This window comes from Callithrix jacchus, chromosome 20 (genome assembly GCF_049354715.1).
Source record: "Callithrix jacchus isolate 240 chromosome 20, calJac240_pri, whole genome shotgun sequence".
Lineage (NCBI taxonomy): Eukaryota > Metazoa > Chordata > Mammalia > Primates > Cebidae > Callithrix > Callithrix jacchus.
The window spans coordinates 32,857,646-32,972,111 of record NC_133521.1 but is presented as its reverse complement, the minus strand read 5'-3'; the positions used below and the strand labels follow the sequence as shown (position 1 = coordinate 32,972,111).

The 114,466-nt window shown below is 47.3% G+C and overlaps 4 protein-coding genes and 1 pseudogene across 10 annotated transcripts; 4 read left to right on the top strand and 1 right to left on the bottom strand.

Moving 5' to 3' along the window:
- Nucleotides 1-7,847: 7,847 nt before the first annotated feature.
- On the top strand, nucleotides 7,848-33,425 carry TMEM231 (transmembrane protein 231). The gene is made up of 7 exons (XM_002761156.6): nucleotides 7,848-8,010; nucleotides 8,108-8,277; nucleotides 24,317-24,445; nucleotides 24,775-24,918; nucleotides 27,326-27,407; nucleotides 29,676-29,781; nucleotides 31,599-33,425. The coding sequence occupies exons 1-7, from the start codon at nucleotides 7,872-7,874 to the stop codon at nucleotides 31,777-31,779; spliced, it is 951 nt and encodes a 316-aa protein (XP_002761202.1). The 5' UTR covers nucleotides 7,848-7,871; the 3' UTR covers nucleotides 31,780-33,425.
- CHST5 (carbohydrate sulfotransferase 5) lies at nucleotides 7,848-55,172 on the top strand. Of its 4 annotated transcripts, XM_035282537.3 has the most exons (6): nucleotides 7,848-8,010; nucleotides 8,108-8,277; nucleotides 24,317-24,445; nucleotides 24,775-24,918; nucleotides 27,326-27,407; nucleotides 40,792-44,693. In XM_035282537.3, exon 6 carries the CDS (start codon nucleotides 40,808-40,810, stop codon nucleotides 41,999-42,001), a length of 1,194 nt encoding a protein of 397 aa, XP_035138428.1. In that variant the 5' UTR covers nucleotides 7,848-8,010; nucleotides 8,108-8,277; nucleotides 24,317-24,445; nucleotides 24,775-24,918; nucleotides 27,326-27,407; nucleotides 40,792-40,807; the 3' UTR covers nucleotides 42,002-44,693. The 4 variants fall into 4 exon arrangements, 3 of the variants coding, with proteins under 3 accessions (XP_035138428.1, XP_054104603.1, XP_008984475.2); XR_013530179.1 differs by lacking the exons at nucleotides 7,848-8,010; nucleotides 8,108-8,277; nucleotides 24,317-24,445; nucleotides 24,775-24,918; nucleotides 27,326-27,407 and adding exons at nucleotides 35,250-35,698; nucleotides 53,498-55,172 and having other exon boundaries at nucleotides 40,792-42,249; XM_054248628.2 differs by lacking the exons at nucleotides 7,848-8,010; nucleotides 8,108-8,277; nucleotides 24,317-24,445; nucleotides 24,775-24,918; nucleotides 27,326-27,407 and adding exons at nucleotides 35,250-35,698; nucleotides 37,623-38,166.
- A 13,017-nt stretch (nucleotides 55,173-68,189) lies between these two features.
- On the top strand, nucleotides 68,190-92,520 carry LOC100403392 (transmembrane protein 231-like). 4 transcript variants are annotated; one of them, XM_078357779.1, is made up of 7 exons: nucleotides 68,190-69,186; nucleotides 73,858-73,969; nucleotides 82,474-82,721; nucleotides 83,618-83,746; nucleotides 84,076-84,219; nucleotides 86,601-86,898; nucleotides 88,315-88,715. In XM_078357779.1, the coding sequence occupies exons 4-7, from the start codon at nucleotides 83,651-83,653 to the stop codon at nucleotides 88,383-88,385; spliced, it is 609 nt and encodes a 202-aa protein (XP_078213905.1). In that variant the 5' UTR covers nucleotides 68,190-69,186; nucleotides 73,858-73,969; nucleotides 82,474-82,721; nucleotides 83,618-83,650; the 3' UTR covers nucleotides 88,386-88,715. The 4 variants fall into 4 exon arrangements, with proteins under 4 accessions (XP_078213905.1, XP_078213906.1, XP_078213904.1 ...); XM_078357780.1 differs by lacking the exons at nucleotides 82,474-82,721; nucleotides 88,315-88,715 and adding an exon at nucleotides 92,350-92,520 and having other exon boundaries at nucleotides 86,601-86,693; XM_078357778.1 differs by lacking the exons at nucleotides 82,474-82,721; nucleotides 88,315-88,715 and adding an exon at nucleotides 92,350-92,520.
- Nucleotides 92,521-93,185: 665 nt separating this feature from the next.
- On the top strand, nucleotides 93,186-111,073 carry CHST6 (carbohydrate sulfotransferase 6). The gene is made up of 3 exons (XM_008986224.5): nucleotides 93,186-93,644; nucleotides 107,006-107,080; nucleotides 108,749-111,073. The coding sequence occupies exon 3, from the start codon at nucleotides 108,765-108,767 to the stop codon at nucleotides 109,950-109,952; it is 1,188 nt and encodes a 395-aa protein (XP_008984472.1). The 5' UTR covers nucleotides 93,186-93,644; nucleotides 107,006-107,080; nucleotides 108,749-108,764; the 3' UTR covers nucleotides 109,953-111,073.
- On the bottom strand, nucleotides 98,347-99,035 carry LOC100393140 (high mobility group protein B1 pseudogene; annotated as a pseudogene).
- Nucleotides 111,074-114,466: the final 3,393 nt, after the last annotated feature.

Below are 114,466 nucleotides of genomic sequence, written 5' to 3'. Positions count from 1 at the left end.
TGAATAGGGAATTGGTGACAAGAACGGTCTTTGGGAGTAAGAATGACTTAAGGGGAGTCTCTAGTGCTTGGCGATGACAAGGGAGCTGTTTTGGGCGTTGACAGTTTGGGGGTTATTGCTCGGAGTGGTGACAGGGTGGGGGCACAGTATGGGAGGGGTGGTGTTTGAGGACACTGTGTAGGAAGCAGCACTGAGGACAACCTGGACGTCCAGTATTAGGGACAGCGGTAATAGGTTGCCTTGGACCTAGAAATTGAATTTAAACAAATCCCATTTTCTTCCCTTATTCGTGAATCTATTTGAATAAACATTTACGAAATGCACATTCGAGGTAGGACGTGGTGGCTCCCGCCAGTAATCCCAACACTTTGGGAAGCCGAGGCAGGAGGATCCCCTGAGGTCAGGAGTTCGAGACCAGACTGGCCAACAGGGTAAAACCCCATTTCTACTAAAAATACAAAAATTAGCCAGGCATGGTGGCACACACCTGTAGTCCCACCTCCTTGGGAGGCTGTGGCTGGAGAATCGTTTGAACCCGGGAAGCGGAGGTTGCAGTGAGCCAAGATGGCCTGGGTGGGAACAAGACTCTGTCTCAAAAACAAACAGACAAACAAATGCACATTTGAAGAGTATAACATAACTGATCACAGACCCTTTAACCTTAACTGGCAGAGGAGTTAGAGGTGACAGTCAGGCTTGGAGAATTCCCCTGAGAGCTGGTCATGAGATGGGTTTCCTTGTTTGGCTGTGGGAGTGGTTTAGCAGTCACAGCCCAAGCTGTGTGTGTCACCTGCCCAGACATATGCCTTGAGGTTCTCCAGCCAGTGATGTAATGCCTTTCTTCCAAGCAGAGTCATCAAGGCAGTCTGGTCTAGGTCACCATCTGTTTATAAGCTGCTGAGCACGTAGCAAGAATATTCACTTAATTTGGGCACATGAACCCTGCCACATGCTTGTGATTCTGATGCACCTGTAAAGCCTGTATGTTTGAACATGCTAGTTCATCATTTCCTACACTGGAAATTCCCAATTGATGCTGTGGAATCTAGCTTCATTCTAAAAGTATTTTTGTTATTTTAAGACTGTGTGTCTGACCAATCAGAATAGGTTTTATGTTTGTTTGTTCCTTTGTCTTCGTTTTTGTTTTTTGAGGCAGGCCCTCGATTTGTTGCCCAGACTGGAGTGCAGTGGTGTCATCTCGACTCACTGCAACTCTGCCTCCCGGGTTCAAGCGATTCTCTCCTGCCTTAGCCTCCTGAGTAGCTGGGACTACAGGCATGCACGACCCCTCCCAGCTAGTTTTTGTATTTTTGGTAGAGATGGGGTTTTGCCAGGTTGGTCTCCAACTTTGTACCTTAAGTGATTTGCCTGCCTCGACCTCCCAAAGTCCCAGAGTACTGGGCGTGAGCCACTGCACCTGTTTGTTTGGTTTTTGTTCGGTTGGTTGGTTAGGTGGGTTTTGGGGTTTTTTGTTTGTTGGTTGGTTTTGTTTTTGTCTTTTTTGAGACGGAGTCTCCCTCTGTCACCCAGGCTAGAGTGCAGTGGCTTGATCTCAGCTCACTGCAACCTCTGCCTCCTGGGTTCAAACTATTCTCCTGCCTCAGCCTCCTGAGTAGCTGGGATTACAGGTATGTACCACCACACCCAACTAATGATTGTATTTTTGTTTTGTTTTTGAGACAGAGTTTCGCTCTTGTTGCCCAGGCTGGAGTGCAGTGGCGCTGTCTCGGCTCACCACAACCTCCACCTCCTAGGTTTAAGCAATTCTCCTGCCTCAGCCTCCCGAGTAGCTGGGATTACAGGCATGCGCCACCATGCCTGGCTATCTTTTATTTTTAGTAGAGATGGGGTTTCTCTATGTTGGTCAGGCTGGTCTGGACCTCCCAACCTCAGGTGATCCGCCTGCCCCGGCCTCCCAAAGTGCTGGGATTACAGGCGTGAGGCACGGCACCCAGCCTGTTTGTTTGTTTTTAATGAAGTGAAAAAGCCTTTGAATTTCCTACTTAGAAATTACTGTTGTTACATGTAAGAGCTTTGTGCTAGGTGCTGGGGAAAAAACTGAAGACAGATGACACCCCTGTTCTCATGGGTGGGAGCATGACATATTCTTGTCTCCCTGACATATTCTAGTGGGACAAGACAAAAAATAAATATGTCAGGTACTGACAGATGCTGTTTAGAAAAATTAGGCAGGGCAGGTGACTAGAGAGTGTGTTGGAATGGAATGCTAATTAGATAAAGTGGCTGACATATTCTAGGGAAGCCCTGTGGCTGGAGCTAAGTAAGAGAGGAGAGCTGTGTTACGAGACAAATTCAAAGAGATCTAGAACAAAACTGTGTAGAGCTTTAAATTCCATGCAGAGAACTTTGGATGTTATTTAGAATAAGATAAGAAGTCAGTGTACGTTTTTTTTTTGTTTGGTTTGGTTTCATTTGGTTTGGTTTTATTTGAGATGGAATCTTGCTCTGTTGCCAGGCTGGAGTGCAATCTTGGCTCACTGCAACCTCTGCCTCCCGGGTTCAAGTGATTCTCCTGCCTCAGCCTCCTGAGTAGCTGGGACTACAGGTACACACCTCCATGGCCCGCTAATTTTTGTATTTTTAGTAGAGACAGGGTTTCACCATCTTGGCCAGGATGCTGTCAATCTCTTGACCTCGTGATTGGCCTGCCCCAACCTCCCCAAGTGCTGGGATTATAGGCATGAGCCACTGTGCTCTGCCCAGTATAGGGTTTTAATCAGAGATGTAGCACAGACTGACTTTCCTTTTCAAAAGGCTAGCTTAGTATATTGTAGGGGCTGAGGGTAGAAGCAGGGAAATAGTTGAGAGGCTATTCATCATCCTGGTGAAAGATGATGTTGGCTTAGGCCAAGCTGGGGTTGACAGAAGCAGTTGTATTCTGGATATATTTTGAAGGTAGAACTGGTAACATTTGCTGATAGATTGGATGTAAGATAATGAGGGACAGATCAAAATCAAGATTTCTGGAAGGATGGAAATACCATTTACTGAAATAGGGGGGAACCAGCTTGGGGAGTGTAAAACAAGAGTTTGGTTTTAGAGATATTAAATATGAAATGTCCAAGAGACATATCCAGGTGAAAATGTAGAGTTGGTAGATAGTGCTATGTGTCTCAAATTTAGAGAGAAATATTTAAAGCTATTGATATGGGTAAAAGTAGGTGGACAGGGAGTTTATAAATGAAAATACCTATCTACAAATAGAATTAAACACTGAAGAATGAAGATGGTGGTTCATCATCTCAGTGAGCCAGTGGAGGAGTTAGAAATTGGACTCAACACCGCTGCTTCCCTTTACAGAGCTGGTCACTGTGTCCTAGTCCTAGATATATGAATATTGCCTTGCATGTTACAGAGCTGAGAACAGTTCTCAGGGGAAAGTTTCACTGCTCACCAATTCACAGTCATGTCTCCTAATGGTCTCAATGTTGTGCAAAGCATTTTGGTCTTCCATCCTTACCCACTTTCTTGGTGTCTTTTCCCAGTTCACCCTTCTAATTGGCATATCTCATCCGCCTTGATGTTACATACTACCTTCTTTACATGGTGGGTCATTGTATTTAGCTATGGAGTGTTCTAAGGACAATGGATGCCTTCCTTGAGCGGGTGGTTAGTTGAGGTAAGTCAGCAGGAGAAATAGGATAATGAATCTATGCAATGTCATTACACATTAACAGATCTCTAAAACACACAGAGTGAATTTCGAATGTTGGAGAGGTATGTGAACATGGATACTGAGGCATTGCTAGGGCAATGGGGGTCAGCACAAAGCCAAGTGAGAATTAGCAAGAAAGACTTCATGGAGAATGTGTCTTCTGATATAGAGAGAAGGGTATACATTTTTCAATGGGTAAACTTTTCCTTTCCAGATAAAAACAAAGTATGGGTTTGGAAGAGGAAACAGGAAAGCAGTATAGATAAGTAAATACAATGTTGGAAAGCTTTGAGGCAAACATTCAGAAGTTCTAACCTAATTCTAGAGACCATGAATAGGAGCTTCTATAAAGGAGAAAGGAACATGATTAAAATGTGCAGTGTGGGAACAGGTGCAGTGGTTCATTCCTGTAACCCCAGCACTGTGGGGGTCAAGGCAGAAGGATACTTAAGCCCAGGAGTTGGAGACCAACCTGGGCAACTTGGCAAGACCTTGTCTCTTAAAAAAAAAAATTTTTTTTTTAGATGGAGTCACCTAGGCTGGAGTGCAGTGGCATTATCTTGGCTTACTGCAACCTCCACCACCCAGGTTCAAGCAATTCTCCTGCCTCAGCCAAAAAAAAAAAAAATTTTTCGAGACGGAGTCTCACTCTGTTACCGAGGGTGGAGGTGCAGTGGCATGATCTTGGCTTACTGCAACCTCTGCCACCTGGGTTGAAGTGATTCTTCTGCCTCAGCCTCCCAAGTAGCTGGGACTACAGGTGCCTGCCACCATGCCTGGCCAATTTTTGGAGATTTTTTTTTTAGTACAGACGGGATTTCACCATCTTGGTTGGCCAGGCTGGTCTTGAGCTCCTGACCCTCGTGATCCACCCACTTTGGCCTCCCGAAGTGCTGGGATTACAGGCATGAGCCACAGCTATAGCACCCGGCCCCCCAAAATTTGTTTGATTAGCCGGGCACAGCTGGGCACAGTGGCTCACGCCTGTAATCCCAGCACTTTGGGGAGCCAAGGCAGGCTGATCATGAGGTCAGGAGATCATGACCATCCTGGCTAACACGTGAAACCTCGTCTCTACTAAAAATACAAAAATTAGCCAGGCGTGGTAGCACGCACCTATAGTCCCAGCTACTTGGAAGGCTGAAGCAGGAGAATTGCTTGAACCCGGGAGGTGGAGGTTGCAGTGAGCTGAAATCGCACCATTGCACTCCAGCCTGGGCGACGAGTGAAACACCATCTAAAAAAAAAGATTAGCCAGGTATAGTGGCACACACCTGTAGCTCCAGCTATTCAGGAGTACTTGAGGTGGGAGGAGTACTTGAGCCCAGGAGGTAGACAAAGAGAGAGCTTGTCTCAAAAAAAACAAAATAATAATTTAAAAAAAAAAAAAAAAAACCTACCTTGCCATCCCAGAACAGCTTTTAATCAAGAACAAGTAGTATGGAACCCACTATTTCAAAAGCATTTTATGGCTGATGACATTCTCACCTTGGACCCTGGGATAGTTTTCCCAAATGGGGAGTCCTGACCTCGCTGTAAGTCTGTGTTGTTAGGATGTCAGCTGTTCTCTTCATCTAAAAGCCACTTTGAGGTTGCTTTCAAAGTAGTGGCAGCAACTACTGGACTCCGCTCAGCACAAACCTTACATTACCTCCTGACACTGCAGTGTGATCCTTCCAGGACTTTTTTTTTCTTTCTTCAGACAGAGTCTCGCTCTGTCACCCAAGCTAGGGTGCGGCGGTGCAGTCTCTCTGGTTCAAACACCTCTGACAAAAGTGCTAAACTGAGCCACCACACCTGGCCTCAACAGCCTCTTGACTGGTCTCCCTGACTTCTGTTGTTCCTCACCCCTCACTCAATAACCCTATCCTGGTGTACTGTAAACCAAAAATAAAATTCTAAGCTCCCAAGCCAGGCACGGTGGCTTATAATTCCAGCATTTTAGGAGGCAGAGGTGGGTGGATCCTGAGGTCAAGAGATCGAGACCATGCTGACTAACATGGTGAAACCCCATCTCAACTAAAATACAAAAATTAGCTGGGCATGGTAGTGCATGCTTGTAGTCCCAGCTACTCAGGAGGCTGAGGCTGGAGAATTACTTGAACCCAGGAGGCAGAGGTTGCAGTGAGCCGAGTTCGTGCCACTGCACTCCAGCTTGGTGACGGAGCAAGACTCGGTATCTGTCTCAAAAAAAAAAAAAAAATTCTAAGCCCCTAACCATCTGAATGGAACCCTTCTCTCAGCCAAGGGTATTCCAAAGTTAACCTGAAAAACTAGCCCTGGCCATGACGGGAAGGGGAGAATCAGACATGCCTCATTATACCCTCTTTTTGGAATTCAGACCCTGATGACCAGTATTAACATCAACACAGAGACAGTAAGGCTGATAGTAACAGAACAGACTCTCTAAGTCTGATAAGAAACACAATCTGTTCTCTTTGAAGCCTGGCTTTGTTTGCATGATAAAACACTGAACTCCACAACCCCTTATTGTTTTTTGTTTTCTTCTTTTTTTTTTCTTTTTTATTCTTCCTAACATTCTATCACACCCTTATTGTTTTTTGTTTTTGTTTTGAGACCAAGTCTTGCTCTGTCACCAGGCTGGAGTGCAATGGCACCATCTCAGCTCACTGTAGCCACTGCCTCCTGGGTTCAAGTGATTCTCCCACCTCAGCCTCCAGAGTAGCTGGGATTACAGGCATCTGCCACCATGCCCAGCTAATTTTTGTATTTTTAGTAGAGATGAGGTTTCACCATGTTGGCCAGGCTGGTCTTGAACTCCAGACCTCAGGTGACCCACCCACCTTGGCCTCCCAAAGTGCTGGGATTACAGGTGTTAGCCACCACGCCCAGCCATTCAGGGCCATTTGATGAAGAACTTGACTGTGGACCATAGATTAAAAAAAAAAAAAAAGTCCTTCTACCATGTTTGAAATATTGGTTGGGGACAGTGAGGGGATAATAAACCAGTGATCTTTTGGGAGGATCATAGCTTCCTGTAAATCTCGTGGCTGAGCTTGTACCCAACACAAGGTTAACGAAGTGCATCAGAGCTTTGTAGTAATTCTACTCTATCCCTCGAAGAGCCAAGGGATTTGTGTTTCCGTGTCTGTCTTGCATTGGAGCATAGTGGAAGCAACAGAAAATTTGGGGGCAAAGGTATCTGGCTTTGGTCTTAGCCCAGGACCAGGTCCAGGACTGTAACTTACTGGACTTCAGTAGGAACCACACTGGGGGTTAACAGATGACATAAAAGCAGATGTTTGTTCTGTGCAGGACACACACGAGGGGAGAAGAAAAGGCACACACACACAATACCTTTAAGTGTAAACAAGCTTTATCCCACATAAATGGCAATGCAGATAAAATAAGCAAATTAATATACTAAGCAGATTGATATAATAAGCAAATTGCAATGGGAAGAGGGGAAGGAAAAAGACATGTAAATATATATATATATTTACACTCACCAGACTAGGGAGGACTTACCACCAGACTGGGAAGCAACAGCCTGGGCTCCAGAGTCAGACATTACACTCACCAGACTATGGAGGATTCACCTCCAGACTGGGAAGCAACGTTGGTGCAGACAAGGAGAGGTCTCAGGAAGCTCTGGCGTGGTCTGGGACCCTAGCTCTTTTGGTAACAAGTTGTTTGGCATGAGACCCAGTCACGAGGGTCCTTCACCACTTGTCTCAACGAACATTAAAAGATCTTGTTTTTGCGGTTGTTTTTCAATACTAACCTAGAGAAATAGATTGAAATAGAGATTTCTCCGAAACTTCGCTGGATGAACACCTCAAGGGGCTCACACAACCTGTACGGGACTTGGTGACCGTTTTGTTCATGTTCAATTGAGTTAAAATTTAATATTTATCTTTTCCTCCACAGTGTTCAAGTCAACTTTTATGGGCATCTTATTTTACACAAAAGTTAACACAGACAACAGCCACGACTCTGGTCCACGAAACATTCTATCGCCGCCCAGCCTTTACGCAAAAGCACTCAGGGCCGAAAGGGGGCCGACCGTTCCCTCGGCGGCCGCCACGCCCGCTAACCCCGCCCCCGTCACGGGTTCCTTTCCGTGCGTCCTTGCTATTGGCTCCTTTCCGGGCGGCTTCGGTTGCCGTGAGACCGAGGCGATGGCAATCAGGAGAAGCCAAACTTGGTCACCCTGTTCGCGGCGTGCCAGCTCATGGCGCTCTACGAGCTCTTCTCTCACCCGGTAGAGCGCAGCTACCGCGCGGGACTCTGCTCCAAAGCCGCGCTGTTCCTGCTGCTGGCCGCGGCGCTCACTTACATCCCGCCGCTGCTGGTGGCCTTCCGGAGCCACGGTGAGTCTGCCCCGGCCGTTGTGCCACGCGGCTCCCCGGGCGCGCTCGGCCGGGGCCGCCCTCCCTGACTGCCTCCCCACCACTCTCTTTAACTCAGGGTTTTGGCTGAAGCGGAGCAGCTACGAGGAGCAGCCGGCCGTGCGCTTCCAGCACCAGGTGCTGCTCGTGGCCCTGCTGGGACCTGAGAGCGGCGGGTTCCTCGCCTGGAGCACGTTCCCCGCCTTCAACCGGCTGCAGGGGGATCGCCTGCGCGTCCCGTTCGTTTCGGTGCGTGGTTCTCGCCTGGGCCTGTGGCAGAGAGGGGTATGGGGTGGGAACAGGGAAGGGAATGGGGATGTGGAGCTAGCGGCCCCGGCCCTGGGGAGCCCAGCTTGGATCCTAAGGACTCGCGAACCCGCAGAGGTGGGACGTTTCATCTCCTAGGGCCTAGGGAATCGATCTTCTGTTTCAGTCAGCTTCTCCCAGACGTCCTCGGCCCCCAGAGAGCCACGCTGTCAGCGTGTGCGCCCTGACACAGTGTCCAGAGGCCTGGGGGCAGCCTGCCTCTGCCCCCGTCACACCTGCAGGCCTGGCCTGATGGAAGATGTTTGTGAAAGTCCTTTTAGGAGCCTTGAAGGCCGCGCACTGTTAATGTAGGTAACCCAAAGGTGTCGCGGCGTTTGCATCACAGCACTGTAGGAACGGAAAGGGCGACATTTTTATGCTGAGCCCTGGAAACCAAGGAGCTTATTGGTTAAGCGGCCTTCCAGAACGAGCTCTGGCCGAGTCACGCCCCGTGGGCTTGTCCTCTTAGAGACTGCGCCGTCTGGCAGCTGTCTGGGATGAAATTGAAGCATCTTACTGTCTGTAATTTATTTATTTTAAACTTTTTTCATCAGCAGAGTGCTCAGAGGAAACTGTAATTTAGTATTTGCTTTGAGAGATTATAAAGAAATGCTTCCTTTATGATGACTCCTTTTCACTGATTTTCCGAAAACATTTTCCTTTAGAAGTATGAAACTTCTGGTTTTCCTTCTTCCAAAGCTGAATCTCTTCAGATATCTCTAAGATGATTGTCCTACAAGCCAAACATGTATAGCTGAGGAAAAAAGAAAATCAGACTTGTTCCCAGCAACTAAATAAAATTTTTAAAAATTTATTTAGTTAAAAATAATGGCAAAAAACCCCGCAGTTACTTTTGCACCAACCTAATATGATTCGGGTTAGTTTTCTCCCATTACTTTATAAATGTTCTTATGTTCTGATTACAAAAGCACATGCTCATTCTAAAATATTACAGAGTTACAGGTAGACATAATAGAAATTGAAGGCATATATATATATATATATCAATACTTATCAATCAGCCTTATTCTTTTTGAGGTCTCCACAGCATTTCACGTCATGAAACAGCAGTACTGTATTTAACCAGTTCCCTGTTGCTGGATATTTGGCTTACTTTGACTTTTCCACTATTAGGGACAATATTTTTTTCTTTTCTTTTTTTTTTTTTTGAGACAGAATATTGCTCTGTCGCCAAGGCTGGAGTGTAGTGGCATAATCTCCACTCACTGCAACCTCGGCCTCCTGGATTCAAGCAATTCTCGTGCCTCAGCCTCCCGAGTAGCTGGGATTACAGGTGTGCACCACCATGTCCAGCTAATTTTTGGATTTTTTGTAGAGAAGGGGTTTCACCATGCTGGCCAGGCTGGTTTCAAACTACTGACCTCAGGCGATCCACCCACCTCAGTCTCCCAAAGTGCTGGGATTACGTGTGTGCGCCACCATATCCAGCCTAGGGGCAATATTTCAGTGAACAAGGTTTTGACTAGATCTTATGCTTTTAAATGTGAAATTGTGAGGAACTGGAATAGCAGCTCTTTGATGAAATTGTATAAGTACATAGAAAACTAAGCAAATCATAACTGCAGAGAATTGAAAAGTAAGGAACAGTGATAGCAGAAAAGTCACCAGAGTTGTGAATAGGATTTACATAGTCTTAATTATATGAGCACTGAATGTTGACTGACCAAAAACAGATTTTAACTCTACTGGCGGTAATGAGAAAGGTATTGAGTATGACAGGGGAGGAGTGGAGGGAGAGAAGAAGCTAAATCATCTTTCCTTGTGGGAACTCAATAGAGAATGCCTAAAACTGAGAAACTGAGAGTTGCCAATGCAAATGTCATCTCAAGACCTGGAGATACATTTCTGAATGATTGAGTAAATGACAAAAAAAATAGTTGCACCTAGATATGATAGCTCACACCTGTCATCCTAGCATTTAGGAAGGGCAAGGCAGGAAGATTGCTTGAGCCCAGGAATTCAAGCCCAGTGTAGGCAACATAGCAGAACCCCACATTTTGAAAAAATTAAAAATTAAAAAGAAACAAAGAAGTAGTACAGTTTGTCCTAGGTTGTTTTTTTTTTTTTTTTTTTTTTCAACATTGCCCAGGCTGGAATGCAGTGGCATAATCTCAGTTCACTGCAACCTCTGCCTCCCCAGTTCAACCGAGCCTCCCGCCTCAGCCTCCCAAGTAGCTGAGACTACAGGCATGCACTACCACTCCTGGCTAATTTTTTTGTGTTTTTAGTAGAAACAGGATTTCACCATGTTGGCCAGGCTGGTCTAGAATTCCTGACCTCTGGTAATACACTCGCCTCAGCCTCCCAAACAGCTATGATTACAGGTGTGAGCCCCTGCTCCCAGCCTGCCTTAGCTTTGAAGTGAACACAGCCTGGACTGGAACCCAGTATTTCTTAGGCTGTATCTTAAAATCTTAGCCCTTATTGCAACAAACTACTTTTCTTTTCTAACTTTGAACATAGAGCCAGACTGGTGTCAGCCTATCCAGGAAACTGTCCAGGAAGCAAAGGAAGCAGTGTTTGTTGATTAAGGTTGGACCAAGTGCTGGTAGGTGGCTTTGCAGTGGCTAAGGGGGAAATGCTGAAGCCACAAACAGCCTGCTTCTGCTTCGGTCAGCTCATCTTGGACCGCGTCTCTAAGCTCCCTACATTATTAATGATTCGGAAGTCTAGTTTATGCTGTTTTCAACGAGAGGAGAAAAAAGCAGAGTGACTTTTTCCCCTCAAGGAGCCTGACGTGGCTCTTGAGGGCATGTGTGGATCCACAGAATGCAGGGACTGAAGGTTATGGAAGGGTTCGGAGTGGAGAGTACCATGTTTCTAAGACATCTGTTTTTTCTCATCTCTGAAATCAGCGTCTTCCTGTATGTGGTTGTCAGCTGTTGGCAAGGAGGTAGGTGTGGCATAGTTCTCACTGCTTATATTTGTGTCAGCATCAAAAGTGCCAGTATCAAAACATACAGAGGGTGCATCATTTCTGTGTAAGAGGTAGGTGTTAGAAAAAATGAAATAAAAAGAAAGGGCATCAGCAACCTCAGAGAAAACCCCAGAGACAGTAGTAGAACATTATTTTAACCCCTAGAATTGAATGGAGAGCAAGGGAAAGTTGGAGAGGCTTTTAAAAATAGGAAAGCTCTGCATGATTTCAAAGTCTGCTTAAGGGCCCAGACCAGTGGCTTTTAGTTTCTTTTACAAATTGTTCATTTGTTTCTTTTTTTGAATTGTTCGTTTGTTTATTTTTTTATTTTGAGACAGGGTCTCACTCTGTCACCCAGGCTGGAGTGTGATGGCACAATCTTGGCTTACTACAGCCTCTGCCTCCCAGATTCAAGAGATTCTCCTGCCTCAGCCTCCCAGGTAGCTGAGATTACAGGCTCCTGCCACCACTCCCAGCTCATTTTTGTAATCTTAGTACAGACAAGGTTTTACCATGTTAACCAGGCTCGTCTTGAACGCCTGAGCTCAAATGATCTTCCCACCTCAGCCTCCCAAAGTGCTGAGACTACAAGCGTGGGCTGCCCAGATAAATTGGTTTTGTTTTGTTTTTTTTTTTCTGAGACCGAGTCTCAATCTGTCACCAGGCTGGAGTGCAGTGTCATAATCTCAGCTCCCTGCAACCTCTGCCTCCCGGTTCAAGCTGTTTTCCTGCCTCAGCCTCCCGAGTAGCTGGGACTACAGGCACATGCCACCATGCCCAGCTAATTTTTGTATTTTTAGTAGAGACAGGGTTTCACCCTGTTGGCCAGGATGGTCTCAATCTCTTGACCTCGTGATCCACCCGCCTTGGCCTCCCTAAGTGCTGGGATTACAGGCTTGAGCCACCGCACCTAGCAAAAAGTATCATAGTTTAATTGGAAGTATTTTCTTTTCTCAGTGGTATGTAAAATAACAGTTCATTTTACAATTAATGGTATCTTAGATTGATTGAAATACAAGGCTGAGCACAGTGATTCATGCCTATAATCTCAGCACTCTGGGAGACTAGCTACTTGAGCTCTGGAGTTCCAGACCACCCAGGCAACGTAGTGAGGCGGCCTGACTCTACAAAAAATTTGAAAATTAACCAGGCATGGTGGTGCATGCTTTAGTCCCAGCACCTCAGGAGGCTCAGGTGAGGGGATCACTCAAGCCGAAGAGGTCAAGGCTGCAATGAGCTGTGATCATGACTCTGCACTTCAGCGTTTTTTGACCCTGTTTCCAAAAAAAAAAAAAAAAAAAGGAAAGAAAGAGAAAAAAGAAATACAGGTAGATTAATGAAGTAGCAGACCCAAAACTGGTGCCAAAGAGTATTTTCAGCATAAAAAGAAAGAAAGGAGCACCCAGAGATGTCAAGCATATGGCGAAATAGAGACTCATTTAAAATAGGAAATTAACCTTTAATAAAATAATATGGCTGGGCACAGTGTCTCACGCCTATAATCCCAGCACTTTGGAAGGCTAAATTGGGTGGATCACCTGAGGTTGGGAATTCAAGGCTAGCCTGGCCAACATGGTCAAACCCCTTCTCTGCTAAAAACATAAATATTACCCAGCTGTGATGGCAGGTGCCTGTACCAGCTATTCGGGAGGCTGAGACACAAGAATTACTTGAATTCAGGAGGCAGAGGTTGTAGTGAGCTGAGATCGCACCACCGTCCTCCAGCCTGGGCAATAGCGCCAGACTGCATCTCAAAAAAAAAAGGATAAAAATGACTTGAATGAATGAAATGTATGCAAACAAAACAGAAACCAAACAAAATTCCAACAAACCATCAGATGCTGTAGAATTTCTGACAGGAAAAAAGTCACACATAGGATACTCTGGCACTTAAATTTCTGGCAATTCCTGCAGTCAGATGGTGTGCTGATATGAGATATTGATTGATCAGCTCCAAACCCACGCTCAGCTTCTGGGTTCGTGCTGAGATTCTGGAAACCACCTTCTTCTCCTGCAGCTCCCTGTTGGGTTCTGCCAGTAGGAGGCATGATGAGCCTTGTTCTGGGAGTGCAAAGAAAAACCCGTTGCCATGCCAGGGTGAAGAACCACTGCTGGGATGATACAAACAGGGACAACCTGCAAACCGGAAGGAGCAAGACGCCTCTCCAGCCTTCCAGCTTCCCTTTGGCATCCTTCCTTCAAGCTCAGAGGTCCTGACCCCATCTGGGCGACACTCCTTTCTCGAGATTTGAGGCTCAGCTCTTTGAGACCTCTTCCCTAAATCTCTAAGTTCTGTCAATCCTACCCACTTCCCCTACTTCTCTAGTCCTAGGCGTGGGAACCGTTCTTGTAGCTAGTATCTCTGTGTTGCCGGGATATACCCTTTTTACATTTTCAGTCCCCTAATACCTGTGGAACTAGTTATTCCCTATGTTGAATTCCCTCTGGCCAGGCACAGTAGCTCACCCCTGTAATCCCAGCACTTTGGGAGGCTGAGGCAGGCAGATCACCTGAGGTCCAGAGCAAGAGCAGCCCGACCAACATGATGAAACCCCATCTGTACTGAAACAAAAATTAGCCTGGCATGGTGGTGTACACCTGCAGTCTCCGCTACTCAGGAAGCTGAGGCAGAAGAATCACTTGAACTGGGGTGGCAGAGGTTGCAGTGAGCCGAGATTGTGCCACTGCACTCCAGCCTAGGCGACAGAGCAAGACTTCGTCTCAAAAAAAAAATTCCCTCTGACTCTGCTTATTACATGAATATGGATTTCACGTATATCTCTAAAGGGTTATCCTCCTTTAACCACAAGAAATCTTTGAAATTAGAGTTCTTATGAGCTATTATAGAAGATCCCTGAATCAGAAGTCAGCGAACCAAGGTCCTAGTCCCAGTTCTGTCACTGGGTTTCATAACCTCAGCCTCGATTTATTTATCCATATACAGGGCATGAGAGCACCCACCTCTCTCCTCGGATATGCAGAGGGATCACATGGGACAATCAGTGGTTATAAAAATCGTTCCAAAGCCTGCATATACCTCAAATACAAGGCAGTCGTATGACTTGTGAATTCTCTTCACTAAAGGCCAGTTGGAGGTTAGATAGTGACCTAGAATTTGTGTTAAAGAAGTAGTAGCGGGGTCCAAAGTGGCTCCCGCTGGAGCTCATGGCGCTTGCGAAGGTGAGGTCATCAGTTCAAGGCTAACCTGAGCAACCTCATAAGCTCAAACTGATTGGCAAAAAAAAAAAAGAAGTATAGCCTTTGAATCCCTGCCTTTGTTAGCTGTTGCACATATGTTAAGCTTACTTTCAACTAAATGGAATTAAATAATTGATTTCTTCAGTGGTCCAAGCAGTAACAGAGAAGCATAGCCAGACTTTCCTAGCCCCAGGAGGGTGAGAGTCTAGCTTGGCAACAGGTCCTTCGTGGGAGACATCCTTTCCATCGTCACTTCTCTTCCCCCTCTCTCCACTCTGCTCTCCTTTTCACCCACTCTGCCAGATGCACTGGCCCCACGGGCATCCAGAGCACATGCACCTTGTTACCCAGGATCTCTCTTCCCTGAGGCATTCCTGCACCCCATCACCTTACTTCCTTCAAGACTCCAACAAGTCAGGTAATCCTGGATATTTAAAAATTTATGTTAAATTCTTTTTGGGTCAAGCATGGTGGCTCATGCCTGTAATCCTAACACTTTGGGAGGCCGAGGCAGGTGGATCACCTGAGGTTGGGAGTTCGAGACCAACCTGACCAACATGCAGAAACCCTGTCTCTACTGAAAACCAAAATTAGCCGGGCGTGGTGGCACAGGCCTGTAATCAGAAAGCTGAGGTGGGAGAATCACTTGAACCCAGGAAGTGAAGGTTGCGGTGAGCCGAGATCGCACCATTGCACTCCAGCCTGGGTAACAAGAACGAAACTCTGTCTCAAAAAAAAAAAAAATTATCTTCATTACTCTCTAATTTTAGCCTGCCTCATTTTCGTCAGTAGCACTTGTCACTATTTGCTATTGTTGCATATTTATTCATTTGCTTATCTTCTATATTCTCCATGGGGAATGTATGCCCTGTTAGGATGGGGACTTTGTCTATTTTGTTTACCGTTATATTCTCGTTATCTGAAATCGTGCCTGGCATGCAGTAGGTGCCCAAAGAGTACATAAGAGATCAATGAGTGAATTTAACAAGTAGACACTATTGATGGTGCTGTGCCAAATCTGTCTTCCCCGAACTTGCGGTGAAAGGACGTGCACAGGCAGGTGTACAGACGTAGATGCCTGCTGCCGCCGTTTTGCAACAAGATTTGTCCAACCTACCTTCTTCATTTTGAATTTTTTAATAATTCTGGACATTTTGGTCCTAGAAAGAGGACCAGATTCAAAGTCACCTGATCTCAAATTCTGTCTTCACCATGACTTGCTATACTTCTGGTAAAAGCCCTAACTTTCCTCACCCTTGATTTCTCATCTGTGTAATGGGAAAATACTTGTTCTGCCTTCCTGGGGCTTTACATTTATCATAAAGATCAAAGGAAGTGAGCCTCTCCCCTCCCACAGTGGGTTGGAGTCTGGATTCTTCTGGCAGTTGTCTCCCGGCCACTATCCTCTGTCGAAGTTGAGAAATGTGATCTTTGCTTCGTGTTCAACCCTAAAGATCTGAAAGGCGTACATCCATCACAGAGAGTTGCACAAGATTGTCTACCCAGATCCCAGTTGAAGGAAATCCACAGGAAGACAAGACAGGCTCTTTTCTTTTCTTTTTTCTTTGACTCTCACTCTGTCACCAGGCTGGAGTGCAATGGCACCATCTTGGCTCACCACAACCTCCACCTCCCGGTTCAAATGATTCTCCTGCCTCAGCCTCCCGAGAAGCTGGGATAACAGGCATGCACCACTACACCCAGCTAATTTTTGTATTTTTAGTAGAGACCACATTGGCCAGGATGGTCTCAATCTCCTGACTTCGTGATCTGCAAGGCAGGCTATTTTCTTTTTCTTTTCTTTTTTTCCTACTCTGTGGCTATGTCTCGGTCTTTCTTCTTTTTTTAAGACAGGGTTTCACCATGTTGGTCAGGCTGGTCTTGAACTCCCGACCTCAGGTGATTCACCTGCCTTGGCCACCAAAGTGCTTGGATTACAGGCGTGAGCCAGCACACCTAGCCAACAGGCTATTCACTCTACCCACAACAACTAGTCCATCACTGACTCAGTAACTTGATCATCAGCCCTGGTAGCAGATATCCCCAAAGCTGATGAAACAGAGCAGAGAAGAAATATCCAAGAGAAATGGAAGGAGGTTTCTCTAAAAGCAAGACCTAAGAGAAGGACATTATTGTCTAGAAGGAAAGAAATAATTGAAAGTTTCTGAAAATTGAGATTTCTTCATCTCAAATGACCTTATTAGCCTGAAAAAGCATGCACAAAAAAAAACATCTCTGCCTTACATAATAGTAATGGTGGGAAATCAAAATGAATCGGTAGATGGGGGATCCAGATGGGAATGCTACTACACCACAGTAGAATCCTTCTGGGAACCTACAGTGGGAAAGGAACAGTTGTAGCAAAAAGACCCCAAGTTGTGCAGAGGGATCATGTCAGCACTGATACTTTCAGTAAGCATGCTTTCCTGATCATCATTTTAGCATTACTCTTTGGCAAGACTGTGGATGGTAGGAGTGGATATCAATTGTTTTTCACTGTCTACATATGCTTCATAAACTGTAGTTTTTTTCTCTCCATAGACCTCTGTCTCTTTTCCTTACTTTCACGTCCATAATTTATCAAATAGATATGATTTTAATACTTTGCTGATTGAACACAGATTCCTTTTTCATTTCATCGATTGCTACTAAAAGATGCACAAGGCTTTTAAGTCCTGACATGAATGATGAGATGAGATCCAACATGAAGAATCTGAAGCAAACACACTTGTGATTTAAGAATGTATAAATAGAGCTTGGTAAGGCCATATGTGGTGGCTCAACACCTGTAATCCTAGCACTTTGGGAGGCCGAGGTAGGCAGATCACCTAAGGTCAGGAGTTTGAGACCAGCCTGACCAACATGGTGAAACCCTGTCTCTACTAAAAATACAAAAATTAGCTGGCCGTGGTGGTGGGCACCTGTAATCCCAGCCACTCAGGAGGCTGAGGCAGGAGAATTGCTTGACCCCAGGAGGTGGAGGTTGCAATGAGCCTAGATGATACCACTGCTCTCCAGCCTGGGCAATAGAGCAAGACTCTGGCTCAAAAAAAAATAGACCTTAGTGATTTTCTGTTGAGTTTGTTGGGGAAATGCATGATTTTTAACTTTGGTTTTGGGGTACATGTGCACATCCTGCATCATGCAGGATTGTTGCATAGGTACGTACATGCCATGGTGGTTTGCTGTCTCCATCTCCCCCCAGCCCCCGTCACCTACATCAGGCATTTCTCCCGTTGTTATCCCTCTCCAACCTCCCCACCCCCACCCGCTGTCCCTCACCTCCCCTCCCTTCTACCCTACTACCTACCCCAGTGAGTGTTCTTCCCTTCCCTGTGCCCAAGTGCATGAATTGTCATCCACCTATGAGTGAAAACATGTGGTATTTGGTTTTCTGTTATTATGTCAGTTTGCTGAGAATGATGGTTTCTAGGTTCATCCCTATCTCCACAAAGGACATGAACTCATCATATTTTATGGCTGCATAGTATTCCATGGTGTATATGTGCCACATTTTCTTTGTCCAGTCTGTCATTGATGGGCAATTGGGTTAGTTCAGGGTCTTTGCTATTGTAAACAGTGCTGCAACGAACATACATGTTCGTTGCATGTGTCTTTGTAATAGAACAATTTGTAATCCTTTGGGTATATACCCAGTAATGGGATCACTGGGTCAAATGGAATTTCTATTTCTAGATCCTTGAGGAATTGCCACACTGTCTTCCATAATGGTTGAACTAATTTACACTCCCACTAACAGTGTAAAAGTGTTCCTTTCACTCCAAACCTCTCCAGCATCTGCTGTCTCTAGATTTTTTTAATGATTGTCATTCTAACTGGTATGAGATGATATCTCAATGTGGTTTTGATTTGCATTTCTCTAATGACCAATGATGATGAGCGTTTTTTCATATGTTTGTTGGCTGCATAAATGTCTTCTTTTGAAAAGTGTTCATCTCCTTAACACACTTTTGAATGGGTTTGTTTTTTTCTTGTAAATCTGCTTTAGTTCTTTGCAGATTCTGGATATTAGCCCTTTGTCAGATGGGTAGATTGCAAAAATTTTTTCCCCTTCTGTTGGTTGCCGGTTCACTCTAATGATTGTTTCTTTTGCTGTGCAGAAGCTCTGGAGTTTAATTAGGTACCATTTGTCTATTTTGGCTTTTGTTGCCATTGTTTTTGGTGTTTGAGTCATGCAGTCCTTGCCTATGCCTATGTCCTGAATAGTGTTGCCTAGGTTTTCTTCTAGGTTTTTTATAATGGTAGTTCTTATGTTTTAATCTTCAATCCATCTGGAGTTAATTTTTGTATAAGGTGTAAGAAAGGGGTTCAGTTTCAGCTTCCTGCATATGGCTAACCAATTTTCCCATCACCATTTATTAAACAGGGAATGCTTTCCCCATTGCTTATTTTTGTCCAGTTTGTCAAAGATCAGATAGCTGTAGATGTGTGGCGTTGCTTCTGAGTCCTCTGTTCTGTTCCATTGGTCTATATCTCTGTTTTGATACCACTACCATGCTGTTTTGATTACTGTAGCCTTGTAATATAGTTTGAAGTCAGGTACCATGATGCTTCCAGCTTTGTTCTTTTTGCTTAGGATTTTCTTGGCTATGCAGGCTCTCTTTTGGTTCCATATGAAGTTTAAAGTGGTTTTTTCCAGTTCTGTAAGGAAGGTTATTGGTAGCTTGATGGAGATAGCATTGAATCTATAAATTACTTTGGGCAGTATGGCCATTTTCACAATGTTGATTCTTCCTAACCATGAACATGGAATGTTTTTCCATCTATTTGTGTCCTCTCTTATTTCCTTTATCAGTGGTTTGTAGTTCTCCTTGAAGAGGTCCTTTACATCCTTTGTTAGTTGTATTCCTAGGTATTTTATTCTCTTTGTAGCATTTGTAAATGGGAGTTCTCTCATGATTTGGCTCTCTGTTTGTCTGTTATTGGTGTATAGGAATGCTTGTGATTTCTGCACATTGACTTTGTATCCTGAGACTTTGCCAAATTTGCTTATCACCTTAAGGAGGTCTTGGGCTGAGACAGTGGGGTCTTCTAAATATACTATCATGTCATCTGCAAATAGGGACAGTTTGACTTCTTCTTTTCCTAATTGAATGCCCTTTATTTCTTTTTCTTGCCTACTTACTCTGGCTAGGACTTCCAATACTGTATTGAATAGGAGTGGTGAGAGAGCGCATCCTTGTCTAATGCCAGTTTTTAAAGAGAAAGCTTCTAGTTTTTGCTGGTTCAGTATGATATTGGCTGTGGGTTTGTTGTAAATAGCTTTTATTATTTTGAGATACGTTCCATCAATACCTAGTTTATTGAGGGTTTTTAGCATAAAGTGCTGGTGAATTTTGTTGAAGGTCTTCTCTGCATCTATTGAGATAATCATGTGGTTTTTGTCTTTGGTTCTGTTTATGTGGTGGATTATGTTTATGGATTTGCGTATGTTGAACCAGCCTTGCATCCCCGGGATGAAGCCTGCTTGATGGTGGTGGATATGCTTTTTGATGCGCTGTTGGATTCTGTTTGCCAGTATTTTATTGAAGATTTTTGCATCAATATTCATGATGGATATTGGCCTGTAGTTTTCTTTTTTAGCTGTGTCTCTGCCAGGTTTTGGTATCAGGATGATGTTGGTCTCATAGAAAGAGTTAGGGAGTATTCCCTCATTTTGTATTGTTTGGAATAGTTTCAAGAGGAATGGTACCAGCTCCTCTTTGTATATCTGGTAGAATTCGGCTGTGAACCTGTTTGGACCTGGACTTTTTTTTGGTCGGTAGGCTATTAATTGCTGCCTGATCTTCAGACCTTGTTATTGGTCTATTCAGGGTTTCAATTTCTTCATGGTTTAGTCTTGGGAGGGTACAAGTGTCCAGGAATTTATCCATTTCTTCCAGATTTACTGGTTTATGTGCATAGACCTGTTTGTAATAATCTCTGATGGTAGTTTGTATTTCTGAGGAATCGGTAGTGATCTCCCCTTTATCGTTTTTTATTGCATCTATTTGATTCCTCTCTCTTTTCTTTCTTACTAGTGTAGCTAGCAGTCTGTCTGTTTTGTTGATCTTTTCAAAAAACCAGCTCCTGGATTTATTGATTATTTTTAAGGGTTTTTTGTGTCTCTGTCTCCTTCAGTTCTGCTCTGATCTTAGTTATTTCTTGTATTCTGCTTGCTTTTGAGTTTTTTTGATCTTGCTCCTCTAGCTCTTTCAATTTTGATGATAGGGTGTCAATTTTAGATCTTGCCTTGTTTCTTAATGTGGGCATTTATTGCTATAAATTTCCCTCTAGACACTGCTTTAAATGCGTCCCATAAGATCTGGTACATTGTGTCTTCATTCTCATTGGTTTCAAAGAAGATTTTTATTTCTGCCTTCATTTCATTGTATATCCATTTGTCATTCAGGAGCAAGTTGTTCAGTTTCCATGTGACTGTGTGGTTTCAAGTGCCTTTCCTATTCCTGAGTTCTAATTTGATAGCGCTGTGTCTGAGAGACTGTTATGATTTCCATTCTTTTGCGTTTGCTGAGGAGTGATTTACATTTGCTGAGGAGTGACTGACCAATTGTGGTCAATTTTAGAATAAGTGTGATGTGGTGCTGCGAAGAATGTGTATTCTGTGGATATGGGGTGGAGGGTTCTGTAAATATCTATTAGGTCCGCTTGGTCCAAATCTGCATTCAAGTCCTAGATATCCTTATTGAATTTCTGTCTCATTGATCTGTCCAGTATTGTCAGTGGAGTGTTAAAGTCTCCCACTATCACTGTGTGGGAGTCTTAAGTCTCTTTGTAGGTCATTAAGAATTTGCTTTATGTATCTGGGTGCTCCTGCATTGGGTGTGTATGTACTTAGGATAGTTAGCTCTTCTTGTTTCATTGATCCTTTTACCATTATGTAATGCCCTTCTTTGTCTCTTTTGATCTTTGTTGGTTTAAAGCCTATTTTATCAGAGAGTAGGATTGCTACCCCCGCTTTTTTCCCCCCTCTCCATTTGCTTGGTAAATCTTCCATCCCATTTTGAGTCTATGTGAGTTTTTGCACATGAGATAGGTCTCCTGAATACAGCACGCTGATGGGTCTTAACTTTTTATCCAGTTTGCCAGTCTGTGTCTTTTGATTAGGGCATTTAGGCCATTTACATTCAATGTTAATATTGTTATGTTTGAAGTTGATCCTGCCATTTTGTTACTGGCTGGTTGTTTTGCTCGTTAGTGGATGCAGTTTCTTCATTGTGTCAATGCTCTTTACCACAGTGGCTGGTACTGGTTGTTCCTTTCCATGTTTAGTGCTTCCTTCAGGAACTCTTATAAGGAGCTCTGTTGGTGATGGAGTCTCTCAGAGATTGCTTGTCCATAAAGGATTTTATTTCTCCTTCACCTATGAAGCTTTGTTTGGCCGGATATGAAATTCTGGGTTGAAAGTTCTTTTCTTTAGGGATGTTGAATATTGGCCCCCACTCCTTTCTAGCTTGTAGGGTTTTGCTAAGAGATCTGCTGTGAGTCTGATGGGCTTTCCTTTGTGAGCAACTTGACCTTTCTCTCTGGCTGCCCTTAGGACTTTTTCTTTCTTTTCAACCCTGGTGAATCTGATAATTATGTGCTTTGGGGTTGCTCTTCTTGAGGTGCATCTTTGTGATGGTGTCTGTATTTCCTGGATTTGAATGTTGGACTGCCTTGGTAGGCTGGGGAAGTTCTCCTGGATAATATCCTGAAGAGTGTTTTCCAGTTTTGGATTCATTCTCCCTGTCACATTCAGGTACACTGATCAAGTGTAGATTAGGTCTTTTCACATAATCCCATAGTTCTTGGAGGCTTTGTTCATTTCTTTTCACTCTTTTCTCTCTAATCTTGGCTTCTTGTTTTATTTCATTTATTTGATCTTCAATCTCTGATATGCTTTCTTCTGCTTGATCAGTTTGGCTGTTTAAACTTGTGTTTGCCTCACGAAGTTCTCATGCTGCATTTTTCAGCTCCATCAAGTCATTTATGTTCTTCTCTAAGCTGGTTGTTCTAGTTAACATTTTGTCTAACCTTTTTTTGAGGTTTTGGGTTTCTTTGCATTGGGTTAGGACATGGTCTTTTAACTCAAAGAAGTTTGTTATTACCCACCTTCTAAAGCCTGCTTCTGTCAATTCATCAAACTCATTCCCTATCTTGTTTTGTTCCCTTGATGGTGAGGAGTTGTGGTCCCTAGGAGGAGAAGAGGTGTTCTGATCTTTGATGTATTCATTCGTTTTGCGCTGGTTTCTTCCCATCTTCATGGATTTATCTCCTTTTGATCTTTGAAGTTGGTGATTTCGGGAGGAATCTCTGAGTGGTCGTCCTTTCTGCTAAGTTGGAGCTGTATCTCCTATATGAGGTTTTGTTGTTGTTGTTATTGTTTTGCCTGTAGAGGCGCTGCTGGGCTGCCTTGCATTCAGTCAGACTGCTGGGAGTTCTTCCCCAGGAGTTTGTTTATGCAGGTGAGGTTAGCCCCGCCTTCCCAATGGGAGGGCATCTTTCCTTCCCTGTGCTCAATCTTCCCTGTCAGAGTCAAACTGGTGTATTCCTTTCAACACTCTAGCGTGCCAAGCTTCAGTTTGTTGGGTTTTGTGGGGGTGGGACCTGCCAGGCCTTATGTCCTGTTCCCCTACTTTCAACTCTGCCTTTTTCTGTGGGATGGGTAGTTTGGTCCTGCTGGCATTAGTCCAAACTTCCACCCAGGTACCTACCAGGCAGGCCGCAGCCTGTCGCTCAAATTCGCATAGAACGAAAACCTGCAGCGCCCCTCAGTCAAGCAGGACTCTCGTGGACCATGGGTAGCAGGAGGGATGAGGGTAGCACAGGATCCGAATTGGAGCGCAGAGGGGCTGAAGTTCCTGGCTCTCCGAGCCAGCTTCACTTTCCGGATGAAGACACACCCGCCCTATCTCATTTCGCCCTCCCTGGGCTGCTCTCGCCTTGCTTCGGCTCACCTTCCCTGGTCTATTTTATCTGTCCTACCAGTCCCACTGAAACTAACCCGGCACCTTGCTTCCAATCGTGGAGTCCTCTAGCCCCTCTGCCTCTCACTCGCTGCAAGCTGCACTCCGGAGTTGCGTCCTCTCGGCCATCTTGGCAGCTCCCCCATCACGATTAGGCGTTTTCGTATTTTAACGAGCTGACTTCTAGAGGCGTAGAAGACGATTCTGACGTGCTACTTAAAATTTCCCTAGAAATCCAGGCATGTTTATAAAAAAGAAAAAGATACCAGTGTAGGCTGGGTGCAGTGGCTCATGCCCGTAATTCCAGCAGTTTGAGAGGCCAAGGTGGGTGGATCACGAGGTCAAGAGGTCGAGACCACCCTGGCCAAAACAGTGAAGCCTTGTCTCTACTAAAAATATAGAAATTTGCAGGGTGCGGTGGTGCGCACTTGAGATGCTCAGGCAGGAAAATCACTTGAGCCCAGGAGGCAGAGGTTGCAGTGAGCCGAGATTACGCCCACTGCACTCCAAAATGGGTGACAAGAGTGATAGATACTCTACCTCACACACGCACAAAAATACCAGTGTAAAACAAGATCAAGTGATGCAACTGAAACGCACAAATGCTATCCAGATGTTTCTGTTATTGCCCATTTATTTTGGCCAGTGAACATTTGAGAGACTCACATAGGAAGTTCAGGGGCCATGCACTTTGTATCTCTTTCCCCAATATTAATGCGCTTACCCCTGTCTATTTTTCTCTTTTTTTGGGGGGTGGGGGAGATAATGCCTGTTGTGTACAGCAGGACCGTGGGTCATTGTGTATGTATAGAAGTGATGTGGATTCCTCCCAGACTCATTAGTGACCAGGGCTGCTGGCCCTGTTTGGGTGTCCTAGACTAGAGAAGAAGACAGGAACCAGGATGGGAAGATGGACATGTTACATTTTAAGCTGGAGCTTCCCCTGCAGTCCACGGAGCACGTTCTCGGTGTGCAGCTCATCCTGACTTTCTCCTATCAGTTACACGTGAGTCAGTCCGCTGGGAGGCCGTCCTCTCTCTTGTGTCTTTTTCATAGACCAGAGCCCTTCTTCTGATTTCTAGAAGACCCATACCGTAGCAGGTCCTCTTCCCCATGTAGTTTGGGATCGCTTAGGCCAGCTGAATGTTTTTCACTGGAGTCATATTAATTAATATGGGCTACTAATAGCTCAGAAGGTTCTAGGCAGTGTTTCCTGCATGACTGTGCTGGGTGCGTGAGAGTCCCTTAGGTTTCAGCCAAGACAGCTGACTGTTAGACCCAGAGCCCTTCAGATCTGACAGCGGTTGGTATTGTTTGTTTTTCTAATGATTTCAGAGGATGTCAACCTTCGTGATGCAGAGCATGGCATTTCTTCAGTCCTCCTTTGCTATCCCTGGATCCCAGTTATATGTGAATGGAGACCTGAGGCTGCAGCAGAAACAGCCGCTGAGCTGTGGCGGCCTCGATGCGCGATACAACGTAAGAGCACTTCTCATTGTCCAGCTCCTTTGTTTCTGTGTGTTACTGTTCACTGAGTTCTTTGAAGAGGGAAATGAAAAGTAGAAATATCAGGCCAGGCGTCATGGCTCACGCCTGTAATCCTAGCACTTTGGGAGGCAAAGATGGGCAGGTCACTTGAGGCCAGGAGTTTGAGAACTGCCTGGACAACATGGTGAAACCCTGTCTCTACTAAAAGTAAAAAAAAAAATAGCAGGGCATGTGGCACGCACCTGAAATTCCTAGCTACTCAGGAGGCTGAGGCAGGAGAATTGCTTGAACGCGGGAGGTGGAGGTTACAGTGAGCCGAGATCATACCAGTGTATTCCAGCCTGGGCCACGGAGTGAGACTCTGTCTCAAAAAAAAAAAAAAAAAAAAAACCAGAAAAGAACCCGAGGGATACTGTAAAATGTTCAGGCAAAGTATTTCAGAAATCTTACTAGCCGTAGTCTACTGAACCCATGACATAGGCCCGCCCTGAGTGCAGGGGTTTACCTGTATCATCGCCTTTAATTATCGCAGCAACCTCTGAGCCACCCGCACGGTCCTTTCCCAGTGCTCCAGCCACTTGTCCCGTCGCTGTCCCCCTTGCTCCCTTCCAGCCACCCTGGCCTTTTTGCTGTTCCTCAGACCCAGGAAGCAGCTGCCACCTCAGGGCTTTTGCTCTTGCCGTCTCCTCCGCCAGGCATCCACGTGACTTATCGGACCACGCCGTTCAGGTCCCTGTTCAGATATCCCTGAGCACAGTCCTTCTCTGAGCTGCCTCTGCAGCAGCAGCCCCTCCCTCCATCATCCCTCAGCCAGACTTTCCCTCCTGCCACCTGGCCTACTCAGGACACGTGTTTGTGTGTTTATTTGTTGTCTCCCTCAGCGATGACAGCAGTGGCATCTCATGTACTGTCACGTCAGTGCCTAGCACACTGCCTGGCACATGGGAAGCTCGCAGAGATGCTTGTTTAAAGAATGAACTCATTTTGTGGAAGACGAAACTGGGCTAACAGTGATTAATTTTCCCAAAGGCTCAAAGCTTGAAAGTGTATCAGAACCAGGAACTTTCTGTGTCCCGAACTCATGCATCAAATCACTCATTCCTCACCTTTCTTTTATCACAACAGGGACCATAAAAGTTGGGCTGAGGTAAGTTAGAAAGTGAAAAAGGGACATTATCGGTTACTACAGTCATAAACCAGTACTTAAATAGTGGGTTTTACTGTTGCTCTGGCTATAATCAACGTAAGTTATAAAGAAGAGGAAGCAATACATGAAATAATGAATGTGGCCATTTTTGTTTGAATGTCTATATATCAGATTACATTAACAGCAAGCAGTTATTTTCTCCTTTAAGGTATTATACACTTACAATTTTCATTTTATCTATTTCTATCTCTATATTTAAAAGTGAGAAAGAACTAGGCACCCAGAGAAGACCAAGAAAATGACAAAGCAGTTGGAAGTATGGTTTCTTGTTTTTGTTTTTTATTTTAATTTTTGAGACAGAGTCTTGCTCTGTCACCCAGGCTAGAGTGCAGTGGCATGATCTCAGGTCACTGCAACCTCTGCCTCCCAGGCTTAAGAGATCGTCTGGCTTCAGCCTCCTGAGTAGTGAGTAGCTGGGATTATAGGCATGTGCCACCACGCCAGGCTAATTTTTTTTTTTCAGTAGATATGGGGTTTTGCTATGTTGGGCAGGCTGGTCTCAAATGATCTGTCTGCCTCGACTTCCCAAATTGTTGGGATTAGACACATGAGCCACAATGCCTGGCTTTTTTTTTTTTTAAGAGATAGAGAGATGAGGTCTTGCTCTGTTTCCTAAGCTGGAGTGCAGTGCCATGATCATCATTGACTGCAGCCTTGAATTCATGGCCTCACGTGGTCCTCCTGCCTCAGCCTTCCAAGTCAGTGGGATTGCAGACATGAGTCACCACACCTGGTGAAAATATGGTCTGTTAAAGTAGTGTAAGGAATTCTTTCTTTTACTGAGATAGAGGGAGTACTTTTTTTTTTTAAGATGGGGTTTCACCATGTTGGCCAGGCTGGTCTTGAACTCCCGACCTCAGGTGATCCGCCCGCCTTGGCCTCCAAAGTGTTTGGATTACAGGCGTGAGCCACCACACCAGACCGATAGAGGAAGTACTTTAAAAATAGCTTTAAAACCTATGAAACATGGACCCTGACCCCTTATTTCCATCTGCAGAAAGACTGAGAGTAAATGGGCTTAAATTGTTGTGAGAGAGTTTATTCATCTTTGAAGAGAAGACTATTGACACGGGACTAGGCCACCAAGAATATGAGGGTGGTCTGTGGGACCAGCCTGGGTGTCAGGAGGGAAGAAGGAAGAGAGGAGGAGCCTCCCAGGTGCTCACACCACGTCCTCCTCCCGTGTCCCAGGTATCCGTGATCAACAGGACCAGCCCCTTTGCCTATGATTATGACCTGACGCGTATTGTTGCTGCCTACCAGGAAAGGAACGGTGAGTCACAGGTAGAGCTCATTCAGCCGCTGCTCAGGTCTTTCAAGGTTACTGGGGGCAACAGAGACAAGCAGAATTGGAGCCCTTGTGATGAAAATGTCAAAACCCATGAATGCCTAATGATGGGAACAGCTGTGCTGTCCAGAATTTGTCCTTTTCATCCTGATCTTCAGACCTGGGACCACCCCCACTCCTCCAGCATTCCATGGTGTGTATCTCACTGGCTTGATGGGTTTCCTTTTTTTTTTTTTTTTTTTTGAGACAGAGTCTTGCTCTGTTGCCCAGCCTGGAGTGCAATGGTGCAATCTTGGCTCACTACAACTTCCGCCTCCCGGGTTCAAGTGATTCTCCTGCCTCAGCCTCTTGGGTACCTGGGAATTTAGGCATGCACCACCACACCTGGCTAATTTTTGTATTTTTAGTAGAGACAAGGTTTTACCATCTTAGCCAGGCTGTTCTCAAACTCCTGACCTCATGATCCACCCACCCTGGCCTCCCAAAGTGGTGGGATTACAGGCATGAGCTACCTTTTTTAAAAACAGAAGCCTAATTGAGTTGTTCCCCATACCACACCTATAACAGATGCCAAAGACAAACTGCTGTTCACGCTTTTCAGAGAGAAAAAGAGAACATGGGTGACACTCCCTACGTTAGCAGTCCAGCAGGAGAACAGGAGCGCCCATGCTTCGTGCCGGAAGGCGCAGTGTCCTCATTCCTTACAGAGCTGTAGGCCACGGCATGTGTTGACTCAGCACATTTGGCTGGCTGGTGGCTGAGGTGTTCTCTAAAGGCATCTACAGTATTACTTGGCAACCAGATATCATGGAGACTACACACAGACATTTCACAGAGGGAACGACTGCAAATCCACCATTGCTTTCTGATTTTATGTCACATACTAGCGGCATTATTGCAGTACTAGAGGGAATTTCAAAACAAATTCCCTCTGGGCATGGCGGCTCACGCCTGTAATCCCAACACTTTGGGAGGCTGAGGTGGGTGGATCGCCAACGTGGTGAAACCCTATCTCTACTAAAAATGCGGAAATTAGTATGGCACGGGCATGGTGACAGGCATCTGTCATCCCAGCTACTCGGGAGGCTGAGGTAGGAGAATCGGTTGAACCTGGGAGGCAGAGATTGAGTGAGCCCAGATCATGCCACTGCACTCTAGCCTGGACGACTGTGAGTTTGTCTCAAAAAAAAAAACAAAAAAACTAGAAGACATTGCCTTACAAATCAACTATTTTTTCCTTCCTTTCATTCTTTACCCTTCTGCAGATCTTTTTATACTCCCATTGTAGTGTAGAAACACACTGGAATCCAAGTTATTTTTATTTATTTAAGCTTGGAATATAAATACTTCCCCACACAGCTACAAAGCTATGATATTACTTTTAGTGGCAGTATAGGATTCCTTCAGTTAACCATTCAGCACATGTAGAAGAAACTCTTTCCAAGATTTTTTTATGTATTTTAACAAAAGTATTTTGACTATTATTTTAACAAATAATGTGTGATTGGCCAGGTACAGTGGCTCACTCCTGTAATTCCAGCACTTTGGCAGGCCAAGGTGGGCGGATCATGAGGTCAGGAGATCAAGACCATCCTGGCCAACATGGTGAAACCTCATCTCTACTAAAATACAAACAATTAGCTGGGCATGGTGGCGTGCACTGATAGTCCCAGCTACTCTGGAGGCTGAGGCAGGGGAATCACTTGAACCCAGGAGGCGGAGATTGCAGTGAGATGAGATCACACCATTGCACTCCAGCCTGGCAACAGAGGGAGACTCCATCTCAAAAAACAAAACGAACCAGGCGTGGTGGCTCACGCCTGTAATCCCAGCACTTTGGGAGGCCGAGGTGGGTGGATCACGAGGTCAAGAGATCGAGACCATCCTGGTCAACATGGTGAAACCCTGTCCCTATTAAAAATACAAAAAATTAGCTGGGCATGGTGGTGTGTGCCTGTAATTCCAGCTATTCAGGAGGCTGAGGCAGGAGAATTGCCTGAACCCGGGAGGCGGAGGTTGCGGTGAGCCGAGATCGCGCCATTGCACTCCAGCCTGAGTAACAAGCGAAACTCTGTCTCAAAGAAAAAAAAAGAAAAGTAAATAATGTGTGATCAAATTTGCACATGCAATTTCTCTTTCCTTCTAAATGATGTCTTTCAGTTCTGAAGCACAGGATAATCAGATAATCTTTATAGCCCTCAATTGCCAGGGTCAAAAGGCCATCTTGGTTAATGGTTAATGATTGCATTGCAGTTACCACCATCCTGAGTGATTCCAACCCCATCTGGCTGGTGGGCAGGGCCGCAGATGCTCCATTTGTGATTAATGCTGTCATCCGATACCCTGTGGAAGTCATTTCATATCCTTTCTGTTAAAGAGTCCATGGCAGGTCTGGGTGTGGTGGCTCCGCCTATCATTTCAGCACTTTGGGAGACTGAGGTGGGAGGATCGCTTGAGCCCAGAGTTTACAATCAGCCTGGGCAAAATAGGAAGACCCTGTCTCTACCAAAAAAAAAAATTAGCCAGGCATAGTGGTGCACATGTGTAGTCCCAGCTACTTGGGATGCCGAGGCAGGAGGATTGCTTGAGCCCACGAGTTCAAGGTTGCACTGAGCTATGATTGTGCCACTGTATTCCAGCCTCAGTGACAGAGACCCTGTCTCTTAAAACAAACAACAGCAACAACAACAAAAAAAGCACAAATCAATGGTAGCTTAGTTTTCAAAGAGGAATGATTCCTCAGTTGTCCCAAGTAGGAACAGATGTGGAAGTTTTATCTTGGAAATCACTACAGAGTTATAGCCTTATAGAAATGTCTGTGTCTTTGAAGTTTAGGCTACATGATTCAAAAAATGACTGTGTATGTCTGCTATTAATACGGGAAAAAATAATTCATTTCTTGGTCCTATTTCTTCCTGAGCAATTCTTCTAGATAAGAATCATCCGGGCCGGGCGCGGTGGCTCAAGCCTGTAATCCCAGCACTTTGGGAGGCCGAGGCGGGTGGATCACGAGGTTGAGAGATCAAGACCATCCTGGTCAACATGGTGAAACCCGTCTCTACTAAAATTACAAAAAATTAGCTGGGCATGGTGGCGCGTGCCTGTAATCCCAGCTACTCGGGAGGCTGAGGCAGGAGAATTGCCTGAACCCAGGAGGCGGAGGTTGCGGTGAGCCGAGATCGTGCCATTGCACTCCAGCCTGGGTAACAAGAGCAAAACTCCGTCTCAAAAAAAAAAAAAAGAATCATCCATATTTATATCTTAATAGTCATATATTTTCGGTCGGGTGTGGTGGCTAATACCTGTAAACCCCACACTTTGGGAGGCTAAGGCAGGCAGAGCACGAGGTCAGACAATCTAGACCAGCCTGGCCAATGTGGTGACACCCTCTCTCTACTAAAAAGTACAAAAATTAGCCAGGCGTGGCAGTGCATGCCTGTTATCCCAGCTACTCGAGAGGCTGAGGCAGAAGAATCACTTGAACCCGGGAGGCAGAGGTTGCAGTGAGCCAAGATCATGCCACTGTCCTCCAGCCTGGGCAACATAGTGAGACTCTGTCTCAAAAAAAAAAAATCATGGATTATCCCTTTTATGCTAAGGTTATGTGGAACATTCTTCCCAGTCCCTGTCTGACCTAAAATTTGGTTTAATTTTGACTTGTGTTAACTGATAGGAAATGAAACCAACACCAACAGTGCAGAAAGGCAGACAAAAGAGAAGGCATTTTAACTGGGGTCTTAGGAATTACAATTCCAGAGACACAAATCTAGGAATCAGCTAATTTGTGTTCTATCCAGGCACAATTAGGCAGGGGCTTATAACAGTACTGTAAGTTTACACAACTGGAAGATTTTAGAGGTGTCCCTGATCGAGGATGGCTGGCTAACAACTCAAGATGTCTCTAGTTCATGATCCATCTAGTTTGGATAGGAGGCTGTCTGATTAGGAGGTTGGTGATCAGGCTTAGTATATAAATAGTTCAAATCACATGTGGCAGGTTTTACCATTTGGCCAAGTTCAGCAGGTCAGCTTCCATCCGGGTGTGTACATGACAGAGGTACGACTCCTTATGCCATCCTGCCTCCTTTCTCGATCCCTCTGCCATGGCCAGTTCCATCTTGGATCTTCTCTTCATACTTAACACAATGTGGCCCTCCACTCCTTAACTGTCCGTACTTATCAGCCAGGGTTCTGGGAGATGGTGAAGTTTGCCTGGGTGCAATATGTCAGCATCCTGCTTATCTTCCTCTGGGTGATTGAAAGAATCAAGATCTTCGTGTTTCAGAATCAGGTGGTAACCACCGTCCCTGTGACAGCGATGCCCCGGGGAGAAGTGTGGAAGGAGCACTTATCCTAGGAAGGCTGTTTCTGAGGACACAGCAGGACCGTGGCTGCCTCATTGTCATCTCCTGGGAACATCTTAGGATGTTTCTGAAAGATCCCAGGGGACACATATGGGCTTGTGTGCTTTTCCCCTCTGAGACAAACAACAGTTCTTCCCTTTGCTCTATACAAGTTCCGTACCTTCAGAGCTCTTGCAGAATCATCAGGGAGTAATTTGTGGAAAGGTCTGAGGGTTCCTGGAGGCTGTAATAAGCTTTTTGGGTTTTTCTTCTTTGCCTTAGCGTTGAATTTCAGGAGAAAATTGCAGTCAGTTCAGACATCTTGGAAAGAGTCCCATCTCTGGTCAAGCAGAGACTTTTCCTCTGTTGAGTGAGAAACACACTGTGCGTTTCTTCCTTCTACTGTGAGCCACTCTTACTCTTTTCAGGGCTCTCTTGTGACAAACATGCCAATCACTAGCACTTTGCACCCCTGGGCCTCTCTATTTCCCATTCAGAGCTTTGATTTCCAGAGCTGAGGCCTTTCACTGGAGACCTAGAGGGGCAGGGCCCAAGGGGGAGGGCTGCCTTGGCACAGGCATGAGGGAGGGCCGCTGAAGGACACTCGGACCGTCCACCTGCCTCAGCCGGAAAGTCAGTCATCTGTCGTCAGCTCAGCGGAGCAGCCCTGGATGCCTGCCCGATTGTGGCTGGCTCTTTGCCCTGTTTTGCCCTCTGTGCGCGCCCCTGGATGGCAGGCTAAAGTCAGAGGGGCTGTTCATTCCCAGCCCCTTCAGCAACACTGGGAGAAGAAAGGATTGTCACAACAGGTTCTTTCTGGGCCTCACTCAACAGCCTGAGCACTTGGCCCTCCTCCTCCTTGACAGCCTTCCTGCTTCCTGCAAAGGACAGGGGTGACAGGAGTTGGTGTTGGGATTGGCTCCCACGGCCTGACAACCACAGTTTATTTAGAAGGCTAGCGGGAAGCCCAGCGGCTTGTGTTTCCCTTGACTAAGGAACAGGGTGCTCATTAGAGTGGGGCGGGCAGCTTTGGGAAGGACACAAGAAGCAGTGAGGGGGTAAGGAGGATGCTGGCCCGGGCAGGCCAGTCCAGCCTGGCCACTAACAGAATGCCAAGCAGTCCAGCTGGACTACCGTGGTGGCTGAGCAAGTGTCTGCGGGAGCAGAGATGGCTGGAAGGGGTCTCTGCACGTGGACGACGGTTTGTTCAGCCCCTTCACCTCCTGAGGACGCGAGCGGTCTCCTCCGAGGACAGATGGAGCTGCTTCCTGATCCCAAGCAGGTCATTCCCACTGGAAGACATGGCCCCTATGGTTTATGCTTCATGCCCACAAACACACCTCTTAGTGTGTGCCTCCGTTTACCTTGAAGATCAGCTTTCATCTCCAGCACCGTTTCCTTTAGGCTGACTAAAAACAGTTTTGGAAACAAAGCTATTTTGAAGTATACAAGCAGAGGAATTCCCTAAAACACTGTCCCCTTTGTCTTTTTTTTTTTTTTTTTTTAATATTTGGTCTGTTTTATATGCCTAAATTTTTTTCTTGAGATCTAAATGAAAAATAGTTTCTTGTTTAAATCCCCATAAAGTAATGAGATATAGAAAGATGACAATATATGTATAAACATTGGTTTGCATTTTATTAAATCATTCTCATGAAAATCTTGTGTAAAGAACACGTGATGTTTTGTAATTTTCTAATTAAAATGTTCAAAATGAGGCCAAGCATGGTGGTTCATCCCTGTAATCTCAACATTTTGGGAGGCCGAGGCAGGAGGATCACTTGAGGCCGGGAGTTTGAGGCTACAGTGAGCTATGATCACAGCACTGCACTCCAGCCTGGATGACAGAGTGAGACCCTATCTAAAGAAAAAAAAAAAAGTCAAAATGGAAGATCACATGTACCTTTAAGGGTTTGGAATGGGGAAGAATAGGGAGGGAGAGGCTGCACACACCTGTCTTCATTACTCATAAGCAGCAGTGCTTTACAAAGGCTCTGCCCAAAGACCTTGGAACTTCTGCTACGTCTTTGGTGAAAGTTCCCTGGTTCTTCCCCAAGTAAGTGAATTTTTAGTGGAATTCACATGCCATGTGAAAGCCACATGCTGGATAATTACAGCTGCATCTGGTGAATATTAAATTATTTACAGATCAGATGTTGATAGTTTCTGACTCTGAATCACAGCATAGCTGCAAGAAGTGAAAAGCCAAGAAATATACAGGATTTTATTAACTCACAGGTTAACTGACCCACAGGTAAGTTAACGTTTGATATTATTACTGAATATTTGGAGGCGGAAAGATTCCTGATTTTGCAAAATGATTAGTACAGTTTCAGCTTAAGTCAGATGAGACCCCCCCTAATATCCCATCATGAAAGGCTAAAAAGTAATTCTTTCTTTACTTGTTGCCCAGGCTTGAGTGCAATGGTGCCATCTCTGCTCATGGCAACCTCCGCCTCCTGGGTTTAAGCGATTCTCCTGCCTCACCCTCCCGAGTAGGTAGGATTATTTTTTGTATTTTAAAACCTGGCTAATTTTTGTATTTTTAGTAGCAACCGGGTTTCACCATGTTGGTCAGGCTGGTCTTGAACTCCTAACCTCTAGTGATCCACCTGCCTTGGCCTCCTAAAGTGCTGGGTTCACAGCAGTTTGATCACAGAAGTTATTATGGTTGGCATTGTGGCACACATCTTTCTAATCCTTTTTGTTGGCATCTTTTTAGTATTATAAACAACACTTCTATAAACCTTGTGTAGAAATCCTTGTTGCTGGTTTATTTCCTTAAGATATATTCCAAAAACTTAACAACCATTGTTAAGGATCTTAATTCATTGCAAAACCACAGCCTGGAAAGACTATGCAAATTTCTACTCCCAGCACTTTGTCACCCAGGCTGGAGTACAATGCCCACATTTCACCACACTGGCCTGGCTGGTCTTGAACCATCTCAAGTGATCCGACAGTTTCACCTCCCAAAGTGCCGGATTACAGTTGAGTGCCACCATGCTGTCCTGACCTGTTATTTGTAAAGGGTGGGTGAGGATCTTTTATTTCCTGAAGCATATCCTGCTATGAAGCTGTGCCTCTGGGTGGAGGCTAGGGCAGGAAGGGCCCAGCTCCTAAGGCCACCTGGTCTCTCCACCCCTCCCAGATAGAGCACTACTACACCAGGTCCCTGTGTCATCCAGGTGCCTGGGACTTGGCTTAGGGCTGAGGCTGGGGCCTCGAGAAGGGTTTGGATTCCAAGTCACTTTGCGGGGAGGATGCCTCCCAGAGCAAGGAGGGCCAAGATTAAGATTCAGCTTCCTTCACTAAGGCCTTTGTTCTTTTGTGGTTAGATGAGAGGTGACTCAGCCAGAGCCCCGGCCCACCTGGGCCCTCCTGCCCCACCCTCAGCCAGCGCCCCTCCCCCAAGGTGTGGCTCCTCTGTCAGGGGTGGGGAGAGGGAGTTAGGGGCAAACCTGCTCCATCCTTCCCCTACCGCCCCGGCTCCCGCTGGCCACGCCTGAAAGCGCCACATAGTGTGCGCTCCAGGCTAGCAGCACCAGGCAGCGCCAAGGGTTGTGGGCCGCAGTGCCAAGCTCCGAACGGGGCTCTGGGCTGGGTCTCTCCCTGTGGTAGCCCCAGGATACCACCACCCTCCACATCCCATTCAGATTCGCTCTGCCTCAAATCTCCAGGAGCTTCCAGTGGCTTGGTCCCCTGACTCCCATCCATGCCTCTTAGAGCCGTTTTCCCAGCTCAATGGTGTCCCGTCATGGTCTTGGGACTTTAAGGAGCAATTCAGCCCTGCGGACCCTCCCAGTGAAGAGAAGGAGCTGGCTATGCGGTGGAACTTGGAAGAGACGATGTCTGGGAGCCTTTGCTGAGCCCAGGGAGAGAGGCGTCCCACTCCCTGCCGTGGCAGGTCGGGCAGAGACACCAAGCTTTGGGGTACGTTGTTTCTTCACTCCCCACACTTGGGTGGGCTGGGAGCCAGACCAGTGGCACAGCTGGGGACACTCCTCTGTCTTTACCGGGGACCTGGGTTGGCGGGAAGAGCTGGGGTGGTTTTCCATCAGCAACTGGAAGGCTGGGCCTTCAGCTGCCCGTGGGATCCTCACTGCCGGGGTCTTTTGTTTCCATACTTGGCTTTTAAAGGGCATGTCTTTCAAAAGCTCTCCGTAGAGTGCTTGAGAGAAAGTAGCTTGGTGAGTTAATTTGGAACCAGACTCAGGGGAATTGGAATTGTGCCTCACTGCCTCTAGCGGCTTGATGTTGGGTTTCAGGACCGGCCCTCTGGCCACAGGACAGGTGCCTAGGAAATGTTTTTGTTTGCTTGTTTGTTTTGCGACAAAGTCTGGCTCTGTCACCCAGGCTGAAGTGCAGTGGTGATCTTGGCTCACTGTAACCTCCTGCCTCAGCCTCCCCAGTAGCTGGGATTACAGGTGCCGGCCACCACACCCCAGCTAATTTTCGTATTTTTATATTTTTAGTGTTTCACCATGTTGGCCAGGCTGGTCCGAACTCCTCAGGTGATATCCCCACCTACCCACCCCCGACGAATCCTGCCTCGGCCTCCCAGGCTGGGGTTACAGGCATGAGCCACTGCACTGGGACCAAGCGTTTTGTTTTTTAGATGGAGTCTCACTGTCACAGAGCCTGGAGTGCAGTGGTACAATCTCAACTTACTGTAACCTCCACCTCCTGGATTCAAGCTATTCTCCTGCCTCAGCCTCCTGAGTAGTGGGATTACAGGCTGGAGTTACCACGCCCTGCTAATTTTTGTATTTTATTAGAGATGGGGTTTCACCAGGTTGGCCAGGCTGGTCTTGAACTCCTGACCTCAGGTGATCCACCTGCCTTGGCCTCCCAAAATACTGGGATTACAGGCGTGAGCCACCGTGCTGGGCCTAAATTTTTTTTTTTTTTGAGATGGAGTTTCTCTTTTGTTGCCCAGACTGGAGTGCAATGGTGCAATCCTGGCTCACTGCATCCTCTGCCTCCTGGGTTCAAGCGATTCTCCTGCCTCAGCGCCCCAAGTAGCAGGGATTATACCTGCCACCACACTCCACCTAATTTTTATATTTTTAGTAGAGATAGGTTTCCCAAAGCATTGTGATACTTTATAAGCCACTGTACCTAGCCTCTAGGAAATGGACTTTTATTTCCCTTCCCTTTTAACACAGAGGCAAGGCAATCAAGAACTGCATTTTTGGCCAGGCACCATGGCTCAACGCTTGTAATCCCAACGCTTTGGGAGGCCGAGGTTGCGATGCCCCCGTCTCTACTTTTAGAATGTTGTGTGACTTATATGTACTGATTTTTTTTTTTTTTTTTTTTTGCCATGGAGTTTCGCTGTTGTTACCCAGGCTAGAGTGCAATGGCGCGATCTCGGCTCACCGCAACCTCCACCTCCTGGGTTCAGGCAATTCTCCTGCCTCAGCCTGCTGAGTAGCTGGAATTACAGGCACGCGCCACCATCCCCAGCTAATTTTTTGTATTTTTAGTAGAGATGGGGTTTCACCATGTTGACCAGGATGGTCTTGATCTCTTGACATCGTGATCCACCCGCCTCGGCCTCCCAAAGTGCTGGGATTACAGGCATGGGCCACCGCGCCCGACCCTCTATGTACTACTTTTCTGAAAATTAAACATGTAATAAATATGTGCCCCCAGAAAAGAATCAAGAAAGGGAAGAATTTAGAGTAGGAGGGAATAGTCCTTCCAGGATGGAAGAGTTCACTGGACCACGGCTTAGGAGTGTGACCTGCTGCAGAGCCCTGTGCTGGGAGTCTGGCTCTTGGACTTAAGCCCCTGCCCTGCCTCTTACTCACTGGGTATTCGTCTCTGATCCCCACTGCTTCAATTAAAACAGACAGGGATGGTCGATTCTGCCTGCTCGGAACTTGGAAGGATAACATTCAGTCATGAAGGTGAAAGTGCATATCACAGTGCCTGCTCGACTGGTTCTTCCTAACTGAATCCTTGGCCAATTGTCCACTGTGCTGCTCTTATCAGAAAGCTCCCAGTGAGGAGCTGGTCTTCTGGAGACTCTGTGTGGCATAGGGTGATTCAACCACCTTTTTTTTTTTTTTTTTGTGACAGAGTCTTGCTCTGTCACCAGGCTGGAGTGCAGTGGCGTGATCTCAGTTCACTGCAACCTCCGCCTCCCAGTTCAAGCTATTCCCCTGTCTCAGCGTCCCAAGTAGCTGGGACTACAGGCACGTGCCACCATGCCCGGCTAATTTTTTGTATTTTTAGTAGAGACAGGGTTTCACCATGTTGGCTAGGATGGTCTAAATCTCCTGACCTCATGGTCCACCCGCCTCGGCCTCCCAAAGTGCTGGGATTACAGGCGTGAGGCACCGCGCCTGGCCAACCACCTTCTTAAGAAGACCTCTGGCTTTCCTGGAACAAAGGTAAACACCTTGGCTTGGGATCAAGATCCTCCCTACCCAGGCAAGGGCTGGGCTGGCCAGGGCAACTGTGTTTGGGCCAGAGCAGCAGAGTCCTGCACTCTGCAGGGAGCAATCACAGGTGGGAGAGGCCCACAGCCTGGGATCAGAGGTGCCAGGAGCTTAGGAACAGGAGCCCTGGGGTCTCAGCTTTCCTGCTGTGTCTCCAAGCCTTGAGTCCTTACCCTGAAAAATGACATCATCATGCCCACCTCAGGGCCTGTTGAGTTAAATCATCCAGTGGACTTGAAACAGCTAGCACTTGTGATCATTGAGGTCAGCAAATATGAGTTCCCTTCCTCTCTGGCCCTCTGTTGGCAGGAGAGCCCACCATCCGTCAGCCAGCACTGGAAAATGTACAGTCACACGTGCAGAGGAGATAGGGGGCTATGCTCCTCATCTTCCAGGTTTTGCAAGAGTAGGTGTGGGGATCCAGAAGACAGCTCAGGAGTCAGCAGGTGACAGAGCTGTTGGGCATCCTCCACTCTCTCCTGTCCCCACAATGAGGGGAAGGAGCTGAGGTGGGATCTGCTCTGAAGTTAGGCCCTGGCTTCTCTCAGTGGTGACCTGGACCAGGGGAGGGGAAGGCAGGGAGCAAAGGATGTAGGAGCAAGGAGGAAACTTCCAGGCCCTTCCCTTCCAGAGTCTCCCAGCCTTGAGATCATTGCAGAAGCAATAGCTGCAAAGAGAAGAGCACTTTGGGACCTTGGAATGCAGGAGGCCAACTGAGTGTTCCTTCCACCTGTGAGACATGCATGACATTCTTTTTTTTTTTTTTTAGGCAGTCTCCCTCTGTTGCCCAGGCTGAAGTGCAGTGGTGTGATCTGAGCTTACTGCAGCCTCCACCTCATGGTTTTGAACGATTCTCCCGAGTAGCTAGGACTACAGGCGTGCACCACCACACCCAGCGAATTTTTGTATTTTGAGTAGAGATGGGGTTTCACCATATTGGCCGTGTTGGTCTCGAACTCCTGACCTCATGATCCACACACCTCGGCCTCCCAAAGTGCTGGGACTACAGGCATGAGCCACCACACCCCGCCAATACACATGACATTCTTAAGGTCCACTAAAGGTTCAGGTGTGGTTGGAGGCCAGAGGATGGCCTATGAGATACTGGGATTGGAAGGGTAGATGGCCTGTGGGTGTCTCCTCTGGGGGAAGACTTCCCAGGTGGAAGGCGTTCTTGCTCTCCAGAGGTAGCTTAGCACAGTGACATTATCAGTGACAGGGGCAGGTGTGTAAGAAATGCCTCCCCAGGCTCTCTCTTCATAGGTTAAACCTCTCTAAGAGGTTAAATGTTGCAAATCCCATTCTACAGAGGTGGAATTTGAGCCTCAGAGAAGTTACGTCACTTGCCCCAGGTCCCATAGCTCCCCAGTGACAGTGCTAGGACTCAGAGCCAGCTCTCTCACCTCCATCCAGCAGGAGACCCTGCCAGTTTCCAGCCATTTGGAGAAATGCCCTACTCAGACTCATTCAACCTCAGTGAGCCTGGTGGTGCTCTGACATCTGCCCAACCCCCATCAAGCCCTTTGGCTCCACAACCCAAAAGGGTCTCTCTATGAGGTATCCTGAAGCAAAAGACAGGCAGGGCAACTCTGCTCCCACCCTGGGGAGCTTTCTGTGTACGGGGCTGTCTCTCTGTTTGGGGCGCTGATCTTCTCTCCTTCCTGCTTTGCCGTGTGTTGAGGCATCTCCCATGGAGTTGCGATCAGCACTGCAACACTCCCAGCAGCCCTGGCGGTGGTGAGTCCCCTCAGCTGGCTGGGACAGTACTCCGCTCTCACCTCTCTGCCTCTCTGGCTCCCTCCCAGCTCCCCATCAACTGGTCTCCTTGCAAACCTGCAGGACTCCAGGACACCCTCCCTCTGGAGTCCATGCTGCCTTCAGCACTTCACTCCCCACCAGTGATGGCGACACTTGGTGTTCTTTGTCCACTTTATTTACTTGCTTATTTTTAATAACAAAAGTTTTATACCGGCTGGGCACAGTGGCTCACGCCTGTAATCCCAGCATGTTGGGAGGCCAAGGCAGGCGGATCACCTGAGGTCAAGAGTTCAAGACCAGCCTGACCAACATGGAGAAACCCCGTCTCTACTAAAAATACAAAATTAGCCAGGGTTGATGGCGCATGCCTGTAATCCCAGCTACTCTTGAGACTGAGGCAGGAGAAATGCTTGAACCCAGGAGGCGGTGGTTGCAGTGAGCGGAGAGATGCCACTGCACTCCAGCCTAATCAACAGAGCGAGACTCTGTCTCAAAACAAAAGAAAGAAACATAATATTTACCTGTCTCTACAGATAGCTAGCCTATAGGTGTATGTAAGTAGGTGAGTGGGTAGGTAGACAGTTCCATGGATATCCCATAGTCTGCAGCTAGACTTCTGCTCTGAGCACAGACTATCCTGGTATGCCTTGACTCCATATTCCTGGGAAAGCCCTCGACTGAGGCCATAGGGGTCTTGGGAGGTGCAGGGGGTAGGGTAGTTGAATTCCAGGGCTGTTCCCTGAGGGCACTGGGCAGTAATTGGGGCATGGGATGGGCATGAGGGCCTCGGTCCCTAAACATTGCTCACTCCACCCCAAGGCCCTCAGCTGCCAGCATGCGGATGCCTCGCTTCTCCAGCAAGACAGCGACCACGCTTCTCCTGGCACAGACCATCTGCCTCCTGCTCTTTGTCGTCTACCAGCCAGGGCCCTCGTCCCCCGCAGAGACAGGCAGCAAGCGTGTACATGTGCTGGTGCTGTCCTCATGGCGCTCGGGTTCGTCCTTTGTGGGCCAGCTCTTCAGCCAGCACCCTGATGTCTTCTACCTGATGGAGCCCGCGTGGCACGTGTGGACCACCCTGTGGCGGGGCAGCGCCACAGCGCTGCACATGGCCGTGCGCGACCTGGTGCGCTCTGTCTTTTTGTGCGACATGGATGTGTTTGATGCCTACATGCCACAGAATCGAAACCTGTCCGCCTTTTTCAAGTGGGAGGTGAGCCGCGCGCTGTGCTCGCCACCAGCCTGCAGCGCCTTTCCCCGAGGTGCCATCAGCAAAGAGAACGCATGCAGGACTCTGTGCACACGGCAGCCCTTCAGCCTGGCCCAGGAGGCCTGCCGCTCCTACAGCCATGTGGTGCTCAAGGAGGTGCGCTTCTTCAACCTGAAGGTGCTCTACCCGCTGCTCAGGGACCCCGTGCTCAACCTGCATATTGTGCACCTGGTGCGCGACCCGCGAGCGGTGCTGCGCTCCCGGGAGGCGGCGGCCCAGCTACTAGCACTTGACAGCGGCATTGTGCTGGGCACACACGGCAAGTGGGTGGAGGCCGACCCTCACCTGCACCTGATGCGGGAGGTGTGCCGCAGCCATGTGCGTATCGCCGAGGCCGCCACACTCAAGCCGCCACCCTTCCTGCGCGGCCGCTACCGCCTGGTGCGCTTCGAGGACCTGGCACGGGAGCCGCTGGCAGAGATCCGGGCACTCTACGCCTTCACTGGCCTGAGCCTGACGCCACAGCTGGAGACCTGGATCCGCAACATCACCCACGGGTCAGGGATCGGCAAGGCGTTTGAGGCTTTCCAGACTTCCTCTAGGAATGCGCAAAACGTCTCCCAGGCCTGGCGCCACGCCCTGCCCTTCACCAAGATCCGCCACGTGCAGAAGGTTTGCGCCAGTGCACTGCAGCTGCTGGGCTACCGGCCTGTGTACTCTGAGGATGAGCAGCACGACCTCACCGTGGATCTGGTGCTGCCACGAGGCCCAAAACACTTCAGCTGGGCGTCCTCTGACTCTGAGAACTCTGGACCCTAGAGCAGTCCCTGAATTGCGGTCGCCAGGCCCAGGAGGCGACTGCACGGTGGAAAGGGAGCTGGGGCGCACAGGGAAGCAGGTCCCTACTGTTAACCGGGAGTCTGGGGTCCTCCCCTGAAATAGGCAAGGACTGCACGTTTCTTTCTCTCCTGATTCTGGTTTTCCATTGAGTCCTCTGTAGCTGCCTTCTCATCAGGTGCTCTCTTCATGGAAAGCAACTCTTGCCTCTGCCTCTCTGGGAACAGGGAGTAAGTTCTGCTACATTAAATTAAATATGTTCCTGGCCAGGTATGGTGGCTCACACCTGTAATCCCAGCACTTTGAGAGGCTGAGGCAGGTGGATCACATGAGGTCAGCCTGGCCAACATAGTGAAATACCCTCTCTACTAAAAATACAAAAATTAGCGGGGCGTGGTAGCACACACCTGTAATCCCAGCTACATGGGAGACTGAGGTGGCAGAATCACTTGAACCCAGGAGGTGGTGGTTGCAGTGAGCCAAGATCTCACCACCACACTCCAGCCTGGGTGACAGAATGAGACTCCATTAAAAAGAAAATTTACATTTGCTCAAAAATCCTGTAATCTAATGAACTGTAACCTCATTTTTTTTCTCATCATTATTTTTTTATTGTGTGATTCCATTTATTTAAAGCTGAAAAAAACAGAAAAACGAGTCTATGGTGGTAGAGGTCAGAATAGGAGATAACTTTGGCCACGTGCAGTGGCTCATGCCTGTAATCCCAGCACTTTGGGTTGTTTGACCAGTTTGTGGAAACTCCTAAAATGAGTGTACTTCTGTTTCTTGGCATTGTCACCCTATAGCCATTACATGATAGTCTTCCTGGCCGGGCACAGTGGCTCATGCCTGTAATCCCAGCACTTTGGGTTGTTTATTTGACCAGTTTGTGGAAACTCCTAAAATGAGTGTACTTCTGTTTCTTGGCATTGTCACCCTATAGCCATTATATGATAGTCTTCCTGGCTGGGCACAGTGGCTCATGCCTGTAATCCCAGCACTTTGGGAGGCTGACGCAGGCAGATCACTTGAGGTTAGGAGTTCGAGGGAGGCCAGTGCAGGTGGATTGCCTGAGGTCAGGAGTTCGAGACACAGCCTGGCTAACATGGTGAAACCCCGTCTCTAACTAAAAATACAAAAAATTAGGTGGGCACTGTGGCATGTGCCCGTAATCCTACCTACTCCAGAGGCTGAGGCAGGAGAATCGCTTGAACCCAAGAGGCAGAGGTTGTAGTGAACCAAGATCGTGCCAGTGCATTCCAGCCAGGGTGACAGAGCAAGACTCTGTCTCAAAAAACAAAAAGGGGGATACTTTGTAGGGAGGATTTGACTGGGATGTAGCCTCATTTAATATGTAAACAAAATACAACCCAATGTGAGATTATATTCTTGTAAGAAGAATGGAGTCTCCTCCAATCATAGCAGCCAGCTTTCAGCCAGGGACAGACGTCACAGTGACCATCTAGATGTGTCCAAATAAGACAAAGGCTGAGCTGTAACCAATCAGGCTATACCCAATGCCACTTCCTTTTCTGTTTATGAACACTGCTTGTCTGTGGTTGCTTGGTGGAGGTCTCTGAAACCTCTGTAATGCAGATCTCTCATTGAATGGAGTGAGTTTACATCAAGCTGTTTTGTAGTGAACAGGGGCCCTTAATCACCATCATCCCTGGAACAAAGACTTACCAGTTGTACTCAAATGCTGTTGAGCTATCTTTATTGCATGGACTTTGAGTTGTTTATTTGACCAGTTTGTGGAAACTCCTAAAATGAGTGCACTTCTGTTTCTTGGCATTGTCACCTTATAGCCATTGTATGATAGTTTCCCTGGCTGGGCACAGTGACTCATGCCTGTAATCCCAGCACTTGGAGGCTGAGGCAGGCAGATCACTTGAGGTTAGGTGTTCAAGACCAGCCTGGCCAACATGGTGAAACCCTGTCTTTACTAAAAACACAAAAACTAGCCGGATGTGGTGGTGCATGCCTGTAATCCCAGCTACTCAGGAGGTTGAGGCAGAAGAATCACTTGAACCCAGGAGGTGGAGGTTGCAGTGAGCTGAGATCTCACCACTGCACTCCAGCCTGGGTGACAGAGCCAGACTTCATCTTAAATAGTAATAATAATAGGCCAAGCGTGGTGGCTGAAGCGTGTGATCCCAACACTTTGGGAGGCCGTGGCAGGTGGATCACTTGAGGTCAGGAATTCAAGACCAGCCTAGCCAAAGTGGTGAAACCCTGTCTCTTCTAAAATACAAAAGTTAGCCAGGCATGGTGGCAGGCTTCTGTAATCCCAGCTACACAGGAGGCTGAGGCAGGAGAATGGCTTGAACCCGGTAAGCGGAGGTTGGGAGGTTGCAGTGAACTGAGATCACACCACTGCACTCTAGCCTGGGCAACAGAGCAAGACTCCCATTCAAAAAAAGTTTTTTTAATAGTAATAATAATAATAGTCTCTGCTTCGTTGTTTCCCCTGGGAAGTCTTACATGCTCCCTATGCAGCCATTCTTTATACATCAACTGGTCTATTAGAATAACAAAAACATGGCCCTGGGCAGTGGCTCATGCCTGTAATCCCAGCACTTTAGGAGGCTAAGGCAGACGAATCACAAGTCCAAGAGTTCAAGACCAGCCTGACCAACATGGCAAAACCCAGTCTCTACTAAAAATACAAAAATTAGCCTGGTGTGGTGGTGCATTCCTATAATCCCAGCTACTCAGGAGGCTGAGGCAGGAGAATCGCTTGAACCAGGAGGTGGAGGTTGCAGTGAGCTGAGATCTCACCACGGCACCCCAGCCTGCCTGACAGAGTGAGACTCTGTCTCAAAAAAAAAAAAAAGAACTAAAATATTAAGAAAGCATAAAGAGGCCGGGTGCAGTGGCTCATGCCTGTAATCCCAGTACTTTGGGAAGCCAAGGTGGGAGGATCACTGAGGTTGGGAGTTCAAGTCCAGCCTGATCAATATGACAAAATCCTGTCTCTACTAAAAATACAAAATTAGCTGGGCATGGTGGCACATTCCTGTAATCCCAGCTACTCAGGTGGCTGAGGCAGGAGAATCGCTTGAATCCACAAGGCAGCGGTTGTGGTGAGCCGAGATCATGCCATTGCACTCCTGCCTCAAAAAGAAAAAGAAAACATAAAGAATCATCCAGCTAAGATGAAATTGTGAATTGTGAATTGTGAATTGTGAACTCAATACTGAAACAAAACAAGTCCAGTACGATGGTGACAGAAAATGAGGTCAGGGCCCAAGGCTTTGGTCAGCCTCTCAGTTTTGAGAGGCTGACCAAAAAGCAGAGATGTTTAAATTCAATTAAATTTTGGCCCAAAGCTGCTGCCAATACCTGTTGAACTGCAACCTAACTTAGTATTTACATAAACCGCCTCCCAACTGAGACTATATTCTTGCATCAAACAGCTGAGTCTCAGCAAGTCACAACAGCTGTGCTTTAACCAGTCGCAGGCTGCCAGCTGATCAGACTTGTGTCCAGATAAGGCAAATGCTGAGCTGTGCCCCATCAGACCGTTTCTGTGTGTTACTTCAATACATTTGGCCTGCCCATGTTGCTGGGTGGAGCACTCCGAACCTTAACTGGTTCAGGATGCTGCCTGATTCATATATTTTCTTTGCTCAAATAAAGTCTGCTTAATTTAATTCACCTAATGTTTTTCTATTAACAGTCCTGATGACTTGGCGGCGACCCAACTCCTTCTTTCCCCTCAACTCTCTCCTCTCTTGGAATGCATCCTGCAGCAGCTGAAAGGGGTGCCCCGGGCGCCACTGGGAGCAAAATCTGGTGATAATGCTTCCAAACATCCCACGTGCACAACACACATGCACCTCCTCCACACACACACACTCACTCACTCACATGCACACACAGCCTGGACTCTGTTCTCCTTATGGCCCTGGACCACACTCCATCAAAGCCTTTGACCTTTATATTCCTCTCTGTCTTCAGTGAGAAAGAGTTGTATCAGACCAGACGCAGTGGATCATGCCCATAATCCCAGCACTTTGGGAGGCTGAGGTGGGTGCATCACTTGAGGTCAAGAGTTCAAGACCAGCCTGGCCAACATGATGAAAACCTGTCTCTACCAAAAATATAAAAAATAAGCTGGGTGTGGCGGTGCATACCTGTAATCCTAGCTACTTGGAAGGCTGAAAGGGGAGAATTGCTTGAACCCGGGAGGCAGAGGTTGCAGTGAGCTGAGATTGCATCACTGTACTCCATCCTGGGTGACAGAGCGAGACTCCATCTCAAAAAAAGAAAGAGGTATATTAGCCTTGAAGCTGAAACCCACTGGAGGATCCTTTGAGCTTTAGATGCCTCTTGTCTTGTGGTCTCCTCCTGGACTCTGTCTACTCTACCTCCCAGGAGGCCACATCACCTTGTCCAGATAAGGTAAACGTTTGAAATTTGTTTTTTTGAGACAAAGTCTCACTCTGTTGCCCAGGTTGGAGTGCAGTGGCACCATCTCGGCTCACTGCAACTCCCTATCCTGGGTTCAAGCCGATTCTCCTGCCTCAGCCTCCGGAGTAGCTGGGATTACAGGCGTGTGCCACCACACCCGGCTGATTTTTGTGTTTTCAGTAGAGAGCATTTCACCATGTTGGCCAAGCTGGTCTCAAACTCCTGATCTCAGGTGATCCACCCGCTTCGGTTTCCGAAAGTGCTGGGATTTTAGGAGTGAGCCACCGTGCCCGGCCAGATGAACCTTTGATTTGTACTAACATGAAATAGCCTACCTACAGAAATGAATTTAATAATTCACCTGTGTGATACAGATTAGAGTTTATAACCTACAGAAATGAATTTAATAATTCACCTGTGTGATACAGATTAGAGTTTATAACCTACAGAAATGAATTTCATAATTCACCTGTGTGATACAGATTAGAGCTTATAACCTACAGAAATGAATTTAATAATTCACCTGTGTGATACAGATTAGAGTTTATAACCTACAGAAATGAATTTCATAATTCACCTGTGTGATACAGATTAGAGCTTATAACCTACAGAAATGAATTTAATAATTCACCTGTGTGATACAGATTAGAGCGTATAACCTACAGAAATGAATTTAATAATTCACCTGTGTGATACAGATTAGAGCTTATAACCTACAGAAATGAATTTCATCATTCACCTGTGTGATACAGATTAGAGCTTATAACCTACAGAAATGAATTTCATCATTCACCTGTGTGATACAGATTAGAGCGTATAACCTACAGAAATGAATTTAATAATTCACCTGTGTGATACAGATTAGAGCGTATAACCTACAGAAATGAATTTAATAATTCACCTGTGTGATACAGATTAGAGCTTATAACCTACAGAAATGAATTTCATCATTCACCTGTGTGATACAGATTAGAGCTTATAACCTACAGAAATGAATTTCATCATTCACCTGTGTGATACAGATTAGAGCTTATAACCTACAGAAATGAATTTCATCATTCACCTGTGTGATACAGATTAGCGCTTATAACCTACAGAAATGAATTTCATCATTCACCTGTGTGATACAGATTAGAGCGTATAACCTACAGAAATGAATTTCATCATTCACCTGTGTGATACAGATTAGAGCTTATAACCTACAGAAATGAATTTCATCATTCACCTGTGTGATACAGATTAGAGCGTATAACCTACAGAAATGAATTTAATAATTCACCTGTGTGATACAGATTAGAGCTTATAGACTGCAAGCTTGAAAAGCAAACTCAGAGGGGAAGGGACTTTTCCAAGGTCACGTGGTAAGGAGGATTAAAGGAAGAAAGGGATTTTGCTGTGGGGCTTCAGTAGGGACAAGAGGGTGACGCAGGCTTGCAGAGACCTGCTCCTGGGTGAGAAGGGGCAGATGTTCCCTTTTTTTTTTTTTTGAGACGGAGTTTCACTCTCATTACCCAGGCTGGAGTGTAATGGCGTGATCTCGATTCACCGCAACCTCCGCCTCCTGGGTTCAGGCAATTCTCCTGCCTCAGCCTCGTGAGTAGCTGGGATTACAGGCACGCGCCACCATGCCCAGCTAATTTTTGTATTTTTAGTAGAGACAAGGTTTCACCAAGTTGACCAGGATGGTCTCGATCTGTTGACCTCGTGATCCACCCGCCTCGGCCTCCCAAGGTGCTGGGATTACAGGCGTGAGCCACCGCGCCCGGCAAGATTTTCCCATTTTAATTGCTTTAGGGGGAAGAGCAGGCAGAGTTATGGCCAGGGACACAGTTGAGAGATAGAGGAGGCTGTGAATGCTGAGACCAGAGCTTATCATCTTGGACAAGCCTGGGGGGAGGCAGTAAGTGGGAAAGGTGAGAGGGGACTGGGGAGGCCCGGGCAGCAAGCCAGGCATAGGGAGTGGCAGAGCAAGAGTGGGGCAGCAGGATCAGTGCCTGGAAGGCAGGGGCGGCCGGTCATGTGGAGTGGAACTCATCAGGCTTGCTGGGAGGTTGGAAGGGATCTGGGCTGGATCTGTCTTCCATTGGTTCTTCTGGTCCAGGCCCTGGAGGAGAGCAGAGGAAGATCCTTGCCTTTGAGCCATACCACCTAGCTCTGGTGGCAAAGAGGCTTAGTAAAGGGATGCTGGGTGTGTAGAGGGCTTAGTCCCGAGCTCAGGAAATGAGAGCCAGTAAGTGCCCAGTACATGTTTAAAAGAAAAGCTTGGGGCCTGGCGCAGTGGCTCACACCTGTAATCCCAGCACTTTGGGAGGCTGAGGCGGGCGGATCATGAAGTAGAGATGGAGACCATTCTGGCCAACATGATGAAACCTGGTCTCTACTAAAAATACAAAAAATTAGCGGGGTGTGGTGGTGTGCACCTGTAGTCCCAGCTACTCAGGAGGCTGAGGCAGGAGGATTGCTTGAACCTGGAAGGTGGAGCTTGCAGTGAGCTGAGATAGCGCCGCTGCACTCCAGCCTGGTAACAGAGCGAGACTCTGTAGAAAGAAAAGAAAAGAGAAAGGAAAAGAAAAGAAAGGAAGAGAGAGGAAGGAAAAGAGAAGGGAAGGAAGGAAAGAAATAAAAGCTCACAGAACCCCTGGGAAGAACAAGGAAGCTGAATTAGCCACATAAATGAACTCAGATCACACTGGAACACAGAGCTGGTCTGGGAAGTGTGTTGGCTGCCACCAGAACTTCTGACCCTGTTACCTGTGAAATGAGGCAGCTACCCTCATGGTTGCCATCAGCTGCCGGGAGGAATGCTTGTGGTCACCAGCTTCTGATTCTCATCCTGGCTTTGACCACAGATTGGGGGAACCTGGATTGTGGAGCTACATCCTATCCTCCCTGCAAAGCCAGCAGGGCAAGGGGGATCTGGCATTTTCTGCTTTACGTGGAGGAAGCACAGATACATTAGCCTTGGAGCTGACCCCCACTGGAGGACCCTTCCAGCTTTACAGGCTTCAGCCACACAAATCCTGCATCTTTCCCTGCTGACAGTAACAAGGGCAGAGCGTTTACAGCCACAAATGAAGCAATGGGTATTCTACAGCTTGAAAGATCGGTCTCTTCAGGCTGCTGTAGCAAAATACTTCAGACTAGGTAACTAATAAGTAACAGAAATTTATTTCTCACAGGCTGGGAAGTCCAAGGTCAAGGAGCCAGTGGTGTCTGGTGAGGGCTGGCTTTTTTTTTTTTTTTTTTTTTTTTTTGAGATGGAGTCTCACTCTGTCACCCAGGCTGAAGTGCAATGGCTTGCTCTCGGCTCACTGCAACTTCCGCCTCCTGGGTGCAAGCGATCCTCCTGCCTCAGCCTCCTGAATAGCTGGGATTACAGGCATGTACCAGCACGCCTGGCTAATTTTGTATTTTTAGTAGAGACAGAGTTTCTCCATGTTGATAGGGTGGTCTTGAACTCCAGACCTCAGGTGATCTGCCCCGCTTGGCTTCCCAAAGTGCTGGGATTACAGGCGTGAGCCACTGCACCCAGCAGAGGACTCCCTTTTTCACGGACAGTGACTTCTAGCTGTGTCCTCCTGTGGTAAAAGGACTGTGGCAGCTCTCTAGGGCAGTTTTATTTTATTGAGACGGAGTTTTGCTCTGTCACTCAGCCTGGAGTGCAGTGGCGTAATCTTGGCTCACTGCAACCTCTGCTTCCCAGGTTCACGCGATTCTCCTCCCTCAGCTTCCCCAGTAGCTGGGATTATAGGCACTCACCACCAAGCATGGCTAATTTTTTTGTATTTTTACTAGAGACAGGGTTTCATCATGTTGGTCTAGGGACTTTTCATAAGAGCAATAATCTCACTGAAAAGGGTTCCATCCTCATGACTGAATCACCTCCCAAAGGCTGCACTTCTTGGTACCATCACTCGGGAGGTGAGACTTTAAACGTATGAATTGGAGGGGACGTTCACACCACAGTAGAGAGGCTGGGATCACATAGCTTTGTGGGACTGGGATTCCAGTTGACATATTTGACGTCAATGCTTGTGCTTCTACCGAGTAAACTGTACTGGGGATGAGGATGAACTGTTGCAAGTGATCTCACGACAATCTTGGAAGATCAGATCGTTTGCTCCTGGAAACAACATGGATCTCTAAGGGTGAGGGAGCCCTCTTTGGCATTGGCTATAAACATCTCAAGGACCAGGACCTTGAGGGATTTTTGGGCAGTTGACAGGGGCATTGGGCCCTTGCTGATGCCCCTTCATGCATGTGTCTCACCACTGCCCTACCCACCCCCTGTCCTGACCTGGCCAGTAGGAATAAAATAACCTGCAGTCCCTGTCATGAAGGAGTCCACTGTCTTGTGGAGGAGTCAGCCTAGGAACAGACAGTCCGAGTCGATGTGGTCTGTTCAGGCAACCAGGGATGGACAAGAGGCTCATGATGTCAGAGGCCAGGGACAGGGAGAGGCTGATAGCTAGTGGAGTCGAGGAGGCTTTGATGGGGACTCAGAGCCCAGCCAGACAGTGGTATCCCATAGGCTTCATTTGACCCTGATTGGGTCACAGGTTTTACTGATGGCCGCAATGAATGGCCTCTCTGTATCCACGTCCTTGCTATATGACTCATCCATTCTCTCCTGACTCCCAAGGTGCTACTTCAGGGATGACTGGCTCCCAGATCTGTCCCCTGCACACGGGGCACTGTGAGCAAGCCTCAGGGTGAGCCCCAGGTAAGCTCGTGGTAAGCTTTGGTTGCTCTGCATCAGAGCGAAGCAGGCATTCTGGACAAGCCTCCGGTGAGCCCAGGTCTCCTATACTTTATACACACTGAGCACGCATCTGGTTGCACCTCTGGGCCCACTGGGCTGCAGGCCAGCCTGAGATCAACCTAGATCAGGTTTCAAGACAAAGAGAGTGGCCTGGTTGGCTGGGGACAAAAAAGCCAAAGCTGGGGACTCAGGGGAGGCAGATACTCTTGTCACATATACATTGTCACTCAGGGATTATAGTCCTGACAATGAAATTTTATTACTGGAGATTGCCCAATGCTGTAATAGGGCAAACACTTCTGGATTGGTGTGGGGATGACTGGACTGAGGGCCACAGTTAATGGCTCATTGTATCAACACTTTGCTACGTGACCATAGCTCCTGCCATCAAGAGGTGGAGTCTCTTTCCTGCCTTTGAATCTGTGTTGGTCTTGTGACGTGCTTTGGCCAGTAGAATGTTGCACAAGTCCCAGTGTGTCAGTTTTGAGCTTGGCTTTGTAGAAAAGGCCTTATGATCTCTTCCCATCTTAGTTTTACCCGTCTTAGCTCTAGCCATCTTGGGTTTCAGCTGGAGGTCTGCTGTGGTTTGAATGTGTCCCCCAAAGTTCACATGTTGGAAACCTGATCCCCAATGCATCAGTGTTGGGGATGTAAATGAAAAGTAGGATGGGCACGGTGTCTCACACCCTGCACTTTGGGAGGCCGAGGTGGGTGGATCATGAGGTCAGGAGTTCAAGACCAGCCTGGCCAAGATGGTGAAACCCCGTCTCTACTAAAAAATACAAAAATCAGCCAGGTGTGGTGGTGGGTGCCTGTAATCCCAGCTACTCCAGAGACTGAGGCAGGAGAATTACTTGAACCCTGGAGGCAGAGGTTGCAGTGAGCTGAGATCACACCACTGCACTCCAGCCTGGGTGATGGAGCAAGACTCCATCTCAAAAAAAAAAAAAGAAAATGGAAAGTGATTAGGCCATGATAAGGGCTCTACTTTCTTGAATGGATTAGTGTTGTTTTGTCATTATTTCAGGAGTGAGTTTGTTATCTTGAGAGTGATACCTTATAAATGAGGGAGTTTGTACTCTTTTTGTCTCGGTCCCTCTCTGTGCCCTTCCATCATATGATGTCTAGCAACATGGGAACACAGCGAGAAGGTCCTCGCCAGATGCTTGCTCCCCAATCTTGGGTTTCCCCCAGCCTTTAGAAGGGTGAGCCAATAGATTTCTCCTTATTATCAATTACCTAGTCTCTAATATTCTGTTACAGCAACACAAAAGGGACGAAAATAGGCTCCTTAACAAAAAGATTCACAGACAGAAGTTTGTTTGTTTTGAGATAGTGTCTGGCTTTGTGGCCCAGGCTGGACTGCAGTGGTACCATCTCAGCTTACTGCAACCCCCACTTCCCGACTCAAGCACTTCACCCACCTCAACCTCCCAAGGAGCTGGGACTACAAGCATATCACTATGCCAGGCTAATTTTTGTATTTTTGGGGCTACACGTGTTTTATCACGTAGCCCAGTCTGATCTCTAACTCCTGTGCTCAATCAATCCACCTGCCTCAGCTTTCCAAAGTGCTGCAATCACAGGAGTGAGCCACCCAAGAACAGTTCCTTAACACATGCAGCATCTGTCATACAGGATAAGCCTAAATGAAAAGTAACAACACAGTAGCTCAGAACACTGCCTTATACAGCGTCTTCCAAAAGACACAATAAATTTATAGAGAAATAACAGGACAAAAGAAAGTTTTAGGCCTCCAAAGGTGAGAAACTGTGCAAAGGTAAATATCCGAGAGGAAGCTGGTGCAGAAGGATTTGTCTGCAGTGCCTCTCTGGTACCGCCTCTGGCTGGGCAGAGTTAAGGGTTGTCTCCAGTGAAGAACTTATACTGTGCCTTAGCCAGAAAAGCGGGAGGGAAACCTGACCTTTTCCTGTAGTCTGCTTCTTTTTTTTTTTTTTTTTTTTGAGATGGAGTTTTGCTGTTGTTACCCAGACTGGAGTGCAATGGCATGATCTCGGCTCACCGCAACCTCCACCTTCTGGGTTCAAGCAATTCTCCTGCCTCAGCCTCCTGAGTAGCTGGGACTACAGGCACGCACCACCATGCCCAGCTAATTTTTGTATTTTTAGTAGAGATGGGGTTTCATCTTGTCGACCAGGATGGTCTCGGTTTCTTGACCTCGTGATCCACCCGCCTCGGCCTCCCAAAGTGCTGGGATTATAGGTGTGAGCCACCGCGCCCAGCCAGTCTGCTTAATTGCCCTCAGCTGACAATCTGACAGTACTTTTTATGTGAAATAGGTATAATCTGGATCGACACCTCTGCTTTCTTCCACCTGAAAAGAACCTGCTTGCTGCTGCTTTGCTTCTGACCTCCGCCTCCAGCACGGAGAAAGCCCAGGCCAGCCTGCTGGACAAGCAGGGACCGTGAGAAGGAGAGTTTGGGTGCCCCAATACAAGACATCCTAGACCAGCCAGCTTCTCACCAGCCCCAGCTGATCAGCACACAGCCACTTCTGCTACCTTCTGCTGGCCAAAGTGAGTAGGGCTCACTCAGATTCAGAGGTGGACGGTCCACCGCTTGACAGAAGTAGCTGTAAAGATATATGAGCGAGACCAGCTGAGTCCAGCACTGCCAGCCAAGTCGAAGATTTTAGGACCAGCCACACAAGTTCGGTGACCACACATGGCCAGTGGCTCCATAGTGGACAGTGGCAATCACACTCCTCATTCTCATTACATTTGTATACCGTTCTGGCCCTGAGATCTTTCTATGTCCGCATATGACTAAGGTACTCTGCAAGAGAAGAGCATCTACTTCATCTTTGTATCCTGTGGAAGCCCAAAGAGACAGCAGAAGTTTTGACTTTTTAGTTGATCCTATACATTCAAGTTCCCAGTGTCTATCAGACTATGTCAGATGCAAGAGAGACTTACAAGGGCTTCCGTTACCTAGCTCAGAGCATGTGCTCAGGGCTCTTGAACCCTTCTCTTGGTTACATATGGTTCAGATAACATTGGCCACTTCTTAAACATTAGATTCGGCTGGGCACGGTGGCTCACGCCTATAATCCCAGCACTTTGGGAGGCCGAGGCAGGCGAATCATGAGGTCAGGAGTTCGAGACCAGCCTAGCTAACATGGTGAAACCCCGTCTCTACTAAAAATACAAAAAATTAGCTGGGCATGGTGATGGGCATCTGTAATCTCAGCTATTCTGGAGGCTAAGGTGGAAGACTTGCTTAAACCCAGGAGGTGGAGGTTGCAGTGAGCTGAGATCGTGCCACTGCACTCCAGCCCAGGAGTGCTAAACTCCTTCTCAAAAAAAAAATTAGTTTCTCATGGCTTGATTCCTGGGAAGCATTACTCCTCCCATTTTAAGAGGGCAGCCATTGAGTGATTCAATGAGTCAGGCCCAGGATCAGGCCCCAGGGACACAGTAAGGGACAGAGTACACATAGCCCTTGCTCTTGTCCAGGTTACAGACACTCAACAAACAGTCAAACAGATTAAACATGCAATTATAGGTTTCAATTATGCTCTAAGCAAAAACAAAGCCAGGGACAGTGACTCACACCTGTAATCCCAGCACTTTGGAAGACTAAGGCAGGAGGATTGCTTGAGGGCGTGAGTTCAAGACCAGCCAGGCAAATGAATCTTGTGGGATACTGCTGTCAGGCTGGGCTCTGAGCCTGCATCAAAGCCTTCCTGGACCCCACTAGTAAGAACCCATCTCTACAAAACATTTTTAAAAATTGGCTAAGCATGGTGGTACACGTCTTGAGTCCTAGCTAGTTGGGAGGCTGAGGCGGAAGTGTTGCTTGAGTCCAGAAATTCGAGGCTGCAGTGAGCTATCAGGTAGGTAGTGAGTTCTCCCCACACCCTCTGCTGAATGATCTCACTCATCACATGCCACTGCATTCCAACCTGCATGACACAGCAAGAGATCTCTAATTTAAAAAAAAGGAAAGAAAACAGGCTGAGACAAAATAAACCGGGCGTGGTGGCACATACCTATAATCCCAGCTACTTGCAAGGATGAGGCAAGAGAATCTCTTGAACCCAGGAGGGGGAGGTTGTGGTGAGCCGAGATCACACCATTGCACTCCGGCCTGGGCAACAAGAGCAAAACTCCATCTCAGACAAAAGAGTCTGGGTGAGGTGGCTCACACCTGTAATCCCAGCTCTTTAGAAGGCCATGAAAGATGGATCACTTGAGACCAGGAGTTTGAGACCAGCATGGCCAACTAGGCGAAACCCCAGCTCTACTAAAAATATAAAATATTAGCCAGGTGTGGTGGTGCCCACCTGTAATCCCACTGCTTGGGAGGCTGAGACACAAGAATCACTTGAACCTGGGAGGTGGAGGTTGCAGTGAGTCAAGATCATGACGTTGCACTCCAGCCTGGGTGACAGTGAGACTCCCTCTCAAAAAAAAAAAAAAAAAAAAAGAGCAGCAGCTAGGCACAGTGACTCACACCTGTAATCCCAGCACTTTGGGAGGCCAAGGTGGGCAGATCACAAGGCCAGGAGTTCAAGACCAGCCTGGCCAACATGGTGAAACCTTGTTTCTACTAAAAATACAAAAATTAGCTAGGCATGGTGGTGTACACTTATAATCCCAGCTACTTGGGAGGCTGAGGCAGGAGAATCACATGAGGTTGCAGTAAGCCTAGATCACACCATTGCACTTCAGCCTGGGCGACAAGAACAAAACTCCAGCTCAAAAAATAAAATAAAAAGGCCCTAGAGAGCTTCCACACCCTTTTACTCTATCAAAGTAATTCTTTTGTCAGACATATTTCCTAGGTTTGGGGTGGGATGCACTCCAGCCTGGGTGACTGAGCAAGATTTTGTCTCAGAAAAAAAAAGATAGTGGAGAATCAAAATGACAATTCTCCTGCCTCAGCCTCCCGAGTAGCTGGGACTACAGGCACGTGCCACCACGCCCAGCTAGTTTTTTTTTTTTTTGTATCTTTAGTAGAGACAGGGTTTCATAGTGTTAGCCAGGATGGTCTCTATCTCCTGACCTCATGATCCTCCTGCCTGGGCCTCCCAAACTGCTGGGATTACAGGTGTGAGCCACCACGCCCAGCCCAGGATTGCACTGTTATCCCTAAGGTAACTTATTCTATTGATCAAAGTATTGGGTCAATATGTGTTAACTTGCTTAGACTAGTGCAGTCTTAATTTAGGTTGTTCAGAGGTTGAATTATACTCTGAGGTCACCAAACCAACATTTTGTTGTTGTTGTTGTTGAGATGGAATCTCTCTCTATCGCCCAGGAGTGCAGTGGCACAATCTCGGCTCACTGCAACCTGCGCCTTGTGGGTTCAAGTGATTCTTCTGCCAGAGCCTCCTGAGTAGCTGGGATTACAGGCGCATGCCACCATGCCCAGCTAATTTTTGTATTTTTAGTAGAGACAGGATTTCACCATGTTGGCCAGGCTGGTCTCGAACTCCTGACCTCATGATTTGCCTGCCTCAGCCTCCCAAAGTGCTGGGATTACAGGTGTGAGCCACCACATCTGGCCCCCAGCAAAATTTTAATGCAGGGGTGTTGTGAACTGTACGCGAGTCCAGGAATCTCATCCAGCGAGAGGGTCCCAAACCTGGAAGAGAGCGTGTGCGGAAAAAAAGGAGAAAGAAAAGAGCGGGGTCTGGAGGACTGGATGGGCTATGCCTAACCAGCAATTTTATTTGTGCAGTAGGTTCCATTATATACTTTTCTACTTAATGTTGTTTACGTCAGATCAAAGCATTTCTCAAATAACAAAAGAAACAGAAAACAATTCTGGGGAACTAGTAAAAGGAACAGATACTGATTTAAAAGGTCAAGGGCAAAGTAGGTGATGCTGATTATCAATATTATCAGTACACCCAGTAAATACTTAACAATTGTAAATACTGAAGTGAATATTTTACAACTAATGTAGCAAGGATCCAAAAATGAACACAATGAAGCTATAAACCATAAGGAACCGAAAGTGGACACAATGCCTCCCAAGTCCTCATATCCATAAAGTAATGTCTGTTAATTATTTTGAACAGCATAGTCCCTCTCTCGGTTCCTGCTTTCCCTCAGCTCGACTCCCCCAACCAGGGATCTGTGTCCGGGCTCAAGCTCACCGTATGGCGAGGCCCATTTCCCAGGGGCCTCACACGGGAGCAATCCCCACAGTTCTCCCTCACAGGGGTAGTAGGCTAGGGCCTGTAGGCTTGTTTGAGTTTTTATTTGCATTCATGAATTAAAGCTCCATAGGGTCTTCTTGTCTTATTTGTTTATATCAACCTCTTCACAGATAGATTACTTTTAATCAATTTCACTGACTAAAAGTAAGAGACAGCTGAACCCTCATGTGGCCATTCATACAGGTCCCTATTTAGGGAACAAGTGATTATGCTACCTTTGCAGGGTCAGGATACCGCAGCTGTTGAGCATGTCACTAGGCAGGCAGTGCTTCTAATACTGGTAATACTAGAGGTGATGCTTTTGGTAAACAGGCGGGGTAAGATTTGCTGAGTTCCTTTCACTTTGTAATCTTAGAGCATACCTGTGTTGAATCAACCGTGTAAATAATAGGGTGTTTATTATATTACTTATTAATATTAGGCTGCTAACTGCCAGTGGATTATTCTGATCTAATGTAAGCTTATGCAATAGAGAATATCTTCAGGTTACTTATATTAACATTATTGCTTCTATTAAGTAACAGATAAGTCCAATGTGATGTTAGGAGTTCAGTAGAGTGATTAGAATTTAAAATAGTTAGATGTTGAGCTTGAACACTTTCTTTTTTTTTTTTTTTAAGACAGAGTCTCACTCTGTCACCCAGGCTGGAGTGTAATGGCACGATCTTGGCTTACTGCAACCTCCACCTCCCTGGTTCAAGCGATTTTCCTGCCTCAGCCTCCCAAGTAGTTGGGATTACTGGTGTGTGCCACCATGCCCAGCTAATTTTTGTACTTTTAGTAGAGATGAGGTTTCACCATGTTGGTCAGGCTGCTCTCGAACTCCTAACCTCAGGTGATCCACCCGCCTCTCCCTCCCAAAGTGCTGGGATAACAGGCGTGAGCCACCATGCCCAGCTGAACACTTTCTTAATTGGTGGTTGCTTTTGGGCCAATTATGGTATAATATTAGTTACTCTGTGTAGGAATATTTTTTCCTAGGGTCTAAAGAGCTGTTCCTTTTTAGACTAACAGTTAAATTTACAGGAAGATTAAGTAATTCTGTGGCTAAGTTTAAAGTTGAACTAAGATTCTACCTTGGACAACCAGCTATCGCCAGGCTCAGTAGGCTTGTCACCTCTACTCATGAATCGTCCCACTATTTTGCAACATAGGTGGGTGTGCTCTTTCAGCAGTTCTTGGGTAGCTCGTCTGGTTTCGGGGGACTTGGCTGTGGTTCTCTGTATAAAGTTATTTCTAGTTAGTACATCGTGCAGAAGGTATGAGGGTTTGTCTTTGCTTTTTCATGCTTGATTCAGTCAGTTCTTTGATCTTTCCCTAACGAAACTATGTGTGTTGCACCAGGGTAAAAATTTCTATTGCCTATACTTTTGTCTAAGGTAAATGGTTTGATTAAGATGGTTTGATAATATTTTTAGCGAGGTTTGGGGCTAGAGCTGCCTCAGAGTGATCAGGTCGTGATGAAATCTTCTGAGTGTAAGCCAGATGCTTTGAGTTAAGCTATACCTTGGCTTGTCCAAGCACACTTTCCAGTACGCTTGACATGCTCCAATGTCTCTCCTCTGTATGTGTATGGAAAATTATCAGTATGAGCGATTTAGAGTAGTATTCGAGGAGGGTGATGGGCGGTGTGTGTGCTTCATGGCCTTATTCAGCCAAGCGCTCTGCTCTGGGTTTACTGCTAAATCCTTAGATTTCATAAAACGTTGTCGTGAGATTTTCTGGGTGTGGAAAATCTAGCCCATTTCTTGCCATCTCATGAGCTACACCTTGACCTAACGTTTTTTATGTGTATATCTGTGCTTACTCTGTAACCTTTTGAAGGTTTGCTGAAGATGGTGGTATAAAAGCAAGAGGTGGCGAGGTGCATCGGGTTTATCGATTATGCAGCGGGCTCCTCAAAGCACGGCCAGCTCCTTTGAGTTTTAAGCTGCTGTTTGTAGACCTTTGGTGAATACTTTTGTTAATGTAACTATTAGAGTTTAGAGCTAAGCATAGTGGGGTATCTGATCCCACTTTGGGTCTTAGCTATTGTGTCTGCAGGGTATTAAAGCCACTTTCATAGTATATTTTATTTCAGCTGGAGTTTTTTCACAACTTAGATGGAGTTTAGCTTTATTGAGGGCAGCCTTTAAACACTCTTTACCCTGAGTTCTGTGAGCTTGGGTTAATTGTATGGCCGCAGTGGCTGGCACAAAATTAACCAACCCTAGATATCAGTATAGCTTAGGTAAACTTTTTTTTTTTTTTTTTTTTTTTGAGACAGAGTTTCACTCTTTTTACCCAGGCTGGAGTGCAATTGTGCGATCTCAGCTCACCGCAACCTCTGCCTCCTGGGTTCAGGCAATTCTCCTTCCTCAGCCCCCTGAGTAGCTGGGATTACAGGCACGCGCCACCATGCCCAGCTAATTTTTTGTATTTTTAGTAGAGACGGGGTTTCACCGTGTTGACCAGGATGGTCTCGATCTCTTGACCTCGTGATCCACCCGCCTCGGCCTCCCAAAGCGCTTAAGTAAACTTTCGTTTTTGCTGAAGATGTATCACTTCTGTTTCCCTTGGGGGTGTGGTTGAGCAAAGTGTTTTGAGCTGCATTCGTGCGTGCTTGATACCTGCTCCTTTTGAGCTGGGTGTTCTAGAGGGCATTTTCACTGGGGGTTGCTTGCAGGTATAATCTTTCTAAGAGCTAATAGAAAGGCCAGGACCAAACCTACCTGTTTATAGGGTTGTGTGAACCCATCTAGACATTTTCAGTGTCTTGCTTTGAATGATTAAGCTATATTAACTGCATAAATACTTAAGTATAAAATTTAAATATGAGGCCAACAGTGGCTCATGACTGCAAATCCCAGCACTTTAGGAGGCCGAGGTGGGCAGATCACCTGAGGTCAGGAGTTTGAGAACAGCCCGACCAACATGGAGAAACCCTGTGTCTACTAACAATACAAAAAATTAACCAGGTGTGATGGCGCACACCTGTAATCCCAGCTACTTGGTAGGCTGAGGCAGGAGAATCACTTGAACCCGCGAGGTGGAGGTTGCAGTGAGCTGAGATCATGCCACTACACTCCAGCCTGGGCAGCAAGAGCAAAACTCTGTCTAAAAAAAAAAAAATTAAAATATGAGAAGATAAGATGTAAGTATAAATAGGTGTTTACAGTTCTGGGAATTCGAGGTCTTTACGGTTGAATTGGCAGAGGTTTAGCTGAGAGGATTACTCATAACTAGAGTATAATTGATTTAGAATATGGTGTGTGGGGTAGCGCTTTCAGAGGGATATGCACAGGGCATTATATTAGTATTAGGGTGGAAGTTTAATTATTTTGTGTATTATATAAAATGGAGGCTTAATTTAGTAGGAGGGTCTTAAGGTTTTTAGGAAAATTGCATCAGTAGAGGGGTAGTTGTTGGGGGTATTCATGGTTAAAATATGATTTCTGGACTGTGACTGGGTTGCATTTTAGTCTCGTTTTTGGAGTTGGGCAAGGGTACATTTACCTAAGTTGATGATAAAGTCAAAGATGGGGGGAGGGGAGGTTTGTGGATTTAATTAGAAATCGTTCTTGAAATTGAGAACTATTTCGATGTCATGTGAGTGAAACCGAAATCATTCCCAATTTCAATGAGAGTGAAATTAGTGAGTGAGACCAGCCTGGTTTCGAAATCCTGACCTTGAGTGTGATCTGCTTGCCTTGGCATCCCAAAGTGCTGGGATTATAGGAATGAACTGCCGAAACGGGCATGTGCCAGGCTGGAGTGCAGTGGCACGATCTCAGCTCACTGCAACCTTCACCTCCCAGGTTCAAGTGATTCTCCTGTCTCAGCCTCCTGAGTAGCCGGGATTACAGGTGTGTGCCACCAGGCCCACCTTATTTTTTTGGGTATTTTTAGTAGAGATGGGGTTTCATCACGTTGGCCATGGCTGGTCTCAAACTCCTGACCTCAAATGATCCACCTGCCTCAGCCTCCCAAAGTGCTGGAATTACAGGCATGAGCCACTGTGCCCAATGGTTTCTTCCACTTCTAACAGTCTCTGCTAGTCTGGGAAATGTACCAAAAATACAGCATGGTTAAAGGTCAGTATTTCATGACCTTTTATGTACTTCCTATTTTTGTTTTAGATAGGTTTCTTGGTTGATGAAAAACATCAATTGTAGTGGTAGGGAACCGGCACAAGGGAGCTTCCTAAACAGAGGCGTCAAGAGAGAACACTTACAGGCTGGGCGTGGTGGTTCATGACTGTAATCCAGCACTTTGGGATCCCAAGGCAGGTGGATCGATCACGTGAGGCCAGGAGGTCAAGACCAGCCTGGCCAACATGGTGAAACCCTGTCTCTACTAAAAATACAAAAATTAGTCAGGTGTAGTGGCAGGCGCCTGTATTCCCAGCTAATTGGAAGGCTGAGGCAGGAGAATTGCTTGAACCCAAGAAGTGGAGGTTGCAGTGAGCCAAGAACGCACCACTGCATTCCAGCCTGGGCAACAGAGCAAGACTGTGTCTAAAAAAAAAAAAGAAAGAGATAAGGGAGAGAGAGAGAACACTAATAAACAATTGTGCTAATGTTCTTGAATTAAAAGGAAAACATTGTGTAATGTGTACACAAGCATCTTGAATTTAAAATAATTAAGGTTTTGAAAAATCATTTCCCATGCAGATATTGAAGGTGTGGGTGCATGGCCTTCCAGCCTCCCTCACTTGGCTGCTGCCCCATCTGAGTCTCATTTCTTTATAGCAGAATGATGGAAAAAAGCTGTCAGCTCAAATCATTTTGCCACATGCCAAAAAGTCATACAGAATCTGAGATGCTGGAAAGTATCTGTAAATCACAGACCTTTGCAATACGACTAACATGACAGAATGTTTCCACATCATTGGCTTGCTAAGTACCTGGGCCATCTAAAAGGCTTCTGTTCTTTTTACTTCTAAAATAAAGAATAATAAGGCCAGGAACCATGGCTTCACCTGTAATCCCAGCACTTTGGGAGGCTGGGGTGGGCGGATCACCTGAGGTCGGGAGTTCTAAACCAGCCTGACCAACACGGAGAAACCCCATCTCTACTAAAAATACAAAATTAGCCGGGCATGGTAGTGCATGCCTGTAATCCCAGCTGCTCAGGAGGCTGAAGCAGGAGAATTGCTTGAACCCAGGAGGTGGAGGCTGTGGTGAGCCGAGATTGTGCCATTGCTCTCCAGCCTGAGCAACAAGAGGGAAACTCCATCTCAAAAAAAAAAAGAATAAAATAGATTTGAAAGTTGTATGTAAAAGAGTGGAGTGACCAGATGAAGTGGCTCACGCTTCTAATCCCAGCACTTTGGGAAGCCAAGCCAGTCTGATCACTTGAGGTCAGGAGTTTGAGACCAGCCTGGCCAACATAGTGAAACCCTGTCTCTACTAAAAACACAAAAATTAGCTGGGAGTGGTGGTGGGTGACTGTAATCTCAGCTACTTGGGAGGCTGAGGCAGGAGAATGCTTGAACCCAGGAGGCGCAGGTTGCAGTGACCCTAGATCAAGCTACTGCACTCCAGCCTGGGTGACTGAGCAAGACTTTGTCTCAGAAAAAAAAAAAAAAAAAAAAGATAGTGGAGAACCAAGATGACTATCACCATAGTTAATAGTTTTTTATTTGTTTGGTTTTTGAGACAGAGCTTCACTCTGTTGTGCAGGCTGGAGTGCAGTGGCTCCCGTTACAGGGATGTGCCACCACGCCTGGCTAATGTTTTTTGTATTTAGTAGAGACAGGGTTTCACCATGTTGGTCAGGCTTATCTCGAACTCCTGACCTCAAATGATCTACACACCTCAACCTCCCAAAGTGCTCAGACTGCAAGCATAAGCCACCGTGCCCAGCCCCATTGTTAACGTTAAAAATGACATTTCAGATACTCAAACTAAGCTAAACAGAAACTTTAGTAGGCTATTGGTCATGTTTTAAAAAGTTTTTAAGATATGTTTCATATACCATGAAATTCATTTAACTGTGCAATTCAATGATTTTAATATATTTTCACAGTTGTGCAATCATCAGACAAGATCTCAGTGTGCCGCCCAGCATAGCCTCAACCTCCTGACCTGAAACAGACATCCTGTGTCAACCTTTCTAAGTGCTAGGATTATAGGCATGAGCCACAGCCGCTGGTCAATCACCATTTCTTTCTTTCTTTTCTTTTCTTTTTTTTTTTTTTTTTTTGAGATGGAGTTTCACTCTTGTTACCCAGGCTGGAGTGCAATGGCGCGATCTCGGCTCACCGCAACCTCTGCCTCCTGGGTTCAAGCAATTCTCCTGCCTCAGCATCCCGAGTAGCTGGGATTACAGGCACGCGTCACCATGCCCAGCTAATTTTTTGTATTTTTAGTAGAGACGGGGTTTCACCATGTTGACCAGGATGGTCTCGATCTCTTGACCTCGTGATCCACCCACCTCGGCCTCCCAAAGTGCTGGGATTACAGGCTTGAGCCACCGCGCCCGGCCTTCTTTTCTTTTTTTTTGAGACACAGTCTTGCTCTGTCACCAGGCTAGAGTGCTGTGGCTTGATCTCGGCCCACTACAACCTCTGCCTCCCAGGTTCAAGCAATTCTCCTGCCTCAGCCTCTCAAGTGGCTGGGATTACAGGTGCCTGCCACTGTGTGTGGCTAAATTTTTTTTTTTTTTTGTAGTTTTTAGTAGAGATGGGGTTTCACCATCTTGGCCAGGCTGGTCTTGAACTCCTGACCTCTTGGTCCACCCACCTCAGCCTCCCAAAGTATTGGGATTACTGCGCCCGGCCTCAATCACCATTTCAAAGTGAGTGCTTTATTTTTGGTTATGACAGTCACACAGATGTATTAAGTGTTTCTTTCTCTTATTCCTTCTCTTGGGTACATGAAGAGCACTTGGTTCTCTCCAGCTCTGTTTCATCTGTATTTTAAACGATTCTTTCTTGGTCTGTTGTCTTTGTTATTTTTCCTTAAACATGTACTAGTGAGGCAATTTGGTTTTCCCCCTTTTCTTTGCTCTCTTTTTTTCCATTTTGTATTCGCCTTTAAAGTTTATTTCCTGTTTTCTTTTCCTTTTCGGTTTAGAGACAGGGTCGCAGTACCTCACCTAGGCTGGAGTCCAGTGGCACCATCATGGCTCACTGCAGCTTGGAGCTCCTGCACTCAAGCAATCCTCCCGCCTAAGCCTCCTAAGTAACTCGGACTACAGGCCTGCGCCATCACACCTGTCTAATTTTTAAATTCTTTTTTGTAGAGACAAGGTCACACTAGGTTGCCCAGGCTGGTCTTGAACTCCGGGCTTCAAGTGATCCTCCTGCCTTGGCTTCTCAAAGCCCTCAACTTTATCTTTTCTTTGAGAGATAAGGTCTCACTCTGTCACCTAGGCTGGAGTGCAGTGGCATGACCGTAGCTCACTGATACCTCAACCTCCTAGGCTCAATCCATCCTCCTACCGCAGCCTCCCAGGTAGCTGCAACTACAGGGGTCCACCACCACACCTAGCTAATTTTTATTTTATTTATTTTTGAGACAGAGTCTCGCTCTGTCACTCAAGCTGGAGTATAGTGGCATGATCTCTGCTCACTGCAACCTCCACCTCTCAGGTTCAAGCAATTCTCCTGCCTCAGCCTCCCAAGTAGCTGGGATTACAGGTGCTGGCCACCATATCCAGCTAATTTTTGTATTTTTAGTAGAGACAGGGTTTCATCATGTTGGCCAGGCTGGTCTCAAACTCCTGACCTCAAGTGATCCACCTACCTCAGCCTCCCAAAGTGCTGGGATTATAGGCATGAGCCCCCATGCTCAACCAACCTGTCTAAATTTAAAAAAGCAAAAAAATTACCAGGCACAGTGGGTCATGCCTATAATCCCAGCACTTTGGTAAGCCAAGGCAGCTGGATCACTTGAGGCCGGGAGTTAGAGAACAGCCTGATCAACACGGAGAAACCCCATCTCTACTAAGAATGCAAAATGAGCTGGGCATGGTGATGCATTCCTGTAATCCCAGCTACTCAGGAGGCTGAGGCAGAAGAATCACTTGAACTTGAGAGGCAGAGGTTGTGGGTGAGCTGACATTGAGCCATTGCACTCCAGCCTGGGCAACAAGAGCGAAACACTGTCTCAAAAAAATTTTTTTTCTTTTTTTGTAGAGGCAGTGTCTCACTACACCAGGCTGGTCTCAAACTCTTGGCCTCAAGCCATCCTCCCACCTTGGCCTCTTGGATTATATGGTTTGCACCTCCTGGATTGAAGCAATTCTCCTGTCTCAGCCTCCTGAGTAGCTGGGACTACAGACAAGCTTCACCACAGATTTTTCATTTCTAATAACTGGTTCTTTGTTCAATTTTCAGGGCATCATGCTTTGGTTCTATAAATACAATATCTTCTTAGACTCTGAGTATGCTAATTGAGATACATTATTTATCTTTGTTTCTTAAATTTTCTGTTTCTTCCAGGATCAGCTGAAATATTTGGCCAGCCTGTTCTACCTGTGGGAGGGGTGGGGGATGGAGGAGGAGAGGAGGGCTGGCAGAGCTGCTGTGCTCCACCTAGACCCTGGGTAGGTCCCTCTGTGTCCAGCCTTCCTTTTTCTCCAGTCCACCGAGCCCGAGGCTGCCTCATCTATTGCAGCTTCCTTTTGGTTTATGGCTTCTTTCTCCAAAATGTGGTGTAAAAGTTAACCATGAGGATGTGGAAACTATTTAGTTTCTTTTCTTTTTTCTTTTTTTTGTGAGTTGGAGTATCACTCTGTCACCAGACTGGAGTGCGGTAACACGATCTTGGGTCCCTGCACACTCTGCCTCCCAGATTCAAGTGATTCTCCTACCTCAGCCTTCCGAGTAGTTGGGGCTACAGGGACCCACCACCATAGCAGGTTAATTTTTGTATTTTTAGTAGAGATGGGGTTTCACCATGTTGGCCAGGCTAGTCTTGAACTCCTGACCCTGTGATCTGCCCTCGTCGGCCTCCCAAAGTGCTGGGATTACAGGCATGAGCCACATGCCCCGTCACAATATTTAATTTCAAATCCCTCTTAGCCAGCTATTAATTTTGTGGCTTCAGCCAAATTATTTTATCTCTGTTAAATAGGAATTTCACCTGTGAAATGAGAAGAAAAGTAATAACTTCACTCGGTGCTTTGCATCCCTAACATAATCCATAGCTAGCATTTGGTTTGGTGACACCCAGAAGATGTTCAATTAATACTTACTATTAGTCATCACAAGCCTCTCCATCTCGTGGAACTTTGTGGAAATCACTTGAGAGTTATGGTCTGCATGTTTCCCCTATGTCCTTGTGTTGAAACTTAACAGCAGTGTGATATTAAGAGAGGAGGGGCCTCATGGGATGGTTAAATAAGGAGGGCAGAGCCCCTGTGTATGGAATTAAGAGCCTTCTAAAAGAGCTTGAGAGAGTGGGTTCACTTTGTTCCTCCATGTGACGATCGGTAGTGTGAGCAGTGAGGAGCAGGCCCTCCCCAGATACACAACCTACAGGCGCCTACATCCTGGACCTCCAAGCCTCCAGAACCATGAGAAAATACATTTCCATTCTCTCTTTTTTCTTTTCTTTCTTTTTTTTTTTTTTAAGATGCAGTTTTGCTCGTGTTGCCCAGGCTGGAATACAATGGCATGATCTCAGCTTGGCTCACCGCAACCTCCGCCTCCTGGCTTCAAGCAATTCTCCTGCCTCAGGCTCCCGAGTAGCTGGGATTGCAGGCACACACCGTGATGCCTGGCTACTTACTGTATTTTTAGTAGAGATGAGGTTTCACCATGTAGGCCAGGTTGGTCTCAAACTCCTGATCTCAAGTGATCGACCCACCTCAGCCTCCCAGAGTGCTGGAATTACAGGCGTGAGCCACTGTGCACAGCCAAGACCCCATTCTCGCAAAAAAAAAAAAAAGAGAGAGAGAGAGAGAATTAGCTAGTCGTGATGGTGTATGCCTGCAATCCTAGCTGCTCAGGAGGCTCAGGCACGAGAATCGCTTGAACCCAGGAGGCAGAGGCTGCAGTCAGCGAAGATTGTGCCACTGCACTCCAGCATGGGCAACAGAGCGAGATCCTGTCTCAAAACAACAAAAACCCAATTACATTGCACTCTACGGAGACTGTATATCCACAACCTCCCTCCCATTTCGGTCCCACATCAGCCTTTGAATAGGATTTTTACTATCTGATTTAAATAGAGAATGTTTTTTGTTTGTTTTTGTTTTTGAGATGTCACCTAGGCTGGAGTGCAGTGGCACGATCTCGGCTTACTGCAACCTCTATCTCCGGGTTCAAGGGATTCTCCTGCCTAAGCCTTCCAAGTAGCTGGGATTACAGGCACGTGCCACCACGCCCTGCTAATTTTTGTATTTTTGATACAAAAATAGAGATGGGTTTTGCCATGTTGGCCAGCCTGGTCTCGAACTCCCGACCTCAAGTGATCCACCCGCCTCGGCCTCCCAAAGTCCTGAGATTACAGGCGTGAGCCATCGCACCCGGTCTGAGAATGTGATTATTCTATTCATGAAGGTTGCTTAAATATTGGGGTCCAGACCTAGATACTACAACGTTCCAGATCTGTTCTGATCACTGCTTTGCCACATCCCTAGTAAATCCACAGCTCTAGTCTGGTGGGCCGCGTGCAATTCCCTTGTTTTCTTACAGGCACTGCCGAAAAGGGCAGAGCAGAGCGCGCAGCTCGCGGGCAGGGACCGCTTCTCCAGCAGGGGGCGCGTGCGTGAAGCTAGGTTTGTGCAAGCCGAGCCAACGTCGGGGCGGGAACAACCCTGGCCCAGCCCCCGCCGGCTGCAGCGCCTTGTGATTGGAGAAGGAAACGGTCACTTGGCGGCACCGTTCGGATTCAGGGAAGAGGGCCCGACTGGAGCTGACGCTGTTGCCCAGGACGGAATGCAATGGTGTCACTTCGGCTCACTGCAACCTCCCCCTCCTTGGGTTCAAGCGATTCTCCTGCCTCAGCCTCCCGAGTAGCTGGGATGAGGCGAGGAGGGTGCTGGGGGCTGCCCGCTGCCGCACTTAGGGCGCTCCTCCCTCAGCTCTCTGTGGTGAATGGCAACGGGATGGAGCGCGAGGGGAGCGGCGGCCGCGGCGTATCGGCTTGGTTATGGGCGTCCCAACTCCTGGCGGCGTCCCGGTGCGCCGCCGACCGGCTGGGTGGGCGCTGTCCTCCTGTACCGGGGGGGGGGGGGTCCCGCTGCTCACCCGGAGCCCCTCTCCTCGCCGGCCCGGAGCCCCGCTGGGCGTGAGGTGGGGGGAACGGCCGCCGGTGGGCTCGGGACTGGAGCCCTCTCGACCGCCACCCGAGCGGGTCTTGCCCTTTGGAGCTTCCGAGCGCCCCAGTTTCAGAGCTGCAACCCCCGTGCCCGGGAGGCGGTGGTCTCCGCCCTCTCTGGGTTGCTCCACCGCGTCCAGCCTCCTTCTAGGGGCCTTGGAGCTGCTCGGCCCGGCCGAGGGGTCAAAGCTCGCGCTCCCCTTGCCCGGGGTCTGCAGCCCCGCCCTTTGCACCGGCGGCTCCTCAGCTGATCGCGGGCGCCTCGGGCCGAATCCACCCTCTCCGAGACCCTCTCCGCTTTCCAGGATTTTCTTTACGGGACCTGGTGCCACCTGTTGCCTTGTTCCCACTAAGCCATCAAGAGCTTTGGCACAGCTTCCTTTGAACTCTTCTGCCCCCTGCAGCATGAGCTGGTTGTTCAGAGTTCCAGTGCCAGGAAGAACTGCCCGTGCTCGGAGAGCTGGAGGGAGGAGCGAGGAGGACTTCACCTGGGAAGACGGAGAAAGGCTTTGAGGGGAGGCGCAGTTATTTGTGTTGACCTTGAAAGGCAAGAAGACTGGGGCCCGTGGCCCTGGAAGGGGAGGTGGGGCTTCCCGCAGAGGGGACTGAGATCTTCGTAAACAACGGGGGAGCAGAGCCGAGGGAAGGAGGACGGGACTCCTGACTCTAGTCCCAAACAAGGCACCTGTGATTTCTCATCCCCTGAGCAGTGACTGCCAGGCGCTGTTCAGCGGACACCTGGGACTTGCAGCGTGATTATGTGCCCAGGGTTTTTCCTGGTGGGGACTGTGAAGTAGCTGGTAAGGTAGTCAGGCAGGTTGGGGTCAGATGCAGATGTTAGCTTGTGGTCATGCCCGAAAAGAGAATCGGGCAGCTCATGTTATCTCAGAAGGTGCTAGGATCACATTTGACAATTATGACAAAAAAAAAAAGATGATATTCTATGGGCCTTGTGTGAAAAACGAAATGTTCTTGCAATATGGAGGTACTACTGGGACCAGATTAATCTGTTTTTGTTTCCTTATTTTTTCACCGCTTTTTTGTTGTTATTGTTTTGTTTTGTTTTTGAGAAGAGGTCTTACTCTGTTACCCAGACTGGAGTGCAGTGGTGCGACCTAGGCTTACTGTAACCTCTGCCTCCCGGGTTTAAGTGATTCTCCTGCCTCAGCCTCTCCAGTAGCTGGGACTACGGTGGCTGCCACCACACCCGGCTAATTTTTGTATATTTAGGAGATACAAGGTTTCACCATCTAGGCCAGGCTGGTCTCAAACTCTTGACCTTGTGATCCACCCACCCCAGCCTCTCAAAGTGTTGGGATTACAGGAGTGAGCTACCGCGCCCAGCCTTTTCATCTCTTTTTTCAAAAAAATTTCAAGCCTGCCAAAACATTGAGAGAACAATACAACAATACCCATGCTCTTAGATTCGGTAATATTTTGTCTCTAGCTCTTTTTATGCATGGATGTATGTACATATGTACATGGCACAGTGCATCAGAGCCATTTGATAGGAAGTTGCAGAGGTCATGGCACTGATGCCTCCTACTTTAGCATATGTCTTGTAAAATTTATTCTTTCATGGCCGCAAAATATACCAAAGGAATTTTTTTTTTTTTTTTGAAATAGCATCTCGCTCTGTAGACCAGGCTGGAATGCTGTGGCAAGATCTTGGCCCACTGCAACTGCCGCCTCCAGGGTCCTGGTTCAAGCATTTCTCTTGCCTCAGCCTCCCGAGTAGCTGGAATTACAGGAACGCCCCACCATGCCCAGCTAATATTTTTGTATTTTTAGTACAGACGGGGTTTCACCATGTTGGCCAGGCTGGTCTTGAACTCCTGACCTCAGGTGATCCCCCCCCTCCTCAGCCTCCCAAAGTGCTGGGATTGCAAGCATGAGCCAATGCGCCAGGGCATACCAAAGGAATTTCACATTGATAGAGTAAAGGTATCTAATGGACAGGGCTTACTTAAATTTCCCCAATTGTTTGCTCACAAAAAAAGAGTCGGCTTTTCATTTTTTTTTAATTCCAGTATCTAATCAAGGTTCACATACCGCTTTAATTGTTCTGTATCTTTTTTTTTTTTTTTTTTTTGAGATGGAGTTTCGCTCTTGTTACCCAGGCTGGAGTGCAATGGTACGATCTCGGCTCACCGCAACCTCCGCCTCCTGGGTTCAGGCAATTCTCCTGCCTCAGCCTCCCTAGTAGCTGGGACTACAGGCACGTGCCACCATGCCCAGCTAATTTTTGTATTTTTAGTAGAGACAGGGTTTCACCATGTTGACCAGGATGGTCTCGATCTCTTGACCTCCTGATCCACCCGCCTCAGCCTCCCAAAGTGCTGGGATTACAGGCTTGAGCCACCACGCCCAGCCAATTGTTCTGTATCTTTAAGGGTCATTTAACCTAAAACAGTTCCTTCTTGTTTCAGTTTCTTGAGATTGGCATTTTTAAAGAGTCTATGCTAATTGTTTTTGTTTTGTCTTTTTTTTTTTTTTTTAAGATGGAGTTTTGCTTTGTTGCCCAGGCTGAAGTACAGTGGTGCAATCTTGGCTTACTACAACCTCTGCCTCCCAGGTTTAAGTGATTCTCCAGCCTCAGCCTCCTGAGTAGCTGGGATTAGAGGCATGCACACCATGCCCAGCTAATTTTTCTTTTTCTGAGAGGGAGTTTCTCTCTGTCGCCCAGGCTGGAGTACAGTGGTGCGTTCTCGGCTCATTGCAACGTTCACCTCCTGGGTTCAAGCAGTTCTCTGCCTCAGCCTCCCAAGTAGCTGGGATTACAGGCACCTGCCATCATGCCCAGCTAATTTTGTATTTTTAGTAGAATTTTTTTAGGGGTTTCACTGTCTTGGCCAGGCTAGTCTTGAATTCCTGACCTCGTGATCCACCAGCCTCAGCCTCCCAAGTGCTGGAATTACAGGCATAAGCCACCGCATCCAGCCCATGGTAATTGTTTCATAGAATGTTTTACAATCTCGGTTCCTCTGATTTTCTTCATGATTAGATTCAGATTAAACTTTTTTTTGTTCACAATGCTACCTGCATAGGTGATGTCCACTTGTCAGTAAATCACCTTAAAAGATGTCAAGTCGTACCTTTGTTGACAAGTTAGATCCTTTCGTGAAGATGGTGTCTTGTCAGATCTCCTCTCTGTAAGGGTACCTGAACTCTGTCTTAACTAGCAATCCTGTATGGGGTGATACTTTGTAACTGAATACTCTGTTGACTCTTGGGACTTTTAGTTCTCTTTTATTTCTTTAAAAAACATTGAGATAAGTGTATTTGGGATGATAGTTTTAATGTACCAAGGTAGAGAATCTATCCCTGATAATTGTTTTAATCTCAGAAATTGTTCTGAAATTTTTTTTTTAATGGAGTCTCAATCTTTTACCAGGCTGGAATGCAGTGGTGCGATCTCAGCTCACTGCAACCTCTGCCTCCCTTGTTCAAGTGATTCTCCTGCCTCAGCCTCCTGAGTAGCTGGAACTACAGGCACGTGCCACCATGCCCAGCTAATTTTTTTTTGGTATTTTTAGTAGAGATGGGCTTTCACCATATTGGCCAGGATGGTCTCCATCTCTTGGCCTCATGAAGCACCCCCCAGCCTCCCAAAGTGCTGGGATTACAGGTGTGAGCCACTGCACCAGTGGTTCTGAAAATTTTAAACTGCAATGTGTACTTGAGTTTAAGATTACTTTCATGTATATATAACTTCAAGGTGTTGGCTACCAGGGATCATTTGTTCAGTGTGTATACATTTGGCCAAGTGCAGGGTCTGACCTGGAGGTATAGGCAGATAGGAGACATGGCCCTTGACCCCAAATAGATGAGAATTTGGTGGTAAACACAAAACCTGTGTATTGGTCCATTTTCATGCCACTGATAAAGACGTACCTGAGACTGGGCAATTTACAAAAGAAAGAGGTTTATTTGGACTTACAATTCCACACAGCTGGGAAAGCCTCACAATCATGGTGGAAGGCAAGGAGGAGCCAATCCTGTTTTACATGGATGGCAGCAGGCAAAGGGAGAATGAGGAAGATGCAAAGTCGGAAACCCCTGATAAAACCGTCAGATAAAACCGTGAGACTTATTTCCATGAGAACACTATGTGGGAAACTGCCTGCTGTGATCCAATTATCTCCCACCAGGTCCCTCCCACAACATGGGGGAATTTGGGAGTACGATTCAAGATGAGATTTGGGTGGGGATGCAGAGCCAAACCGTATCTACCTGCAGTCCATCTTTAGCTGGAATGGTGGCTGTGTTCCTACATGAGGTTTGATCTTGTTTGAGGCACCAAAGCCTGTTTTCCTGAAGCACAGTTAATATTTTGGCCCCACAGAAAAGGTTATTTGCAGTTTATGCCAACTTGTTATTGCAGAATCATTGATGTGAAGTATTTATTTCTACCAGGAAGCTTTGGATTGATTTCTTTTTAACCAGCGTTTGCAATATAGCCATTTACATATCTGCCCAACGCTCTTTATTCTAGTTGTTCAAATTTCTTTTGTCTTTTTTTTTTTTTTTTTTGAGACAGAGTTTCGCTGTTGTTACCCAGACTGGAGTGCAATGGCACGATCTCGACTCACCGCAACCTCCGCCTCCAGTGTTCAAGCAATTCTCCTGCCTCAGCCTCCTGAGTAGCTGGGATTACAGGCACGCACCACCATGCCCAGCTAATTCTTGTATTTTTAGTAGAGACAGGGTTTCACCTTGTTGACCAGGATGGTCTCAATCTCTTGACCTCTTGATCCACCTGCCTCAGCCTCCCAAAGTGCTGGGATTATAGGCGTGAGCTACTGTGCCCGGCCGTCTTTTTTTTTTTTTTTTTTTGACAGGGTTTCACTATGTTGGCCAGGCTGGTCTTCAACTCCTGACCGCCTGATCTGCCCACCTCGGCCTCCCAAACTGCTGGGATTACAGGCATGAGTCACCTCCCCCAGCTTCTTTTGTCATTTTTAACAAATCTGAATGTCAAGGAAGGCAGATCTTTTTCTGGTATAAATACAATAAAGGATTGACTTTATTGTATGGATTTCACTAAACTAAAGTCCTAGTGGGTCTTGTGATAATTAAAGTACAACCCAATAATGTTTAGCTTGTGTCCTTGCTGGAATCAAGACTGCGTCACATTTGGACCACTCATTTATTTGTTCACTCAACAAACATTTACTCAGTATCAAATGTGTGCCTCTCTTTTTTTTTTTCCCCCTAGGTACCAGGTCAAGATGCCATGGTGAACAAAACAAAGCCCTTTCCCACATGGAGCTCTCATTCCAATGGAGGGAGGGAGAAAACACACAACCTGCGGGATGGAACAGCTGGTTGTGAGTGTCAGGGTGGGGAGGGGGGTGAAATGCTTTTTGCTGTAAGGTGATGGGGATGACATTGGAGTCAAAATCTCAAGGAAGGGAGGAATGAGCCGACAGCTATTGTGGGAAGAGCAAGTGTTCTAGGCCAGGGAGCAGCAGATTCAGAGGGCCTGGAGCAAGAGCCTGCAGAGGAAACACTGAGCAGGTCAGGGTGCCTGGAGGGACTATGTGGGCAAAGCAGAGAGGAGGAGAGGAGGGCGGATCCTGGAGCACTCTGCTGGGGGGTTTTGAGCAGAGGTGGGATGATTCTGACTTTTTTCTTAAGTACACAATCCAGAGAGGTGTACAGCTATCAGCACAATCAATTTGAGAATGTTTGCACCATCCTGGGAAGAAACCCCGTACCCAGTGGCATTGACATACTGGCTTTGCATGGAGAACAGATGGAAGGCCTGATCAGGACAGACAGTCTGGACAGGCTAGGACCCAGAGACCACTGGGGTGAGGCAGGCCAGGGGCACCTCCAAGAACCAGGGAGGAGCAGGCAGGCAGTATCCAGAGAGAGGTGGTCAACTACAGTTGGTAGTTCTGTGGGCACATCATCTTGTTAGGGAGGAGTGGAGGGGACAGTTGGACCTCCAGGCAGGGAGGTGGGGTTTGGCAAGAGAGGAGTCTCCCAGTGGACAACATGTAGAGCCGCAGGCTGATGGGCAGCCCAGCTTCAGCACGGACTTGCAGGACCACATAAGACTCTTAACCCCCCTGAGGACTCATGCGGTCTACTTAGAGCCCCAGAAGAAGAAGTGGCCTTGCTGACCCAGTTCTTCAGCTGGAACACAAGATTAGAGTGGGGCCAGCTGGAAGGAGGGCTGCGTGCTGAGCATCATGCTGCCCACTTGGCTCAGGTTCTTTCCATTGCTGCCATTTGGGGCCAGGTTGGTCTTAAAGCCTTGATGGGGAGTTAGTTGACTCCGCTGTGGAGGTTAGAGGCCAGGGAGCTGGCCATTATAGACCCGTTTTGTTAATACAGAATCCACTAGAGGATTCTTCTATGTCTGTTCTCTTTCACTGCTATTTCTCGCTGAAAATGTATTCTTAAATAAGCTCTTTCAGAGCAGGCATCTTAGACTTTTTTTTTTTCACTAGGGTTGCCAGCAAATAGAATGAGCTCTATAAATACATATGGGCTGGGCACAGTGGCTCATGCCTTTAATCCCAGCACTTTGGGAGGCCGAGGCAGGCAGATTTCCTGAGGTCAGGAGTTTGAGACCAGCCTGGCCAACATGGCGAAACCCCATCTCTACTAAAAAATACAAAAAAATTAGCTGTGTGTAGTGGCTCATGCTTGTAATCCCAGCTACTCAGGAGGCTGAGACACGAGAATTGCTTGAACCTGGGAGGCAGAGGTTGCAGCGAGCTGAGATCATGCCACTGCACTCCAGCCTGGGTGACAGAGAGAGACTCAAAAATAAAGAAAGAAAGAAATATTCACAGATGAATGAATATATTCTTAATGTTTGTGTAAGTTTGTGATTGTTACTGTAATTAATTTCCCAAATTTAGCAGCTTAAAAGCATATATATTTTATCATGTTATAGTTCTGGTGCTCAGAAGTCCAAATTGGATGTCTCTGGGCCAAAACCGAAGTGTCATCAGGGCTGTGTTCCTTCTGGAGGCTGTAGGAAGAATTTTCTTCCTTGACTTTGCCAGCTTCTAGAGGCCACCTGCATTCCGAGGCCCATCGCTCTCACCTCTTCTCCAAATCCAGCAGCATAACATCTTCACATCTTTCTGACTCTGACCTCCTGTCTCCCTCTCACAGAGAAACTTGTGATTACTTTAGACTGGTCTTGAAAATGTGTAATAACCCCCTCCTGCAAGATCTTTAATCACAGCTGATTAAAGATCCTTAATTTAATCACAGGGGTTTTTTTTAATTTTTCTTTTTTATTATTTTCTTTATTTTGTTAAATATTCTAGGAAACCATTCCTTCAATACCTTTTGCCTTGTGACCTATTCACAGGTTTTAGGGATGAGAATTTCCCTTATATTCTTTTACTCATTTCCTTTTATATTCTTTTATTTATTTATTTTTTTATTCATTTGAGACAGGATCTTACTCTGTTGCCCAGGCTGGAGTATAGTCATGATATCATGGCTCACTGTATAGCCTCCAGCTCCTGGGCGCAAGTGATTCTTCCACCTCAGCCTCCTGAGTATCTGGGACCACAGTTGTGAGGCACTGTCCCCAGCTAGTTTTTTATTTTTTATTTTTTGTAAAGACACAGTCTCCCCATGTGGCCCGGTCTTGTCTTGAGCTCAAATGATCCTCCCGCCTCGGCCTGCCAAAGTACTGGGATTACAGGTGTGAGCCACCATGCCCAGGCTTTTTTTTTTTCTTTTTTAAGGACATGGGGTTTCGCTCTGTCATGCGGAAATGCAGTGATAACAATCATAGCTCATTGTAACCTTGAACTCCTGAGTTTACACAGTCCTCCTGTCTCAGCCTCCCCAGTAGCTAGGACTACAGAGAAGCCAGGACCACAGGTACGTGTGTGTCCCCACACATGGCTGGTCTCCAGTTACTGGCTTCAAGCCATCCTCCTGCTTGAGCCACCATGCCCAGCAGTCTTTTATTATGGACTAGTTGTCTGACTTCATTATAGGGAACTGTGTGCCTTTAGCTGCCAAAGTGAAGCTGCCAACAAAACCGAAGATAATGCACACACTTGATTTGAAGCAGTGAACAATGAAATACTAGCAGATATGGTGATAAAGTTTTTAACAGTGTTGAGCCAGGGAAATGAAAAGTCTATATGACATCGACAAATAGCTATTAAATAGATGGCAAATTAAGGTGCAGCAGATTAAAGGGAAATCACTTTTTAAAACGTGTTTTATATGCATTAGAATCCTTTAATAATCCCATCCATCTGAAATAGCTTTATATACTACATCAATAAGGCTTTTTCCCCCTACTTGAAGTGACTTTAGTGATGTTGTATAATATATGTAGGCACTGAGGGAGCCAATAGATGTGGTTCAGGGTTGTAGAGGGTGCAGTGTGCCTCCTCTTTTCAAAACCTGAGGGAAGTTCTGGGCTGCTATGCCAGGTCCTACTTACAAATTGGCTTTTAAGCTTTTATTTTATTTATTTTTTTTTTGAGATGGAATTTTGCTCTTGTTACCCAGGCTGGACTGCAATGGCACAATCTTGGCTCACTGCAACCTCCGCCTTCTGGGTTCAAGCAATTCTCCTGCCTCAGCCTCCCAAGTAGCTGGGACTACAGGCGCGCACCACCATGCCCAGCTAATTTTTGTATTTTTAGTAGAGACGGGGTTTCACCTTGTTGACCAGGATGGTCTCGATCTCTTGACCTCGTGATCCACCCGCCTCGGCCTCCCAAAGTGCTGGGATTATAGGCGTGAGCCACCACGCCCGGCCTTAGCTTTTAAAAAAACTGATGAGTTGTTCTCCTTTTCATGTTTGAGGGAAAAAAAAGGTAAGAAAACTGATGGGAGACATGGTGGCTTATGCCTGTAATCCCATTAATTTGCAAGGCTGAGGTGGGTGGATCTCAAGGTCAGGAGTTTGAGAACAGCCTGGCCAATATGGTAAAACCCTGTATCTACTGAAAATACAAAAATTAGCTGGGCATGGTGGTGTGCACCTGTGATCCCACCACTTTGGGAGCCCAAGGGGGGCGTTTACTTGAGGTCAGGAGTTCAAGACCAGCCTGGCCAACATGGTGAAACCCTGCCTCTACTAAAAATGCAAAATTTAGGCTTGGTGGCGGGAACCTGTAGTCCCACCTACTCAGGTGGCTGAGGCAGGAGAATCTCTTGAACTGGGGAGGCAGAGGTTGCAGTGAGCCAAGATGATGCCACTCTACTCCAGCCTGGGTGACAGAGTAAGACTCCGTCTCAAAAAAAAAAGAAAAAATGAAAAGAACATTTAGATCTGTGTCAGACATTTAGCTGGACTCCTGGGGCAGGGGCTGTGTTCCTGAAGAGTTGAGTGTCAGTATCTTAGATTGTGCTGCTTTAATGAAATACCACAGATTTTTGTCTTAAAAAGCAGACACTGGGGTTAGGTGTGGTGGCTCATGCTGTAATCCCAGCACTTTGGGAGGCTGAGGTGGGTTGATCACCTGGCCAACATGGTAAAACCCCATCTATACTAAAAATACAAAAAATTACTGAACATGGTAGCAGTTGCCTATACTCCCAGCTACACAGGAGGCTGAGGCAGGAGAATCGCTTGAACCTGAGAGGCAAAGGTTGCAGTGAGCCAAGATCGTGCCATTGTACTCTGGCCTGGCCAACAAGAGCGAAACTCCATCTCAAAAAAAAAAAAAAAATTAGCTAGACATGGTGGCGTGTGCCTATAATCCCAGCTACTCAGAAGGCTGAGACAGGAGAATCACTTGAACCCAAGAGGCGGAGGTTGCAGTGAGCCTCGGCAACAAGAGCAAAACTCTGTCTCAAAAAAATAAAAGCAGACGTTGGCTGGCCTTGTGGCTCATCCCACCTTGACCTCCCAAAGTGCTAGCATTACAGCCAACGTCTATAATGACACACACACACACAAACAGACATTGTTTCCTCAGTTCTGGAGGCTGGAAGTCTGAGATCAGGGTGCCAGCATTGTTGGGTTCTAACTTGCAGTTGGGTGCCTTCTGTGTCCTCACATAGCAGAGACATATCAGGAGATTGAGATCTCTTCCTCTGAAAAGGCCACAGCCGTATCATATTTAACATGGGAATCTGTGGAGCACACAGTTCAGCCCTTAGTAGTTGGTTGGCACACTTGTGTCCAGACCCACTTTTCTGGGAGTTTCTAGCTTCATGTGTTTCTGGCAGATCAGGGCACTGCCTCCTAGGTCACTGCCCCTCTTGTTCTGGGACAGCCAGTAAGAAGCCAGGCTCCAGCAGTGCCTTGAAATACTGCAAAAAGCAGTGCTTATCACAGCTCCAGCAGAAGCCTTCCACAGCAGGGGTCCAGGGGGTGGTCTCGGGTCAGTGGGGGTGGACAGCAGCCAGTGGTGACTACTCTGAGTTCTTTTGTTGTTGTTTTTTGAGATGGACTCTCGCTCTGTTGCCCAGGCTGTAGTCCAGTGGTGGTATGATCTCGACTCACTACAATCTCCACTTTCTGGGTTCAAGAGATTCTCCTGCCTCAGCCTCCCAAGTAGCTGGGATTACAGGAGCGTGCCACCATGCCCAACTAATTTTTGTCTTTGTTTTTTGTTGGTGGTGGTTTTTTTCTGCAGAGGGTGGGGGGATAGAGTCTAAGTCTGTCGCCCAGGCTGCAGTGCAGTGGCACAATTTCAGCTCACTGCAACCTCTGCCTCCCAGGTTCCAGTGATTCTCCTGCCTTAGCCTCCTGAGCAGCTGGCTGGGATTACAGCCATATGCCACCACACCCAGCTAATTTTTTTTTAAATTAGTAATAGAGATGAGGTTTCACCTTGTTGGCCAGACTGGTCTCAAACTCCTGACCTCAGGTGATCCACCTGCCTCAGCCTCCCAAAGTACTGGGATTACAGGTGTGAGCCACCACACCTGGCCTTAGTCTGAGTTCTCAGAGGCAGGTTTGCATACCATTTGCCCACTTTGGGCAGTGAATTCCTGGTGCCATCATAGAACTTTATGAAGACTAGGTGTTTGTGTGGTCAGAGGGTCAGATTGATTTGTGAGTGGCAGGTGAGGACTCCGGGATAGAAGATGGTCTTTCTACTTTGGAAGAGAAGCATGGGCCTGTGCTGTGGCTTGGGGATGAGCTGGCAGTGGGTGGTAGATAGGGGGCCTCAGCTGGGAGGCCGGGCTGCTCTGACTGAGCCGGGGCCACAGCAGCTACCCAGGCAGGAAGGGTTTATATTGGTGCCAGAGCTCTGGCAGTTGCACATTTGCTAGAAGCAATATCCAGATGCAGGCACTGCTTCCTCTGGAGCTGCTGCCAGCCAGCGAGGGTGAGTCTCTGGACGGTGGAAGGCAGGAATAGCTCCCGGCCTAATGGCAGCCGGAAAAGAAGCTGCAGGAGGCTATGGGTTTGTTGTGGAAGAGGTGGAGGCCTGAAACCCTCGAAACAGAATCCTGCCCTCAATTTCTGATTGACACTACTGACTAGAGGTGGCTTTTTTCATTGCTGGAGGAAGGGCAATAGTTCATTTAGTTCATGTGGTAGTTCAACGGATGCTCCGTCCCCTCCGTAAAATAAAACAACAAAATTTTTCTCTCCATATCCTAGGCGTGAGAGCACCCACCTCTCTCCTGGGATATGTGGAAGGATCACATGGGACAATCAGTGGATATAACAAATGTTTTAAATCCTGTATATACCTCATAGATGTAAAGTGGTTGTGTCATTTGTGAATTCTCTTGGCCAGGCACCAGAGGGAGGTTAGATAGTGACCTGGAGTTTGTGTTGAGGAAGTAGTAGCCTTTGAATGCCTGCCTTTGTAGCTGTTGCACGTATGTTAGGCTTACTTTCAACGAAATGGAATTAAGTAATTGATTTTTTCAGTAGTACAAGTGATAACAGAAACAACCTTTGCTAGCCCGTGGGGTGAGTCTAGCTAGTGACAGGTTGTTTTTGGGAGACACATCCTTTGTGTCCTCACTTCTGTGTCCCCTCTCTCTGCCATGCTCTCCATCTCACCCATTCTACCAGCTGCACTGGCCCCCCAGGCACCCAGAGCACATGCACTTAGTGAGCCTAGATCCTTCTTCCCTGAGACATTCTTGTACCCCATCCCCTCATCACCTCACTTCCTTCAGGCCTCCAACAAGTTGGGTCATCCTGAATATTTTATGTAAAACTTTCTGTTAAGCTGGGCACAGTGGCTCACGCCTGTAATCCCAGCACTTTGGGAGGCCAAGGTGGGCAGTTCACGAGATCAGGAGTTCGAAACCAGCCTGGCCAACATAGTGAAACCTTGTCTCTACTTAAAAAGAAAAAAAAAAAGTAGCCTGTAGTCCCAGCTACTTGGGAGACTTAGACTGGAGAATTGCTTGAACCCAGGAGGTGGAGGTTGCAGGGAGCCTAGTTCATGCCACTGCACTCCAGCATGGGCAACAGAGTGAGACTTCATCTCAAAAAACAAAAAAACAACAAAAAAAAATAACAAAACTTTCTGTTAAGTTCAACCTTAATTATTATTTCATTTTAGCCTGCCTCATTTTTCTTTGTGGCACTTATCACTATTTGAAATTGTTGCATATTTATTAATCTATTTTCTGTTTTCTTGATTGGGAACATAAGCTCCCAGGATGGAGACTTTGTCTGTTTTGTTTACCACTATATTCTCATCATCTCAAATAGTGCCTGACACACAGTAGCGCCTCAGAAACTGTGCAGCACATTAATAAGTGAATTTAACAAGTAGACACTGTTGATGGTGCTGAGCCAGATCTCTTTCCTCTCTGAACTTGGAGTGGAATTGTGCACACAGGCAAGTGTACAGGCGTTGATGCCTGGCACTGCCGTTTTGCAAAAAGAGTTCTCCAACCCACCGTCTTCTTTTTGAATTTTTAAATAAGTCTGTATATTTTAGTCTTGAAAAGGATACCACATTTGAAGTCGAAGACCTGATCAGAAATTCTGTCTTCACCATGACTTGCTGTATCTCTGATAAATGCCCTAATCTCCCTGACCCTTGATTTTCTTATCGATATAATGGGGAAAATACGTGTTCTGCCTTCCTGGGGCTTTACATTTATCGTAAAGATCAAAGGAAATGAGCTTCTACCCCTCCCACAGTGGGCTGGAGTCTGGATTCCTTTGGCAGTTGTCTTCTGGCCAGTATCCTCTGTTGCAAGTTGAGAAATGTGATCTTTGCTTCCTGTTTAACCCTAAAGATCCAGAAGGCATGGATCCATCAGAGAGTTATACAACATTGTCTCCCCAGATCCCGATTGAAGAAAATCCACAGGAAGACAAGGCAGACTCTTTTCATCCTACTCATAATGACTAGTCCATCACTGCCTCAGTAACTTGATCATCAGCCCTGGTAGCAGCTACCCTGCACTGAAGCTGATGAAACAGGGCAGAGAGGAAGTATCCAAGAGAAGAGGGAGGGAGATTTCTCTAAAACAAGACTGAGAATAAGGATGTTATTGTCTAGAAGGAAAAAAATAATTGAAAGTTTCTGAAAATTGAGATTTCTTCATCTCAAATGACCTTTTTAGTCCAAAAAGGTACAAAAATTATTTTCCTCATATAATAATAATGGTGGGAATCAAAATGAATCAGATCAGGGATCCAGATGGGAATGCTGCTACACCACAGTAGAATACTTCTGGGAACTACACTGGGAAAGGATCACTGGTAGCAAAAAGATCCAGAGTTGTGCAGAGGGGTCATGTCAGCAGTGATTGCTTTTCAGTTGCCGTCTTCTCCTGCTGATCGTTTTAGGATCACTGTGAGGTCAGCCTGGATGGTGGGAATGGATACCTGTTTTTTTTCACTGCCTACATAAGCTTCATCAGCTCTAATTTGTCCTGTTTTCCTCCACAGATCTCTGTTTCTTTTTCTTTCATGCCCATAATTTATCATACAGATGTGGTTTTAATGCTTTGCTGACTTGACATCGCTTCCTTTTTCATTTCATTGATTGGTACTAAAAGATCCACAAGACTTTCAAGTCCTGATGAGATGAGGTCCAACATCAAGAATCTGAAGCACGGTGGCTCACGCCTGTAATCCCAGCACTTTGGGAGGCCGAGACGGGTGGATCACAAGGTCAAGAGATTGAGACCATCCAGGTCAACATGGTGAAACCCCGTCTCTACTAAAAATACAAAAAATTATCTGGGCATGGTGGCACGTGCCTGTAATCCCAGCTACTCGGGAGGCTGAGGCAGGAGAATTGCCTGAGCCCAGGAGGCGGAGGTTGCGGTGAGCCGAGATCGCGCCTTTGCACTCCAGCCTGGGTAACAAGAGCGAAACTCCGTCTCAAAAAAAAAAAAAGAATCTGAAGCAAAGACGCTTGTGGTTTCGGAATGTATAATAGAGCTGGATGATTTTCTGTTGAGTTTGTTGGGGGAATGCATAATGATAAGGATTAGGTGTTTTTCTAATTTAAAAAGTTGTTTCTAGAGGCGTAGAAGACAATTCTGATACTCTAGTTTTCCATGCAAATCCAGGCATGTTTATAAAAAAGAAAAAAAAAAAAAAACACCAGTACAAAACGAACAAGATCTGATCTGACCGGGGGGCTCACACCTATAATCTTAGCACTTTGGGAGGCCAAGGCAGGAGGATCCCTTGACTCTGGGAGTTCAAGACCAGCCTGGGCAACATAGGGAGAACCTATCTCTTTAACAAAATAAAATTTTAAAACTTAAAAAGACAGGATCAAATGAGACGATGCTATCCAGATGTTTCTTGTCTTGTATTGCCACTTCAAGTTCCCATTTATTTTGGCCAGTGAACATTTGAGAGACTCACATAGGAAGTTCAGGGGCCATGCACTTTGTATCTCTTTCCCCAATATTAATGCGCTTACCCCTGTCTATTTTTCTCTTTTTTTGGGGGGTGGGGGAGATAATGCCTGTTGTGTACAGCAGGACCGTGGGTCATTGTGTATGTATAGAAGTGATGTGGATTCCTCCCAGACTCATTAGTGACCAGGGCTGCTGGCCCTGTTTGGGTGTCCTAGACTAGAGAAGAAGACAGGAACCAGGATGGGAAGATGGACATGTTACATTTTAAGCTGGAGCTTCCCCTGCAGTCCACGGAGCACGTTCTCGGTGTGCAGCTCATCCTGACTTTCTCCTATCAGTTACACGTGAGTCAGTCCGCTGGGAGGCCATCCTCTCTCTTGTGTCTTTTTCATAGACCAGAGCCTTTCTTCTGATTTCTAGAAGACCCATACCGTAGCAGGTCCTCTTCCCCATGTAGTTTGGGATCGCTTAGGCCAGCTGAATGTTTTTCACTGGAGTCATATTAATTAATATGGGCTACTAATAGCTCAGAAGGTTCTAGGCAGTGTTTCCTGCATGACTGTGCTGGGTGCGTGAGAGTCCCTTAGGTTTCAGCCAAGACAGCTGACTGTTAGACCCAGAGCCCTTCAGATCTGACAGCGGTTGGTATTGTTTGTTTTTCTAATGATTTCAGAGGATGTCAACCTTCGTGATGCAGAGCATGGCATTTCTTCAGTCCTCCTTTGCTATCCCTGGATCCCAGTTATATGTGAATGGAGACCTGAGGCTGCAGCAGAAACAGCCGCTGAGCTGTGGCGGCCTCGATGCCCGATACAACGTAAGAGCACTTCTCATTGTCCAGCTCCTTTGTTTCTGTGTGTTACTGTTCACTGAGTTCTTTGAAGAGGGGAATGAAAGGTAGAAATATCATTTCTCTGCGGGTGGCTTTAAAGGGGCCTTCTGAGGAATTCTTGCCATAAAATCTTTTCAGATTATGAAGATATACCTGTATTTATACCTAGAAGGAGAAAGAGAAAAAAATCAGTGTTTCTCAAATAACTAAATTGTTTATTGCTTTTAGGTACACGTGTGCACATGCACTCACACAAACACATTTGCTTTTCCAAACACACACTTGGAGTATGTGTTTCCAAGAGATCATGTGAAATGTTCATGTAAAGTATTTCAAAAATACTACTCAACAGTTTACTGAACCCGTGACATAGGCCAGCCCTGAGTGCAGGGGTTTACCTGTATCATCTCCTTTAATTATCGCAGCAACCTCTGAGTCGCGTGCACTGTTCTTTCCCAGTGCTCCAGCCACTTGTCCCGTCGCTGTCCCCCTTGCTCCCTTCCAGCCACCCTGGCCTTTTTGCTGTTCCTCATACCCAGGAAGCAGCTTCCACCTCAGGGCTTTTGCTCTTGCCGTCTCCTCTGCCAGGCATCCACGTGACTTATCGGACCACGCAGTTCAGGTCCCTGTTCAGATATCCCTGAGCACAGTCCTTCTCTGAGCTGCCTCTGCAGCAGCAGCCCCTCCCTCCATCATCCCTCAGCCAGACTTTCCCTCCTGCCACCTGGCCTACTCAGGACACGTGTTTGTGTGTTTATTTGTTGTCTCCCTCAGCGATGACAGCAGTGGCATCTCATGTACTGTCACGTCAGTGCCTAGCACACTGCCTGGCACATGGGAAGCTCGCAGAGATGCTTGTTTAAAGAATGAACTCATTTTGCAGAAGACAAAACTGGGGCTAACAGTGATTAATTTTCTCAAAGGCGCAAAGCTTGAAAGTATATCAGAGCCAGAGACTGGGCATGGTGGCTGATGCCTGTAATCCCAGCACTTTGGGAGACCGAGGCAGGTGAATCACCTGAGGTTGGGAGTTTGAGACCAGTCTGACCAACATGGAGAAACCCTGTCTCTACTAAAAATAACAAAATTAGCCGGGCATGGTGGCTAATGGCTGTAATCCCACCTTTCGGGAGGCTGAGGCAGGAGAATTGCTTGAATCCAGGAGGTGGAGGTTGCAGTGAGCCGAGATCATGCCATTGCACTCCAGTCTGGGCAATAAGAGCAAAACTCCATCTCAAAAAAAAAAAAAATGTATAACAGAGACAGGAACTTTCTGTGTCCAGAACTCATGCATCTAATCACTCATTCCTCACCTTTATTTTATCACAATGGGGACCACAGAAGTTGGGCTGCCATGAAGGTGAAAAAGGAAAATTATCAGTTATAAGCAATCCTCCCACCTCAGCCTCCAAGGGTACTAGGAATACAGATATGAGCCACTGTACCTAACCCTTTTCAAAACAATTTTATTAATTATTTTGTATGTGTGTGTGTGTGATAGGGTTTCACTCTGTCACCCAGGCTGGAGTGCAGTGGCATGATCATGGCTCACTGCAGTCTCAACCTCCCCAGGCCCAGATGATCCTCCTACCCCACCCTTTTGAGTAGTGAGCTGGGACTACAGGTGCATGCTACCATGCCTGGCTAATTTTTGTACTTTTTGTAGAGAAGGGGTTTTGCCTTGTTTCTCAGGCTGCTGTCTTAACTCCTGGACCCACGTGATCCACTCACCTGGGCCCCCCAACATGCTGGGATTACAGGTGTGAGCCACTGTGCCTGCCCCTGCCCCCACTTTTTTATTAAAAAAATAGAGTCTCACTCTGTGGCCCAGGCTGGAGTGCAGTGGCCCACCTATGACTCACTGTGTCTTATACTCCTGGGTACAAGCAGTTCTCCCTCCTCAGCCTCCCTAGTAGCTAGGACTGGAGGCACCACAATGCCTAGTTTGTTGGGGTTTTTTTGTTTGTTTTTTTTTGTTTTCAGTGGAAACGGGGGTCTTTATGTTCCCTGTGCTGGTCTTGAACTTCTGGCCTAAAGCAATCCTCCTGCCTCAGCGTCGCAAAGTGCAGGGATTACAGACATGAGCCATGACATCCAGCCAAGAGAGAGATTTTATAAATAGCTTTAAAACGTATGAAACGTTGACACTGACCCCTTATTTCCATCCCCACAGACAGAAGGACAGAGTAAATAAACTTAAATTGTTGCAATGTTTATTCATCTTTGAAGATAAGATTATTGACACGGGACTAGGCCACCAAGACCACGAGGGTGGTCTGTGGGACCAGCCTGGGTGTCAGGAGGGTAGAAGGAAGAGAGGAGGAGCCTCCCAGGTGCTCACGCCACATCCTCCTCCCGTGTCCCAGGTATCCATGATCAACAGGACCAGCCCCTTTGCCTACGATTATGACCTCCTACATATTGTTGCTGCCTACCAGGAAAGGAACAGTGAGTCACAGGTAGAGCTCATTCAGCAGCTGCTCAGGACTTTCAAGGTTACTGGGGGCAACAGAGACAAGCAGAATTGGAGCCCTTGTGATGAAAATGTCAAAACCCATGAATGTTCAATAATGGGAGTAAGTGTGCTGTCCAGAATGTGTCCTTTTGTCCTGATCTTCAAACCTGGGTCCGCCCCCCCGCTTCCAGCATCCCATGGTCCAGCAGGTTAGTGATGGTTAAATGTCATCTTTATCCCACCACTGGCTTGATAGATTTCCTTTTTTAAAAATATAAGCCTAATTGAGTTGTTCCCCATGCCACACCTATAACAGATGCCAAAGACAAATTGCTGTTCACGCTTTTCAGAGAGAAAACAAGAACATGGGTGACTCTCCCCACGTTAGCAGTCCAGCAGGAGAACAGGAGCGCCCATGCTTCCTACTGGAAGGCGCAGTGTCCTCACTCCTTACAGAGCTGTAGGCCATGGCATGTGTTGACTCAGCACATTTGGCTGGCTGGTGGCTGAGGTGTTCTCTAAAGGCATCTACAGTATTACTTGGCAACCAGATATCATGGAGACGACACACAGACATTTCACAGAGGGGACAACTACAAATCCACCATTGCTTTCTGATTTTATGTCATACACTAGCAGCAGACAATAAAAAGGGAATTTTTAGACAAAACTAAAAAGCATGGCTCAAGAAATCTATGTGTTGTTCTTTACTTTTTTCACTCTTTATGTGGATTTTTTAAATATACCTATTATGTTAGTATTGAAACACTTTGGCATTCACATTATTTGTATTTCTATGTAATATAAGTATTTCCCTACGCTGCTACGAAGTTCTAATTCTTTTTTTTCCCTAAACAGACAGTCTTGCTCTGATGCTCAGGCTGGAGTGCAGTGCCATAATCATAGCTGATTGTAACCTCGAGTTCCTATGGGTTCAGTGATCCTCTCACCTCAGCCTACTGGGCTGCTGGGACTACAGGCATGTGCCACTGTGCCCAGCTTTTTTTGTTTTTTGGTACAGAGAGGTCTCAATATGTCAGCCAAGCTGGTCTCAAACTCCTGGCCTCGAGTGATCCTCCCACTTTGGCCTCCCAGATCCTTGGCATTAGGAGCCTATACAACTTTGCCCAGCCAAACTGATATTATTTAGAGTGGCAATACATTATTCCTTCAGTTAGCCATTCAACATCTGTAGATGATCACACAACCACTTCTGAGTTTTTGACGTATTTTAATATAAATACTGTATTAGTCCATTCTCACTCTGCTATAAAGACATATCCAAGACTGAGTAATTTATAAAGAAAAGAGGTGTAATTGACTCACAGTTCTGCATGGCTGGGTAGGCCTCAGGAAACTTACAATCATGGCAGAAGGCACCTCTTCACAGGGCAGCAGGAGAGAGAATGAGAGCAGAGCTGAGGGGGAAGCCCTTTATAAAAGCATCAGATCTCGTGAGAACTCACTATCATGAGAACAACACGGAGGAAACTGCCCCCATGATTCATTTATCTCCATCTGGTCCTGCCCTTGATATGTGGGGACGTATGAGATTTGGGTGGGGACACAGAGCCAGACCATATCAAATATTTTGTTTGACAAGTATCTTTTTTTTTTTGAGACAGAGTTTTGCTGTTGTTACCCAGACTGGAGTGCCATGGCACGATCTCGGCTCACCGCAACCTCCACCTCCTGAGTTCAAGCAATTCTCCTGCCTCAGACTCCCAAGTAGCTGGGACTACAGGCGCGCACCAACATGCCCAGCTAATTTTTGTCATTTTTAGTAGAGAGGGGGTTTCACCTTGTTGACCAGGATGGTCTCGATCTCTTGACCTCGTGATCCACCCACCTTGGCTTCCCAAAGTGCTGGGATTATAGGCGTGAGCCACCGCGCCTGGCCGACAAGTATCTTAAATTATTTGTTAATCTACCTTGTATATGCAATTGTTTATGCTTTCAAATGATTTCTTTCTGTTCTGAAGTGCAGAATATCCCACAGGAATAAAAGAATATTTATAGCCCTCAATGTTTTTTTGCCAAAAGGCTGCCCCATGATTGATTAATGGTTAATGATTGTATTGCAGTTGCCACCATCCTGAATAACCACAACTTTATCTGGCCGGGTGGGCAGAGCCATGAAACTCCTTTTGTGATTAATGCTATCATCCAATGCATGGTGGAAACCATATTATATCCTTTCTGTTAGAGAGGCAGTGGTAGCTCAGTTTCCAAAAAGAGAAGATTCCAAAGTTGTCCCCAGCAGGAACAGATGTGGGAAGACTTTGATTGGAAATTGCTACAGCACTGTATTCCGACATAAATGACTGCGTCTGCTCTTTTTACGGTGGGGGAGGGGGGAATCATTTCCTGTTCATATTTCTTTCTGAGCCATTCTTCTAAGTCAGAATCATCCATATTTATTTCTTAATAATCTTTTATTATTCCTTTCATCCTAAGAGTATTTGAAATATTCTTGCCATTTCCTGTCTGGACTAAACCTTAGTTTACTTTGACTTATGCCATGTGGCCCTCCACTCCTTAACTGTCCGTACTTATCAGCCAGGGTTCTGGGAGATGGTGAAGTTTGCCTGAGTGCAGTATGTCAGCATCCTGCTTATCTTCCTCTGGGTGTTTGAAAGAATCAAGATCTTTGTGACCACCATCTCTGTGACAGCGATGCCCCGGGGAGAAGTGTGGAAGGAGCACTTATCCTAGGAAGGCCGCTTCTGAGGACCTGAGGACTCAGCAGGACCGTGGCTGCCTCATTGTCATCTCCTGCGAACATCTTAGGATGTTTCTGAAAGAGCCCAGGGGACACATGTGGGCTTGTGTGCTTTTCCCCTCCGAGACAAACAACAGTTCTTCCCTTTGCTCTATACAAGTTCCGTACCTTCAGAGCTCTTGCAGAATCATCAGGGAGTAATTTGTGGAAAGGTCTGAGGGTTCCTGGAGGCTGTAATAAGCTTTTTGGGTTTTTCTTCTTTGCCTTAGCGTTGAATTTCAGGAGAAAATTGCAGTCAGTTCAGACATCTTGGAAAGAGTCCCATCTCTGGTCAAGCAGAGACTTTTCCTCTGTTGAGTGAGAAACACACTGTGCGTTTCTTCCTTCTACTGTGAGCCACTTACTCTTCAGGGCTCTCTTGTGACAAACATGCCAATCACTAGCACTTTGCACCCCTGGGCCTCTCCATTTCCCATTCAGAGCCTTGATTTCCAGAGCTGAGGCCTTTCACTGGAGACCTAGAGGTGCAGGGCCCAAGGGGAGGGCTGCCTTGGCACAGGCATGAGGGAGGGCCGCTGAAGGACACTCGGACGGTCCACCTGCCTCAGCCGGAAAGTCAGTCATCTGTCAGCTCAGCGGAGCAGGCCTGGATGCCTGCCTGACTGTGGCTGGCTCTTTGCCCTGTTTTGCCCTCTGTGTGCACCCCTGGATGGCAGGCTAAAGTCAGAGGGGCTGTTCATTCCCAGCCCCTTCAGCAACACTGGGAGAAGAAAGGATTGTCACAACAGGTTCTTTCTGGGCCTCACTCAACAGCCTGAGCACTTGGCCCTCCTCCTCCTTGACAGCCTTCCTGCTTCCTGCAAAGGACAGGGGTGACAGGAGTTGGTGTTGGGATTGGCTCCCACGGCCTGACAACCACAGTTTATTTAGAAGGCTAGCGGGAAGCCCAGCGGCTTGTGTTTCCCTTGACTAAGGAACAGGGTGCCCATTAGAGTGGGGCGGGCAGCTTTGGGAAGGACACAAGAAGCAGTGAGGGGGTAAGGAGGATGCTGGCCCGGGCAGGCCAGTCCAGCCTGGCCACTAACAGAATGCCAAGCAGTCCAGCTGGACTACTGTGGTGGCTGAGCAAGTGTCTGCGGGAGCAGAGATGGCTGGAAGGGGTCTCTGCACGTGGACGACGGCTTGTTCAGCCCCTTCACCTCCTGAGGACGCGAGCAGTCTCCTCCGAGGACAGATGGAGCTGCTTCCTGATCCCAAGCAGGTCATTCCCACTGGAAGACATGGCCCCTGTGGTTTATGCTTCATGCCCACAAACACACCTCTTAGTGTGTGCCTCGGTTTACCTTGGAGATCAGCTCTCATCTCCAGCACCGTTTCCTTTAGGCTGACTAAAAACAGTTTTGGAAACAAAGCTATTTTGAAGTATACAAGCAGAGGAATTCCCTAAAATACTGTCCCCCTTGTCTTTTTTTCATATTCAGGCTGTTTTATATGCCTAATTTTTTTCTTGAGATTTATTTATTTTTATAGATTGGGGTCCTCACTATATTGCCCAGGCTGGTCTTGGGCAATATAAAACTCCTAGCCTCAAGCAATCCTTCTGTCTCAACCTCCCAAAGTGCCAAGAATACAGGCGTGAGTCAGTGTGCCTGGTCTCTTGAGATTGACATTAAAAAATTGTTGGTGGTTTAAATCCCCAAAAGGTAATGAAACATGGAAAGATGGCTAAAGATATGTATAAACTTTGGTTTGGATTTTATTAAATTATTTGAATACAAAACTTATATAAAGAATCCATTACGTTCTGTAGCTTGCTAATTAAAATGTTCAACATGGAAGGTTGTATTCCCTTATTTTGAATCAGGGCTTTGGAGAGAGGAAGAATAGGGAGGGCTGAAGTTGAGCACACTTCTCCGAGTTACTCACCAGCAGCCTTGCTTTGCCAGGGCTCTGCCCAAAGACCTTGGAGCTTTTGTTAGCTCTTTGGCAAAAGTTTCCTGGTCCAACCCCAAGTATATTAGTTTTTAGTGGAATCCACATGGCATATGGAAACGACGGGTTGGAAAATTACAACGGTGTCTGGTGAATATAAAATTATTTACAGATCCTATGTTGGTGGCTTCTGAAACAGAACCACACAGCATAGTTGCAGGAGAAAGAAAGGTAAGAAATATGCACGATATTATCAACTGAGCTGTAATCCATAAATAGGTCATATTTGGATAAATTCCTAATTCTTCCAAATGATTAGTCCAGTTTCTGCCAAGGCAGGTCAGGTGTCTAATGCCCCACTAAGCTTCCATCTTGAAGCTTATTAAAGCAATTCTCTCTGCCTCCCTCTTACCCCATCCCCCACCTCCTCTCCCCATCTCCTTATTCATGCTTTGTAAAGAGGTTTTGGATCTTTCTGGCCAGGTAAGTTCTAAATATCTGTTAAGGAAATGTAAATTACATGATCCTAAGTAAAATAATGACTGCCAATCCCCTACCCAGAGTTATAATGGTTGGCCTTCTGGCACACATCTTACTATCCTGTACACTATTTCTAACTTTTAAAAAATCATGAACAGGCCAGGCACAGTGGCTCACACCTGTAATCCCAGCACTTTGGGAGGCCAAGGTGGGTGGATAACCTGAGGTCAAAAGTTCGAGACCAGTCTGGACAACATAGCGAAACTCTGTCTCTACTAAAAGTACAAAAAATTAGCTGGACATGGTTTGGTGGTGGGCACCTGTAATCCCAGCTACTCAGGAGGCTGAAGCAAGAGAATCACTTGAACCCTATAGGTGGAGGTTGTAGTGAGCCGAAATCCCACCATCACACTCCAGCATGGGGGACAAGAGCTAGACTCCGTCTCAAAAATAATCAAAGTCAAAATAATGAACAACACTTATGTGAACCTTGTATATAAATCTGTTTCTGGTTTATTTCCTTTAGATCCCAGAAAGGAATTACCAATCCAAAAAGCTTATGACCATCATTAAGGATCGTAATTCATCTTGCGAAACCACAACCAGGAAAGACTGCTCATTTCTTCTCCCTGCAGCGGGGAGTTCTTGTTTAAGATCACATCACTAATTACAAGACCTTCAAATGCTTTATCCTCTTCAGATGCCTGGACTCTGCCCTGTTATTTGTAAGGGGAAAATACCTTATTTGTTGAAACGTATCATGTCTTTTTCTGGACCTGCTATGAAGCCTACACCTCTCTCGGCCAAGGCTAGGGCTGGCAATGAGCAGGAGGAGGGGAACAGCTGCGGGACCAGCTCCTAAGGCCACCTGGTCTCTCTGCCCCTCCCAGCTGGGACACTGCACGGGGTCCCTGTGTTATCCAGGTGGCTGGGTCTTGGCTTAGGGCTGAGGTTGGGGCAGTGGGAAGGGTTTGGATTCCAAGTCACTTAGCTGCAAGAATGCCCCCCAAGAGCGAAGAGGGCCAAGATTAAGATTCTACTTCCTTCACTAGGATCTTTGTCCAGGAGCTCCCTTTCTCTGGGGATTGGGCCGGGGATAGGGCACAACGTTCATTTGTGGTCAGTTAGATGAGAGGTAACTCTGCCAGCGCCCTGTAACATCCTCGGCTAAACGATGCGCCTCTCAGAGCCCAGCCCACCTGGGCCCTCTTGCCCTGCCTTGGCCAGCGCCCCTCCTCCGAGGCGTGGCCCCTCGGTCGGGGGTGGGGAGAGGGAGCCTAGGGCCAACCGTCTCCTTCCTTCCCCCACCGTCCTGGCTCCTGCCGGCCACCCTGGGACCGCAGCCACGTCTGAAAGCGCCTCATTGTGTGCGCTCCGGGCGAGCAGCTCCGGCAGCGCCGAGGGTTGTGGGCTGGCGCACAGGGAGTAGAGGGTGCGGGCGGCAGTGCCAGGCTCCGGAGGGGGCTCTTCGCCGGGTGCCTCCCTGTGGTAGCCCCAGGACACCCCCACCCTCCACATCCCATTCTGGGACGCCTGCCCTGTTCCCAGATTCGCTCTGCCTCTAGTCTCCAGGAGCTTCCAGTGTCTTGGTTCCCCGATTCCCATCCATGCCTCTTAGAGCCCCTTTCCTGGCGTCACCGGGTGTCCCCTCATAGTCTTGGGACCTTAAGGAGCAACTCAGCCCTGCAGACCCTTCATTGAAGAGAAAGAGCTGGCTGTGCGGTGGAATTTGGAAGAGACGAAGTCTGGGAGCCTTTGCTGAGCCCAGGGAGAGAGGCGTCCCACTCCCTGCCAGGTCGGGCAGAGACGCCAAGCTTTGGGGTACGTTGGTTCTTCACTCTCCACACTTGGGTGGGCTGGGAGCCGGACCAGTGGCACAGTTGGGGACGTTCCTCTGTCCTCACCGGGGACCTGGGTTGGCGGGAACAGCTGGGGGTGGCTTTTCCATCAGCAACGTGGAAAAGGCATCGCCGCTGCTGGCCCCGGTTTGAAAGTGTCTTGCTAAGGCTTCGGCTGAACACGGGGATCCTTACTGCGCGGGGGAGGCTGGGGAGGCCCTTTTGTCTCTGGTTGGGTTACAAAGGGCATGGCTTTCAAAAGCTCTCCAGGGGCTTTTTCCGTAGAATTATTGAAAAACAGTAGCTTGGCAGGTTAATTTGGAACCAGACCCATGGGAATTGGAGTCCTGCGAGTCCTGCGTCACTGCTTCTGACGGCTTCATCTTGGGCTTCAGGACAGGCCCACTGGGCCTCAGGACAGGTGCCTAGCAAACGTCGACTTTCCTTTCTCCTCCCTCTTACACGGAGGTAAGGCAGTCGAATTTCCCATTTTTGAGGATGGGAAAACAGGTCTGAAGAGCAGAAAGGACTTAGCTGACTTGAACCCACAAGCGAGTGGTCGGAGTACCAGGCCCTCGGAGAGTGGTGAGCTGCTGGGAGAGCCAGGGCTGGGCTCCTCTCCAACCTGGGAGGCTGGGGCTTTTCTGGCCTTTACAACAGAGTCAACTGGAGCACAGAGAGCCAGAGGGTGACCTGCCCCTCACTGGTAGTAGAGACAGGATTTGAACCCAGTCTGGCTTCAGAAGCCAGGCTTCTAAGGCCGGGTGCGGTGGCTCACACCTATAATCCCAGAACTTTGGGAGACTGAGGCGGACAAATCACCTGAGGTCAGGAGTTCAAGACCAGCCTGGCCAACATGGTGAAACTCCCATCTCTACTACAAATACAAAAACTAGCTGGGCGTGCTGGCTGATGCCTGTAATCCCAGCTACTAGGGAGGCTGTGGCAGAAGAATCACTTCAACCCAGGAGGCGGAGGTTGCAGTGAGCTGAGATTGTGCCACTGCACTCCAGCCTGGGCAACAGAGCAAGACTCCATATCAGAAAAAAAAAAAGAAGCCAGGCTTCTAGCCGTGAGTCTCCAGCTTCCTCTGTTTTGTATGTCCTTGTGAGATCCCTGCCTGTGCCTGCCACATTCTGTTGCTGGGGCACTGGGGCACCTGAATCCAATAGGGCCATTGTCCTCGGGTTTTCCTCATTCAAAGACTTTCCCTTGAATTCACAGAATATAATTCTATTCTATTCTGTGGCCCTGGAAGATTCCAGAACGTGCACTATGCGCCAGACATTGTTTTGCTTTATAAATATTCACTCACTCTTTGAATCAAGCCCATGAGTTGAGTTCTATTGTTTCCCTATGTTTACAGATTTTCTTTCAATCAAGCAGGCACAGAGAGAATGAGTAACTTGCACAAGATCACACAGTAAATGGTCAAGTGGGCTTCACACTCTTAACCACAGTGCTCTGTATCTACTGTCTTAATTGAGACAGAAAACATTCTGCTTCTAGCATCTTGGGAGGGGAGATAGGTCCGGAAATGCATAAACAAGATTGGTCTGGGTAGTGCTAATAGCATTAACAATAATTTCTCAATATTTCCTGTTACTCAGTCAATATTGAGGTATATCTAATTACGTCTAGGGTATCTCCTGACAGATATTTCTTTCAAATCAGAATCCAAATAAGTTTCACATGTTGCATTTGACTCTGTGTTTTGAGTTCTTTTGAAACTTTTTTTCTTTTTTTCATTTTTTGAAATGGAGTCTCACTCTGTTACCCAGACTGGAGTGCAGTGGCTCGATCTCAGCTCACTGCAGACTTGGCCTCCCAGATTCCAGTGATTCTCCTGCCTACTGGGTAGCTGGGATTACAAGCACATGCCACAACGCCCAGCTAATTTTTGTGTATTTAGCAGAGACTGGGTTTCACCATGTTGGCCAGGCTGGTCTCGGACTCCTGACCTCAGGTGATTTGCCCTCCTTGACTTCCCAGAGTGCTGGGATTACAGGCGTGAGCCACCGCACTCAGCCTGAGTTATTTTCTTCTAAAATAGTCCCTTCTTTTTTCTCTCTACGTCATTGATTTGGAAGAATGATTTAGTTTTTGAAAATAAGGTAATTAAAATAAATGGTTAATAAACCAGAGAACATTCCAGATTATCCCTGTAATGAGAGGGCTCTGTCAGTACTTAGGGAAACAGGTGAAGGTGCTAAAAGCACAATCCCACTCGATACCGTGCATGTGTTGCTGCAGAGGAGCAGTGGGGAGCCCTGGACTTTATGGCCTCCAGCTGTAAAGTACTATGATGTAGACTGTCAGGTGCTATGCGAATTGCAGTGTGAGAATCCCTAAAGCTCCCAACCAGCTAAAAGGGCTTATGTGTTGCTATCTGCTCATCTGCTCCGAAATGCCCTAGAGCGGTGGCTCTGAGCCAGGGAGGCTTGAGGCTCCTTTCCCAGGCTAATTAGAATTCATTTCCCAGTAGATTCTTGAAGGCTGATCTGTTTCCCCCAGCAGCATCGCGGCCTTGTAGTCCCAGCCTACTGCCTCTGGGGGATGCCATGCAGCTGCATCACCAGGACTGACAGAGGTGGCAGATGTGGCTGGGGATGGGGGGCCAGGCACGGCTGGTCCTGGGGCTGAGAGTGTGCTTGGAAGCTTTGACAACTTTTAGTGCAGTAATTCATGCCTCTGACCTTCTCTGGCTAACTGGGTACACAGGTCAGCTGGGAAATGGATTTGCAGGCTCCTGTCTCTCTGTAGTGACAGCTGGAGAAAGACAAACTCCACCTTAGCCTCCTTTAACCAACTAGAAATTTCCGATTTTATCATCATTGTAATAAAAGTCTGATGTAGACTGTTTGGAAAATGCAGCAAATCACTAATAAGAAATTACCTGTAAACTGGCCATAAAAAAATAAACACCAAGCTTCAGTGTGCATCTCCCACACTTTCTAATTTTTGAAAAATAATAGCTTTATTGAGATAGAATTCATGTACGTTAAAGTTTATAATATATATATATATATATATAAATACATTGTTTTAGGTGGAGTTTCACTCTTGTCACCCAGACTGGAGTGCAGTGGTGTGATTTCAGCTCACTGCAAACTCTGCCTCCCGAGTGAGAGCAATTCTCTTGCCTCTGTCTCTGCCTCCTGAGTAGCTGGGATTATAGGTGCCTGCCACTATGACCGGCTAATTTTATTTACTGATTGATTGATTGATTGTATTTTTAGTAGAGACGGGGTTTTATCGTGTTGGCCAGGCTGTTCTCAAACTCCTGACCTCAGTTGATCCACCCATCCAATCTAAAGTGCTGGGATTATAGGAGTGAACCACTGTGTCCAGCCCAAAGTTAATATTTTTAAAGTGTTCAATTCACTGGTTTATAGTATATTCAGTGTTTTCACATTGAACTTTGTATATATCAGTGCTTTCTTCCTTTTTATTGTGAATCATCTACTGTGTGGTGATACCATATTGTGTTTATTCGTCAACTGATAGACATTAGGGATGTCTCTCCTTTTTGGCTATTAGGACTGATACCACTGTGAAAATTGATGAGCAAGTTTTCATGTGGGCTTGTGTGTTCCATTCTCTTGGGTGTGTACCCGGGGCGGTTCTGCTGTATCCTATGGTCTCTCTGTTTCACCTTTTGAGAAACCAGCAAACTGTTTCTTTAGGAAATGCACCATGTGACATTCCCACTTTATGAGGATCCCCACGTCTCCATCCTCACCAACACTTGTAATTATTATTATTATTATTATTTTAAGACAGAGTTTCACCATGTTGGCCAGGCTGGTCTTGAACTCCTGACCTCAGGTGATCCGCCTGCCTCGGTCTCCCAAAGTGCTAAGATTACAGGCGTGAGCCACTGCGCCCGGCCCACTTATTATAATTACCTTTTTTTTAAAAAAATTGTATTTACTTAGAAGCATTCAGAATGTCAACAAAACTGCAACATTTTTTTTTTTTTTGCAATTACACACTGGTATTCAGTTAACAGAACAACAGTTATTTCGTATAAGCTTCATCAGAAACAACTGAAGTTGAAAAAACTACCATCCCCGTATATAACTAATTTGTGCTGTGCACCAACAAGAGCCTGCTTTATATTTCCATGCCAATTTACAACCCCCATACTGTACCAGGCAAGGTTAGTGGCTACTGAAAATACCACCAGTACAGGGCTACCTAAAGACACATTCCGTAGTGCGTTAACTATACAAAAAAAGACACTGTACAGTTTAAAAACAAATCTTACACAGCCTTACACTTCAATTTTTTTATTTAAAAGGAGTGAGTTGGGCCAGGCGCGGTGGCTCACACCTGTAATCCCAGCACTTTGAGAGGCTGAGGCGGGTGGATCACGAGGTCAAGAGATTGAGACCATCCTGGTCAACATGGTGAAACCCCGTCTCTACTAAAAATACAAAAATTAGCTGGGCACAGTGGCGCGTGCCTGTAATCCCAGCTACTCAGGAGGCTGAGGCAGGAGAATTGCCTGTTCCCAGGAGGCGGAGGTTGCGGTGAGCGGAGATCGCGCCATTGCACTCCAGCCTGGCTAACAAGAGCGAAACTCTGTCTCAAAAAAAAAATAAATAAATAAATAAAAGGAGTGAGTTGTGTCCAGGGGGGTTAAATGCTTTATAGACCAAAAAAACTGCACTAGAACCAACTTATTCATCATCATCTTCATCTTCCTCTTCCTCCTCTTCATCTTCCTCATCTTCCTTCTTTTTCTTGCTTTTTTCAGCCTTGACAACTCCCTTTTTTGCTGCAGCAGGCTTTCCTTTAGCTCGATATGCAGCAGTGTCCTTCAGCTTCACAGCCTCCTTTTCATAAGGCTGCTTGTCATCGGCAGCAGAGTTACTCCACTTCTTTCCCAGTGTCTTCACAACATCACCAATGGACAGGCCAGGATGTTCTCCTTTAATTTTTGGGCGATACTCCGAGCAGAACAGGAAGAAGGCTGAGGGAGGCCTCTTGGGTGCGTTAGGATCCTTGAACTTCTTCTTTGTCTCCCCTTTAGGAGGAATTTAGGTTTTCATTTCTCTCTCATAACGGGCCTTGTCCGCCTTTGCCATATCTTCAAATTTTCCTTTCTCTTTAGCAGACATGGACTTCCCCCTCTCTCAGCACGTCTTAGCAAACTCTGAGAAGCTGACTGAAGCATCTGGGTGCTTCTTCTTATGCTCCTCCCGACAAGTTTGCACAAAAAACACATATGATGACATTTTGCCTCTCGGCTTCATAGAATCTCCTTTGCCCATGTTTAGTTATTTTTCCTCAGCGAGGCAGAGTCGCCCAGTGCCCGTCCGGCTCTCACTTGCCCTGGCGCTGTCTCTATGGAGCTCAATGTACTGCCTATAATTACCTTTTTTTTTTTTTTTGAGACGGAGTTTCCCTCTTGTTACCCAGGCTGGAGTGCAATGGCGCGATCTCGGCTCACCGCAACCTCCGCCTCCTGGGTTCAGGCAATTCTCCTGCCTCAGCCTCCTGAGTAGCTGGGATTACAGGCACGCGCCACCATGCCCAGTTAATTTTTTGTATTTTTAGTAGAGACGGGGTTGCACCATGTTGACCAGGATGGTCTCGATCTCTTGACTTCGTGATCCACCCGCCCCGGCCTCCCAAAGTGCTGGGATTACAGGCTTGAGCCATCGCGCCCGGCCAATTACCTTTTTTTAAATTGTAACCTTCGTGGTGAGTGGAAAGTGATTTGTCATTGTGGTTTAATTGGCACTTCCTCACTGCCTGAAAATGTTGAGCTTCTTTCCATTTGTGTATCTTCTTCAGAGAAACATCTTCTCATATCCTTTACTCATTTTAATTTCTTTCTTCACTCATTCTTAAATTTATTTATTTATTGAGATGGAGTCTCGCTCTGACATCCAGGCTGCAGTGCAGTGGCACAACCTCAGCTCACTGCAACCTCCACCTCCCAGGTTCAAGTGATTCTCCTGCCTTAGCCTCCCAAGTAGCTGGGATTATAGGCACATGCCACTATGCCCAGCTAATTTTTTGTATTTTAGAAGCGATGGGGTTTCACCGTGTTGCCCAGGCTGGTCTCAAACTCCTAAGTTCAGGCAATCCGCCCGCTTCAGCCTCCCAAAGTGCTAGGATTGCAGGCATGAGCCACCAGGTCCAGCCTACTTATTCTTATATTTCTTCAATATGCTCATTCTTAAACTAAATAGGATGTTTGCCTATTTCGTGTTGAGTTGTAAGAGCTCTTTTTAAATTGTGGGTACAAGCCCATTCTGTAGATATGATTTGCAACTATTTTCTCCCATCTGTGGGTGTTTTTTGATATTCGTGTATTTTTAACACCCAGCCAACTGTGTGAAAAATACATGCACATCACAGAACACCCACAGATGGGAGAAGTGCATATGCGTATGTCAGCTTTGTCACTTGCGATTTCCACTTAACACGGCGTAGTGAAGAGCTCTAGAATCATGCTGCTAGGCTTCCGATTCCGACCCAGCAGCCACTGTGTGAATTCTTCAACAAGTCCCTTTTCTTTTTTCCTTTTATTTTTTAAATTTTTGAGACAGTGTCTTGCTCTGTCACCCAGGCTGGAGTGCTGTGGCACAATCTCAGCTCACTGCAACCTCTGCCTCCTGGGCTCAAATGATTTTTCTGCCTCAGTCTCCGAAGTAGCTGGGATTATTGGTGTGTACCACCACGGCCAGCTAATTTTTGTATTTTTAGTGGAGATGGGGTTTCGCCATATTGGCCAGGCTGGTCTTGAACTCCTGACCTCAAGTAATCCTCCTGCCTCAGACTTCCAAAGTGCTGGGATTACTGGCGTGAGCCACCATACCCCACTTCCCTTAATTTTCCTATGCCTCAGTTTCCTCATCTATAAAATAAGGATGATCATCAGGTCTGTGTCATAGGATTGCTGTAAGGATCAAATCAGAAGTGGATGGGCAAGGCTGGGCATGTAGGAAACCCTCACAGATGGTGTTTGCAGGAGTTCCTTGTTCCTGCCCCCCTGAACACTCATCTCCTGTCTTTCCTCCCTCCCTGCTTTATGTTTTATGTTATTTTCTGTTTTCTTTCTCTCTTTTTTCTTCCTCTTTCTTTTGCTCTTTTTAGCCTTCCCCCTTCCAAATGCCCAGAGCTGTACTAGAGCAGTTTGGCCCCTGTGGTAGCTCTTAATGCCTGGAGGCCACTGACTGGGAATCTGTTTTTTGCAGACTTTGGGATTTTTTTTTTGGTTTTTTTTTTTTGAGACGGAGTTTTGCTCTTATTGCCCAGACTGGAGTGCTGTGGCGCGATCTCGGCTCACTGCAACCTTCACCTCCCGGATTCAAGTGATTCTTCTGCCTAGCCTCTGGAGTAGCTGGGATTACAGGCGCCTGCCACCATGCTGGCTAATTTTTGTATTTTTAGTAGAGATGGGGTTTTACCATGTTGGTTAGGCTGGTCTCAAACTCTTGATGTCAGGTGATCCACCCGCCTTGGCCTCCCAAAGTGCTGGGATTACAGGTGTGAGCCACCGCACCCAGCTGCCTTTGGGATTCTTGAAGAGGGATGGCCTCCAGCCAGCTCTAAGAGCAATCTAAACCTGAGATCTATACCTAGCATTATGTTTTGTTCCTTTAGGTTCTATGAACAGGGCTGGGACAAGCTGGTAACAGGAAGAGCTGCTGTGCCTTGTCGTGTTTTGGTGGGGTTTTTTTTGTTTGCTTTTTGTTTTTGAGACGGAGTGTCACTCTGTTGCCAGGCTGGAGTGCAGTGGCACAATCTCAGCTCACTGCAACCTCCACCTCCTGGATTCAAGGGATTCTCCTGCTTCCCATGTTGGCCAGGATGGTCTCAATCTCCTGACCTCATGATCCACCTGCCTGGGCCTCCCAAATTGCTGGGATTACAGATGTGAGCCACTGCAGCCAGCTTTTTTTTTTATTTGAGACAGTTTCATTTTTGTTGCCCAGGCTGTAGTGTAGTGATGCAATCTTGGCTCACTGCAACCTCCACCTCCCAGGTTCAACTGATTCTTTTACCCCAGCGTCTCAAGTAGTTGGGATTACAGGTGACTGCCACCATGCCTGGCTAATTTTTTTTTGTATTTTTAGTAGAGACAGGGTTTCACCATGCTGGCTAGGCTGGTCTCAAACTCCTGACTTCAGGTGATCCACTCGCCTTGATCTCCCAAAGTGCTAGGATTACAGGTGTGAGCCACCACCCCTGGCCTGAAGCTGCTGTGTCGAGGGCAGGCAGAGCTTGGCTGGAAGTTAGTGCTTCTCAGAGACCCAGGATTCCTGGGCTTCAGGTCGACCCTGCTATGGAAAACCATCTTGGGTTGGTTTTCCCATTTTGCTTTTTCCTATCTTGCTTTTCCCATTTGCAAACAGGCATAACCATAGCTCCTTCCTAGGTCTTTCAGGCCAAGAAAGGGTAGGGATATTTAGAAGATCCTGTGACTTTAAGGTGCTCCGCAGAAAGCTATTGAGCTATTGGGGAATTCCTCCCTCTAGATGCGAACCACAGAGTATCTGATTGCAATTGGCAAATATTTATTCATGTCCTCTCTTCATTCGGTGTTTGGGACAGTCCTTGAGATTCTTTACTTTGTATTGAAGTATGCCATTCATCAGAGTGCAGCTCATGAAAGTTCAGCTTGGTGAACTTTCCCAAATTGAACACACCCTTGTATTAGCACCCATAAAGAGAAACATAGCAGGGGCAGCCCCCAGAAACCCCACCCCTGCACCCTTCCCACTTCACCCCACCAAAACGTTTCACTGTCACTATCTAATCAGCACTCTTGGGTATAAGTGACAGAAACTCATCTCACAGTGACTTAAGCTGAAACTGAATGCTTCCCCCAGCTGGGGGGTCCATGGGTAAACCTTGCACAACTAGATCTAAATGCTTTGACGATGCTGTCAGCTTGCCTGTGAACTTTCTCTGCTGAGTTCTCTTCTGTGTTGACTTTATACCCAGGCAGTTTCCTCTTCCTTTGTGATGAAGAAATTTCAGGATTGCAGTTGATTAGATGTCCCATTCCTAGGCCAGTAGTTCTGTGTGGGCTGGGGCGGTAGGGTCAGTGTGTGGAATATAGAAGGGAGCCTATCTTGGGACACGTGACTGGATCAGCCCCATCTGAGCCACATGCACTTTTGAGTGGGTGAGGGTGGTTCCCCAGGAAAAAGCCTAGAGACTGTTGTTAGAAGGAAAAACAGGTACTGAGTGGACAGAACCAAGCAGGTCCAGTATACCCGGGCAGTGCTGATCCTCACACTGCTCACCGGACAACAGATGTTCACTTGCAAAAGAAACACAATCTCACGCCAGGCGCAGTGGCTCACGCCTGTAATCCCAGCACTTTGGGAGGCTGAGGCAGGTGGATCACGAGGTCAGGAGATCGAGACCATCCTGGTCAACATGTTGAAACCCCATCTCTACTAAAAATACAAAAAATTAGCTGGGCATGGTGGCACGTGCCTGTAATCCCAGCTACTCAGGAGGCTGAGGCAGGAGAATTGCCTGAGCCCAGGAGGTGGAGGTTGCGGTGCACCCAGATTGCACCATTGCACTCCAACCTGGGTAACAAGAGTGAAACTCCGTCCCAAAAAAAAAAAGAAAAAAGAAAAACAATCTCAAGCTCCTGGTTGCTCACAGGCAAGAGGGGAAGGAAAAAACAGTACAGGGCAGAGTGGGGCATGCCTGGACAGGCACAGAGGAGGCACCCGCAGGGGAGGCTGAGATGCCTCCCTGTGGAAGTCAGGGCTGGGCACTGCCAGCATGGGGTTAGGGGTTGGGAGAGCTGGAGTGGGATGTCCAGGCCATCCACTGGGACATCATCAGGTCTGTTGACCATCACATAGACAGATGTGTCTTCAATGTCCCCAACTTGATTGTCAGCTCCATGAGGATTAGGATCCTGAGCACTGGCTTTCCTGGATTGAATCTTCTGCTGATCTTATCTTTTCTCTACTTTCCAACCTTTATTTGTCATTTATGTTTTTTGTTCTACTTTTCACCTTTAAAATTTTTCTTTCAACCTTTCTAATATCTGATGCAGTGGGCCCCAAGGAAAACTAAGGGAAACAAGCAAAAACAAGAAAGGAAGTGTACTCTTAGTCACTGATGTGCTTCAGCTGTGAGCTGGAGTGTTTTGCTATGGTTTTAGGTTTTTGGTTTTTTTTTTAAGAAAGAAGGTCTCGTTCTGTTGCCCAGGTTGGTAAGCAGTAGAGCGAGCATTACTTACCTTGAACTCTGGGGCTCGAGATCCTCCCACCTCGGCCTCCCAAAGTGCTGGGATTACAGGTGTGAACCACCGTGCCTGGCCTCCAGGCATATTTTATCCTTTCTCAAGCGATGTGTAGTATTTTGACAAAAGTACATTTTAAAAAGAGTTAATATCAAAAAAACATTTCTGTGGCTTAAGGACTGCTGCTTAGGGTGTTCCTGGGTACCAGAGCGAGAGACAGAACTTTCTGTTCCCTTTCTGGCCTTTTGTACTCTTTAGTTCCCCCCTCCTCCTGAAAAACATGTGATTATTTTCCTCATCATCATCATCACCATCAGCACCATTAATGACTTGGAAATTTAAAGCAGAATTGCTTCTGAGCTGGGGTTGGGGGGCTGGAGAGGGCATCAGAGGCAGGAAATATTTCTGCCTTCTGTCTCAAAAAAGAAAGAAAAAAACATGAGCTAGCAATGATCTCATCTGTACCTTTAGAATTGCTTTTTTTTTTTTTGAGATGGAATCTTGCTCTCTTGCCCAGGCTGGAGTACAGTGGCGCGATCTCAGCTCCCTGCAACCTCTGCCTCCTGGCTTTAAGCAGTTCTGCTTCAGCTTCCTGAGTAGCTGGGACTATAGGCACCCGCCACCACACCGGCTAATTTTTGTGTTTTTAGTAGAGACTGGGTTTTGCCTTGTTGGCCAGACTGGTCTGGATCTTCCTAATCTCAAGTGATCTGCCCTCCTTGGCCTCCCAAAGTGCTGGGATTACAGGCATGAGCCACTGTGCCCGGCTTAGAACTTTATACAACGTCTTTGTGTTACCTTCAAAAATTAAACATATAATAAATATGTGCCCCCCATAAAGAGAAAACTTCAGAGGGGAAGGAGATAGGCCTTCCAGGATGGGAAAGTTCACTGGACAAAGGCTTAGGAGTGCCACACCCACCACAGAGCTCTGCAGGGAGAGTCTGCTTCTTGGAATTTTTTTTTTTTTTTTTTTTTCTGAGACAGAGTCTCACTCTGTCACCAGGTGCCAGGCTGGAGTGCAGTGGCACAATCTCGGCTCACTACAACCTCTGCCTCCGGGTTCAAGCAATTCTCCTGCCTCAGCCTCCTGAGTAGCTGAGACTACAGGCGCAAGCCACCATGCCCAGCTAATTTTTGTATTTTTAGTAGAGATGGGGTTTCACCATGTTGGCCAGGATGGTCTCGATCTCTTGACCTCGTGATCCGCCTGCCTTAGCCTGCCAAAGTGCTGGGATTACAGGCATGAGGTACCCTGTGGCTCAGCCTATTTATTTATTTATTATTTATTTTTGAGATAGGGTCTCACACTATTGCCCAGGCTGTACTGCAGTGGCACAATCTCTGCTCACTGCAGCCTCTGCCTCCCAGGCTCAAGCAATCCCCCCACCTCAGCCTCCTGAGTACCTGGAACTACAGTTAGTCACCACTGCACCAGGCTAATTTTTGTGTTTTTAGTAGAAATGGTGTTTGGCCATGATTCCCAGGCTGGTTTGGAGCTTCTGGGCTCAAGTAATTTGCCTGCCTGAGTCTCCCAAAGTGCCGTGATAACAGGTATGAACTACTGCACCCAGCTGGCTCTTGGATTTAAGCCCTGCCCTGCCTCTTTCTCACTGGGTATTCACATATCTGAGCCCACTGCTTCAATTAAAATGGACAGGGATAGTCATTGCTGCCTACTAGGGACTTGAGATGATAACATTTAATCATTAAGACAAGAGTACCTCTTACAGGCCCTTCCTGACTGGTTCTTCCTAATGTTGAACCCTTGGCCCAAATGGCCACTGTGCTGAACATAAGGCTCCTATTAGAAAGCTCCCAGCTAGGAACTGGTCTTCTGGAGACTCTGTGGTATAGGATGATTCAACCACCTCCCTAGTTCTTGAATTTCAATAGTAGGATCTCACAACAGTTCCTGTAGTGTATGAGTCACTTAAGAAGACCTCCAGCTTTCCTGGAACACAGGTAACAAACACCTTGGCTTGAGGTCAAGATCCTACCCAGGCAAGGGCTGGGCTGGCCAGGGCAACCGTGTTTGACCCATAGTAGCAGGGTCCTGCACTCTGCAGGGAAGAATCACAGGTGGGAGAGGCCCATAGCCTGGGATCAGAGGTGCCAGGAGCTTGGGAACAGGAGTCCTGGGGTCCCAGCTTTCCCACTGTCTCTGCAAACCTTGAGTCCTTCCCCTGAAAAATGACATCATCATGCCCACCTCAGGGTTCATTGAGTAAATCATCCAGTGGACTTGAAGCACCTAGCTCTTGTGATCGTCAGAGTTAGCAAATATGAGTTCCCTTCTTCTCCGGCACCCCATTGGCAGGGAGCCAACCATTGTCAGCCTACTGGCACTAGAGGAGCATTGATCATGAGCAGAGCAGATGAGTGGCTACTTTCCTTGTCTTCCAGGTTTTCCCGCAGTGGGCATGGGATCTGGAGTTGGCTGGTGACAGAGCTGCTGGCATCCTCCACCCACCCCTGTTGCTTCCTGATGAGGGGAAGAGGCAGAGATGGGGTCTGCTCTGAAGTCAGGCCCTGGCTTCTCTCAGTGGTGACCTGGACAGGGGAGGGGGAAGGCAGGGAGCAAAGGATACAGGAGCAAGGAGGAAACTTCCAGGCCCCTCCCTTCCAAAGTCACCCAGGCCTGAGATCATTGCAGAAGCAACAGTTGCAAAGAGCAGAGCACTTTGGGACCTTGGGATGCAGGAGGTGGCTCCATGTTCCTTCCACCCTGTGAGTCACACCCTGTGTGACATTCTTAAGGTCCACTAAAGGGCTGGTGGTTGGAGGCCAGAGGATGGCCTGGGAGTTACTGAAGTTGGAAATGGAGGTGGCCTGTGGGTGTCTCCTCTTGGGGGAGGGGTTCCTCCTCTCTGGATGTAGCTGAGCACAGGGACAGTAGCAGTGGAGGATGCAGGTGTGTAAGAAATGCTTCCCCAGGCCCTCTCTTCATGGGTGTTTGCAGCAGCATCCATCACAACAGCTCTGAGAGGTTAAATGCTGCAAATCCTATTCTACAGAGGTAGAAATCGAGCCTCAGAGAAGTTACGTCACATTTAGGGGTATCTTCCCCTGTAGAGTGTGACTCCATCTCCCTCCTGCTTTACTAGGTGCTGAGGACCCTCCAAGCATCGCCCATGGAGTTGTGATCAGCACTGCAGCACTCCCAGCAGCCCTGCACAGTGGTGAGTCCCCTCAGCTGGCTGGGACAGTACTCCGCTCTCACCTCTCTGCCTCTCTGGCTCCCTCCCAGCTCCCCATCAACTGATCTCCTTGCAAACCTGCAGGACTCCAGAACACCCTCCCTCAGGAGTCCATGCTGCCTTCAGCACTTCACTCCCCACCAGTGATGGCAACACTTGGTGTTCTTTGTCCACTTTGTCTGTTTGCTCATTTTTTTGTTTCTGAGACAGAGTCTCACTCTATTTCCCAGTCTGGAGAGCAGTGGTGCCATCTCAGCTCACTGCAACCTCGACCTCCGGGTTCAAGCGATTCTCCTGCCTCAGCCTCCTGAGTAGCTGGGATTACAGTCATGTGCAACCACACCCAGCTAATTTTTGTACTTTTAGTAGAGATAGGGTTTCTCCATATTGGTCAGGCTGATCTTGAACTTCTAACCTCAGGTGATCCGCCCGCCTTGGCCTTCCAAAGTGCTGAGATTACAGGCATGAGCCCCCACACCCGGCCATACCTCTCTTTTTTTTTTCCTTTTAATCATACAGTGTGGAAGCACACACTATAGCAAGTGCACGCCTCAGTTAGGGGCATGACTACCTGTCCCTCCTGTCCATCCAGGATATTCAAACATGTTCCCATTTTCCAGTAATCCACCCAAATCCTGTGTTATGTGCTGGTACCATGCCCTTTTACAGATGGGTAAACTGAGTCACGGGGTGATCCAATATTTGGTTCAAGATCACAGGCTGTGTGTGTCAGTGTAGTGTGGAACATTTAAAAACAAACGAGGCTGGGTGCCGTGTCTTATGCCTGTAATTCCAGCACTTTGGGAGGCTGAAGTGGGCAGATCACCTGAGATCAGGAGTTGGAGATGAGCAGCCTGACCAACATAAAGGAACCCCATCTCTACTAAAAATACAAAATTAGCTGGGCGTGGTGGTGCATCCTGTAATCCCAGCTACTTGGGAGGCTGAGGCAGGAGAATCACTTGAATCCAGGAGGCAGAGGCTGTGGAAAGCCGAGATCATGCCATTGCATTCCAGCCTGGGCAACAAGAGTGCAACAACAGAGGGAAAAAATAAAGTAATAAGATCACAGGCTGCAGTGGAAGAGCCTCAGGGAAACGCACCACCACACCCAGCTAATTTTTGTATTTTTAGTAGAGATGGGGTTTCTCCACGCTGGTCAGACTGGTCTTGAACTCCTGACCTCATGATCCACCCACCTCGGCCTCCCAAAGTGCTGAGATTACAGACGTGAGCCCCCGGACCCGGCCATACCTGTCTATGGTGCCGTGACATCCACCAGAGAGCCCATCAGCTCAACCTAAAAGAGTTTCCTCACAGGAATTCTTAAGCAAAAGACAGGAATTCTGTTTGAAATATATTTCCCTCTCCAGATAGACAGTGGTAGTGTGGGTAGATAACTAAGAAGGTAGGACTCATATACAGATTTCCCACCGCATTCTGCGTTTGTACTTTTGCTCTCAGCTAGACTGGATCCTGAGTTATGTCTTAAGGCCACATATCCAGGAGATCGCCCCACTCATACCCTCCTGTTCTTGGGAGGCTGAGGTCTGGTGGTTGAATCTGCTCCCTGCAGGCACTGGGCAGTAGCTGGGGCGCGGGATGGGCGTACAGGCTGCAGTCCCTAACCGCTGCGCTCTCCTCCCTAAGGCCCCCGGCAGTCAGCATGTGGCTGCCTCGCATCTCCAGCACAGCAGTGACCGCACTCCTCCTGGCGCAGACCTTCCTTCTCCTCTTTCTGATCTCCCGGCCAGGGCCCTCACCCCCAGCGTGCAGTGAGGAGCGAGTGCACGTGCTGGTGCTGTCTTCGTGGCGCTCGGGCTCATCCTTTGTGGGCCAGCTCTTCAGCCAGCACCCCGACGTCTTCTACCTGATGGAGCCTGCATGGCACGTGTGGACCACCCTGTCACAGGGCAGCGCCGCAACGCTGCACATGGCTGTGCGTGACCTGGTGCGCTCCGTCTTCCTGTGTGACATGGATGTGTTTGATGCCTATCTGCCTTGGCGACGCAACCTGTCTGACCTCTTCCAGTGGGCCGTGAGCCGCGCACTATGTTCGCCACCCGCCTGCAGCGCCTTCCCCAGGGGAGCCATCAGCAGTGAGGCCGTGTGCAAGCCACTGTGCGCACGGAGGCCCTTCAGCCTGGCCCAGGAGGCCTGCCGCTCCTACAGCCATGTGGTGCTCAAGGAGGTGCGCTTCTTCAACCTGCAGGTGCTCTACCCGCTGCTCAGTGACCCTGCGCTCAACCTGCGCATCGTGCACCTGGTGCGCGACCCGCGGGCTGTGCTGCGCTCCCGGGAGGCGGCAGCCAAGGCTCTGGCGCGCGACAATGGCATCGTGCTGGGCACCAATGGCACGTGGGTGGAGGCTGACCCTGGCCTGCGCGTGGTGCGTGAGGTGTGCCGTAGCCACGTCCGCATCGCTGAGGCTGCCACACTCAAGCCGCCACCCTTCCTGCGCGGCCGCTACCGCCTGGTGCGCTTCGAGGACCTGGCGCGGGAGCCTCTGGCAGAGATCCGGGCACTCTACGCCTTCACCGGCCTGAGTCTCACGCCACAGCTTGAGGCCTGGATCTACAACATCACCCACGGATCTGGACCTGGTGCGCGCCGCGAAGCCTTCAAGACTTCGTCCAGGAATGCGCTCAATGTCTCCCAGGCCTGGCGCCACACGCTGCCCTTCACCAAGATCCGCCGCGTACAGGAACTGTGCACTGGTGCTCTGCAGTTGCTGGGCTACCGGCCCGTGTACTCTGAGGATGAGCAGCACGACCTCACCCTAGATCTGGTGCTGCCACGAGGCCTGAACAGCTTCAGCTGGGCGTCATCCACTGCCTCGCACCCCCGGCATTAGAGGAGGCCACAGTTGGAGAGGTCACCAGGCCTGGAGTGGGGAGTGCATTATGCACAGGTGGCTGGGGTGCACAAAGAAGCAGGTCCCTATATTGACCAAGGGGTTCGTGGTCCCCCCATGAAGTAGGCAAGGACTGCCTGTTTCTTTCCAGATTCTCGGTTTTCCTTTGAGTCCTCTGCAGCTGCCTTCTCATCAGGTACACTCTTCGTGAAAAGCAACTCTTGCCCCTACCTCCTCTGGGCACAGGGAGTGCGTTCAGATGACTTGGCTCCCACTCAAGGGCTTTCTGCCCCTTAACTTTCTCCTTCCGGGGACACATCCTGCAGCAGCTGAGGGGGAGCCCTCGCACTGGCTGGGAGTGGAGAGGCAGGGTGGTGATATGGCTGCAAAAGTCTGTACATCACATACCCAGGCACACGTGCACACTTGACCAAACTCAGAAGTGAAAGGACTTGTCCAAAATCACATGGTGAGAAGGAGGATGAAGAGAGGAGAGAGCTTTTTCTCTGGGGCTCCAGTGGGGAGGAGAGAACCTGCCTCCTGGGTGACAAGGGTCAGATTTTCCCATTTTAGTTGCTTTAGGGAAGAGCAGGCAGAGTTATGGCTGGGACACAGCTGAGAGATAGAGGAGGCTGTGATTGCTGAGACCAGAGCTTATCATCTTGGACAAGCCTAGAGGGAGGCAGTAAGTGGGAAAGGTGAGAGGGGGCTGGGGAGGCCTGGGCAGCAAGCCAGGCATAGGGGGTGGCAGAGCAAGAGTGGGGCAGCAGGATCAGTGCCTGGAAGGCAGGGGCAGCCCATTATGGGGAGTGGAACTCATCAGGCTTGCTGAGAGGTTGGAAGGGAAATGGCTCTGAGCTGGATCTGTCTTCCATTGGTTCTTCTGGGCCAGGCCCTGGAGGAGAGCAGAGGAAGATCCTTGCCTGCGATCCACATCACCTAGCTCTGGCGGCACAGGGGCTTAGTAAAGGGAAGCTGGATGTGTAGACGGCTTAGTCCCGAGCTCAGGAAATGAGACCCAGTAAGTGCCCAGTACATGTTTAAAAGAAAAGCTCACAGAACCCCTGGGAAGAACAAGGAAGCTGAATTAGCCACATAAATAAACTCAGATCGCACTGGAACACAGAGCTGGTCTGGGAAATGTGTTGGCTGCCACCAGAACTTCTGACCCTGTTACCTGTCAAATGAGACAGTTACCCTCATGGTTGCCATCAGTTACCAGGAGGGGTGCTGGTTGTCACTGGCTTCTGATTCTCATCCTGGGTTTGGCCACAGGTTGGGGGAACCTGGATTGTGGAGCTACATCCTCCCTGCAAAGTGGGCAGGGTAAGGGGGATCTGACATTTTCCGTTTCACATGGAGGAAGCACAGGCACATTAGCCTTGAAGCTGAAGCTCATTTTAGGTTTCTTCCAGCTTCAGAAGCTTCAGCCAAATGAAACTTGAATCTGTGTCTTGTGACAGAACAGGAGGAAGGTATTTAAAACCCCAAATTTATGAATGGGTGGCTTAGAAAGTATCTTTCTTCGTTCTTGTTCAGGTGATTATGACAAAATAACTTAAGACTGGGTAACTTAGCTGGGTGTGGTGTCTCATGCCTGTAATCCCAGCACTGTTGGAGGCCGAGGTGGGTGAATTACCTGAGGTCAGGTGTTCGAGATTAGCCTGGCCAACATGGCAAAACCCCTCCTCTATTAAAAATACAAAAATTAGTGTATTTTTGTATGGTGTGTGGTGGCGCATGCCTGTAATCCCAGCTACTTGGGAGTCTGAGACAGGAGAATCGCTTGAACCTGGGAGATGGAGGTTGCAGTGAGTCGAAATGGCACCATTACACTCCAGCCTGGGTGACAGAGCAAGACTCCATGTCAAAAAAAAAAAAAGTGGGTAACTTATAAACAAATTGTTTTTTCTCACAAGTCTGGAGACTGGCAAGTCCAAGATCAAGCTACCAGTGTTGTCTAATGAGGACCCCCCTTTTCACAGACGGTGCCTTCTAGCTTTGTCCCCTAATGGTAGAAGATGGGAGGCAGCTCTCCAGGGCCTTTTGGTTTTTTTTTTTTTTTTTGGAGACAGAGTCTGGCTCTGTCACCCAGGCTGGAGTACAGTGGCACAATTTTGGTTCACTGCAACCTCTGCCTCCCTCTGCCTCCCAGGTTCAAGCAGTTCTCCTGCCTCAGCCTCCTGAGGAGCTGGTACTACAGAGATGCACCACCATGCATGGCTAATTTTTGTATTTTTGTAGACACGGGGTTTCACCATGTTGGCCAGGTTGGTCTCAAACTCCTGACCTCTAGTGATCTGCCCACCTCAGCCTCCCAAAGTGCTGGGATTACAGGCATGAGCCATGGTACCTAGCCTCCAGGGCCTATTAAAGAAGGTCACTAATCCCATTCTTTTGAGGCCTCCACCCTCATTAATCCCCCCCAAAAGCTCCACCTCCCAACACCATCATATTGTGGGTTAAGATTTCAGTCACATGGGGCTCGGTGTGGTGGCTCACGCCTATAATCCCAGCACTTTGGGAGGCCAAGGCAGGTGGATCACGAGGTCAAGAGATCGAGACCATCCTGGTCAACAAGGTGAAATACCGTCTCTACTAAAAATACAAAAATTAGCTGGGCATGGTGGTGCGTGCCTGTAGTCCTAGCTACTCGGGAGGCTGAGGCAGGAGAATTGCTTGAACCCAGGAGGCGGAGATTGCAGTGAACCGAGATCGTGCCATTGCACTCCAGTCTGGGTAACAACAGCGAAACTGTCTCGAAAAAAAAAAGTTCAATCACAGGGCAAGTGTGGTAGCTCATGCCTGTAATCCCAGCATTTTGGAAGTCTGAGGTAAGTGGATCACTGGAGGTCAGGAGTTCAAGACCAGCCTGGCCAACATGATGAAACCATGTCTCTACTAAAAATAAAAAAATTAGCCAGGTGTGGTGGTGCATGCTTGTAATTCCAGCTACTCAGGAGACTGAGACAGGAGAATTACTTGAACCCGGGAGGTGGAGATTGCAGTGAGCCGAGACCATGCCACTGCCCTCCAGCCTGGGCAACAGAGACTCCATCTCAAAAAAGTATGTATATATTTCAACCACAATGTGCTATTGGGGGGAAATAGAAACATTCAGAGCAGAGCAAAAAGGCTGGGGTCACATAAATTAATATATGGGCTAGGAGTCACCACATCTGTAACTTCAATGCTTTCTGTTCCATCAAGTAAATCAAACAAGATGAAGATGGACTGTGGCAAAGGATCCATCCTGTCACAGGCTTGGAAGGCCAGATCATTTGCTCCTGACCATGACATGGGTCTCCAGGGGTGAGGGAACCCTCTTGGCATTGGCTACAAACATCTCAAGGACCAGCACCTTGAGAGATTTACTGGGCACTTGGCCGCAACATTGGGCCCATGCTGCTGGCCCCTTCCTCCTTCGTTCCTCTCACCTCCCACCCCCACCCCCTGCCCTGTGATGACCACTGAGGATAAAAGCAGTTTTCACCTGGAAAGATTCCATAGTCAAGGGGAAGAGTCAGCCTAGAAACAGAGTCCCAGTCAGTGTGGTCTGTTCAGGCAACGAAGGATGAACCAGAGGCTTATGATGTCAAGGCCAGGAACAAGGAGATACTGATAGCTGGTGGGGTCCAGGAGGGCTTTGATCAGGGGTTTCGGAGCCCAGCTAGACGGTAGCATCCTACAAGCTTCATTTGGCCCTCTTTAGATCACAGATTGTATCTGCAGTTCATGGCCTCTTTGTATCCACGTCCTTTGCTGTATGACCCATCCATTCTCCCCTGACTCCCATAGTGTCAGGACACGCTTGACTGGCTCCCAGATTTGCTCTCTGCACATGGGCAGTACAATCAAACCTCAGAGTGAACCCAGATCAACTTACAGGACATAGAAGGTGGCTTGCCAGGTGCAGTGGCTCACGCCTGTAATCCCAGCACTTTGGGAAGCTGAGATGGATGGATCACCTGAGGTCTGGAGTTTGACGCCAGTCTGACTAATGTGGTGAAACCCCATTTCTACTAAAAATACAAACATTAGCCGGGTGTGGCTACGTATGCCTGTAAGCTCAGCTACTCAGGAGACTGAGGCACAATTGCTTGAACCCAGGAGGTAGAGGTTGCAGTGAACTGAGATTGCACCATTGCACTCTAGCCCAGGCAACAGAGTGAGGCTCTATCTCAAAAGAAACAAACAAAAAAACACACCATTATTTCAGGAGTGAGTTGGTTATCCTGAGAGTGGTGCCTTTTAAATGAAGGAGTTCATTCTGTCTTTCTCTTGCCCTCACTTTGCCCTTCCACCATATGATGCCTTGCACCTCGCTAGGATGCAGCAAGAACGTTCTTGCTAGATGCTGACTCCTTGATCTTGGTTTTCCCAGCCTCCAGAACTGTAAGCCAATACACTTCTCTTTATTATAAATGACCCATGCTGGGTTTGGTAGCTCACGCCTGTGTTCTCAGTACTTTACAAGACTGAGAATACATTCAAGGATCACTTGAAATCAGGCA

Bases quoted from the DNA above. Each gene is read 5' to 3' on its own strand.
- TMEM231 (XM_002761156.6), top strand. From the start codon at position 7,872: ATGGCGCTCTACGAGCTCTTCTCTCACCCGGTAGAGCGCAGCTACCGC. The intron at 8,278-24,316 runs GTGCGTGGTTCT...TGGGTGTCCTAG, and splicing joins TGCGCGTCCCGTTCGTTTCG to ACTAGAGAAGAAGACAGGAA. The intron at 24,446-24,774 runs GTGAGTCAGTCC...TAATGATTTCAG, and splicing joins CTTTCTCCTATCAGTTACAC to AGGATGTCAACCTTCGTGAT.
- CHST6 (XM_008986224.5), top strand. From the start codon at position 108,765: ATGTGGCTGCCTCGCATCTCCAGCACAGCAGTGACCGCACTCCTCCTG.
- LOC100403392 (XM_054248630.2), top strand. From the start codon at position 73,922: ATGGAGGGAGGGAGAAAACACACAACCTGCGGGATGGAACAGCTGGTT. The intron at 83,747-84,075 runs GTGAGTCAGTCC...TAATGATTTCAG, and splicing joins CTTTCTCCTATCAGTTACAC to AGGATGTCAACCTTCGTGAT. The intron at 84,220-86,600 runs GTAAGAGCACTT...CCCGTGTCCCAG, and splicing joins GCCTCGATGCCCGATACAAC to GTATCCATGATCAACAGGAC.
- CHST5 (XM_035282537.3), top strand. From the start codon at position 40,808: ATGCGGATGCCTCGCTTCTCCAGCAAGACAGCGACCACGCTTCTCCTG.